The 125,756-nt window shown below is 34.8% G+C and overlaps 3 protein-coding genes and 1 long non-coding RNA gene across 4 annotated transcripts; all 4 read right to left on the bottom strand.

The window, feature by feature from the left end:
* Positions 1-5,002: 5,002 nt before the first annotated feature.
* LOC100375440 (cytochrome P450 4V2-like) lies at positions 5,003-28,526 on the bottom strand. Its single transcript, XM_002738881.4, has 11 exons — positions 28,315-28,526; positions 24,255-24,367; positions 22,987-23,072; positions 17,326-17,516; positions 16,033-16,102; positions 15,088-15,214; positions 12,222-12,419; positions 11,963-12,065; positions 7,870-8,004; positions 7,198-7,377; positions 5,003-6,635 (listed from the first exon to the last, which is right to left on the bottom strand). The coding sequence occupies exons 1-11, from the start codon at positions 28,475-28,477 to the stop codon at positions 6,475-6,477; spliced, it is 1,527 nt and encodes a 508-aa protein (XP_002738927.3). The 5' UTR covers positions 28,478-28,526; the 3' UTR covers positions 5,003-6,474.
* Positions 10,441-11,254, bottom strand: LOC146730595 (uncharacterized). The gene is made up of 2 exons (XR_014927447.1): positions 11,084-11,254; positions 10,441-10,756 (listed from the first exon to the last, which is right to left on the bottom strand). It is a non-coding gene; the product is annotated as an uncharacterized LOC146730595 (long non-coding RNA).
* A 10,862-nt stretch (positions 28,527-39,388) lies between the features above and the next one.
* LOC102805022 (uncharacterized) lies at positions 39,389-70,985 on the bottom strand. Its single transcript, XM_078012772.2, has 7 exons — positions 70,918-70,985; positions 70,787-70,832; positions 51,235-51,468; positions 50,255-50,458; positions 49,162-49,275; positions 46,083-47,525; positions 39,389-44,241 (listed from the first exon to the last, which is right to left on the bottom strand). Exons 1-7 carry the CDS (start codon positions 70,975-70,977, stop codon positions 43,127-43,129), a joined length of 3,216 nt encoding a protein of 1,071 aa, XP_077868898.1. The 5' UTR covers positions 70,978-70,985; the 3' UTR covers positions 39,389-43,126.
* A 5,522-nt stretch (positions 70,986-76,507) lies between these two features.
* Positions 76,508-90,934, bottom strand: LOC100375288 (threonylcarbamoyladenosine tRNA methylthiotransferase-like). The gene is made up of 13 exons (XM_002738880.4): positions 90,758-90,934; positions 89,156-89,286; positions 88,691-88,803; positions 86,107-86,337; positions 85,417-85,537; positions 84,946-85,049; positions 84,126-84,292; positions 82,862-83,007; positions 81,999-82,059; positions 81,750-81,869; positions 80,898-81,044; positions 80,360-80,527; positions 76,508-77,531 (listed from the first exon to the last, which is right to left on the bottom strand). The coding sequence occupies exons 2-13, from the start codon at positions 89,284-89,286 to the stop codon at positions 77,406-77,408; spliced, it is 1,635 nt and encodes a 544-aa protein (XP_002738926.1). The 5' UTR covers positions 90,758-90,934; the 3' UTR covers positions 76,508-77,405.
* Positions 90,935-125,756: the final 34,822 nt, after the last annotated feature.

Raw genomic sequence — 125,756 nt, 5'->3', positions numbered from 1 at the left:
TGTTACAATACCTCTGGTCTCTTCGTGATTTTGTTCGCTGTAGGAACGCAGGAGACGTGATCTCACGTCATTTACAACTTGTCTACGCGTTAATAGTGAAAGATAACCCAACTATGCGGTTCGTGAAATGGTTAATTAACGCTTCATTTTGGTAATTATTATACTTGTGCTGTAGCAGTGATATCCCAATTATACTTGATTTGCTCTAACTGCATAATATCAAATTAAAATATGAATCAGAGGATACTGGTCCGAATCGTGTTCATCCTTTACGCATCAAACGTTGTTACGTTGAGCAACAACTAGATTTACTAGACATACGGGCAATGATTAAATACATTTCCTTCCGACTTTCCTTGTGTGAAGTGTTAATTAAAGCGCGGTAGTCGTCGCGCAGCGCGTGTTCGAATTTCATGTAAATAAACAATGTATTTTACACGCGTTGTATACTTCGCTATGAGTCCCACATCGAACAGGACGCGGCGCGACGACTGCCGCCCTTAATATTATTTTCAGAATATCACGTGATATTATTGTAGCAATAGACTGGCACACTCAGCACAAGCTTTAGAATGAATTATTACGTCATCATGACAACATTACATGATTTAAAGCTGATGTAACTAGGCAACGAGAATCTTTTCGAAATAATTTTTAATTCATAATGAGAATTTGAACAGTTTGTCTACAATCAAGATGGCGGAATCTATGGTTACATGGCAACGGGCGATTTCATATAATAACAACTGACTTCTAAGTCATTGGCTGGGAGTGACACATGATAAAAAAAACGGTGACCTGATCTAAATTTATAGACACGCCGTACAAAAATAAAGACATTATTGTCCATCAGAACTCTCTAATTAGAAATTACAAAAAAAAGTGCATATTTTGTAAATTAGAATATATTAAAAACGAAAATTTTGTATTGTCCTTGACAGCTTACATATGCCTTACTTATATCTGCCTGTTATTAAAAACCCCTAGGTTTATTTTAGATCGGTAACGGGAAAACAACATATTTGTAATTAGAACGTTTTGTTTTATAAAACACTTGTTAGCCATTTCACCACATCAATGTATATACTTTCGGAAAGATGACTTCTAAAATAGAACAGTGCGTTTCAAGTCATTTTTTATGCATATAAATTTAAGTTCTGGAAAATATCTGAAAGAAAAAAATCTACGGGTGAGTCGGTTATGGCTGTTCATTCATTCATCCGACATTATCAATGTTTCTACAATTCTGTTGCAAGATATTGAGCAAATGAAGTGTGTATTGGATTTTTTATTGCTGAACTATTATACTAATAAAGCAATATACAACACAATTGCAGCGTAACGCACTGCCTTGCAAATAGGGGAGACATATAGAACGACACAGCACCCGGCAACGCCTCCGATCGTGAATACAAACGTTAGTCTTCTGTAGGATTGTGTTTGTTCCATAATAAAGTTATCCCACGAGTAAATAAGGCTATTCGTATTGCCTCACAACCCAGTTTTTAAAAATATATAAGCATTATTATAATTATATGCTCAATATTTTTAAAGAATATCTTGATTGCAAATTAATTATTAAATATATTTCCCTGTTATTGCCTTAAACACAATCTGGTGAATTATTGTTTTATTCAGCCCTTATTTCTATTACAAGCATACCAATCCAATTTAACCAGTATACTCCAGTATCATTATTATGTATATCAATCATATCGGTAACATCACTGCATGAGTATGAGGTTTGACCTGGGCGCGACTTGCACTTATTACGTCGGCGAACCTTGCGCTACCCGAATTCTTCGGAATCCCTCTCGGCACGGCAATTCTCTGGATTTTTTTGTATTTTGACTGGTCTCTTATTTGAGGAGTTGCACCATTTATTTATTCATTGACACAACACCGACTTTGAAAATTACAGCAGTAATGTCAATAAAAACTACAAGATAATAATAAAAAAGAAGATTAACAATGCAAGATAAAAAGTGGGCACAAATTACAAAGTTACATTTACAAATTACAAGATTCACTGACAAATAAACATACGGAAATACATATCTATAATTATTCTTCTACTATGAGATGCTGCTGTCTTATTTTAAGGCAGTGTTTAATAAATTGTGCCGTGTTGGTCTGCACCCTGTGAAGAGTTATAACAGACGAGGAACACAAAATGAGAAAGCTGGCGTTATATTACAAAATATATTGTAGATATAAAAATAACACTTATATGTGCATGGCAACACCCTAAAACTTAAAACAAAAAACTAATTGACCAAAGCTGGTAATCGCAACTTAAAAACGACCCAGTTAATTTTGTTTGATTTTTACGACATGGAAGCAGTCGAATGAATGTATACTAAGTATAATGCAACATATGCCAGGGACTATGAATAACGTAAACGTCAGAGTGACTTGTACACCGGTCACATAGTTCGTGTTTATTTGAGTAATACGTCAACGTGTACATTACATATATATAACAATTGTTTAATAAATACTAAATATGTCAACAAAATGTAATATGTAAGATATATGTTCAATCGTGTTGCAATTGCAGACATCTTTCGCGACCTTTGACCGGAACACTTATTTCATGATTTATTGCTGTTTACGCATTTCAAGGTCAGAGTATTATAAAAATGACACTGTGATATTCAAGGTGGCTGCCAGAAACCATGATAAATGGCGATCTACGGCAAATAATTTTCCAAAAAGCAAACAATTTCATGACATTTTTTTTTTTTTATTTTGAATAAATTGCTTATTGATATTCATAATCATATGTTAAAAGTAAAATATAATGGGCTACAGGCCATTTTTTTTCGGATAAACGTGTTATTACCCCCCACGCTGATTGCAGAGTTACATGTGACTGTATGGGGGAGAAGTAAAACATGATCAGTGCTTAGTCGCTAGAGGGCGTATTTAATTGAAAAGGTGTATTCGCATCCTTATATCAAGGCGCAGTGCGCAGAACAATTAGCACAAACAAGGATGAAGACAAAACAACTTAGTAGGCAAATGTCAAAAGTACAATTCCCGACAAGCCAGATATTAATATAGCATGTCTGACAAAAATAGAAGCGGTATAAAATTACCACAGTCAACGCATGTAAGATGTCAAATACACTCAGTGCGTACACGAATTTCGAACAAGCGTTGCGTCACCTGCGCATACGCCAGATGGCCATAGCGTGTCATTGTTTACAAACATGCGTCTACCCGTGAGCCTTTGCGTTTATTCAGTGTGTGTTGTTACCGTCGCTTGGGACTCAATTCCCGCGCGTGCGCAGGTGACGACCCTCCCGCTTTAAAAAGTGACGGTTGTATATTATGCCTTATTTCAAATTGTAGTCTGACGACATAGACTAAAAAAATCATATATTGTTAATGATCGGTCACTTTGTTGACGTCAATTACATCGAAAATCTGGGTTTTAAAAAGTGTCAAAAATACATAACCATGTGTTCTATGTAACTGTAACACATAAAAATGCTTTTTCAATGTGCTATGAAACAATAGCTCAATGATTTTTCCTAATAAACTAATGAATGTTGTCATGCGATTTATAACCAACTTTCTCTTTCTTCTGTCAACTGAAATCGGGAAACAAATGATGAATATTGCGACCCTCGGGTATTTTGGGTTCAAGAGAGATGCACGTGAAAAATAATTCAACCAAAAATACGCAAACGACGCCAATAAAATTGAGTTCCGTCAGCAGTGACAATTGGCTGTACGGTGCTAATCGGCGTCTGATTTTTATTGTTGAAATTAAGTCGATTAAGATGATTTTACATATATCAAGAAACTACACCCCATAAAACCCCATAACGCAGTATCTATAATCGCTGTATTCCAGGGCCCATTTATTAAGTGATTAAGTTATGAAATACAACTTCCCATGATTTTAGAATAATTTCCTCATAACGTTTCATGTACAAACAAATGATTATATTATTCTTGACACTTGGTGGCGCTATAATCGTACAACAAGTTCTGTCAACAAGTTATATATTAACATACAACACTGTCAAGAATTTTAAGTATGCAGGAAAAAAAACATCATCACATGTTCGATATAGGATCTATAACAACATATATAATGCATGTAAAATTCGAACAAACATTGCACAATAACTGTAGCACTTCACCCGTTTTTCTCACTACTGTGCTACTTGCAGCTACCTATATCACAAATTTATAAAAATCAAATTACCTAAACAAGTATTTTTACTTTAATTGCATTGATAATGTGAAGTTGTTGTATATAAGGATACAGCATCACATGAATAACAACCGATAAATGCAAAATGATTCTTGAAATATTCAGAATACCTGCCCTTTGTATTTATACTGTTTCAGCTGAATTTAAAGCGCGGTGGTCGTCGCACAGCGCGTGTTTGAATTTTATGTAAATAAACAATGTATTTTACACGCGTTGTATACGTTGCTATGAGTCCTATACCAAACAGGACGTGCCGCAACGACTACCGCCCTTTAAAGGATAACTTATTAAACAATGCCAGGCCTTGAAAGATAAGGATATAAACTTTCATAACCAATTTACATATGCAATGAAGATTTCACAAAAAGTAAACTTCTGTGCTTTGCAAGCATTTGAAAATGATCGCATTTCATCAATTGAATGCATTTCTAACCAATAGCATCACAGAACACAGAAGACGCTTGGAAATGTTCAATTCTATAAATAGAAGTGAGAGAATCTATCGCCGTATTCAGAACCGCAAAATGCATTTATTACACATAAACTTTGCGAATCATCAAGAACACTACCAAAAACTGTCTTAGATGAACATACTCATTAATTTGCATTAGGATTTCTAGAAATGTTGTTTGTCCTGCAATTTTGAGATCAATTCCCATTAGATCTTCAACGCATATCACGCCCCTGCATACCCCAATCTTATAAACCTTTAACAATACACACATAGTCTCGATGCTCCCTAGGCAATGTGAGATAAACACAAGTCTCGTACACAGTTAAACCAAATCATCCATCTTTATTGACATACTATTGTAAGTACAATATATTGATAGGAACAGTTCATATATAGGTCAACTTTCAAAGCATTTTCCAAATACCCACAGACAGTTCCAATCTTCTAAAATATTGTTTAGACTATGTCACACAACAATAATATTCACAAGATAGCTTAGCTTGGATGTTGTAATCACTCAGTCACATGATTCTGGGCATGTGGCATCGATGAAAAATTCCCTATCAAATGCGACAGATTATTATTTTTCTTGTTTAAATGCATGCCACTAAAATAAATTAATTAAAACAAGTAAATGTTAGATAAAATACAACAGAAATAATCATAATCAAATCAATATACTGGTAATTATATGAATATTTTAAGATGATAACACGCAATGGTCAGAGATTTACTTCCAAATTGCTTTGATATTTTTACTAAATCCTTACATACTAATTAACTAATACATGCGTACAAATTAATTATCAAATCCACACATCTGTTTTATTTTCTGAAAGCTTAACAAACAATGCAGGTCATAGGATTAGTTTTGTTTTGATATTTTTACTAAATCCGTGCATATTAATTAGCCAATATGCATAATAGTATCCTTTATTTATTGACAGCTTAATACATGCGTACAAATTAATTATCAAATCCACACAACTGTTTTATTTTCTGAAAGCTTAACAAACAATGCAGGTCATAGGATTAGTTTTGTTTTTATATTTTTACTAAATCCGTGCATATTAATTAGCCAATATGCATAATAGTATCCTTTATTTATTGACAGCTTAATACATGCATACATATTAATTATCAAATCCACACATCTGTTTTATTTTCTGAAAGCTTAACAAACAATGCAGGTCATAGGATTAGTTTTGTTTTTATATTTTTACTAAATCCGTGCATATTAATTAGCCAATATGCATAATAGTATCCTTTATTTATTGACAGCTTAATACATGCATACATATTAATTATCAAATCCACACAACTGTTTTATTTTCTGAAAGCTTAACAATGCAGGTCATAGGATGAGTTTTTAATTGTTTTGATATTTTTACTAAATCCGTGCATATTAATTAGACAATATGCATAATAGTATCCTTTATTTATTGACAGCTTAATACATGCATACATATTAATCATCAAAACGCCCAACTATTTTATCTTCCGAAAGCATAAAAACGATCACATGCAGAAGTTTACTTCAGAATTCTCTTACTAAATTCATGCATTTATAGAGAAGTATAATAGTAAAAGTTCCATTAATGAAATTACAATGTACATTATATGTGAAATCAGAATATTTTGTTTTACTAAAACAGTGTTCCTTTTCCATAAAAGAAACCTGGACATTGATGTTATTATTGAAGTTTTACATCATAGTTCAAATGTCTTCACTCCTTTCTGAGTGTATCCATGCATACCAATTAACCAATTTGCATAATCGTATATTTTTTTAATTTCTGAGAGAAAGCTTTATATTGATGCCATTCAGAGGACGTAAGATAATTTCCCCAGTTGGTTTCAAATCTTCTCTTCTCATCGCTGTCTCTATTTTAAATTTACGAAATATCGATGACAGCACAACTTTTTCTTCATATAAGGCAAACTTCTGGCCTATAAATATCAAAAGATAAAAAACATTAAATTTGTGAAAGAATATTATTTGTGGTCATATTTAAGAATTAGAGGGATAGGGGTGGTGAGGTGGTCAGTTAAATAAATCAACAAATCAGTTATTAAGACAGTTTGAACTGATTCAAAGATTATATCTCATCTTCTTTATTCTTTCATTATTATCATAAGAACACTGAAAATAAAACAAAAAATGGGGCCACAAGACATTTTTTGAGAAAAAAAAGTGTAGGAAAATCACAGAAAATGGTCAAACTTTTAGACTGACAGTAGGTAACTAGGTAGTTACACATCAAAATATTTCAAATACACTCAATGGTGTGAAATTTGCATTCGAGTCAAATGTGCCCCTAATGGAAATTAGAAATTCAAATAAAGCAAGGAAAATAGTCTCTATGTTGTGTTGTAGTATACCATTTATTTGCCAAATTGCTGTTAATAAAAACAGTTTTTGTAAAATTTTTAATATTGGTTGTAAAAAAATATACATGAAAAAAAGTTGATGATAAGTGATGTGATGATTGCAGTAAAAGTTTCCACTTACCGATGCAGTTTCTCAAACCAGCTGAGAATGGTACGTAAGCATATGGATGGCGGTGCTTGCTCCTCGATGATGAAAATCTGTCTGGATCAAATACTTCTGGATTAGGGAAGTATTTTTCATCCCGATGCAATGCATATGGTGCAACAAGAATATTAGCTTCTGACGGAATTTTGAACCCAGCTGAAATGAGAAGATACAATTAATAAAAGGAAAGTATTTTGTAAAATTCATGGGATTACAGAATAAGTAAGTGTAGAGCGCCATCAAGTGTCTAAGTTTAGGCATGAGCTTAGCTAACACACTTTTATCACAGAAATTTCCAAAAGCTTCATAAAATATTCCAGATAATAATTTGTAATACTTTCCATAGTTTCCATAATTTCACAAGTTAGACACCTGCAGGAATATTTTAGATAATTAAGACTATTAGAAATGACAATGTACAGCAGATCCTTTTACAACAAAGAAAAAGACTGATATAAAAATATTACTGAATACAGGTACTAATGGTTCAAAACATTCTCTTCATTCACCTTGGAGGTACAAACTCTAATAAAGGCAAAACAAAAATAGATTTTTCAGTGTGCACATTAATTTGAAAGATGTATGTCATGCATTTCCCATTTTTATCACTGGAGGGCAGCACATTTTATTGCATTATGGGATAATTACCTAAAGTGACATCTTCATCCAGTTGCCGTGCAAAGATTGGTACAGAAGGATACATACGAAGGGATTCCTTGATAGTGTTGTCTAAATATTTCATTTCTTTCAAGTCATCCATGGTTACTGGTCTATTACTATCACCTGAACAGAGAAATAATGGAACAAAGAGCGTCCATAATACATCACCACAGGCTGCCATATTACATCAAATCACCACAGGCTGCCATATTACATTAAATCACCACATGCAGGCATATTGCATCAAATCACCACATGCAGCCATATTACACTAAATCACCACAGATAGCCATATTACATTAAATCACCACAGGCAACCATATTACATCACCACATGCAGCCATATTACATCAAATCACTACAGGCAGCCATATTACATTAAATCACCACAGGCTGCCATATTACATTAAATCACCACAGGCTGCCATATTACATTAAATCACCACAGGCTGCCATATAACATCAAATCACAACATGCAGACATATTGCATAAAATCACCACAGATAGCCATATTACATAAAATCACCACAGGCAACCATACTACATCACCACATGCAGCCATATAACAACAAATCACCACATGCAGCCATATTACATCAAATCACCGCAGGCAGCCATATTACATAAAAGCACCACATGCAGCCATACAGAATCAAATCACCACAGGCAATCATATTACATAAAATTACCACAGACAGCCATATTACATTAAGTCAATCACCACATGCAGCCATACAGGATCAAATCACCACAGGCAACCATATTACATAAAATCACCACATGCAGGCATATTGCATCAAATCACCACATGCAGCCATATTACATTAAATCACCACAGATAGCCATATTACATCAAATCACCTCAGGCAACCATATTACATCACACATGCAGCCATATAACATCAAATCACCACATGCAGCCATATTACCGGTACATTAAATCACCACAGATAGCCATATTACATTAAATCACCACAGGCAACCATATTACATCACCACATGCAGCCATATTACATCAAATCACTACAGGCAGCCATATTACATTAAATCACCACAGACAGCCATATTACATCAATCACCACAGGCAACCATATTACATCACCACATGCAGCCATGTAACATCAAATCACCACATGCAGACATATTGCATAAAATCACCACATGCAGCCATATTGCATAAAATCCCCACAGATAGCCATATTACATCAAATCACCACAGGCAACCATATTACATCACCACATGCAGCCATACAACAACAAATCACCACATGCAGCCATATTACATCAAATCACCACAGACAGCCATATTACATCAATCACCACAGGCAACCATATTACATCACCACAGGCAACCATATTACATAAAATCACCACATGCAGGCATATTGCATCAAATCACCACATGCAGCCATATTACATAAAATCACCACATGCAGGCATATTGCATCAAATCACCACATGCAGCCATATTACATTAAATCACCACAGGCAGCCATATTACATTAAAATACCACAGGCAGCCATATTACATTAAATCACCACAGGCAGACATATTGCATAAAATTACCACATGCAGCCATATTGCATAAAATCACCACAGATAGCCATATTACATCAAATCACCACAGGCAACCATATTACATCACCACATGCAGCCATGTAACATCAAATCACCACATGCAGACATATTGCATAAAATCACCACATGCAGCCATATTGCATAAAATCCCCACAGATAGCCATATTACATCAAATCACCACAGGCAACCATATTACATCACCACATGCAGCCATACAACAACAAATCACCACATGCAGCCATATTACATCAAATCACCACAGACAGCCATATTACATCAATCACCACAGGCAACCATATTACATCACCACAGGCAACCATATTACATAAAATCACCACATGCAGGCATATTGCATCAAATCACCACATGCAGCCATATTACATAAAATCACCACATGCAGGCATATTGCATCAAATCACCACATGCAGCCATATTACATTAAATCACCACAGGCAGCCATATTACATTAAAATACCACAGGCAGCCATATTACATTAAATCACCACAGGCAGACATATTGCATAAAATTACCACATGCAGCCATATTGCATAAAATCACCACAGATAGCCATATTACATCAAATCACCACAGGCAACCATATTACATCACCACATGCAGCCATATAACAACAAATCACCACATGCAGCCATATTGCATCAAATCACCACAGACAGCCATATTACATCAATCACCACAGGCAACCATATCACATCACCACACGCAGCCATATAACATAAAGTCACCACATGCAGACATATTGCATAAAATCACCACATGCTGCCATATTGCATAACATCACCACATGCAGCCATATTACATCAAATCACCACATGCAGACATATTGCACAAAATCACCACATGCAGCCATGCTACAGTGTTCTCCCCAGAAAAATGTATCAGAGTGGCGGCTAATTTGCATACAATTTACATATCATTAGCATTTGTCTGAAGATAAAGAAAACAATAATGACAGGCTTGCATGGATGAAAATGTGTCTTTATTTTTTAACAAATTTATGTAGAAGATTAAATGAATCTGCTGCTGTGTGATTTCTATGTAATGTTGATTCTTCGGACTTTCATGGAAGCCCAGTGATCTGCAGCTTTTGAGAACGCCGTGATTTTCTTTGCTTCCCACTTCTATTAAATGACATGGCCTTCTTGTGCATCTCCGAGTGTGCGTGTTTATCGATAGCATATTTCGTAATATTTATACATGGCATAGAATTCCATACCAAAGAACTATTTCTGGATGTTTTTAAGTTGAATTTTCCACATATGTGACACAGCATTCCTAAAAGATAAGAAATAGGAGCGAATCAATACTTGTATTTAAAAAATATCATCACGATCAACACGAAAATAAACAAATTGCCGCCATTTTGAAAAGTCGCTAAACTTAAAAATTGCCACGATAAACTTTACCCAACTATTTCAAAACACAATACTAGTATTAGTTACTTTGATAAATCGTAGCCAACAATTTTTGAACTTCCAGAAAGAAGGTAGTTTCCAAAAAAAAATTTCGACGATCGGCAAAAAATGAAGCCATACAAAAATTTACTAAACTAGGTCAAAACTCGCTTCCAAGTAAAACGCTACAAATAAATACTTTTTTTACCTTTGCCATCGGATGTTTCTCTCAGCCACGTATATTTTGTTGTCCATTGTGCATCAAATCTAGAGTTTATTTTTTTGCACTTTTCGTTGTAACATCATCTTGGACACGTTTAGTACCACTGCCGACAGGGGTACCGGTGACCGCGTTGCTGGTGGGTTTATCGCTCGCAACCAGGGGCCCAGCAGGGCGTTCTACGCGAAACCACAACGTAATATTTCTGCTGTTTGACATCGTTGCTTCTTCCAGCCAAATATGCTACTGAGAAAATACTCGCTATTACCCCAATTAAATAGGGCGAAAGTGTTTATTGTCGAAGTACGAAGCTGTATTAGTCCATTGTCTTTGCGTAAGCACTGACATGTTTCCATTCACACCTGATTTGGCTCACAGTACCGGACGCTGATGACGCTGACTAACAGATTCGCACGTGTATTAACAAGCTAAAAGAAAGAGTAACAGGAAATGCCACAGAGTAGCGGGCAATCTCTCAGAGTAGCGGCATAAATAATGGAGTAGCGGCCCCGCTACGCTAAAACGCTTTGGGGAGAACACTGTGCTACATAAAATCACCACATGCAGCCATATTACATCAAATCACCACATGCAGACATATTGCATAAAATCACCACATGCAGCCATATTACATAAAATCACCACATGCAGACATATTACATCAAATCACCATGTGCAGACATATTGCACAAAATCACCACATGCAGCCATGCTACATAAAATCACCACATGCAGCCATATTACATCAAATCACCACATGCAGACATATTGCATAAAATCACCACATGCAGCAATATTACATAAAATCACCACATGCAGACATATTACATCAAACCAATATTTCAAAGGATATAAAAACACACATACCAAATATTCCATCTAATTCTTCAAAGATTCTCTCTTGCACTTCGGGATGTGATGCAATAAGATAAGTAGCCCATGTAAGAGCAGCGGCAGTCGTATCATGGCCCTGCAATAAACAGAATATATGGTGATCTATTTATGATCTGCTGAGTTTCCATGTGATAATCCTGTACTACATGAAATGTTAATTATTTTGCAAACATCAGTTACCGGACCCCCACATTAAAGAAGAAAAAAAACACAAGTAAAATTAAATGTTTACCTCGAAGAGAAATGTATCAACTTCTTCCCGTATGTCAGTGAAAGTAAATTCAGGGTCTGCTTCATGCATATATAACAACATATCAAGAAATGCTAAATGCTTACGACCACCAATAGTCGTCATTTCAGTGTCTTCTGTCACGGTCTGTCCCTGTGATGCAAGGTGCTTGCTAAGCTCAGCTGAACGATCTTTAATGACCTGATAATATGGGTTACATTAATACTGACAATGAAATTTGGTTATCGTATGTAAATAAATTAACAATAAAAGTAACATATTGGGTTTAATATATTATGTAAACCAGATTAACAATAACAAATAATACACATGTTTATCTTGTGTGAACTAAATTAACACTGAAAGTAACATATTTGTTACTTTATGTTAAGGTAGCGAGACTATTATTTGTGTTGAAAATTACGATTTTCACATTTATTTATTAATTGATGAAATGCACCATAAACTTTCATATGATAAAGTCAATATAACATAGAATGTCATGTAAGTTGGTTAAAATATAGATTTTCAGAAGGGAAGCAAGGCAGCCTCAGTAGTGTTTTCCAAAATCAACAACACAGGTTTAATCTGTGTGCCTATAAGTTTCAAAGATAAACTCAAGACAAAGCAATGTTAGGATGTGTTATCAGTAGCTATCTGACACACAATGAGTGTTTCCAAACATTTGAGTGGTTTGTCTCCGCCCCTGTTTGTTTCACAGATTAGTCATTTGCATATGAATGTGTCAGACACAAGGTCACACAGCCACTGAAAAAAAATCATTGATTTTGGTGTTTTCATATGCGAATTATCCAATTATAGCTATCCCATTCCTATATTTTTTGGTTTCCAATAGCCTTACACATTTGGATGTCCCTACACATGGTAAAACAGACCTTGATGGGAAAACAAATTGATTGTGCCGATAAACAAGCTTGAAAATTTTTGCTGTTACTTCATGGACGTTTTCTAGGAGTTTATGTTTTTCAAAATACAAGGTCTTTAACAAAAAATAACGTATACTTATTGTCGTCGCTTTAAGGTGACAATGAGAGGAACTTGAATGTGTCCGAACAAACTATTTCATCGATTATTCACCAACGAGTTGTGGTTTGAGTTGGGGGCAATGCGACTAAAACAGTAATTGAAATTCAGGACACTCTTTTTTAAAACGCGTTGCTTGAATAAGACTAACCAGACACATTCAATTTACCAGACTATTGAACAACTAGGAAAAGCGAAAAAAATACTTCTTATCGCCAGCATAAATGCGTAATTATTTTTTTTACAGAAAAAGTAATTTTTCACCTTTGATTGAGTGACGCGTCGTAGATTGCAGATACGGGCATGCAAAATACACTTGTGAAAAGCTTGAAGTCTGGCGATTCTAAAAATATATACTTTCCCGGGTCTATTTGTAGTCATTTAGTCACAATTAGAAGATGAAAACAAGTATGCAAATAATAGTCCCGCTACCTTAAAACTAACAATGAAAGTAACATAATGGTTAGACATGGACTACAAGCATGTAACAGTAAATGACATGAACTACAAGCATGTAACAGTAAATGACATGAACTACAAACATGTAACAGTAAATGACATGGACTACAAGCATGTAACAGTAAATGACATGAACTACAAGCATGTAACAGTAAATGACATGAACTACAAACATGTAACTGTAAATGACATGAACTACAAGCATGTAACAGTAAATGACATGAACTACAAACATGTAACAGTAAATGACATGAACTACAAACATGTAACAGTAAATGACATGGACTACAAACATGTAACTGAAAATGACATGAACTACAAACATGTAACAGTAAATGACATGGACTACAAGCATGTAACAGTAAATGACATGAACTACAAACATGTAACAGTAAATGACATGGACTACAAGCATGTAACAGTAAATGACATGAACTACAAGCATGTAACAGTAAATGACATGAACTACAAACATGTAACTGTAAATGACATGAACTACAAGCATGTAACAGTAAATGACATGAACTACAAACATGTAACAGTAAATGACATGAACTACAAACATGTAACAGTAAATGACATGGACTACAAACATGTAACAGTAAATGACATGGACTACAAGCATGTAACAGTAAATGACATGAACTACAAGCATGTAACAGTAAATGACATGAACTACAAACATGTAACAGTAAATGACATGAACTACAAACATGTAACAGTAAATGACATGGACTACAAGCATGTAACAGTAAATGACATGAACTACAAGCATGTAACAGTAAATGACATGAACTACAAGCATGTAACAGTAAATGACATGAACTACAAGCATGTAACAGTAAATGACATGGACTACAAGCATGTAACTGTAAATGACATGGACTACAAACATGTAACTGTAAATGATATGGACTACAAACATGAAACTGTAAATGACATGGACTACAAGCATGTAACTGTAAATGACATAGGCTACAAGCATGTAACTGAGTGACACTGACTACAAGCATGTAACTGAGTGACACAGACTACAAGCATGTAACTGAGTGACACAGACTACAAGCATGTAACTGAGTGACACAGACTACAAGCATGTAACTGAGTGACACAGACTACAAGCATGTAACTGAATGACACAGACTACAAGCATGTAACAGAGCGACATAGACTACAAGCATGTAACAGAGTAACACAGACTACAAGCATGTAACCTTAACATAGACTACAAGCATGTACTACAAGCAACTGCATTATTCTTCAAATTCCCTAAACTAATAATGAATGTTACAATTTATTCACTTTGATTAACACAATAACATTGATAGAAAATATTTTAAAACAAACAACTTTCATGAAAACATACCTTATTTGTCATTTTATGTAAGATTTGTAAAAACTTTCCATGCTTTTTCCCATCTTCGGTTAAATTATAGAAAGTGTCTGGCCAAAACCAAGGACTTTTCATTCGATCCTGCAGGACTGTACTCATGCTAGATTTGTTGTTTTTAACAAATAAAAATAGTTAAAAATAGCTCAATATTTTATTTAATGTTATTATTATCATTATAATTAGTACCATAACATCTTTATTAGAAGCCGTACCCCTGATAGAAGTCGCATCCATTCTTTTTGAATAAAAAATTCATCATTTCTCACATGTGTAGATACTCCAATAGAAGCCGCATTCTTTCCATTGCATTGTACCATTTTAATGGAATCTGTGGCTTCTAATACAGATATAACAGTAGTACTGTAGTAGCAGTACTAGAAATGTTGTTAATGATAAAACCACTCAGAAGTGGTCAGATTGGCAGCAATTGAGATACATATACTGTAAATCGTTCTAATTTGGTGAGACATTTTACTAATTTCATAAGTCACAGTCAATCATATTTCCCATATTATGCCTCCACAAATGCCTGAAAATCACAAAAATGTCCACCTGTCAAAATTAACTAGTTTACAGAAAAAGCCACAAATAGGTCGCTGTAATGATTTGAGGCTATGACGTTTAGTTTAGTTATTTGCATAATGATATTGATACATTGTCATGGAACATCTCATGAGTATTTAGACTAGCAGTTGAGCAATAAACACCTTGGCTACAAGTGCTCCTCTCCAGTGTGTTATTCTCCTCCCGGATTTGGTGACCAATACTCATTTGGTTCACTCTACCTTGAGAAGTCTGTTCTCAGTTTATAGTCTCAAAAAAACAAAACTTAAGTAAACTTTTATTCATTCACAAATGAAATGATTACAATTCCTGATGAATAAATGACATCAAAAACGGAAAACAAGCACTATATACCCAGACACAGCCTGCACATAGTCACTGTCACAGTCCACTTGTGCATTCGTTTTAATTCCCATAGCAGTTTCTAGAAGAAAACAAAATATAAGGAAAGATGGTGAAAATAATTTTCCAGAATCTAATTTTTTTAAGAGGTAGCAGACTTATTTTTATGACAGAGTATTTTCAATTTTCTGCAATTTTAAGCTAAAATAGGCTACAATTGATCTACAAAAATTTATGTTTTTCTGGTTAATGTTTTCTCCTGACATTAATATGTAATGCCATTTTTTTTAAAAAGAATTTTAGGAATTAATAATGAATTTGACAAATATTATTATTCACTGATTTCAAAAGAAAACAAAACTTCTTACACAAGTTACATCTTATATATTTACATAAGACTGTCGTCATTTTTGTCATATTAGGCACTCTTTTATTGAGTGGCCATAGAGGGCATACATTTTTGAGCTGCCATGGAAGGCATACTTTTATGGAGTTCCTATAATTAGGCGAAGAACCTAGAATACCAAACCGGGGTATTTGAAACCGAAATTGTCATCTAAGCGTTAGGCCGTCGCTGATTGGCTGCTGAGCTGGAATGCCAATTTTTAGTTTTAAATACCCCTAGGAAAGTGTTCTAGGTTCTTCGCGTAATTAGGTGTTCATATGCAAGGGATTTTTCCACACAAAAACGACGAATTAGGCCGAATTTTGTTATCGGTTGGCTTAATATAACTCCAACGAACCATATTTTTGTGAAAGATTGGTATTTTTGTCCTGATTTGTAGAAATCTGAAAAACGCGGTTCACAACTTGTCTTTTATTTAGTTTTATGCGTCATTCAAGATGGTGGCCCCCCATATAATAAATATCATATTTATTTAATTATCACGTGTGCGGCAGCTGACTGACTTTTATGGCTGCCAGTAGAGGGTACTTTTTTGAGTTGCCATAGAGGGCATACTTTTATTGAGTTGCCATAGAGAGCATACTTTTATTGAGTAGCAATAGAGGGCATACTTTTATTGAGTAGCCATAGAGGGCATACTTTTATTGAGTAGCCATAGAGGGCATATTTTTATTGACTTGCCATAGAGGGCACACTTTTATGAAACTGCCATGGAGCTGCCATAGAGGGCATTCTTTTTTTATTGACTTGCCATAGAGAGCATACTATTATTGTGTGGCCATAGAGGGCATACTTTAAAATGCAAAATAAGAGTTAATGCACTATGATTTTGTTTGGGTGTGATACATTGAATTATTGTTGGATGTATGATAGTAATGTCTTGAAAATGAATGACTTACCACAGATGATGTCCAGCACACAGTGTGTTATCAACGGAAAGACATTAAATTCTTCTTTTCCCGCATAATTATTCAACTTTGTGACCAAGACTGATGAATGTTCATTGAAAACACCTACAAAATCATTCAAAATCTTGAAATGAAAGGTAGGTGTTAAAAGCCTGCGTCGACTTTTCCACTTATCACCAGTACTGAAAAATTAAATTGTAAAAATATACATGATTGTAACAGAAAAACTATCTAAGCCTTGACCAGTTTCACGAAGTATACACACAAGGACTGTATAGTTTATACAATGTACATGAACTGGCCAAAAATAAGTGGTACGGTACGGTTTTTCTTGGGGTGTTATTCTTATAATATTATACTTTAACCACTTTTGTCATATTTCTTTTGTTTTTTGCTGAAAAAATAATTTAGCAAATAATCACAATCAAAGTATGGACTAAACCATGATAAAACAAGGTTGACCCTGGAACTAGGACTTAAAATACAGAAGATATGGGCATGTATACGCTTGTCATCATTGGACGTATGGAGTGGTCTAATCGAGTTTGACACTCTTAATTGTGCTATTTATAAGCAACTTTACCAGTTTCATCATGTACTGCCTCAGAAATGTCGCTGTCACACATTTTAGTGGAGATAGATATCGCTAAATAATCTGTGGGGTTGAATTTCAGTTCCAGGTCTTTAATCAAAGAAAGCTTAGAAAGAACTCCCGTGTGCTGAGAGTATTGAAAATTAATTCAAAATTACTTGTACATGAGATATTGATGGAAAAGCTGAAAACTAATTATGTACATCAGGTAACTAATATGAACAGAACAGAACAAAAAAATTATGAATTATTATGCTAATTAGAGAATTAATATGAACAAATTTTAACCCAAAATTAATCAGGCCTGTCTATTGTCCTAGAGCATTTATGTACCAAATTTTATTCAAATGTGATGATCAGTAATTGAGATATCAGTGTTAATTAATTATGTTAATTAGGTGATTAATAAGCATAAATATTTACCAAAAACTAATTGGGTCTCTGCATAGTTCTCTTTAAAAGTTTCATTAAAATCCAATTTGTGGTTCTTTATATGTCAGTGGAAAATTATGCAAATTAGGTAATTAATATTCAATTAAAACTAATCAGGTCTCTGCATAATCCTAGAAGATCTATGTAGCAAGTCTCATTGAAATGTGATGATTACTACTTGAAATATCAAAAGCTGAAAATTAATTAATTATGCAAATTAGCTAATTAATAAATACTGATATTAGCCTAAAAACTGTCAGGTCTGTGCAGTGTCCTATTACATCTATGTACCAAGTGTCATTGAAATGTGGTGATTACTACTTGAAATATCAAAAGCTGAAAATTAATTAATTATGCAAATTAGCTAATTAATAAATACTGATATTAGCCTAAAAACTATCAGGTCTGTGCAGTGTCCTATGACGTCTATGTACCAAATTTCATTGAAATGTGATGATTACTACTTGAAATATCAAAAGCTGAAAATTAATTAATTATGCTAATTAGGTAATTAATATGTACTCGTATTACCCTAAAAACTATCAGGTCTGTGCAGTGTCCTATGACATCTATGTACCAAGTGTCATTGAAATGTAATGATTACTATTTGAAATATCAAAAGCTGAAAATTAATTAATTATGCAAATTAGGTAATTAATATGTCCTCATATTACCTTAAAAACTATCAGGTCTGTGCAGTGTCCTATGACATCTATGTACCAAATTTCATTGAAATGTGATGATTACTACTTGAAATATCAAAAGCTGAAAATTAATTAATTATGCAAATTAGGTAATTAATATATACTGATATTACCCAAAAAACTATCAGGTCTGTGCAGTGTACTATGACATCTATGTACCAAGTGTCATTGAAATGTGATGATTACTACTTGAAATATCAAAAGCTGAAAATTAATTAATTATGCAAATTAGGTAATTAATATGTACTCATATTACCTTAAAAACTATCAGGTCTGTGCAGTGTCCTATGACATCTATGTACCAAATTTCATTGAAATGTGATGATTACTACTTGAAATATCAAAAGCTGAAAATTAATTAATTATGCAAATTAGGTAATTAATATGTACTCATATTACCCTAAAAACTATCAGGTCTGTGCAGTGTCCTATGACATCTATGTACCAAGTTTCATTGAAATGTGACAATTACTACTTGAAATATCAAAAGCTGAAAATTAATTAATTATGCAAATTAGGTAATTAATATATACTGATATTACCCAAAAAACTATCAGGTCTGTGCAGTGTCCTCTGACATCTATGTACCAAATTTCATTGAAATGTGATGATTACTACTTGAAATATCAAAAGCTGAAAACTAATAAATTATGCTAATTAGGTAATTAATATGTACTCGTATTACCCTAAAAACTATCAGGTCTGTGCAGTGTCCTATGACATCTATGTACCAAGTGTCATTGAAATGTGATGATTACTACTTGAAATATCAAAAGCTGAAAATTAATTAATTATGCAAATTAGGTAATTAATATGTACTCATATTACCCTAAAAACTATCAGGTCTGTGCAGTGTCCTATGACATCTATGTACCAAGTTTCATTGAAATGTGACAATTACTACTTGAAATATCAAAAGCTGAAAATTAATTAATTATGCTAATTAGGTAATTAATATCTACTGATATTACCCCAAAAACATCAGGTTTGTGCAGTGTCCTATGACATCTATGTACCAAGTTTTATTGAAATGTAATGATTAGTACTTGAGATATCAGTGGAAAAGCTGAAAATTGATTAATCATTATGCAAATTAGGTAATTAATATTGCACAGATTTTTACCCAAAACTAATCAAATCTGCGCATTAGTTTGGAGCATCTGTGTGCCAAGTTTCAGCAAAATCCAATGAGTGGTTCTTTAGATATCAGTGGAACAGTCATGGAACAGCTAAAAATCAGCTAATTATCATGCAAATTAGGTAATTAATATGCATGGATTTTTACCAAAACCTAATCAAATCTGCGCATTAGCCCAGAGCATCTATGCACCAAGTTTCATCAAAAACTGATGTATGGTTCTTGAGATATCAGTGGAAAAGACGGACACACATACACACACACACCCACATACAGACACACTAACTGCAAAGACTCCCTTTTTGTGCTTCGCACACGGGAGTCAAAAACAATTTGTTTACTGGACAATTGTTCAAGAATACTCCTCGAGTGCGCTGTAAGCTGAAAGCCTCAAACGAGACAAAATATAGCATTTTGGGGTGAAATCCTTTCTATGAACTTGCTAGTCAACATATCATGGCATATGTTTAAGTGCAGTTTGTGCTGGAAAATTCATTATAGTGAAATGTTGATGTGATAAACTGAGTGGTATATTGTGTGATTCTATTCCATGTGACTGTCTCTCATCCAGTCAGCAAGTGTCTCGGAAATGAGATATGACATTGAACAGTTGTGTTTATGCAGATTCAAACAGATGACAATAATTCATCAACTTTAAGTACTCCTCAGTTGTAAATGGACTCCAACGTGGTTCCATCGACAAATGAGAATGTATTATTTCAGATATTGTGAGATTTGTATATGTATATGCATAATGTATATGCATATATATACAAACAGTTGTCCCACCAATACTTGAAACAAAACTGGAATTTATGCTTGATTTTAAGGTGATAAAATGGCTGCCATTCGGCCATCTTGAACCAGATCATGAAAGAACTAGACATTCATATATCCCAAGATGCAAGTGTGAAGCATAAATGTGATTGGTCAATGCATATCCATATTCACTTAGGGACGACGTCAAAAGATCGATGTCGGATAAAAAACTTATTTCCTTTAGTTTGGGGGTGGGGGGTTTTGACCTCAAAAAGTTTCCACCCTACAAAAACGATTTTATTTTTCAACGAAGTCAAAAAAAATCTTGGAGGATTTTGTAGTCGTTTTTGTTCTATCCAATCATAGACAGAAATAACAGAAAAGGAATAAAACACATCCAAGACGAGAAAATGCTTTGGTTCGAGTGTAAATCTGTGCGTCAAATGAGGTGCATTTGTAAAATCGTTTTACACCCACCCGACAACCAACTGCTACGCAATACTACAGTCCGATTATCAATTTGTATTTAATGGTGAATGTAGTCATGACCAATATTTATCAATTAAGTTTCAGTGGGGGGTAGGGGGGTTTGGAAAAAAAATAAAGGAATTTAGTTTTTTATCAGACATCGATCTTTTGACGTCATCCCTTAACATCATTGATTTGATTTACAAAACAATATTCTTGTATGCACACAATATTGACTTTAGTTTCACCATGTACCGGTCATTCGGTAGTACCGTAATATTAGTTTTTTTCTTTAAAGCGAGGAAGTCATCACCTGTGCATTAATTAAGCGATAACGTTTCATTTTTTTTTTTACAAATAAGCTTCTACTCATGAGCCTTTCAATTATTATTTGCTAAGAAATCAATTTCCGTGTATGTGCATGAAATATCTCCTCTGCTTTAAGTAAGCCAATACAAGTGTAACAAAGATTAATAAAACATGTAATGCCTAAAATATGTTGTATATGGTTTCATTTACTTGAATATATATGTAAAACAGTATACATGGTGGGGTATGGTTAAGTGACTTTAAGGTCATCGACTGACCTGAATAATACATACATCTTGAGCAGTGTGCCGTCTCCCAGGGCTGATTTTGTAGGTATTCTGAGTCAAAATGGAATCCCCAAATTCAAATTGAGTAAGCTTGTTGACTGTTGTGGAGGTCGGTTGTTAAGAAAAAAAAAATTGTATCTGTATGCGACTGTAACTGTAAAATGACTAATTTTCACTGGGTTTAAATTTCGCTGATTTGCCATTTCATGCATATTCAGTGGGTTTTAAATTCACTGTTTTATCATTTAGATAATGTGTTCTATGCTCAATTTTACATATTCACTGGGTTTTAATTTAGTGCATTTTCCAGTGAAATGAGCAAAATTAAAACCCAGTGAATAATTAATCCTTTTACAGTAATTAACCTGAGGCACACACAATAATGCTGTAGCCCATGATTTCCTTCATTTTTACCTTCATTTTCTTCATAAAAAGTGAATTTCATTTTACCAAATTACAAATTCTGCAACTATAATAAAATATTTTTTTAATAAGATCATTGTATCGATATATACGATTTTCTGTTGTGTCAATGACGTGCATATAAATTAGCACAACTACCTATAGTTGCATCACACATAATCACACATTACACATTTGTGTATCAGTGGTGTCCTGGATAATAATAACAATAGCATACATGTTATGGACATGATCGGTTATGACCCTTAAAATCATAATCAGTCATAATTCTGACACCTCCATCAACAACTGATCTTTGCGACAATTGACAAGTTCTGGTGAAAAAACTTTCTAATTTCTTCTGTGTAGAAGGGTTGGTTTTTCTGCACAAACGTTTAATAGCTCATCGGAATGCCCGAAACCAGGGGAACCAACGAATAAATTGTGCAAGCTAGAATCAACCTTCTCACATGGAACCCGACTGATGGCGTTATAACTCAAAACTCGTCTACTATTGGTCAATAGAGCCACTTCAGTCTATGACGTCAATATTAAACTCACCTTGTTAATAATCCAGTTCCAAGCCAAGGATGAAGAAAATCATAAACAAATGCTTTGGTGATATGCTTACTGCTGTTAAAAATACACTGAAAACATAAAATAACGAGAATTTTACCACTTTAGGTCATGTGACTCATTGTACTACTATTAACTATTCTTACTTCTGTATATACATAGATTTTAATGGGCGGCGGTCGTTGCATCATGCATCTGCAACATTTGTGTAGATAAACAATGATTTTCCCACAATCCAATGCGTTTTTCTGATGGAATCACTAGTACGAGTTTTGACCTGGGCGTGTCTTGCACTAATTACTACCGGTGTCTCCTTCGATTCCTTCCAATCACCTAAAAAAATACCCACTTAAATTATGGTAACGTCTCAGTTTGTACTCACTGATCTGCGCAACAGTCAAAGTCGCCATCTTTGTTTATATGAGACCCATATCCTGCGCATGCGTGGCGCAACGACTACTGCCCTTTAAGCGAAAAACCAGCCACACTTGTATTGACAGTCCAAATCGCTACAGTTGAATTCATAGTGTAATCACTACAGATAAATGTACATAGCTTGTATAGCACCACTGTTTACAAAATGTGGCCACATAAATGCTCATATCTTGTGAACAGGTGTTGTATTAGCTACATATCTGTGGCATAATTTGAAAACCCTTCTGTAAATCATACCTTGTACCTATGTGCTAAAACTATGCATCCAAGGTGCAACGTCTCAAGTTCACGACAAGTAAGTTTTTCAACTATTGAAAAAGTTCGCCAACACAAAAACCCATTACATGAACTAAGATATATTTAATAAAATATAAAAACTACTGTGAATTTGATGAAGGCACGAATGTTTTTATGTGTATTTATGAATCATTCACCCTATAAGATCATTACCTTTTTCTAAATCCACACAATAATAATTTCATTCATGAAACCATTTGGTAATGCCTATTACCCATGATTCTTTGCATGTTTTCTTCAATCATTGACTGATTTACTATCATGTATGTGAACAAAATTATCTACAAGCGGTATGCATCCCTAATGCATTGTGATCAGTTAAGTTATTTTCAACTTTCATTTGAAATTTATAGAACATTTATAAAATATTTTTAATAAAAAATTATTCATGCCTTCACTGTGTGATAATATAGTAATTATAGTAAAACAAATTAAAAATAAAAAAAATGCCCCAAATACAAAACATCATATTTTAATCAGATTGCTGTAATTATTACAACTAATAAATGATTTTGACTTACCTCTGCAGCATCTGCTCTGTACACAAAAATAACAGGTTTCGGCCCAATCCATATTCGGAAAACACGCGTGTCTCTATAATCATCAACCCACTTAAGAATTTGCGCAAAGAAAGCTGTGAATAAAAAAAATATGTTGTGTAGTTTATTTTTCTTATAATTTTGTGTAAAACAAACAAACAATGTATATTGAATGCAAAACACTTTTATTAATGTCTGAGAAATCAATGTGTTGACATCATGGTTCCATGGTAATGACTGTTAGATCAGTCAGAAAGGCTCAGTGGTTAGTGCACCCGCCTGAAGTGGCGAGTCACTTTGCTGTCGGCTCAGGCATGAATCCCATGTTGCGTGTTGTTACCAGCACGTAAATTTCTGTTTACCAAGGAATTATTTACAAAGATCTAGGCAAAAATCATGGTGATCTTGATAACAAAATAATATTGTTCTTTAGGATGCAAGAGTCATGGTACAATTCCAACAGTGCCTATGCACTATATATGTTAGCACTAGCACTTGCAATTTGCACATTAAAAAAAAATCAGGAGAGAAAACAGTGACCATGTCTAATGCAACAGTAAATTTTAGAATTGGAAAAAATGTTTGGGGTCATTATCTTATCTCAAGTCAACAAATGTGGAAGGCTCTTTAATTTTAAATCCAATTAAATTTATGATTTTTCATGAATTTTTCGTAAATTTCTTTTGAAAATCAAAATAAAATCTGACCAGAACCATAGTTCTCCCCCCCCCTTTTTTTTTTTTGGCCATAACTCATGTCTATGATCACTGTTTTATTCTTTCATTGAAAACACAGTCTTCCACAAACTAAACCTGCACAGTTCTTTCTATATTTAAAAAAACAAGTGATCTGTCAATTGAAAGAGCTCCCTTTTCTTATAAAAAAACCTCGTGCTTAAACATAAGTCAAGTAATGCACACACACAAGACAAAGTACAGGTCACTCACAAGAAAGTTGTTCACCCAAGGCACCTACTTATCAAGCATCAAAACCCATCACGTGAGCTTATAGTTTTCAAGAAGTAGAAACCAAAAATGACAAAAATATTTACAAAAGATAGAGAATTGAAGACATCGTCATGAAATGAACAAATCAAAGAGAGGTCTACCTATTAGTAAGGTACCTTCATACCAAGTATCAAAGCAATTAAGCATGTAGTTTTAAAAAAAGTTGAAAAAATATGTGTTGGCCGATGATGGAGGGACGACAGACATTCACCTATATGAACTTCTTAATGAGGTCAAAGTTCAGAATGATGAGTAAATCCATGACAATGCTACAAATCAAAGTCCACCAACTCAACCAATGTGTAAGTAGGGTAACTGATAATGTCCTCAGATAACTGATTAAAAAGTCATTTTTTAAAAATTAAATCAAAAGTTTTAATATTTTGTCACCTTTCAAACAATAAATCTGCCTAATAATTTTTTCAAAAAATTGTGATCAAGCCAACAAGAAATTATGTCCATTTGGTTCAAAATTAACAAAGAAATTTAAAAAACGTGTGCAAAATGTTGTGAAAAAGCAACAATATGTTTATTTATTTATTTCAAGGATAACCAGCAGTCCATTTCCAAGTTCAGAATTAGGGTAATTGGCAGACATTCTGCGGTATTCCACCACTCATTCGACAAGAATTTTTTATGTGCACTGAGGATAAGAAAAACACACGTGAACGACAGGTTTATATCCTCTCCGGCTGGACACCATACTGTAAAGAAGTTAATTATTCACTGGGTTTTAATTTTGCTTATTTCGCTGACTGGATAATGCGCTAAATTAAAACCCAGTGAATATGTGAAATTTAGCATAGAACACATTACCTAAATGATAAAACCGTGAATTTAAAACCCACTGAATATGCCTGAAATGGTAAATCAGCGAAATTTAAACCCAGTGAAAATTAGTCATTTTACAGTATTCCCAGCCTAGTATGCAATCAGCCTGGCAAGTGGACATTATGTACTTTTATTTCATTGCTAAATTTGTAGACAAGTTGTGCACAACCTCCCCAATGATGGGTAATATTTACCCTTGCGCTTTATTCAAAACCAAAGAAAACACATTCATTGGCTATGGCAGCCATTTTCCTTTTCATTTCTCTTCAATCATTGGTCGATTAACAACCATGAACATGAAAGTTATTTACATGCTTGTATGTACGAGATGAGACACTGATTGGTCAAGTAGTTTTTAACTGTTATTAGCAATTTATAGAACATTTATAAATATTTTATAAAAAAAAGTGTTTATTTCTTTTTTCTGTGGACCAGCTATGGGGCTATAGTCGTGGTATAGTGAAGTTCAGAGATACTTGAAGATGGTTAGGCATTTTCTCATAAAATTACCCACTTGGGGGTAAAAACAGTGGGACAATGATGTGGAGATAGGGTATGTTGTGGATAACAAGGTGATAAGACGTTTTTGTGTTATCCCAGGGGGGTGGGGCATTAAATATCAGCAACTCTAGTGATTGTTCTTGTTCCACATACCATAAGGTTGGGGGAGTCGAGGTGTAGATAGATAGAGAGTGTCTGAAAAGGTACATCTCATTTTTATTAAGCCTTGGAGCATTATAATTTTAATTAGCTAAAATATTGTTGTGTCTAAATTTTGCATATTTTTATATATTTCTCTATAATTGTTTGTTAATATTGCACCAAATGAAGACAATTGCTCATTGGCTACAAGTTTTGATCAAATATATGAACAAATTATGTTAATTTGTGAATGGTTAACAAATTTGACTTTTGTGCACAAAAGGTTAAAGCGGGGAGTAATCACCTGCGCATGCGTCAGATCACAGTCAGTTGGCGCACATGTGATATTAAAATAAATACGATATTTACTATATGTGAGCCCGTCGCTGATTGGCTGCTGAGCTGGAATGACAATTTTTGGTTTCAAATACCCCAGGAAAGTGTTCTAGGTTCTTAGTGTAATTAGGTGTTCGTATGCAAGAGATTTTACAAACAATGTCAATGTTTACAAACAAGCGTCTTCCCATGAGTCTTTGCGTTTTTAGCGCATGTTGTTATTGTAGCTTGGGACTCAATTCCCGCGCGTGCGCAGGTGACAACCCTCCCACTTTACACGACTACAGTCGTTGCTCCACATCACAGTCAGCTGGCGCACACGTGATAATAAAATAAATACTATATATAGTAAATATCGTATTTATTTTATTATCACGTGTGCGCCAGCTGACTGTGCTCCACATAGTGTTCGATATAGGATTCATGTCCACTGTCAACGTATACAACGCGTGTAAGGGACGACGTCAAAAGATCAATGTTGGATAAAAAACTTATTTCCTTTAGTTTGGGGGTGGGGGGTTTTGACCTCAAAAAGTTTCCATCCGACAAAAACGATTTTATTTTTTATTGAAGTCAAAAAAATCTTGGAGTATTTGTAGTTCGTTTTTTTTCTATCCAATCATGGACAGAAATAACCGAAAAGGGGAAAAACAGAAAAATGGTTTAGTTCGAGTGTAAATCTGTGCGTCAAATGAGGTGCATTTGTAAAAATGTTTTACACCCACCCGACAACCAACTGCTATGCAATACTACTATCCGATTATCAATTTGTATTTAATGGTGAATGTAGTCTGACGCCATGACTAATATTTATCAATTAAGTTTCAGTGGGGGGTAGGGGGGTTTGGAAAAAAACTAAAGGAATTAAGTTTTTTATCCGACATCGATCTTTTGACGTCGTCCCTAACAATGTTTGGCGACTGTAGCAGTTAAAACTAGACCGACCACCACGCATTTTACATCGTGGTTATTATATATTATATAGTATTCTTTTCAAGTCCTCCCCAAATTATCAAGATTGTCGGTGTTTGTACTGAGATTGTGATACTGACGGATGTTGACGCAGATCTGGTTTGCTGTGAGCAATTGCCAGTTTCTCGGGCCCAGTGTTATTTTCACCTGACGTACAGTTACAGCATTGAAGCAATAAAAATACGTGATAAATGACACTCAACAACTAACATGATTACACAGATAAATGCAATCACTGTGATTTAGATCAGTACCTTGTCCATCCCGCTCAAACTGCAACGCGTTACCAATAAACGGTAGAGCGACGGGTCCTGGTATACGATTCACGAGTTGCCATAATTTAAAATAGCGGTACAGTGGATACACGAGGAAAGCGGCTACGACCAGTAACAACGAAATACCACCAACTATCGCCATCTCTGCCACCAAGATTAGTAATCGTGCTGCCACTGACAGTTCACGTTGACCTTCGTGTTGTGCACGGCCCCCTATCTTCATAGGAACAAAGTGTATTGACCCCCTATTATCCCTGGGAGAAACTACAGAACTCCAATCATAGTGCATACATACTCGTATTTTTTCCGACCCTTTCCCTCATCGTATCGTATTACATCCCTGGATGGGTGGTCATTAGAAACTCTAGGAACGAGAAAAGAAATCTAGACTGAAAAACAGGAAAATCTTATAACAGAACAAGCCATGCATGACACAGTCCCCGTTAGTTATCGAATTTAAGATATATAGTTTTGTTTATAGTAATATAGCTGGAACAGAAACATGTCAGAAATATGATTATGATGATTGTTTAATATTAAAATGATTGACATTTGTATCTGATCGCCAAACGAGTATAGAGAGATATTGCTCTGGAACAGCATTAATTAAAACAAAATCAACCATTTTTAATACATGTATAATGAATATATAAACATAACAAGTAACCTGTAGAATGCTGTGTGGGTAATATTTTTATATTGATTTTTGTTGCATTTGCAGCAAATAGTTACCAAACAATGAGAAATCTATAGGATTGGATATACCTCTCAGCTGGCTTCACATGCATAGTTCAAGACCGCCTAACCGGTGCTTATACCAGGATTTTGTTGCAGCACTGTGGTCTGTGGTTACAGCTTCGTTTTCCGAGTAATCACAAGAAATTGACATTACAATAGAAAATAAAAGACTGGCACTCCCATACAATTAATAGCAAGTGAAATTCCTGGAATTGAAACATAGATTTTGAAGTCACTGGTGTAGGCATTGAATAACTTCAAGTTGGCATAAAGACGAGGTAGTTTATTTAATCAGTGCAGAACTAGAGGTTGAAATTATAATTAAGTTCGTTGTCATATAATTTGTTTATTTAAATTTCTCCTGAATTCAAATAGAATACACTGGTGAAAGGATGTTTTTGAGGTGTGGTTACATTGTGTATGGAGTGGTAGGGTTGGGTGTCATATATTTTTTTCATTTTCAACTCTCATGAAATCACACAGAATTTCACTTAATTTATTTTCGATGAAAAGTTTTCAAGCATACGGTGTGAATCAAATTTTCACTGTGCTGTGTCAAGTCTCAATAGAGTATGAGGGAAATGGCATTTTCACTGGAATTTATTTTAGCGGAAAAATGTTCACAGTGAAAGGAAGTATTCCACATTATTACATATATACTGCAGTTTATTTTGATTCGTCCCTGAAATCAAAATCGGTACTTCCACACCCCATATGCAAACGAGGTCTGAGAGCGAATAAAGTAGTCCGTTCAAGAGTAGCGTTTTTCGAAACATAGCAGAAATAAACAATATTTAAAAGTACGATACTTTACGTTTGGGTACATGAATATATTTGCCGAGTGAAATGAAATTTGAACAACAGTAATGGTACTTCTACGCAGTAACCTATTTTGACTAAAACTAATTTGCGTATCACCCATGCAATGATGTTTTTGGTATTTTCACGGTCAATATGCAAATGAACATGGTATTGGCGATTCGCTCCACTTGGATTGCCCTTAAAATCACTTTAATTTTGTGTATCTCTGTGTGTGTGTGTGATTTCTAGTGTTTTCACGTATTAATTCTTCTGTGATTTGTTTGGCTTGGCCGATTTCGCTCAAACTTAGCAGGTAGGTCACACCGTCACCCTAGTTATCAGGAAATGTATCTCCTACAAATTTGGATACAACACCTCAGACATAGCTCATTTTCCCCAGCTTGAGTGTGGGCACAAAGTTACTATTGGTAAAATCTGAAAACAAATTCTGACCACCGTTTCCATGGAAACAGCCAACAACTGAATTGTTTAATACCTTCACGCCAAATGTATCACACCCTACCTTTCTATGATTAAAAAGCATGGACGTAGCTCATTCTAATCCGCTTGAGTGTGGGCAACAATTTACTGAGATTTTTTTTGGCTTGGCTAATTTTGTTTATAATTGACAGGCAGGTCGTACCGTCACTAATTGGCAAAACAATCCTGGTCCACAGCTACCATGGCAACAGCCAAAAACTGTTTTTTGAATACTTTCGACCCCAAATTTATTACCTCCCACTAGTCTTGTATTCATGCCTTTTATTTTGGCTACGTTGCACACCGGTAAGAGATCACCGACGCCGACATTGTTACACTGTATCAACGTAATCCCGACGCAACTTCGAACTTTGAATGAACTGTAAATGCTGCCTCCAATCTAGAAAATACTATCGGTTGGAAATAATAAATTTAAGGGATTGTTCAGTTACTCTGGCCTGAGGGGGGGGGGTCGGTGCAGATTCCATTTTGTCAGCTGTAAATCTCAGTTGACCCACCCCTATCAAAAAAAAAAGTGGGCGACCCCCTAACATTATATTTTAAAACATGCTGACCCCCCCCCCCCGAAAAACAAAGAAACATTAACAGTTTTGGCTCTGACATGATTACAAAATGTATGATGTGCATTGAAAATATCGTGGTTTGCCGTAATTTTTAGTGTTTGCATTTAATAGACCAGTCACCTTAGGAGGGGAGGGGAAGCATAAAGCCAAAAAACGACTACAGAAAAGGCTGCAGGAAGTAGGGAAATCTATGCTGCTAAAGATAGTAAATAAAAACAAAGCTGTGGAGTACTCACTTGATAAACGCCCTTATAAGATAGGAAAAGAGGATTTGAATCTAGGCGGTTTGAAAACTAATTTGGATTTAATATGTCTTTCATATCTTATAGACCAGGAAAGCTTTACACCTGAAGCACAGTCTGTGCTTATGAAAACAAAGGACACTTTGATTTTTGTATAAATTTGTGTTGGATTTTGGTATTTTACAGAGCAAAATATGCATATTTAAAAAACAAAAAAACTATTTATTTATATACATGAATCCATTTAACTTTTTTGATTTGCTGAACAAAAACTGTCACTGCTCTTTGTACTAATTGCTGTGTTTTTCCGTCTCCAGCTACAATTGGATAAATCCAGTAAATATCTGATACAATGGTGACTTCAGACTGGGGCTCTGCCGCATTGCATAATCTGTTAGTTATTTGTCAACTTCAACCCCAAAATATTTAGCCTATAACATTTTTTGCATCAACAAATTTATAGGCAATATGGGCAATAGTTATTATTAAGAACACATTTGTACGATTAACTTTTTAATCTATTGTTCTGAAATAAAATTTAAAAAAATATATGCATAAGCGCGTGTGTGAATTGTGGAAAACAGGGTGACCCCCCCCATTCGCAAAATCAAAAACAGGGTAACCCCCCTACTGATCCACCCCCAGGCCGAAGTAACTGACCAATCCCTAACAACAGCATACGTCCTAGCAATAAAATAAAATGACTTCTAAGGACTGAATGTTTTTTTGCGAACTTTGTATACGGTGCCCGGTTTTAGTTATAAACCGACGTTAGCTTCACGTTCATGTCCTACCATGGCAACAGCCGAAAACGTATTGCTAGTTTTTTTTTAGTGGAGTGGATCGCCAACCGGCTTGTTTTCATTGGCAAAATCGTTCAGCAACATGTTTGGCATATTAGGTGTACATCACATGGACTACTACGATTGAGAGAACTTTATGTATGTTGAATGAGTTTTATAAACCCCGAAGGGCTCTTGGAAGATCCACCCGCAGTAAAATTAGCGATTGCCATGGAGGCGCAACCATCAACATCAAAATCCCAGGAGGTTTCTGCTGGCGACGTTACCCAGTTCCAAATAAAGATCACCAACGCCAAATAAGCAACATTTTAACCGGTAATCAAGATTAATTCAATCCACGGCTAACAAGCAACATCACAAGTGAAGTTGTAGCGTGAAGCTCAGCGACTACTGCTGACAACGTAAGTCATGCTTGCGTGCCTTCACCATTGTATTCAAACGAATCACGTGGTGTGCCGTTCTCTTTCAAACCCGGGATTCGATCAATAGGGGAGTTTCAGTAAAAAAACACATTGCAAATCATGCAAATTCAACATTTTCAAACCAGTATACTAAAACAGAAATGCTCAGCGATGCAAAAGAAGGATAGATGTTACTTTTCATTATACACATCTCTGTTGATACAATCCCTCACATATTCTATTCCCAGTTATACCTGCGTAAATGGATTAGCCTCTTTTGATGTTGACATTCAGACTAAAATCACGTGACAGGCTGTTAAAATTGTCTGTTGCATACACTTTCGCCGGTCTGGAAAATGTGTTTAGTTAGCTCTCATTCAAGTAACAATGCAGATTTCCCAGTGGGAGTGAAACTATTCGACTCTGCCATTAAAAAATAGGGGTGTTTTGAGCAAAAAACGAATAACCCTGGAGTGCACACAACACACTGAATTTCGGAACAAATCTTGCATTATTTACAGCAGCAGAATACCCCAGAAATATCAGACGAAACATGGAAACACTATATATATGTATTTCGGCCTGAACCCTCTCTATTGCAATTCCAGGAATTACCACCCATATGTGCAACCATTTTCCACCTTGGTACCACCCAAGCCTGAAAACAAAATCTTAATACCACGCTGAAGCGTTTGGTAATCAGTCAAAGCATGTCAGAGATATGGCACTAGAACTGCATTCATTAAAACATAATGGCCACCAGTTGGCCATTTTAAATCCGATCTGAAAAATAAAATGACGTAATCAGGAACCCGTAATGTCTAATGTATGTACCAAGTTTGAACAAAACTCATCCATAAATGCCAGAAATGCTTGATATTTGATGATTTTTAGCACAAAAATGGCCATTTTAATAGAATCGTCAAAACTGCATATCTATGACAAGATTTATAAAGAATATTTAAAATTTGAACATAATCAATCAAAGCAAGTCAGAGATATGGCACTAGAACCACATTCATTAAAACAAAATGGCTGCCAGTCGGCCATTTTGAATCTTACATGTATCTGAAAAACAAAATGATGTGCATCAAGGTCATATAATGTCCAACGTATATACGTATATATAAGGTTTGAACAAAATCGTATGTAAAAAGCCGAGAAGCCAAGAAGTTTGATAACGATTGGTCCAGGCATTTTTGAGATACAGGTCCGGATGCACGCACGCACGCGCACACGCATTCAAGGAAGCATGGACGCACGGACACACGGACGCACGGAGGTCAAAACATCAAAACATAAGTCCCCGTTTTCGAACTGCGTCCGAACGGGGACTAATGAGTATAATGACTAAATAAACACATTTTATAATGCAAAGCAAGACTGAAGATAAAAATCTAGTTTTAATTGTTTGTATAGATTAAGACCTGATTAGCACAGCGTGCAAATTATTATAGCCAGTCCTGGCGTCTCAATTGGATTTGAATGAAACATTCAGTTAATATTTTATAAGGTAGTTACAACATATGTAGGTTTGAAACCTATGTGCGCGATGATGATAACCTATTTTCTGGTCGTAAATGCATATAGATTAAAGCGGGAGGGTCATCACCTGCGCACGCGCGGGAATTGAGTCCCAAGCGACAATAACAACACACGCTAAAAACGGCTCATGGGTAGACGCTTGTTTGTAAACAATGACACACTATGGCCATCTGACGCATGCGCAGGTGTCGACTCCCCGTTTTAATGTTCGACATATGTAATAAAAAAAAAACATTTCAATATTCTAACACTGGTGGTGCCATTTAATACAGATTCACCCATCATGGTCTTCAACTGGAGCACATTGAAGATTGTACCTCATACAGGTGTTACGACACGAAAGTATTTTAATATTATAACACTGGTGGCGCTATTTAACTGAAGCAAATTGAAATCACCGATTTTATAATTGTTCTGTACCTCAGATCACATAGGGAGGGTTTGTGTATGTTAAAAGGCGGTGGTCGTCGCGCAGCGCGTGTTCGAATTTCATGTAAACAATGTATTTCACATGGATTGTGTACATGGCTATGAGTCCCATATCGAACAGGACGCGGCGCGAGGTAGACTTGACTTTTCAGAACTCAGAATCTGGAGTGCGCCCTCAAACGAAGAAATTAAGGTTTATGAATTAGCTCTTGTTTTTTATGGGAAAAGAAAACATTCTGAACTATCAACTTAAATATAATATTTTTTTACACCAAACTACGGCACTTAATTAGCTAATTTGCATATGAATTAGCTACAAAATCATTTACATCTTGTTCAATGTTAGATTTCAATGATATTTGATTGAGATGTGCGAATTTATTCACAGGCCTGATAATTTTTTGGTTTAATTATTTTTAATTCCACGGATTTTTATCATGTTCATGGCTGTTTTTCTGTATACCTGAAGTTATTTCAATAAAACATTAATGACATACTTTTGCTTCGATCAATCTGCTTTTAGAATAGTGTTAGAATGGTGACAGAAAAATGAGAATTTGTTGATAGTCTTGGCTAATCTGCAGGGCCCTCTATCATCGTTATGGTTCCCTCATACTGATTTCTTTACATTTCTAAGATTTTTGCAGTCTTGGATAATCTGCAGCGACCTCTATCATCGTTATGGTGCCCTCATACCGATTTTTTTTTACATTTCTGACATTATGGAGGTATGTAAATGTGTCGAAATGGACATAGTGCGAGTGGTTAGTGCTAGTAGCACTAATCCGAAAAACTACTAGATCTAGTGCTAAAATGGCACTAGATCTAGTGCTAAAATGGCACTAGATCTAGTGCAAAAACGGCACTAGATCTAGTGCTAAAATGTACATAGTGCGAGTGGCATTGATGTTGCGTTGTCAACGACGTCAAGACATCCCGTGATTCTCTGAAAATAAATTAATATTTACGTAAAATTGTTGTATCTTTTATTCATTGGAAATGTGCTACAGTGGAAAAATTGAGAATGTCATTGTCCACGTTTGTCGTAATACTAATAGACCTTTGGAACAACGCGATCGGCCGGGAAACTAGCTGAAACAGTGAAACTGCAGGTCGAACTGCGCAATTTTTACAAATTGTGAATAGATATACTGTATGAAATGGTATTGTGGGGGAAGTCCCGGGTCATCGTCATCTCAAATGTTCGAGGAATCTATTTTTTTGTAAAAAATCCAACATTAAAGCATCCTCATACTTAATTTTGAGAAACTTCTACATATTACCAGTCTACATGTTAACAGTCAACATGTTACCAGTCTACATGTTAACAGTCAACATGTTACCAGTCTACATGTTACCAGTCTACACGTTACCAAGTCTACACGTTGCCAAGTCTACATGTTACCAGTCAACATGTTGCCAGTCTACATGTTACCAAGTCTACATGTTACCAGTCTACATGTTACCAAGTCTACATATAACCAAGTCTACATGTAACGAAGTCTACATGTTACCAAGTCTAAATGTTACCAAGTCTACATGTTACCAAGTCTACATTTTACCAAGTCTACATGTTACCAAGTCTAAATGTTACCAAGTCTACATGTTACCACGTCTACATATAACCAAGTCTACATGTAACTAAGTCTACATGTTACCAGTCTACATGTTACCAGTCTACATGTTATCAGTCTACATGTAACCAAGTCTACATGTAACCAAGTCTACATGTTACCAAGTCTACATGTTACCAAGTCTACATGTTACCAGTCTACGTGTTACCAGTCTACATGTTACCAAGTCTACATGTTACCAGTCTACATGTAACCAAGTCTACATGTTACCAGTCTACATGTAACCAAGTCTACATGTTACCAGTCTACATGTAACCAAGTCTACATGTTACCAAGTCTACATGTAACCAAGTCTACATGTAACCAAGTCTACATGTTACCAATCTACATGTAACCAAGTCTAGATGTAACCAAGTCTACATGTTACCAAGTCTACATGTAACCAAGTCTACAAGTTATCAGTCTACATGTAACCAAGTCTACATGTTACCAGTCTACATGTAACCAAGTCTACATGTAACCAAGTCTACATGTTACCAAGTCTAAATGTTACCAAGTCTACATGTTACCAAGTCTAAATGTAACCAAGTCTAGATGTAACCAAGTCTACATGTTACCAAGTCTACATGTAACCAAGTCTACAAGTTATCAGTCTACATGTAACCAAGTCTACATGTTACCAAGTCTACAAGTTATCAGTCTACATGAAACCAAGTCTACATGTTACCAGTCTACATGTAACCAAGTCTACATGTTACCAAGTCTAAATGTTACCAAGTCTACATGTTACCAAGTCTACATGTTACCAAGTCTACATGTAACCAAGTCTACATGTTGCCAAGTCTACATATAACCAAGTCTACATGTTACCAGTCTACATGTTACCAGTCTACATGTTACCAGTCTACATGTTACCGGTCTACATGTAACCAAGTCTACATGTAACTAAGTCTACATGTTACCAGTCTACATGTAACCAAGTCTAGATGTAACCAAGTCTACATGTTACCAAGTCTACATGTAACCAAGTCTACAAGTTATCAGTCTACATGTAACCAAGTCTACATGTTACCAGTCTACATGTAACCAAGTCTACATGTAACCAAGTCTACATGTTACCAAGTCTAAATGTTACCAAGTCTACATGTTACCAAGTCTACATGTTACCAAGTCTACATGTAACCAAGTCTACATGTTGCCAAGTCTACATATAACCAAGTCTACATGTTACCAGTCTACATGTTACCAGTCTACATGTAACCAAGTCTACATGTTACCAGTCTACATGTTACGGGTCTACATGTAACCAAGTCTACATGTAACTAAGTCTACATGTTACCAGTCTACACGTAACCAAGTCTACATGTTACCAAGTCTACATGTAACCAAGTCTACATGTTACCAGGTCTACATGTAACCAAGTCTACATGTTACCAAGTCTACATGTAACCAAGTCTACATGTAACCAAGTCTACATGTAACCAGTCCACATGTAACCAAGTCTACATGTAACCAAGTCTACATGTAACCAAGTCTACATGTTACCAGTCCACATGTAACCAAGTCTACATGTTACCAGTCTACATGTAACCAAGTCTACATGTAACCAAGTCTACATGTTACCAAGTCTACATGTAACCAGTCTGTTACAAATCTTTTATGTGATGGCACTTGCATGCATATGGTTCATATCTCAATAATGCAAATGATTTGTCATAATAAAATGAAACCTCAGTTGAGCTCTTCAGATTTTTGTATGTGATGGCATTTTTGAAGTAAAATTCATGTTGATTTTTACCATCTTTTGAAATTCATTGAGATTTTTTTTGTACTTGATAGGATTTGTCAAATTAAAAAAAAAACTGTGCCTCAACTGCTTTTTCTGATTGGCTTATACTAACATTGTATGGACATGTGTGTCAGTTCAAAAGGAATATCAATTGTGAGAATGTCATTAGCAACAATTGACCACAGTATATGGATAACATATACATTAGTGGTATAAAGTACCCCCAAATCTTTACAAAGTTCAAAAAGGGCAGATGATGTTTGTAAAATATTGCACAACCCTGTTATCAGAATACTGCTTTTTTAGGGGGGATTTTGGATTATTTCATTACAAATTGTGGTTAAGCTGTAATATATTAACTGCATTTAAGACAGACTAGTGTGCTTGGATGTTTCCCCAGATACCTTTAATTTTTTGCTGTGATCAAAATACTTTAATATCAAAACAAGAGCAACAAAACATAATAAAAAAACAAAACTAATTATTCATTAACCCCAATTTCTTTGTCTGAGTGCGCACTCCAGGTTCTGAGTCGCTTTTTAAAATAGATTTTTTCGAATATTTCAGGACAAAAAGTACCCTATCATTAACAATATATGATTTGTTCAGCCCATGTTATTACCATAGTCTAAAATTTGAGATGACATAATACATGTATACATAATCTCTGCAATTGAAACTATGGTAAAAGTGTTTTATTGCCAAAACAACTCCCCACTAAAATACAACCACCATTTTCTCGAAAAGAGTCCCCCAGCCAATTTTTTTGTGTCTATATCCTTATTTCTTGGAGTACAATTTATTGCAAATTGAATAAATTCTGGGTGTAGATGTAATAACACGAAAGTATTTTAATATTCTAACACTGGTGGCACTATTTAATATAGATTCGTCCTCTTACTGTCTTCAAATGACGCACATTGAAGCCCCAGATTTTGTAATTGTTTTGTATCATACGGGATCAGTGCATACAGAGGTACATTAGGTAGATGCAGCAGATATCTTCTCATAATGGTTACCAAAACACATGACAGAGAAGAAAACGTAGGCATACAGTTAAAGACAGTGCATGTTGAATTTCATATACACAATGTATTTTACCAGTGTTGTGCATGTCCCTACCAGTCACATATTGAGCAGGACACAGCGCGACAACCACTGCCTTTCAATTGGTTCAAAATTAGTTTCTAAGGTAACAGCGAAATTCAAAACTTGTCTATTCAGAGCATTAGACAATGCTTAGTGTAAACGCAGGGGGTCAAGTGAAGTCAACATAATTTAGTATATAATAATATTTGTTTTTGTGTCAACAACGAAATGTGATAAGTAGGCGATTAACTCTATGCGCCCAAATCAACAGGCACCATCCAAAAAATAGTTCCATTTGTCTGCTGGCTTCCATAGAATATGTTGACAAAAATTTCAACTCTCATGCTCAAACACAAAAAGCAATGTCACATTATGTTTATTTGGTCCAAAATTAAGATTGGATTCAGTAAAAAATCACTGTAAATGCGAACAAATTGACCCCATTTTTAGCAGGAACAAAAAGGTTAAATACAAGCCAGGCGGCTGAACTAAGTGGGAGTGAGTAAGCGTAGTCTCGTAAAAACTATCGCATGCTACAAAATTATGCTTCGCAATGCAAGAAAATTCATGAGCTAATATCACATTCTTGAATTCAATTTTAATATCATTGCATATGTATAAACAACTACAGAACTATCCACTGGTCAGTGTGGAAAATAACAGACCAAAAACTGCCCCAAAATGTACAAAAATAAATTGTGCTGGCAGTGTACACATGTTGCATAGATATTGAAGATTAAAATGAAGGAGGGGCAGTGAATGTACCTAACTGTCATGGATAAAGCTGTTGTGCCACACTGGTTCTTTTCAATAAAGTCTTTAAATGTTAATTATTATTTGCAATGCTATGCATAAAAGCATAATCACAAGAAAGCAAAACATTTCCGGACTTGTCTGTTTATTTTACGAAGCTACTAAATAAAAAAAAAAAAATATAACAAATTATAATTGGTAGTATTTAAGCAATAACATATGATTTAAGAATAAATTACAATTATAAATAAACAAAACCATTATTCAAATACTGGACTAGTGAAATACCAACTACTCAATGTGTCACTGTAGTGTAATGCCAGATTAGTGAAATACTAACAGTTCTGTGTGGCACTATGGTGTAAAATACAGGACTAGTGAAATACTAACAGTTCAATGGGACACTGTGGTGTAATACTAGACTAGTGAAATACTAACAGTTCAATATGGCACTATGGTGTAATACAGGACTAGTGAAATACTAACAGTTCAATGTGACACTGGAGTAATACCAGATTAGTGAAATACTAATTGTTCAATATGGCACTATGGTGTAAAATACAGGACTAGTCAAATACTAACAGTTCAATGTGACACTATGGTGTAATACCAGATTAGTGAAATACTAACAGTTTAATGCGACACTGGTGTAATACTGGACAAGTGAAATACTAATAGTTCAATGTGGCACTATGGTGTAATACAGGACAAGTGACATACTAACAGTTCAATATGGCACTATGGTGTAATACAGGACTAGTGACATACTAACAGTTCAATGTGGCACTATGGTGTAATACAGGACTAGTGACATACTAACAGTTCAATATGGTACTATGGTGTAATACAGGACTAGTGATATACTAACAGTTCAATATGGCACTATGGTGTAATACAGGACTAGTGACATACTAACAGTTCAATGTGGCACTATGGTGTAATACAGGACTAGACTAGTGAAATAATAATAGTTCATTGTGATGTAATACAGGACTAGTGAAATATTAACAGTTCAATATGGCACTATGGTGTAATACAGGACTAGTGACATACTAACAGTTCAATGTGGCACTATGGTGTAATACAGGACTAGTGACATACTAACAGTTCAATATGGCACTATGGTGTAATACAGGACTAGTGATATACTAACAGTTCAATATGGCACTATGGTGTAATACAGGACTAGTGACATACTAACAGTTCAATATGGCACTATGGTGTAATACAGGACAAGTGACATACTAACAGTTCAATATGACACTATGGTGTAATACAGGACAAGTGACATACTAACAGTTCAATATGGCACTATGGTGTAATACAGGACTAGTGACATACTAACAGTTCATTATGGCACTATGGTGTAATACAGGACAAGTGACATACTAATAGTTCAATGTGGCACTATGGTGTAATACAGGACTAGTGACATACTAACAGTTCAATATGGCACTATGGTGTAATACAGGACAAGTGACATACTAACAGTTCAATATGGCACTATGGTGTAATACAGGACTAGTGACATACTAACAGTTCAATATGGCACTATGGTGTAATACAGGACTAGTGACATACTAACAGTTCAATATGGCACTATGGTGTAATACAGGACAAGTGACATACTAACAGTTCAATATGACACTATGGTGTAATACAGGACTAGTGATATACTAACAGTTCAATATGGCACTATGGTATAATACAGGACTAGACTAGTGAAATACTAATAGTTCGTTGTGGTGTAATACAGGACTAGTGACATACTAACAGTTCAATATGGCACTATGGTGTAACACAGGACTAGTGACATACTAACAGTTCAATGTGGCACTATGGTGTAATACAGGACTAGACTAGACTAGTGAAATACTAATAGTTCATTGTGATGTAATACCGGACTAGCGAAATATTAACAGTTCAATGTGGCACTTGAATAGTCAAAAATGTAAAAAATCTGACATATTTGCTAACTGCATAGATATTGCCATTTTAAAAACCATGTTCATAGTTTGTTCAAACAAGCCATGGTTAGAACGCAAAAATAAAATAAAATAAAATAAACACTATTTCATCATTAATCTCTTGATTAGTTTTATGCTGATTGCAGAAATCCATCATCAACAGCAGAATATACACTATATATAAAATATTCAATTACTCTAACAAGGTCTTTCATGCCTTGCATTCTAACACATGTGACCTCACACTACTGTAAAATATTTTATTACAGCTGGAATTAATTTTCACTAAAAAGACTTTTTAGGCATTTTGTATAGAGTTTATTTTCACCGATTTTTGACCAGTTGAATGTAAAATGTAGGAAAAAGGTATATTCGCTGGTTTTTATTTTCACTGAATCATTTATTCAGCGAAAATTAATTCCAAGCGAAAATAAAGTATTTCACAGTATATGAAAGTTGATCAAAACGTGAATAGTTACAGTGAACAAAATGTATTTACAATCATACACAGAGCACCATTTTTTATTACAAATACATTGTAACATATTTGTACGCATTGTAACTAAAACTACTGGCGATAAATGCTGAAAAATAACTTTTATGTATAAGTTAATTTATATACAATTTTAAATAATATTTAACCTGAAGCATATTGGAGGCGTTGTAAAATTCATATTTGAAATCATGGCTTAATGAAATTATGCAAATCTACCCTTCTAGGTAAACCTCAGCTAAAGTTACCATGTTTGAAAGTAAAACCTTAACACAAATGAATAAGACGAGGAATTATGCATGACCCTCTGAAGGTTACTCATCCTGGTACTTTCTTGGGGCATTGTTGCCCTAAAACAGCAATAACTCCCAATACTATATGTAAATATTTGTAATGTTTAGAGGTTTGTGAATTAATAATTGAGAATTTTGATAAAAATTTGTTTGCTAGAGAAAGTACCGAGAAGCGTGACCTTTTGCGCACGTTAACGAACAAGAAGTGAAGTAACATAACCACACAGGACAGCTCTACCAAATTGAACCCCAAAATAATGTAATTATTATTTTAATAGCAAGTATTGTCATTGATTTCTTCTAAATCTGCTTTCCAATGTGAGCCAAGAATTCAGTTGCTATAAGGTAATAGTTGTGGACTAGACAATGGAACGAACAATGAGAGAGAAAAGATTATGATTTTCTGTTGGCAAATAAATTAATTCAAGAAAATATTTAAAATTGTGTGAATTACTACAGACTTATCTTGACACATTGTATCACTAAGCAAGGCAGAATACTGCAAATTATTCGCAGTATATTTCATTCAAGAAGATAAAACAGAAGGCATTTGAATTTATTTTCTAGATTCAAGTGGAAACTTTACCCCATAAGATGGCAGTTACTTCAACATAAAAAAAAATAGAGATACAGTGTGCAGGGACCTTAATTTTGGACTGACTTCATGCAACCCAGTGGCGTGTATAGCCATGTGGCCTCAACTATGAACTACACAGTCAGTAACTAACCTACGAAAACAATGAATTATTCTGGAATACAATACAAACAGCAAGACACTTAGGCAAACGTCATATGAATGTACAATGAAATTCATGTTTTAATATTCTGTTTTGCAATATTTTGTGTTGCAATGAAATCTATTTCTGCATAGTCCACATCATTATCATCATTTTCATTTGTGTCACTACTTTTCATTTCAGTTGAAGAGTGATCATCTTCATCATTCGAGATAATGGAGACTGGTATTTGTGGCACAGCCATCCATGGACTATAGCTGCAATCTGGCAAAGACAATGTCCTGCTATGGGATATCTTTCTGTTTCGCTCATGAGTTGATTCCGAAAAGCACTCTTCAACAAGCGAGTCTGTTCCCAGCATAACTAGTTCTAAAACTTCACCAGTTTCTGATGAACATTGTGATTTCCTATCTGGGGTGTCAACAGCCTGGTCTTTAAGCGAAATTCTAGAGAGAATCTGATCCAATGTTTCGGTCGAAGATATGGATTGCCGCTCAGGAAGTGGAACATCTAAGAAGCAGTCACCCCTTGCGCTAACAGTTCCACCGACTGCTCCTTCTAATTTTTCCTCTTGCTCCTCTTTATTGCAATTAGTATGGACCACCTCATACTCACTTCCAGTGCGTGGTCTCTGAAATGATGTTTTTTTATTGTCCCCAAAGTGATAAACTGGCTTCCGAGCCATTGGCCAATCCTGTGAACTTCGCGAGCACATTTCATATCGAGAAAGTGTTGCAGGACTAATTTTCCTAGGTGGGGACACCATGGAATAGGTTCTGGTGGTTTCAAACAAGGTTGCTTTTTTTGGCAAACGCATAGACCCGAATAACATTTTGTCTTTCGCAGATGATCCTCTTCTGGGTTTTTTAAATTTGAAACCAGACATTTTACTGTTTGTAGCAGATGCCTGAGGCACCGAAATACTTTCTGTTCTTTTTTCATTTGCACTTTTTTTTCGTGATTTCCGAAAGGAACTTTTGACTTTTGACTTATCCCGTGCTTTCAATATCTCAGGATCTGTGAGGCTACGCTTTCGTTCATACATGTATGTCCCATCTGAATTTTTGGTTTTGTTTGAAAGTAATCCTTTCTGTTCAGCCTCTGTTTCTAATACATTTGGTGAACCAGTCCTAGTAGGTTCTGTAACACATCTTTTTCTTTTACTTTTCTTTGAGATTTTGCCTTCATCTGGAAAGTGAAAAAGACACAAAGATTAAACAGCAAATAGCAGGTGTACACACACGTACACTTATCACTGAAATGAGCCATTCTTCAAGCATCAGCCAACTTTGCTGTTGGCAGCACTCTTTTTTTTTTTTTTTTACCCATATTACATTTTTTTTCTAAAATGCTTTTCATATTTTAGTATTTTGATCACACAAAAGAATACATAAACAAGTCATTGTCAATGACACGTCCCCGTTCCGTTCCGTTCATATTTGAGTGACATATACATTCAAAGCAGATCATGACCCAAATCTCAGACCACTTTCAATGGTCTGATTCGAAATGCACCTGCATATGTACAACACATTGTACTAAATCTGAACAAAATCCATCCATGCATGACTGAGATCCGGTTCCGGAATTGTGAAAATACGCGATTTTGATGCATTTTCAGCCTTAAAATGGCCATCATTTAGCTATTGTTAAGCGGATCATGAAACAAATGCACATATCTATTTGTGACATGATGTACCATGTGTGTGTGTGAAGTTTGAACTCGATCAATCCAGGCATGTCTCAGATACGGATCCAGAACTGAATTCTTTAAAACAAAATTGGCCGCCAGTCGGCCATTTCAAACTAGATCCAAAAAAAAAAAAATTACGTGCATCAAGGTCCTATTATGTTTAATGTGTACCAAATTTGAACAAATCCGTCCATGCATAACTGAGATCCGGAATGGTGAAAATGTGTGATTTTGATGCATTTTTGGCCTTAAAATGGCCGATATTCGGCTATCATTAATCAGATCATGAAACAAATGGCATGTGCATATGTCCCATATAATGTGTGATGTATGAGTGAAGTATGAACTTAATCGGTCCATGCATGTTTGAGATACAGGTGATCACGGACACACGGATGCACACAGGGCAAAACATAAGTCCCCGTTTTCAGACTACGTTCGAACAGGGACTAACAAATGGCCTTTCAGCTGAGATTAGGTATGCACATTTCAATTAAAGAATTGACGATATCATCACCAAATGAATAAATCCGAGATCGATCCACCTGAGCTACCTATATGTATAATCAAAGCAATTGGACAGTTGGCACGAATGCGGGCGATACAGAAGAAGATAAATATATCTAAATTCACTTGACTTGAGGCAGAGACTAACAAACTCCGCTGAAGCTTGGAAAATGAGAATAGGCCTGCAGCTGAAGAAATATTAGTAGATCCTCAGACTGTAAAACTGTGAAATACTTTATTTTAGCTGGAATTAATTTCCGTTGAAAAAGCTTTTGGGTTTTTTGTATGAAATTTATTTTCACTGATTTTTGACTAGTTTAATGTTAGACATAGAAGAAAAAGTATAATTGCTGAATTTTATTTACACTGAAGCATCCCATCAGCGAAAATAAATTCCAAGCGAAAAGAAAGTATTCTACAGTAACACCAGCTACTAAATGTTGTCTCTTTATGCTGAAAATTCTACTATATAATCAAAATAGTCATTGCTAAGAAAGAATGGTCTTAAAGTTATTCATTTAAAATTTAAACAATTGAGCACAGAATTATTGAGCAACATGTATAAAAAATTGTTGATCAATTGGTGGATTGCAAAGGCATTACAAACATAACAGACAATGTTAGGACTACCTAATAATGCAGTGCTGCAAAAGAAGCCAATAAAGGACAGATGTTTTTGTGCATCAATCACAATTTATCTAATTTTTTAGCATTAATCATTATGCAATTTTTTTTCCTAGGATTTGTCAATTTTTTTGCACTCCATAGGAAGAACAAACTGCACGTATCTGTATAAGAAAACTAGAATAAGTGACATCAGCATGCTTACCCTTTGCGTGGGAGTATGGAGAGGCAACTTGACTTTCTGATTTGTTTGATGGTGGTGTTAATAACTGTGTTGGTAGAAGTAGTTCACTGTGCTCGAATGGGGCTGGAATATTATCCTCGGTACTGACACCTTGCAATTTACATGTAACGGGTCTGGGTCGAAGTGGTGGAGTGTCATGGGTAGGAGACGATGGTGGAGTTAACAGTTTAAAACTCACTGGCAACGGTCTAGGGGATGTATCATGAGAGTTTTGTAAAGCTGCTGAATGTCCAAATTCCAGCATAGTGAACAAGTCCTTTTTGTCATCCCGAGGCATAATGTGTTTCCTGAAGTCAATATAGGAGCCGCCACTACCCTGTTTAGCTCCATCTGAATCAGACTGAGTGAGATTAACATCCTGTTTTTGTGGGCTCATTATTTCGTACTCAATATCACGAATAGGTCCAGACACAGGACCAACTTCATTGTTTTTTAAATCTATACTTCTCTGCTGCATCAGTTTACTATTTGATGGTAGGTTCCGATATGGACAAGGGATTGTTCCACGGGGATGCATTAATTCATACTCCGCCTCTCTGATTGGCCCATTTGGTGGGACATTTGTTTTTTGTACTGGCGCTAACGGCCCCATAAGTTCGTACTCAGCGTCACGAATAAGTGTCATTGAATTTGTCGTATGAAAATGGTAATTCCCACTGCTACTAGATGATCCATCGCTTTCTTGACTATTACTACTTTGGGAATTTTTCAGAGGTGCCATCAATTCATATTCTGCATCACGAATCAGCTCTTTTCGATTTTGAGAATTTGTAAGATCATTAGTCGTTTCATGTGGAGACGTCAAAGGAGCCATTAGCTCATACTCTTGTTCTCGTATTGGCCCAGTACTATTGTCATTTTTAAGATTTTCAATATAAATATCTTTTGTTTTTATGCTCCTTTGATGAAGTTCTTCGGGGGTAATAGCACCATGTGTTGGAATGGACATACCATTCACTTTTAATTTATCTGTCCTGTACGACAGACTAGTGTATTTTTCAAGGTCATGTATTTCAGACAACACCCCATAATCCTCCAAATGTCCACCAGAAAACCTTTCCTGTGGATTACAGTACGTCGTCATACAGTTAGGTACAGACATTTTCCTTTTCTGTTTCAGTTCAAACTCTTCTGCAGACTTTTTGGTCAAACACTGACCAAGTGATGCTTTTCTGGAAACTCGCCTGTTGACCATAGGATCCAAAAAAGCAGTTGAAATGTCAAACGATGAGTCGAGTCTTTCAGTGAAACTATCATCAATATTGATGACAGATGTTCTTCTTGCAAAATGCATAATATCTCTTTTTGTAAGTTCCCCTTGTACTTGTTCCTCAGACTTTTTCTCAATGGTATCCATGCATTCATTTGTAAATGTCAAAAGAGGTCTGTTTTCTATATTAGCTTCTGAAAAACAAAAGAGAAATAAACAACAAAATTGTTTTCCAATCACAATGTTTTTTTTTTCAACCTTTAAGTTTCAGATTCAATGAGAGAAATTGGCAGACATAGAATAGAAGCAAGAATAGAGAAGTGGTCCAGTCATGGCATTTTTATTGTTTTATATGATAATGCCTCAAAGAATGCGTTTGTAGAATCTCTTGCGTTTATGTGAAATTATCATGACTGGTCTGTTCGGCCACGCCTTCAATAGTTGTCATCACGTTTCTGAGGAGATAAATATGCTAATGAGTAGCATTAACCATAAGCTGCCAACCAATAAGAAAAGCTTTTGGTCTAACCTGTTCTACACAAGTATAATGCACATGCGGCCTGATGTGTGGAATCTTTTGCGCAAGTGTACGCCTACTTTCCTCTTTTGAAAGTTTTCCACTCTCCGTTTCCATAATGTCACTTCATATCATGAGTAATTAATAACAGAAAAGACCACTTCAGAAAAGCCCAGTCGTGATAATTTTGCATTGGACCAAGATTTAAGAATAAATTATAAAATGCCATGGCTGGGCAGGTCTATGGCAAGAAAATTGATCTACAATGTCATTTCAGATACCGGTTTTCTATTTTGAAGTTGCACTCTGATATCATTTTGATATTCCAATGGGGTTTATGTGAAATAAGTGATGGTCTGAATGTGTTAATAATTGTGGAAGTATGAAATAAATGTTCAATAATTTCTAATGCATCCGAATGTTGGTAATCTTTTTGAATCTGAATTTCAATTTGCTATTGCGACAGAATAACTTTTCAACATGTGGATTCACAATGATTCATTCAGTTTTAAATTTATTCATAGAAAATGCTTGTGAAATGTCAACACTGTTTTTCATATTAAGATATAAATACTTTATAATTTCACAGAATGATAAGTAATAGCCCATTAGACAACAATCGAGGGGGACTGAGAGAGCATGGTTGGGTTTGAAGTAGATATGCATTTGATTTCACCAGAGAACACGTTCTATTTCCAATATATTAGCATAGGCCTAAATGCTGTATCTTTGCAAATAGGTCAGTACCCTCTCTTTTTATATATTTTTTTTTAAAAATATGGTTCTCGGCACACTGTTTCATTATCGCGAGTTTAAAAAAAAAAAATCAATACAACATTTTTTTTTTTAAATTGAATGGGTCAATTTACTTTCCCCCTCATTAGCTCTGCGGCTTAAATTTTTGCTGTCTCATAAATGACCTTGAAAAGTATTACGAAACATATCTGCAAAATACAGGTGCACAGATTTCAAAAGGCTGTATTGATCAATCCCCTGGATTCAGGCAGAACACTATTTTCTACACATTTTCTCAAAAATCTCCCAACTCCACATGAGTTACTGAAGTACAACATATACCCCACAATTTAACTCTGTATAACGATTCAATAGACCATTTTACGTTCACTGGGAAATCCTGCGTTACAGCATATGGGATTTGGCAAACGTGAAAGTGTTTTGGGGGCATTTCCATTCTATTTGGTCTGCACCTTTCAGTGATTATACAAGATTTCACAGAGAGTGGAAAATAAACGTTATCAGAACACTCACATTCAAAAAATGCATTCAGAAACATTGCAGTAATTTGAACATACCTGATTCAAAGGACTGTCTTATTGAATTAACATGTACATCTCTCCTGGAAATAGCATCAAAGGCACTTCTAATAAAATCTCCTTCATCAGTAAGTAGTACAAAAATTCCTCCACCTAAAAATTTTAAGAAATTAAATTATTTAAGCAATTATCATATAATTTGAGGTCCTATTTATCCATATGTCTGCACCGTAGAGTAGTTTCCTACTTGTACTAGCCCAGAATGATCAATCTATAAACCTTCAAGGTCTGCAAGATTTTTACAATAAACATCTAACATGCATAGACAGTTTCCTTTATTAACCATGCGAATGGATTGTTTTAAATTTGTGCTGGATGAGACTGGCATTTGTAAACATAGCAAGGAACATCAGGGAATAAATTTTAAACATCACAATAGGGGTCCACCTGTCTCGAGTTGGATCAGGTAAATGTAGCAATGGTCTGTTCCTGTGGACAGGTGAACAAGATATCAAATTTATACTAAATGACTGAATGGGGTAGTCCCAAGTTGCTTTCAGAGTTTCTAAGACTAAAAATGATGAGCAAAAAATGAAAATTTGATTTTGAATAATTTGTTTTAATTTATCTTGCTAGGGACAAGTACATCATCTATTGGGACTTTTATTTACCAACCTGTATAATAGACTTGAAAGTTTACTTTTTTTATTTCAACCCCTGTCCCTACATCACTGAATACTGAATTTATGGTACACACTATGTGATTGATACTGTGTATCGATGCTAATTGTATTGTAGCAGTTTTACAGAGCTACAACATTGTAAATTTAAGGTTATATTTGGATACACTAAAACGAGAAATTCATGTTTCCATTTTCTTAGTTATACCATTATCCACCCACTTTTTTTCTCTGTGTAGTTTCTTTGGCTTGTCAAATGCCCATAGTATCTGACACTTGACTATATTTTTTTCTGTATTTTTTAACATAGTAAAGCAAGTTGAAAACGAGCAACTTATAAGTTCTGAATATTGCTTGACGGAGATAAGAAATCAGCTGCTACTATGAATGAATATATAAACAGAATGGCTGGCAGGGACTTGTTTTTTGAAAAATCAACCAATATCACTTACTTGAAGCGGTCCTACTAGCTTCAAATGCAAACCCTTCATCAATATTGCCATATCGTGCTAAGTCATGGAAGTTCCAGGAAGCGAGTACCTTGACTGGTATTGAGGTAGTAACAGCAAAGTGATCTTGAGATAAATACAGAGTAGCTGGACCAGGTGATAATTTACCTCTATTGGGTAAACTTATTGTAAACTTCTGATCACCAACTGCAAGTCAAATAAATTATGTTAGCATAGCAGTTAAATTACAGAAATTAGTGCATCTGCAATACAAGCTCACATATATCAAGAATCACATTTCTAATATTGAACATAAAAAACACCCTCTGTTACTTTTTTTTTTTTACCAATGACACCTCTGTCAATTCACAAAATCTGTTGGTCCTACTAATAGAGCAAATACAGTACATAATATAGTATACACAATAAAGTAAATATGTATGCAACTCAAACCAGCACCTAACACACCAGGTTCACAATATATGTAATTATGAGCAACTGTAATATCTGACATTTCCTAATGTTTAAGCAGGGAAAATAACAAAATATTTACACTTGACAGGTGTTATTTTTTGAACTAGTGAAATCCCGGGATAGCATCCTATTTCTTCAATCTTGCTAGTGCTGGCAAGCTTATAAGAACATGGGTGCCTGTCATGCGTTACATTGGATATTACTCTCCACGTCAAATATTAGTGCTGCTGTTGCAGATATTAGCTCTCTTTTTATGCTCGTCTGCTTCTTGTGGTCTGGTTTTCTTGATGGAACAGTTGCACATATGAGGTCATTCTTAGCAAATACCAGAGATAACAGTGGTATGTTTCGAAGCAGAACTGTTATTTTTGCTCTTGTTAATGCTTCTCAAATTACCACACTTTATCTCCGGTATTCACCGCGAATAACCTTTTATTTCAGGAAGATAACAGTTGTGATTTTATATGTTGAAAACAAGAAAGGAAAAATCAGAAAGATAGTTTACTTACAATAACCTAATGCTGCATGTATTGTAAGTTGCCAGTCTATCATCTTATCAGGTTGATCAAACCCCAAGAGAACGATCCCATGTAGACAGACAATTGACAATACATTTGGGCGTCTCTGTATAATAAGATTGCATTCCATACCACAGAATTCATTACTTGATATAGATATAACTTGTAGGGCTTTGTCTTCACGATATGCATGGAGGTTACGATAAAGAATTAACTTGATTTCATCTGCAAAACAAAAACATTTATGTATAAAAGCAATGCACAATCATAGTGCTTTGTTGTATCAGCATGCTGGTCTAGAGTCATTATCCGGTCAGCCACAGATGTTTATTGCTGTTTCTGGTATGCACAGGGTTTGCGCTAGTGTCTCGGCAAGACGAGTCCCACTTACAAAAGTTTAAGAAATTGAAATTTGACCCTGGATAACTTTATTAGAGATTGGACCCCAGCTTGCTTGAAAAACTGGGTCCCTCTTCAATAATTGGAGTCCGGGAAGCAAAATATGGGGTTAACGCAATCCCTGTTATATATAATGCATTTGGGGTGAAGGTTTCAATATAATAATAATTCAGTCAGGGTTTACGCTAGTGTCTCGGCAAGACAAGTCCCACTTACAAAATTTCAAGAAATTGAAATTTGACCCTGAATAACTTTATTAGAGATTGGACCCTAGCTTGCCTGAAAAACTGGGTCCCTCTTCAATAATTGGAGTCTGGGAAGCAAAATATGGGGTTAACGCAATCCCTGTTCAGTAGTTGGTTTGGTTGAGAATTTGAATTTGAGGTTCAGTGGTTGAGGATGAATGCCATTTTATCCTTTCTCATCCATTGTAGAGCTGACTGGATTCCTAGTCGTTTCAAAGTCTATCCATCCACAGAAATGTGTTGCTCTTAAAATCACTAAACCCAGAAACACAATATATACTTTCAGTGTATGTACACAATTCTTTTAAAATCCATGACAACTTTCTCTCAATTTTGAACTCACAGTGATGTATTTGTTCAATTTTGCATTATAATAATTGATGTCATGGGTGGAGACCACGACATTTGAATAAACTACCACTGATACTAAACAAAATAATTTAAAATGAATACAAGTATGTTAAATCGCTACAGTTACCATGCAGAATTTTGCATATATAAATAATATGGGATGTATATCGAACACAACATGGTGCAATGGCTGTAGCGCTTTAATCAAATCATTTGTTGTTTGACATAATTCTGCAAATTTTTATAATGAGAGGGCTTTACATTTTTAGGGAAAAACACAGCTGATTCAAAGGTATGATCATGTTGCGATAAGGTAGAAAATAGTTATTGTTTGTGACTGAATCGTTGAATGTTCAATGTTAGTCTTAGTTTTTCATATACTAGTAGGAGGGTAGGGTGGTCATACATGTAGTTGCTAGGAACCAGACAATTTACTCTGGATTAAGTTTCAAATATATTTTCTTAGTTGATATTTAGATAAAAATGCACTTATGGTTGCTATGTGTGCAGTCTGTGACTTCAATATCATTTATTATTTGTATGTTTTCACATCAATTCAAACACTGCTCCAAACACATGACATATTCAACATTTACACGTCTTTTAATCTGGGTTGTCACAGTCACCACCCCAAGTTGCATTTGATATGGGTCCCACACAACAGGTGAGTGAAAAAAAAAAAACATTGTTTACAAGAAATAAGAATACACAATGCTTCAAGCATCTAATTTATCTAATTAGAGAAAGCATTTTAATAATGAAATACGATGTGAAGAGTATGTTTGCAAGCAGTATTATATAGTGTGTTATTTTTTATGTAAACATCTCTGATTACAATCGCATGTGAATTCAATGGAATTGTTTTCCAGATTAAAAATTTATTGACAAAAAAATAGAACCAAAAAAAGGGCCACAAGTTTTATGCCAGTTTTTATGTCAGGTCTAAGGACCAAAAGTGAATATTTGACATGTGTTGACACTGTCCCAATAATCAGTCAATGAAACCACAATACTGCTATACAGAAAACGAGAATGATATTGTATACATACATGTGGTGTGTATTTAAGACATTGGATTTTTTTAACCTTGATTCTAGAAAGATCAACTTGCTAAGGCCAAGGTTAGAACCTTTCAACCACTGATAAAATTGCATTACAAACAAAACAGGTCCATTCATGCCTTACAGACGTATTAACCTTCTTTATGTGCATTTCTGAGCCATGAAAATAAGATTGTAGAAACTCTCCTGTAAAATACGCTATTTTCGCTGAAGGAATGATTCAGTGAAAATAAAATCTAGCTAATATACATTTTTTCCTGTATTTTACATTCAATCATCAAGAATCATTGAAAATAAACTCTTTACAAATCATCCAAAGGTCTTTTCAGTGAAAATTAATTCCAGCGAAAATAAAGTATTTGACAGTTTCTACAATCTTATTTTCATGGCACAGGAATGCACAGAAAGAAGGTTACAAAATATGTATTTTCACAAAAATGTGAAAGCAGTGAAAATGTCATTGTGGGCCTAAAGAATTTGAATCGTCAAATTGTGAAACTTCTTACGTGTAGCAGCCAAAATAAAACATTTCACAGCATGTGCTAATATCTATTATTCAAACACAAATTATTGCAGTGTTTTACAATAAACACATGTTATCATTGTAAAACAAGAATAGCAAGGTGCTCCACAAGCTGAACTCTGGTATTTAGCTGAAACAAACGTATCAATACAATTTTCCTATTTATGCAGGTATATCCACCCACACCCACGTATCAGGCCGCCCACATAGCCTAATGCTAATACAAATTATAAAAATCAATAATGTCTAATTCTCCATGGTATTTGGGGGAAGCATTCAGAATTGTTTTTTATGTCTTATTTAAAAAATGTTTGTTTTGAAGCAATATATAGCCAGTAATTTAGTGTATTTTTCGATTTCCTGACAAATTGTTACATAAAAATATCGAAATGTGAAAGAAGACACACAAGAGATACTCAAAGTAGCTGTATGGAGTCTTACAGTATCTACATAATTACTATAAGACAGAAATGTGTTTCCACCATACTGTAAAAGGCTTTATTAAGAAGACAAACAAGAGATACTCAAAGTAGCTGTATGGAGTCTTACAGTATCTACATAATTACTATAAGACAGAAATGTGTTTCCACCATACTGTAAAGGGATTTATTATTTATTTTGCTTATTTCCCTGCTTGGAAAATGCGCTAAATTAAAACCCAGTGAATTTGTAAAATTTAGCATAGAACACATTATCTAAATGATAAAACCCACTGAATATGCCTGAATAGGTAAATCAGCGAAATTTTAACCCAGTGAAAATTAATCTTTTTACAGTAGTATTGAATTTTGCAAATGTTTAATAATTATTTTATGATAGAGGGCGTTTTTTTTGTGGGGGGGGGGGGGGTCATTTTCCATCTAGTCCTGTTCTGACATCAAATGTAAAACCTCTCCTGTTTTCAAGCAACATGTTTTTTTTTTTTGGTTTAAATGTAGGTTATATTGTTTCAATTTCTATTATTATATTATATTGACTTTCAATTGATTTTCATTGTTTTAATGATTTTTTTTACTGTTTTTGGCTCCAAGCTGCCTATCTGTGGAAACTTTAGAGATGGGTAAATGTATTCAATTTCCACTCATTCTTTCTTTCATTCTAAGTAATGTTTGATTATTTTCCATAGCACAGTGGAAATATATGTGCATCTATCTTGTCTACTAAAACGATTTTAATTTAAATCAGTTTTAGAAGACATTTGAAGTGCGTTGTGTCCAGAATTAAAACAATAGAGGACTCCACAGTTTAGGTGACCAACACCTTTTTTTTGAGACTGGTGTAACCTCAGCTGAATAAAAGACCAGCCTATATAATGAACTGTTATTGCATAAATGTAATGCTGGTTTACATCCTGTTACTGGAATTTAATACTTCGGCTAGAGACTTCAAAAGGGGGGATGGCATATTTTTGTAAGGTGGGGGGAAGGGATTTTTGATGTATCTTTTATTTAAAGGGGGTTATAAATATAACTATACAATTCAAAACTAATCTAGGTGGTTTACAGTTGATGTTACTACAGGGCTGTATGGAAAAGTCCCCCTTCCTCCAAATGGTTCAATTTCTGGTCAAGTCGGTGAAAAATCGCCGTCAATATGGGTAATGCTAGAACTTACCACTCCAGCTAGCTAACTGGTTAAGTTGTTGAAAAACGGCCTGCTATTTAGGTTGCTCAGACGGTAAAGCGTTTATAATACGTTGTACGGAACCTGATATTTTACACTTGCGAAATTATGGAGGGACAGAATTTGTTTTCGATTCCATCAAGTCAAATAAATTAGCCAAGTAATAAAGAATGTAATTCTATACACTTGTCTGCTCATTTCACTATTTTACCGTCACAACGCGACGTTTGCGACGAAGTGAAAAAAAACGCCTTGACAACATTGCAAACTGCAGCATTACAACCGTATTTGAAAGTCACGATTCACAATTATAACGATAGTAATGTATTTTGACCAGCTTGGCAAATAGTCCCGGCACTTAGAATGAATAGCAATGACGGATTCTAACGGCTGAGCTTGGAATGTCGGCAATCATCAACGTAAAATGACCGGGACAGCTGGTGGGAAATATTCAAGTCTACGTGATTTCACCGTCTGAGCTAGCATATGCAATTCTATGTGTATGCAAATTGTAACCAATCCGTGTTCGAAAAAATAACATTTATTTACATAACAATAAATATTCAAATTGTGGGGAGATACAGTCTTGTGGTCATCTGGTCGTTCAGTATAAATATGGCCGAAGAAAGTGAGATAAAGCCCAGACTCACAGTATGCCTACTTTCCGACACGTACGTTAATATGCCGTCCTATACAGATAGGAAGTGTTTTATGAAGGCAAGAAGGAAACTGAAGAAAACGCGTCAATTGTGCAGAGGCACGGGGAGTGATAATTTTTGACCTTGACACAACAGATTTTTCACCAGCAAAGCGTGGGAAAAGAAAGATATCCAAAGCAAAGGAAACATTTGACGTCTGTGAGTTACCAGCCGAACGTACCATGGAAACCAGTGATAATAGTCCACTCAAGAAAAGGCGTAAAAACAAAAAGAACAAACGCAAGTCAGAGACTGTCTCCTCTGTCAATGAACATGCGATTACAGAAGAAAGCTTGAAGGACTGCGGGGGCAAACTAAGGGGCAAACCAGGAGGCAAACGTAAATCGAAGACGAACCGTAAAGTGGTTGAATCGCCAGTTGCCGACAAAGCAGATGTCGAAGAAACGGGAGTTGGTACCGCTGAAATACAACGTTCCATCGAAGATGTGAAACAATTTTTGCAAGACAATGTTTGCGATTCGGAACCGTCGACATCCGCCACAACTGCCAACACAGAAAAGCAGGGGCCTGAACATATCGACCCAGCGAGTACACAACAAAACGTCGATGTCACCAAAGAAATGGTTCAAGAAAATGTATGCGATACAGAACAATCAGCACTTGCGAGTTTACCCGAAAAACAAACTATTAAAAAACGTGTTGTGTATGCACACGCATCGCCAATGCACACGCGTGATGATGAACTTGTATTGGACGAAAAAACGGGTGAGCTACGACACAAAATACCAGATGACTTCATAATTGCAAATGACGACGATACAGATTCAGAAATCGATGAAGGTCGTGCTGAGAATGACGATTTTTTAGAGCAACGTTACCCACCTGTACTCGATAGGGACATTGAAATTGAATCCGACACAGAAATTGGTGCTACATTTGATTATGTTGCCTCCGACACTGGTGAATGGCCACGGAGGAAGACAGCGATATATTTACTATTCCAGTTTTTGAACATGAACCTGGACCAACTTTCGAACTGCCTTCATATGCTCATGAGGTGGAATATTTCTACAAATTTATCCCACCAGAACTGATAGAACTGGCTTCCATCAAGACTAATAAATACACCAAATATCATAAAAAATACACTGCAAAAAAATTGAATGCCCGCTGGTGTGATGATATGTATGAGTGTTAGTCACAAATCAGCAGTCGACGATTATTGGTCGAGTGACCACTTTCTGCAGAATATGGGAATTGCATCAGTAATGCGTTATTTTCATTTAGCTGATCCAGTAAATGACCCACGGCGGGATCCTGACATCGAACGTCGTCATCAACGATCAGAGGCCGACCCGTTGTATAAAATCAACCCGTGGCTGAAACCCGTACTGGAAAATTGACTGCGATACTACCAGCTGGGACAGGAAATTTCAATTGATGAGGGTATGATTAGATTCAAGGGACGGTCCAAGTTTAAGCAGAGATTGCCCCACAAACCCGACCGCGATGGCTTCAAAATATTGCAGGTGTTTGACTCGACAACGTCTTACATTGCAAACTTTGAACCATATTTGGGGGTGAAATATAAAACTACAAATGAGGGGAGAAGGAAAGTAACTGGGACAATCAAGAAGACAACACACCGGTTGCTACAGCCCTTCACAGAATAAAACCATATTCTTTTCTGTGATTCGCTTTTTACGTCAGTTAACACAGCCCTTGAATTACAAGACAAGAAAGTGTACATGGTCGGTAGTTTTAGCAGACGAAATCGGAAAACCATGCCGCCTCAATTAATTCCTGAGGGGAAAAGCAAGAAGCTGAAATTGAAAATTGGTGAAATGAAAGCAGCAACTAGACCAGACGACACTATCAATATTACTGTATACCAGGATGACAGCTCGCAAATATTGATTTTAAATACAGGCTATCCCCCACTGGCTACGTCGGCAGAAGCAGTAGATGACGAGAGACACGTGCCTGTATCGTTACAATGTTACAGACATCACATGGGTGGCGTGGATCGTTCTAACCAAAGGCGAAAATACTATCACACGGGCAGAAAAAACAATCGTTGGTGGATCTACATGGCCTGTTATCTCATAGATGTTGCATTGGTCAATCTGAATGCTTATGAATGTTTCAAGGCATTGAATCGCACGACTAAAGTAACGCACAAATTTTTCAATATCCGCACAGGTAAACAACTGATTGGTGGACACTCGAGTAGAATTCAAAAATCCATAAGAGAAGTTGGCTCTCTTCCAAGTAACACGTCATTTATTCGTAGTGAAAACATGGATTCGCACGAAATATGCAGACTACCTGGGCGTCAAAAATTGTGTAAGCAGTGTAGCAAGGAGGGGAGAAAAACAGTGAGTGGCAGATTATCAGAAACATCGAAAGGATGCCCAATTTGTAAAGTTCACCTTCATGCGGGCGAATGTTTTTCTGCTTTTCATCACAACATGGCACTGAGGGGAAAACACATCGTGGGAACACAAACATGAAGTATGGAAGAGCAGCCCTCGACATCAGGCATACGCATGGGAGCAGCCCGCCGGGGTGGACGACTAAGAAAGGTGTACAACAAATAAATTTGGGACTTATTACAGCGTCACAAACTGTACGATAGTTTGAGTTGGTAAAAATACGTTATCGTTAATTTAGTTTCATGCTCACTTGGTATTTATACGTTTTAATGTCAGGATAGTTCATCGGGTCATGTCGGTGAATATATGTTACCGTGTGAAGGTAACCCTGATCAAGTCGTTGCAGTTACGTTCTCGTTCGTTTTAGTCTCAGTTTGAGTCGTTAAATATACGTTGTAAGTGTGGGATTACTAGTACGGTCAAGTCGGTTAATATACATGTACGTTAGAGCTTGAATATAACATCAGTCAAGTCACGAAAAGTACATTGTAATATGTTACACATGTAGTTCAAGTCGTTGAATATACATTGCAATTTGAAATGTACGCTTACAGGTCGAGTACGTCAAACACATTTTCCCCCGTCCATGTCCCAAATATCTCCATACTCGCGCGTTTTTTTTTCTTCTTACTTTCTTACCTTGTACTTGCTTGTAATGTGTTTTCAATTAAGCAATATTTATTTCAATGTTTAACACGTGTTTATTGAGACTGTACAAAGCGCAAAACATCGTTACTTAACGACAGTAAAAAACGTATTGAAATAAAACGGTGATTTTTTTATACGAGAAATTGTTGTCTATGGTAGTAATGAAGTGTGTATGCGAACAGATTGCAAAAAATGTGAAAACTGTGGTCGATACAGTCTGCTAACTATGGCCTATTTTTGCAAAAATTTCTGGCAGGATAGCATGCACAGATGCTGGCTACTGGAGTGCATTGAATCATGACAGTTTTTCACCGACTTAACCCGATAGCCTGAAACTCCCCTGACCGGAAAAGGGTTAAATTTGTATAAACGCAAGTTGCAAACTTTTGATTCAGTTGCACACACTTACGTAAATGGCAGAGTTGTGTTTATTACTATGTTCCCGTTACGGGATCTCGGCACGTGCCTACATTTTTAATCCTTTGTGTTTGCAGAGGGATTACAGCAGTTGCGTTCACGTTATTCGGGACCCACTTAGAGCCGACTTGACTCGTGCCGAAATCACGCCCTCATTCGTCGATCTGTTATTTGGCCCAAACATGGAAAACGATACGCATATGATGATAATAATTGCTATACTTAAATTATATCCATTTGTTATGGCATTTATTACGAGTCATCATGCACATGAAGGTCAAAGAAGAATCGAAAAAACAATTATTTTTTCACGTCAATGTAGCATTGAAAGAAAATAGTAACAGTAACAACATAAATATGCGTCGCTGACGACGTTTGCATTCATTTCATTCATTACTATAGCATCTGACCATATACTAGTATATCTCATTCCTGTAATCGTCATTTCATACTAGTATGAATCAGAAAAAGGTTCTCTTACATTCTCCATCGAGGCCGTGATTTCGGCTAGTGCCGAGCGTACAGCACGTGCACGTGCTGACTTGGTCTGGACCTTTCACACACAAGTTTCGGCACGCGTCGACTCGGTCCCGAGTCTCGGCACGTGTTGAGATCTCTAACGTGAACGCCACTACTGTCAAAATAAGCCACATTTAATAATCCACTATCACAATGAATTTAACTGTTGGTTCACAAGTGTTTAATTGGGGATGTGCTTCTTACAGAGCAAATACAATGTATTTGAGATGTATTTTTAATGCAAAGATTACAATTGATTATAAAATGATCGTTTTTGACAAATAAAAAAATAATAATAAAGAATATTAGGTGTGCCTCAATGTGCCCCAACAAGTACAAGTTTGAACAGAATCGCCAAGCACAACTAGACAATAATCAAAGAAAGCTTAGAAAGAACTCCCATGTGCTGAGAGTATTGGAGACACATTAAATATAATTCGAAATTACTTAGCTGAAAACTAATTATGCAAATCAGAAAATTAATATGACCAGATTTGAGTGTAAAACTAATGAGGTCTGCGCAATGTAACAGAAAATCTATGTCTCCAAGTTTAATTGAAATGTGATTAAAACAAAAAATTATGAATTATTATGCTTATTAGGGAATTAATATGAACAGATTTTTACCCCAAACTAATTAGGTTTGTACATTGTCCTAGAGCATCTTTGTACTAAGTTTCATTGAAATGGAATAATTAGTACCGTGAAAAACTCCAAAATTTCGACCCCTCTAAAAATTCGCCCACCTATTTATTTGCCAGGTTTCGGTGTTTTATTTACCTCCAAATTTTCGACTCCACTAAAAATTGCCGACTCATTCTTATTCGAAAATTGCGACCAGTTTTAGTTTTCCCCCAAACGAAAAAAAAAACGATGTGAGCGTTCAAACGGGACCTTCCTCGAAGGCATGAATCCGGGTTTCTGATTGACTGAGAGATTTTTATTTTATTGGTAACGAAAATATATTCTAAATAAACGAAGTTTCAAATAAAAACGAACACAAAAATCTCGGCATGCTGCGTTTCTGAATTGTTGATTATTACTGTACTCAGTAGTGATTATAATAATGTACACAAAATAAATTTGTTGAATGGTTATGAAATACAAATAAAAGTCAACTTAGTTTCATCGTAAGCGAATGATTCCGGTCTCGTATAAACGTTTGATGCTGTAGGATATCCGCCATGTTCTCTTAGGTCAAATAGGTCAAATCGCTAATTAACCAATCAAAAAGCTGGATGATGCCAACGTGTTCAAATTACCATAGCTTATTTAAATATGTTAATGTTATTGAGCGCAATGCGGAAGAGATTGATGTTGTAGTACGATATTTTGGCTTGGATTTTGATGCGAAAACGGCATGATTTTTTTTAAATAAAAAAATTAGTTGTTTTTAAAAAATAAACTGGTCATCTGAAGAATAATTTAACATTGTTCACAGTGATAACAGCTCATTCTCGAAAGGAAGCTTACCCGCTCACGCTAGTCACGATAAAAATCATACACGTGTACTCTTGAATAGACAAACGTCAATGACTACGGTAAAACTTAGACTATTTTAGCCGGCAGGATTGATTGAAATGTCCGAAAAATGACGCCAAAATACACCTTAAAAGTCCCATTTTATTTTCTTAAATCCCATTTTATTTTTTAATCCAAGGGCGAATTTACGGCAGAATTTGGTCCCTCAAATAAGGGACACGTGAGCTTTGATTCTAACCGGATACATTGCACTGGGTCGGGGAGATAGTTTGCTAAACTTCCATGCATCTTTTGTCCAATGGGTACCTGTACTTCGAACATTCGCAAGTTTTTCTAGGTAGTGCGAGACAGCTTTGTCTTTTGACCTATTAGTTTTGTGCTGACCTCTTCTCCGCGTCTTGATGTTTTGTTTTGCTTGTCATAATACTCACTGATTGATGACTTTGTTTAGATTTTGAGTTACAACTCGGCCACGACCTTTGCTTTTACCGTGAAACATGAGGAAGTTTACGTCAATTGACGGACATTGCATTTTTTAAAAACTAATGAAGCACACTGTCTATCATCCCCATTTTTTCATTTGCTGATTTCTATTCTGAAAAATTCGACCGTCCGAAAATGCACCTTAATTTTGACTCTAAAAACACGTCACATATCTAACACCAATTATTTAAAACCGGTCGAAATTTTGGAGTTTTTACGGTACTTTAGATATCAGTGTGAAAGCTTAAAATTGGTTAATTATGCAAATTAGGTAATTAATATGTACAGATTTTAACCCACAATTATTCAGGTCTGTCTATTGTCCTACAGCATCCATGTACATTCATTGATATGTGATGTATAGTACCTGAGATATCAGTGTGAAAGTTGGTTAATTATGCAAATTAGGTGATTAATATGCACAAATATTTACCGGAAACTAATTGGGTCTGCATAATTCTAGATTCATTGAAATGTGATGATTAGTACTTTAGATATCAGTAGAAAAGCTGAAAATTAATTATGCAAATTAGGTAATTAATATGCACAATTATTTACCCTAAAACTAATCAGGTCTCTGCATAGTCCTAAAGGATCTATGTACCAAGTTTCATTGAAATGCGATGATTAGTACTTGAGACACCCGTGGAAAAGCTGAAAATTAACTAATTATGCAAATTAGGTGATTAATATGCACAAATATTTATCGAAAACAATCGATCTCTGCATAGTCCTTGAGTATGTAAGTACCAAGTTTCATTGAAATGTAATGCTAACTACTTATATCAAATGCTGAAAATTAATTAATTATGCAAATTAGGTAATTAATATGTACTGATATTACCATAAAAACTATCAGGTCTGTGCAGTGTCGTATGACATCTATGTACCAAGTTTCATTGAAATGTGATGATTAGTACTTGAGATATCAGTGGAAAAACCGAAAATTGACTAATCATTATGCAAATTAGGTAATTAGTATACACGGATTATTACCAAAAACTAATCAAAACCTAGCATTAGTCCAGAGCATCTATGTACCAAGTTTCATCAAAATCCAATGAGTGGTTGTTTAGATATCAGTGGAACAGTCATGGAACCACTAAAAAATAGCTAATTATCATGCAAATTAGGTAATTAATATGCACGGATTTTTACCAAAAATTAATCAAATCTGCGCATATGTTCAGAGCATCTATGTACCAAGTTTCATCAAAATCCAATGAGTGGTTCTTTAGATATCAGTGGAACAGTCATAGAACAGCTAAAAATTAGCTAATTATCATGCAAATTAGGTAATTAACGAGCATGGATTTTTACCAAAACCTAATCAAATCTGCGCATTGGCCCAGAGCATCTATGCACCAAGTTTCATCAAAAACCGATGTATGGTTCTTGAGATAGCAGTGGAACAGTCGGACACACATACACACACATACACACATACACACACACATACAGACACACTAACTGCAAAGACTCCCATTTTGTGCTTCGCACATGGGAGTCAAAAATATAAAAAGTACATTTTTGAATCAAATAAAAATGAAAAAAAATCTGTCGTACATTTATATTATCATTTATCAACTTTGTACCAAGTTTGGAAAAAAACATTCCATAACTTTGTAAATAAGGTGACAGATAAGCAGTGACTTCAGTCAAATCTCTTCCTTTATGAATGGCATATAAAATCATTAAAATCGCAAAAATGTTTAGCAGTAAAATTTAAACGATTTATAGTAAATAAATCACGGTTGTTGATAGACTGACGGAAATAGGATTTGTAATTGTATGTCCATAATTAGTAGACAATAGTATGACCAAAATATAAACCATGTGCTTCTGAAGAATTTCTGTAACTATTAAAGGTAAAATACAAGTATGCCGCACATTAATAAACAATACCCTTTTAAGAAAAACAGAAAAACATGAATCAGTTGAAAATGTTTATTTTTGAGGACTGGCACATACCAGCAGTACTAAACCACATAGGGTGTGTGTAGAGAGGTTAAACATTAACAAGCTGTACCAAAAATACAACAATAACAAGTTAAACATTTCTGCTTGAATAAGATACGATGGTATCAAGTGCTAAATAAAACTTAAAAGGAGGGCAGGGTCACTCTGCATATTTATTGAGAACATTTTGCTTCAGTGATTTTCATTCAAATATTCAGTGAGACACTCAAAACCGATGTTTTTTAAATAGTAAACATAATTAACCTTAATAAAACTTGACAATAAAGTATATGACCTGCGACATTAAAAGGTTTTCACACATCGTGTGCATGAATTACAATTCTAGGACAGTCACCCAGACTATTTTCCCGCCAAAATGTTATTTCTAATGTTTGTTTTTTGTCACACTCTCCAAATTCAGTGTTGACATGTATGATATCCAAGTAGCAGCCATGTACTATCATATTTATTAAGGAGGTTTCAGCCGAATTAAAGATTATATGTAGTCTTTGTCATACTGTCATTATTAGTTCATACTATCAGAATAGGTAGGGAAATAAGGGTCAACAGATTTTTTTTTGAGATACAAGAGTCTGAAATATCATAGAAAATTGTTATTTTTACTCTGGTTGCTATGGCGAGATTATTCACCCATGTCTCAAAATTTTGCTTAATGAAAAAAATATATTATTATATGAAATCTAACGATGTGTAATCATTTAAAAAAATTGACATATAATTTGGTGAGTTTCATGGGCGTTACTTGTTTTCCATTATATACAATGGAAGGTTATCTCCCATAATGCATTGCGCATATATGTACAGTAACATGCTCAGTAGTTCAAAATTTGAATACGGCTCAAATTGCCTCAAACAAGTTTGATAAATGATATTACACATTCATAAATTTTGATATTCCACTTATCACTTGTATGCATTTCCAGCTATTTTGCTAGCGAAAACAAACATTATAATCATAATTTGTGTGAACGCATATTACCCTGCTCTAATAATTTGCAATTAGCATCGCTGTTTCTTGAATGTTTGTTGGTACTAGTTTATTGGCTGTGACTAAATTAATAATACATTTTTGGAACCATCAATACTTGTAGGTTTATGGTTATAGAAACACATTGGCAATTATATTATCTAAATTGAGGGCTAGTTTATGGTTCTTGCAAGCAAGCGTTTCAGTGGATAAAGCATACCTTGTGCAGTGCCACTGAGTTCGGGAAAATTAGAAACAATGGAAAAATTAAAACTACATTCGTAATTACATGCAACTATCAGAATATAGCGAAAACATTCAGATTGATCATATTTTAAACAGTTTTAATAGAAATAATTCGTCAATTCAAATTGTGTGTAAAGGCCAATCAGATTTACCGCTCTGGGGTCCAATATGAATGAACTATTGCATGGCTTTATGCAACTGCTACTGAATAATACACGTGATAAACTATTTATAGTTCGAAAAATATTTTTAGTTCAAACGATTATTTTTTTATGTGGATGCAAATTTTAAAGACAACTCCTTTATTAAAGTTGCAATTGTAAGATCATTCAATGTTTCATTAGGGTCTGGAAAATTGTTAAAAAAATGATGGTCTGGATTTGTTCTAAAAAGTCTAACTTTCAATGATTTTTAGTGATTATTTCTGCTTCTCATTTGATTGTTTATTGAAATTACATTTGCACATGTTCCAAAGTGCGTTAATTCACAAAAAATAAGCCTTGATTAAAAAAAAAAAAATGGTTCTGGCAAATCCAACTAATCCTCAAATATTTCCTGTATTTCATAAAATTTCAATATTTAACATACCGGTACGGGTAGTTGTAAGAACCTAATAAATATTCAGGAATGATCTCAGAGAGAAAAGTTGAAACTGAAAAATCACAAAATTATGTTGTTCATGTAGCAATACCAATACACATATATTCTGACTGTAAAAAAACATAATTTTAAATTGCTGGATATTTCAATTCATGGTCTATCAAAGTTATTTTGAAGGAATCACAGAAAAGGCAAAATATTTAATTTGGTGAAGTGACAACTGGGTATTAATTCAATCAACAAAATAACATTGATTTGTGTACACATGAGTTGCCATGATGAGGACTCAGACTGCTTAGTAACTTAGAGTGCAATTAATATTAACAGCACACTGAAAACAAACAAACATTGCCACTGTTCATTCAAGTATTTCGTCTAAGCCTTACATTTTTTAGTTGAGTAATTTTCATGGGATTGTTACTGATTTTCTCAAATGACCAAGGTCACTTGGGGCAAATTTTCCTTATAAACAACAACCCTATGTAATGAGCATTTTTGCTAATCCCTTTAAACATAGATTAGCATCACAGTAGGCAAGAATCACAGTTTCATCCAAGATTTTTCTGATTCTTGACACTTACAGGCAATGAAGCAAGTGAAATAGCCATGTTTATGAACATAATGCACATTCTATCTGGAGAAAGAATCTATTACAACAATGAATACTGTAAATGCTTTAGTTTTCATTGCTAGAAAAGTTTGCAATTTCTGAATTTTTTGGAATTAATGAAGACAAAAGTCAATGACACTCCATGTTCCATGTCAATGACACTCCATGTCAAAAGACACCAGAGAAATATTCACAGGCTCATTAAATTTGCAAAACTTGGCCCCTCTCAAAATTAAAGTGGAGAACAGTAATCAATGTTTATACCAAAGACCAACTAAGCAGTCACTCTGGATTAATCCCTAAATTCCAGAATTCATAGCCTTGTTTTCTTCACACAATTAAATTATTTCCTTGTTGATAATCCTCCAAATAAACGATGGTAATTGATGGGTTATTTGTTTATTGATTTACGACTTACCAGTAGAATTCAGTCCTATAACAATAAAGCTATTATTGTGTTCACTCCATGTTTTGCTTCCTAGACGCTCACCATTGGAAAAGAGCACAATTTGTGATAAAGACATGCATATTAAATTTGTCGCTATACGAAAAAACTAACACAATTTTGGCCTGAACAGTGGCCTAAGGCACCAATGTTGTGTCTTTGAAAGGGACATTAAAACTCAGTGAGGTAAGCCCAATTACTTTCAATGTTGTTTTAATAGAGTTTGAAGTGCACAGCACACAAATTATTTGAATAAATTCACAAGATGGATTAAGTCAAAAAACAAAAATAATTGTGTTAGCACTTGTATTTGGGTGTAACAGTCAACAATTTTTTTGTAAATGATTGTTCTTGTCTCCAGCTGCACAAAGTTGGCTGGATACATATACATTGTATGCGATGGGTGGTCTATAATACGACAACACAACCATGTACAATTCCCAACAAATTACAGTTTATGAATTTGTCCAAAACAATGAAAATACTACTATTTGTAAATAATGTTGTACAAGAGTTGCAATTTTATGCCACACTACTTTCAGTCATACCCATGTTTTATCAGTATAATTAATAATCCAGTATTAGTACAGTACAATCCATATTTTTGTTAGTAATAATTTGTGCATACAACAAACATGGCATATTTATTTCCATCTACTAAATGTAACGACAAAACTACATTATGTAAGAATGCACAACATATTTATGTTCTTGTACTATTATAAATATGTTTGTACAGGTACAATATGATTATACAAGCAGTCTTCCGGTTGAGATAGCTCTGCTATTAGCAATGCACATTTCAATTAGAGAATTGAAGATATCATCACAAAATGAACAAATCTGAGAAAAGTCCACTTGTAGTACCTATATGTATAATAACAAATCAATCAGACTTGTGGTTTTTCATCAAGAAAGAAAAAAATATTCACCAAAATTAGGGATATCACGAAATGAACAAACCTCAGAGAGGTCTACCAAAGGTATATATACACACCAAGTACTGTAAAATCTACATTAGAAGCCGCATCCCTAAAAATCACACCCATTCTTTTTGAACAATTGAGTACCAAAAAATCACAATTTCTCATATGTGTAGATGCTCTGATAAAAACCGCATCTCCCCTGTTGCATTGTACCATTCATTATAATAGAAACCGCGGCTTCTACAACAGATTTAACAGTATCAAAGCAAGGGCGAAAAAGAAAGTATACTTCTACAATTTATTACGAAACAGGAATGTTTATTTTTAGGTCTTGACCCAACAATTAATTCATACATATATGTTACAAGTTTAATAAGGCTGGTCTTCGGGAACTGGAGGTGTGCAGGTGGTTCAGATGGCCTTAGTGAACCCTAACCAATTCAGAGAGTCAACCACTTGCTAAGCTACAAGGGGAACATAACTGCAATGATTGACAGATGACGAGCACATACTGTAAAATACTTTATTTTAGCTGGATTTAATTTTCGTTGAAAAGATTTTTTGGTGTTTTGTTGGAATTTATTTTCAATGATTTTTGACAAGTTTAATGTAATTTATAGGAAAAAAGGTATATTCGCTGGATTTTATTTTCACTGAATCATTCCTTAAGCGAAAATAGCGAAAATAAATTCCAAGCGAAAATAAAGTACTCTACAGTAATCTAGATATTTACCGGTAAACTTCAATTGATTGGAATGAGTTTAACATTGAAAACCCAGATGAGTTTTTATAGTCAAAACCTTCATATTACACATACATTATACTTGTAAACGGGTCATTTTTCATCTCTATGAGGTTGAGGTTGGGTTTGGAGTTTGACAAATCAAAATGCATCTTGTTTTACTTGAATGATTTATTGATACATGTACAAGGCTAAGTAGATTTTCTCAGAATTGATTTACATATTCACAACATGATAAGGCGAGCATGTAGGTCAAGGGCTGGTATTTTTAAATTGTAAAGATATTTAAAAAACTTGATATGCAACAAGATAAATAATTTCAGTCCATTGCGCTAATGACTAATGTCCTAAATCATTCAGAAGATACTCTGATGTTTATTCTACAGCAAGTATGACTATTTCTGGAACAAAATGTAATCACAAATCAAATGTGACACAGGTTGCTTTGCACCAAAAGCAGGGACAATGTCAAAATCATAATACGTCCTTGACACTGAAAATGTCATCTAGATTGTACCAACAGATACCAATTAATTCTGTTTGAATTTGCAATAAATACAATCGCTGTTAAAAATAAGATAGTTTTATAGTTATATGCGCCTGCTGGTACATTTACAGCATTCTGAAATTATATTTCAGAGCAACAATTAAGAATTGCTATCGACAATAAAAAAGCATTGACAGTTTTCATGTCAGCAAATTGTGTAGAACAGTCTGCAACAAGCAATAAACAGCTATGATACTACCGGTATTATTAGCCACATGTAATGGTATTAATACGTATATGACCCAATCTATAAAAGGCGGCAGTCGTCGTACAGCGTCCTGTTCGATATGGGACTCATAGCAACGTATAGAACGCGTGTAAAATACATTGTTTATTTACATAAAATTTGAATACGCGCTGCGCGACGACCACCACGTTTTAACATCACCAGCATAACAATAGTCGTACTTTCTGCCAAATTTGTAATTTGACTTACAACGTTAATAGTCATTATGCAATTTGTTGTGCACAATACTTATACAATCAACTCCAGTACATTCGATTAAACTGGACATCACATGCTTTATGTACATGTGAAGATTACTTCTAAAAAACTGTGGCTATTCAAAACTATAGAACCAATCCAATTGTATACAGTATATAAATTGCAGACAAATGCATAAAGAGCATTTTTTGTTCTTCTAGGACAACAGTTGTGATATACTGTACAGATCAGAAGGTGAGATTACAAGACCCGAAGGGCAGAAAAGAGCGGGCTGATGACACAGAACTTTAGTCTACTATTCACTTCTGAGGGCAAGGTATTCAAGCAGGAAAACATTTCTGGTTATCAGACTTTCTCAACGGTTATTAATGTCTAACCAGCGTCCTAAAATATTTTAAATACTAATTGAAACATGCAAATATAAACTAGGTAATATAAAATTAATGTTTGCATGCAACTATTATAAAGGTGAGTTGACTTGGCGTTTTTACCGATTTACATACATTATCAGAAAATACTATCAAGACGAGGGTCACACATAAATCCCTTGCACAGAAGTTATGTACAGACACCATAGATCTGTGGTCAAATACTTGACCTCATCACGTTGCTACCTGCCCCATGAATAATGAATGTCAGGGTACACACCTAGCACAAGAGAAGTGGGAGTGTAGCCACCTATGTTTTTGAAAAACCTTTCTCCAAAATCGTAAACACATTGTAGCAAAGCTAAGAAGAATGTCAGGATTTCAAATTCATTACTAAACAAAGCCTTGTACAGTATATATTAAACAATAAAATGTGCAGATTCTATTATCGGGACAGTGTTTGGAGGAGTTACGAGGATAGTTGCTTGATTCCCAAATTGTAGGTGACAGCGAGATTACTTCTGACCACGTTTGGTCTGGCCGGATGTCACGTCAGTGTGTACACTTAGGGTGTCATTGCAACGGGCAAGGTGAACAACTTTGATTGCCACACGACACCTTTCAGGTGATATCGATGTATGTATCGAAGTCACTGATGTCACGCCGAAGAAGTTTGCAGACACGAGGAGGGCCAAAAAACACCGTCTAAGACCAATTCTCGGACAAAGGTGGCTACAATGAAATGTAAAACGGCGTGAATGCTTCTATACAAAATACAACAAAGGAAAGTATGCATGTGAATGAAGTACACAGTACACTTACCTGCTACGGGACTTGACTTCTCTAATACGCACCACCTCGTTTTCCACTAAAAGAAACAAGGAAATTATGTTGAAGAAGTTTTGAGAACATAACGAAATAAGTATATCATAAGTGAATTAGTTAGTTTTTACCTTCTTTCCATCCCGATATTTGACGGAACCTTGCAGAAGAATATTTGGATGGTCCGCCATTTTGTCACTTCTCAATAGTTCCCATCACACCTTGCGAGTTGTTGTTGATGTTTTTCGAAAAGCCTCGCGCGATACGTGCCCGGATCAGGCGATAACAATACCTGTGATTGGCTGTTGAGGGCAATTTGCATAATGGTCATTTCAAGACTAATTACTGTTTTCTATTCGATTTGTTCAATTTTTAGCAAAATTTCACACTTAATTTTTCTTTAATTAACTAAACCTAGCAGACGGAGTCACAAAAGTCGTTTTTTACAGGCAATGTTTCCTACTAGTGGTAATTCGCGAGGAATGTAACCGGTGAGAACTACCGTACAGTGCAGACCCGAGATAGTACGCTTGCGCAGTAACACCATTACAAATAATTGTGCGGATATAACGTTGGTTGAGTCACATTTTGGCACAATTCCATGTTTACCTGAAATACCATCGCTAGAGACAGAAATATTGTACACATATCACCTTGGAGTCGTCCACCAAGCAGGTCATTGTCCGAAGTAAATGAATATACACAACGCGTTATACGGGTACAGGCGAGGGGCGGACAGGCCCGGTTTTGTGACTTTGCATACTGTCATAAAATCGCCGGGTGGCCGGTTAACGTGATTTTTAAACGTGTTACATAACCAAACATGTCTTTGTACATGCGTGTAATCTACAGTACAATATGTAAAGAAACTTTTTTCATTTTCTTCGCGTTGAAAATAGTTTAAACCCGGAATGTTACTATTTACTAGTGTCAACATTCAGTTATAATATCTCCCGCAAGTAAAAACATACGAGTCACACAAAATCAAAGTCAAACCTCAAAGCCAGATTTTACAAATGCCGCCGTGTGAGGGCATAACGCAACAGTGAAAACTAAAGTTCCGGTTTCCACGGAAACGGTTTAGCTATTGCGGGCCCTGGTTTATTTTCCCTGGAGTGGAAATGTTTGAAACAAACACATGTGATATATTCACCATTTACAAACATGGGTTGTTTTAGGAACTACCAGGTGGAAGCGACTCCGCGTAGTGGGTGCGTGTCTAAGATATTCTGCGGTTACGTAAGTCTCGGTGTGGCAATTGCCATTCTGTCCGTCCGACTCGATTCTGTGCACTCACACACAACAAACACATTTCAGTCAATGTAACACAAAACAATTCTGCGTCCTCCGACTGTTCAATGTAGGACATTCAACACAATATAAACCCGAGACACACGTTCCATGTTTTGTTTTTTTCTAGGGCTAACATTTTTGATAATTGTTGACCCACACTGTTTTCTACATTCAAAACTCTCAGTTTATTTTTTGGATTGACAGTTTATGATAACAAAATCAAGGAATGCCAAAATTAGACTTGTAGATTACCAGTTACTAAATAAAATAAAAAAAAGATACCATAAACATGTAACGTTAGTACGACATGATGGATCACACATACTTGAACTCTCAAAAAGAGAGAACCTGTAAATTTCAGGGATTGGACCATAGATACCATTGTTTATGTTGTTCAAACAAGGACATTAGAAAAAAATATCTAATGTCGTTGATTTAAACTACATGTATTAATACGTCATTTGTTTTCACATTGCACATTGGCTGTGAGTTTAGGCTTACAATTGTATCCGTGGGGTTGCACCAGTGCATCGCGGGAAGCCGGAGCCGCGGTTTAAAGCGTCGTGTTGCACGTTTCATATAAACAAACGTTGCATGGGACCCATATCGAACACGACCGTCGTGGCACTCTAAACATTATTAGAATTACTAGTAATTCAAATACAATTAATATACGAGAATATGCGCGAAATACGTCACCACTTTCCATTAACGACACATATGGAAATTATGTTATGTAATACTAGTAGTCTGCAAGACACATGGGAAAATGTACACCTTTTACTGTCCAGCGGAAGCACACGTACAAATGAACAGGTGCGTTTAATGGTCCCCATTTCCTCTTGTCCTGTACATTTCCAAATGTCTGCAACTCATGTCAGTACAGTATTGTTGTCATTTTATTGTGTTTTAGAAAAAAGTATATACTGCGATCGCTTCAAAATTACTGTCCATTAATACTGGGTACAATACACTTCCGCGGCTACTTCTTTTTCATGCGCTGCCAACCAGAAAATGACAATTATGTTGTTTTCAAAGTGTTGTTTATACTTTCAGGGCAATAAAGGCATTCCTTTCGTCTGTATACATGTTTATTAATTTTACAATTCAAACTGAATTGAGAGCTTTCTATTGGCCGATTGAATACATTTGGAACGTTGAATCCATTGGAATTTATAAATATGAAGGGAATAACTTTGTTGCGCATAGAGTATTGCATTTTTAATTGATAAAAACATAATAAAATACAATATTATCTATAAGATGGAAACAACACGGTACACGTGCATTTCAATACATTTATACCAATCTCCCAATATACCATAGTACACCTTATAGAAATACTGTAAAACATGTTTAAATAGCTACAGGCCATTTTAGCGAATTTGACTCCATGCATGAATTAACTGAATTAACTGAACTGAATTTAGCTAAAGTACCAACAATCTTATTGTGATAATATATTTTATTTTAAATTAGCGACATCCTGAATTAGCGAAATTACAGATTAGCTAAATTAGCTAAAAAGTCATGTTTTACAGTATATAAATAGAGGTGCCCAGCAGAACATATATTACATGTTACCATGTTGAAAGGCCGTGTATTGTCATCTCATTGCACATTATCTTGGATGTGTGTGTACCAGTTAGCAGCTTATTTAAATCGTGATCCAACACGCATAATTTGGGCTAGATGGGAATGAATATTTGACAAAATGACCCACAGCCTGGACCAAATAGGTAACGCATCAAACCTGACTGACCATACCACTCTGGAAATTGAACTACCAACTTGAAGAATATCAGAATTATTGCATAATCGTAGGCGTATTTTCCCTAACTTCGACCCTTTGTGTGAATGCCGATGCCATAGACTGCCCCCACGTTTCTCAGGCGAGTTTACTTGTCACTGCACCGATAATGCCCCACCGAGCGCGAGGTCAGGTGTGGGTGGGGATTGGGATCTTAGTCTAGGCATTGATTCGGATAATTCACACGAACACCGTGACTATTTGAAGATCATGACCCATGATAGCACAGTACATACACATTTGCACAGTTTATGTGAAATATTTAATTGAATAAATATGCCTTGATTTTCTTATATTTTGTGAATCTTAGTTCACAATAGAATGGAACGTTGTGCGCATGCCTGGCCTGGGGCTTTTTGTTGAAATGTTACATCTTCGAGTCAACACATGCCCCCGCATCGTGACAACAATGTAGCCACACCGTGTGAATAAAGCACACTTTGTCCTGTGCCATTTACAGCCTCATAGAAAACAGTATTAATAGGTAACCGTGCAAAATATACTAGCCAAGTGCATCCAGCCGGGTATCACGTGACACACCCTATAGAGAAACCACGATTATGTCATGTAATTGGAATCCCACCATTCTACTTACACCTCACAATGGCATTCCGTGACCCAGTTTAATAACTAGGCGAACTCATACTGATTATACCCAGAAATGAAATACTAGACTCACTGTGAGTCAACGGACATTAGAGACCACCATGCTACAGGACATTTCACAGAACCAACTCTGCGCATCAGTCGCGACACATATCACGTCTGACAGATACTTGTCATATATCTTAAAATACGAGTTTGAATATAGGTTTAAAACACAAAAAAATATTTATCATGTTGTTGTTCCATTAAAATTGTCATGACAATGATTTCGATACTCTCCAGACGTTTTCAGGTTTGCAAGACGTCTAAATGAATAAAATTCCCGAGGCTACAACACGTAAGGATTTGTTGCTTTCAGAAATCTTCCACAGTTATAGCCGCCACCAATATCACCTAACCCACGTCCCACCCACTTGTTGCTTGGAGAAAACAGTGTATTTAGACAAAGTGAAACTAAAACATTCCGATTGCCATTGTATCAGAAGGGAAGGAATGTTTAATACTTCGTATAAGCACGTATTATTGTTGTCACTCCATTTCAATTGTGATATTAGACTAAAAAAACGTGTTTCTGACTAGTTGAAACGCCGTGTGGCGGTTTTCTGTGGAATTACTAATGGCTTTTCTAAGTTAGTAACAGAGCTGCACACGTTGGTAAGAGTACCAAATCAATGACAAGAGATAAATGCGTTATTAATAATTCTAGCATTTTTTCTCAGTAATAAATCTTGACGTTTGTCATTATTTCAAAAAACTATTTCAATAGACTATTAACGTAGTTTAATTTGTTATGCTTTCCACTTTGTTTAGGGATTATATATTAACAAATACCTCATACCAGCGCTACAATTTATGTTTTTAAATTAAGAGTTAGAATCAAGATGGAGTGCGAAAGTGGATGTTGACTTTTCATTAAGTTGTATGTCGTAGAATACCCCAGACCATTCGTCCCGGTGTTATCGCTATCGCCACACACCGGGACGAATGGTCTGGGGTAGTCGTAGAATGAAGTCGCCCTCACCGGCAAGTGACGCTGGTCGAGAGAGGGCGCAGTAACTAAACATACCACAAGTGTCACCGCAAGCTTAATGATGCAGTTAATACTAGTACTAGTATGTCAACGGATGTCACGAAATGCAAAACAATCAATAAATAAGCGATAAGTTAACTGCCGGAAATACATAGTAATGTACATAGTCAGCTAACTTATTCCATTATCTAAACACACACCAAATGTATATTGTGATGAATTAATAATTCAGTTTAGCTGAAAACCAGTTTTGGTTTGACACATGTAAATTATTTTTCACCAAGTGAAAAATTACATGCTTATCGGCAAAAGTAAATCTCATGTGCAAATCATTTGCATAGTAAGGCAAAAAAAAAAAAAATTAAAAAAGTGAAACAAAATTTCAGTGTAATGGAATTTGAAAAAAATAATAAATATTATGTACTTTGTAAAGAACAAAAATGTTTTATGAAATTTACAAAATTCAATTTCACTGGCTGACCCTGTGACCTGTATAATTATAACACTTGTTAAAGAGTCATCACTTTCAAATTTTGCGTCAACGAGAAAGTACCTGACATACATGCATTGTACAAGTACCTTTGGAGAACAAAATAGTGTAATTTAGTGATTCCTAAACTGACCAGAATTTTCTCAACAAATCATGTTATGAGCTCCCAACCGATATATCAGGTAAAAAATATTCAAATCACAACCCTAAACTGTTGTCTCTTCTCCTGGAACATTTATGTGCCCGGTTTTGTTGAAATTCAATGAGTGGCACTGGAAACATCTCAGAACACTTAAAATTATGCAAATTAGGTAATTAATATGCATGAATTTTAACCCTAAACTGATGACAGGTTTCATTGAAATCTGATGACTGGTTATTAAATGAGGTTCTTGAGATACAAGTGGAACATGCACAAAAAAGCCATAAACTTTGTCCTCACAAATGCCCCTTAAATCAATATGAGAACTACTAGCAGAGAAAATGACACAATCAGACTTAAAATCAAACTTTAATTGCAGTAATGGGTCTAGAACAGAGAAGTAAAAATATATAAATAAAATTTTACAGAGTGCATTAAAACTAGCATGCCATTCCATTAATGCTTAGCTATGGTAATACCCCATTACTAATTCAGATTTATGCAAATTTCACACACTCTATGTAATGTCATAAGCATGTCTCAAGAAATTAATACTCTATGTTCCTAGGTTAGCTCACTCCATGATGAGATATTACTAGCATCATACCTAGGCATAGTTTATGGCATTTTGAATCAACCAATCAGATTTACAGTTAATAGTTGAGTGTGATGAGATATTACAAGCATTATACCTAGGCATAGTTGATGGAATTTCAATGAAATTTACAGTCCATAGCTGACTGTGATGAGATATTATTAGCATCATACCTAGGCATAGTTGATGGCATTTTGAATCAACCAATCAGATTTACAGTTAATAGTTGAGTGTGATGAGATATTACAAGCATTGTACCTAGGCATAGTTGATGGAATTTCAATGAAATTTACAGTCCATAGCTGACTGTGATGAGATATTATTAGCATCATACCTAGACATAGTTGATGGCATTTTGAATCAACCAATCAGATTTACAGTTAATAGTTGAGTGTGATGAGATATTACAAGCATTGTACCTAGGCATAGTTGATGGAATTTCAATGAAATTTACAGTCCATAGCTGACTGTGATGAGATATTACTAGCATCATACCTAGGCATAGTTGATGGCATTTTGAATCAACTAATAAAATTTACAGATGACATTATAGCAATGTATGTAATGGAAGACACATGTAGCAAGTGATTGCTGCATCAGGTCTAGACTCAACACCTAAACAATAAATAATATTTGTGTGGATAATAATTAGATTATCTATTGATCATGTACTGGTAAATAATTTTTAAAATGTCTGCTATCACAGCAATGGCCGCCACACACACCGCTACAGTTAACCAATATCTTGGCACTCGACTTGAATGCTCTCCAGTTGCAATCTGTAAAAATAAAACAAAAATAATAGTAATGTTATCTTTACCATGCTGTATTTACTTTTTTTTTGGAAGCATATCTCCAACAGAAATGCATCAAACCCAACAGTTGCATTCATTGCAAAACGAATCATTGAAATATGACTTATTTGGCCAGACATTCCTTTGTTATTTATGAAAGCACGAGTTACTAAGAAAATATAATACAGTATGCTAATTTGATTTTGATAAAAATATGAATTCTTGAACAGTAACTATTATACCTTTGCATTCAATTCACATGACAATATAATAACAGAGTTTATAATTAATTTGTCGATTTGGCAAAATAATTATTAATTTTTTTTTTTTTTTTTACATTTTTCACAGACAGAATTTTTTTAATCACATTATCAAACAAACTTGTTACCATAGAAATAGTAAATTGTTCAAATTTTGCGGATCTTTGACTTGTTTTGTTCATTGTCATGAAGAATATCTGATAATTTCTTGTAAGATGGTACTGTAAAATGACTAATTTTCACTGGGTTTAAATTTCACTGATTTACCAATTCAGGCATATTAAGTGGGTTTTAAAGTGCCTGTGAAATGGCTGCTATTTTCACGCCTAAAATTATCCATTGATACATATTAATTTTTATGTTTCTAAGCATGAATTATTTTTTAAAAGTGAAAAAATGTGTTTTAAACTCAATCTACGGCAACTTTATTTTTGTGTATTTTAAAACGAGGCTCCTCATTAGCTTCTCATTTGCATACAGAAATTCCCCTTGTGACGTCAGAAGGGGAAGTCGCATGGCAGCTTCCATTGTCGATACATGTAAATAAGGCAAATTTCTTCTGCAGTTTTCTAGTCTTTGACTAAATTTTCACTTATGTACTTGTTCGTCAAGGAGAAATGGACCATAATGAACACATAGTATCAATTTTTGTTGCATGGGGTTGAGTTAGATGCGATATATGTCCGTTCTGGTGTAGTTGGTCACCGTGATCGTCACCGACACCGGCGCACGTTTGTACACTGTCCTGGACACAATCGTTATTTAGCAGGTTACTAGGCACGTCACTACACTGTTTTATTTCATCGATCGTCTGAGTAAAACTTTCAAAATTAAAATAAAAGAGAACATATTTTGACATTTTAAACATTAGACTATAGTGATCACTATAAAATAATTAAAAAAAATGACAAATCACAGTTACTAAATAAATGGCAGCCGCGTGGATATAAATTGAAATTTTGTTGAAATAGGTGAACGCATCGGGTCACGACGAAGGCAAGTGCATTAAAAGCGGCGTTTAATTGGATAACAAAAATAATCGAGATCGACACAGATACAGATAAATTCAGAGTGGATTTGAGTTTAATAGCGTGATCCATGGCGCAATTGTCATAATTATAACATCATATTAAAACTTTATTTGGTGGAAACACATTGACCAAGCCCGGATTCTTATTTTATAAATTATTACGCAGATCAAGCTGCAAGCATGGAGGTAAAAAAAGAACAGAGGTGTGAATTCAACATTCAACACCAACCACCAAATTCAGAAACTTTTTAGTCTTCGAAAATGAAAACAATTAGCAGTGTGTAAGGGCTGTGTAATTTCCTGATTGTCTGACGCTTCGTTTTCGTGTCACTGTCAAAATTATTGCTACCTTTTACTTAACAGGGACTAAATTGTCTCTATAAAACGATAATCACGATCGCAAAAAAAGTCAACTCATTTGAAACACATGCCGGACGTCTCTCTCTCTTCTGAAATCCGCCAGGTTTATGTTGTCGGCGTTTCTCTTTAAACCTAGTTTTTTTCATGGACGAGGACAGTTTTTCCAAAAAAAGGAATCTGAGGTTAAGTGGCTTTCGTCCAATGATGTCGCACCTTCGGATCGATTAGAAACGTGTGAATACTTACACTATGACTATACGTTTCACTGCAAATGCCCACAACACAACATCTAAAAACTCTCTCAAAAAAAGAAAATAGACAAAAAAAAAAAGAAAAAAAAAACGCCGACTGAAAAATGTATATCGTTTAAAAGTATACTGAATGACCAGTGTTACGGCTCAGGGGTATGACTTCCTCTCACATTTTGGCATTTGGTGGCGCACTTTCGGCGAGAGTCGGAAATCCGGAAACAGTCGATCGTTTCAGGATAGGTGGGCGTGGCTACAACACGAGAAATATCCGAAATTTACTTGGATACGAGTAATCATTTTCAGCAAAAAAATCATTAACTGCCCATTTCAGTGGGACACAGATCTAAAATGGGAAACGTGAGGGTGTGCATTGCACAGGCACTTTAAATTATATCATTTAGATAATGTATTCTATGCTAAATTTTTCATATTCACTGGGTTTTAATTTAGCGTATTTTCCAGTCAGCGAAATAAAAACCCAGTGAAGATTTACCCCTTTTACAGAATGCTACTATAAATGAAAAAAATAAATTGAAGTATTACGAAACCACAATAAGTAAATGAGCAAACAAAAAGAGATGGAATCTGAAATGGTTTCCATGGCAACAGTGACTGAGATTTCTCTATGGCAATAAGCCTTACACTGGGGGTAATTTCCAATTAATGATTTGAAATCTCTAAAACTGAGATTTAATTTGTGCGGATAACTGTTTTTTTCCGTCAGAGTTTCAAACATCTAGTCACAGGAAAAAGTCATGTATCCAAAATTTTTTTGTAGCATTCGTCCATTTAATGACTCACTATGGGCGATTGTTGGACATTGCATATCTAATGAAAGTTGTTTATTTCTCATAATGGAATATTGAACTCCAATTTATCTGTATTGTTGAAATACTAGAGAAACATGCATACCTGTTGATTAGCACCTGAGACACAGCCCTTTGGCAATGGCACAGCAATGGATGGAGTGACCGTCTCCTCATCTTTCAATATGTCACCTATGAGATAATGTTTGCCCGTGGATGTAATTTTCACTTTAATCATTTTTCCAAGTAAATTCTCTTCTTTCGGGACTAATACCTAAAACAAATAAGTGACTATTAATTTTTTAGATGCTGTAAATCTGCTGCCACTATTTCACTTTACACAAGATTGATGTAATTTCTTATTATTTGTGTTTCTGTGAACAATGACAACCATTTGAATGTCAAAAGGTCAACCATTTCAACATGGTTAACACTGTATATAAAGCATAGATTGTATAATTTACTCTGAGACAACATTCCTATGTGCATGTGATAAGAGTATTTTGAAGTAATGTATTTTTTTGAATATTTTATGAATAAAAATTATAAAAGAAAAAACAGTGAATGCATGCATATGCACTTTTTTATACGACCCATGTTTCAGTTGGCAGCGGATGGAAATACAGAAAACTTTATTTTCATACTTGATCGTAAAACTTGTTATGTGCTACATAAAATCTGCCGTCATGTGAATCTTCTGTCACCAGTACATGCTGCTCTTCACCAACTTTGTGATCATATGGTCTGTAGTCTTGAAATAACTGGGATAATTTTTTTGTTCTTTTTTTCACCTGAAATGGTAAAATATGTTTCTTATTATCCAGGTTACAAATGTTCTGTTGGCCCTGAACATGCATGGTTTTATAACACTGAAAACATGCTAATGTTCTGTTGGCCCTGAACATGCATAGTTTTATAACACTGAAAGACATGTTAATGTTCTGTTAGCCCTGAACATGCATAGTTTTATAACACTGAAAGACATGTTAATGTTCTGTTGGCCCCTGAACATGCATAGTTTTATAACACTGAAAGACATGTTAATGTTCTGTTAGCCCTGAACATGCATAGTTTTATAACACTGAAAGACATGTTAATGTTCTGTTGGCCCTGAACATGCATAGTTTTATAACACTGAAAGACATGTTAATGTTCTGTTGGCTCTGAACATGCATGGTTTTATAACATTGAAAATGTGTTAATGTTCTGTTGGCCCTGAACATGCATAGTTTTATAACACTGAAAGACATGTTAACATTCTGTTGGCCCTGAACATGCATAGTTTTATAACACTGAAAGACATGTTAATGTTCTGTTGGCCCTGAACATGCATGGTTTTAAAACACTGAAAACATGCTAATGTTCTATTGGCCCTGAATATGCTTGGTTTTATAACACTGAAAACATGCCAATGTTGTGTTGGCTCTGAACATGCATATTCTTAGATTTTGACTTCTTACATTAGTTTCTAATCTGGAAAAATCAACTCATCTCACCTCTCTTGTTGGGACACGTGTCATTTTTGCTGACGGAGTTCCTGGCCTTGGAAAATATTGATTAATAAATAAGCTAGGAAACTTGTACTCTTCTACTAGCTGCATTGTCTCATCAAAATCCTGTGAGATAATAACACGACATTTAACGATGTTAAAAATATAACTGCAGTGAAATCTATGTGTTTATTCAGAGCAAAGGTACTATAATGATGCAATAGAATTCGCCGGCCCAATTTCAACAGTACATACCTCGTCAGTTTCTGTGGGAAAACCACATATAATATCTGTTGCTATGGTGACACCAGGAACTCTGTAATAAATATATCCACAATTAATACAAAAAAAGACTGCACAGACAGTTCTCAAGACAATGACAGAGTTCACCATTGGGAGAACTCTTACTAGTTGCTCCCACAGGCTAATTACAAACTCATTCTCAGATTTACAGCTTTGTGATAGGCTTTGTGTTTTACCAAAAATATTTGCCAAAAATATAGAATTGAAGATATTGTCACGTATGAACAAATCTGACATAGGTCTACCCAAGGTACCTACATACAAAGTATCAAAACCATTGAGCATGTAGTTTTCAAAAAGAAGTCAAAAATAGACAACAACACACAATCAACTTATGAACAGCTCACCCTGTCATCTTCGATAACAGTGGAACAAACTAACTTTGTTTAACAATATCAGAAGATTGTTATTGTGAACCTATTTAGTATAGCATTTACAACAAGATCTTGTAACTTTAAATAGAACTAGCATTTAATAAGTGGAAACTGATTGTTTTTCTTGCCAAAGGCAGCCATATGGTCATGTGACTCATGAGTTGTTGTGAACTTGCATCATAGTGATTCAGTTAAGAAAACAACTTCAGAAAGCTTCAGAAATACTGGATGTATAAACAAAAAACAAAACACCAAACTTGAGTGAAATTTGACGACTTGGTATTTAAAATCAAAATAATACACTACGTAATAGAACTGACAAAGCTAGGAAATGAAATACAAATTCATTGTTACTGTGATACACATGTTTTTACTTTAAGAACTAACAAAAACAGGGGGCTCTCGAGAGACGTGTTATGTAATGTTTTTTAAGATACTGACCTCTTTTTAAGAAAATTACAAACATGTTTAAAATCGTCAACACAGTACTCTCGTTTCATGTCCATCAATACGCTGTCTGATCCTGATTGGACAGGCACATGTAAAAACGAATAAACTCTCGGGTGCTTTAAAATCTTGGAAATTTCCTATAGACAGACACACATGTACATATGAGTTCAGTTAACAAAAAACAGAGGATAAGTCAAGAGCGAGTAAAAATTCAAGTGAACATTCACTGAAAACCTCACTGTAATCTCATGACGTCTGTGCATATTACACATGGCATGAATATTCCTGAAAAAATTCCTCAAAAAATTATTGCAAATTTTGTTATTTTCTGAATATAAATTGGAAAGAGCTAATTACGAATTATTTCTCCAGCATCCTAGCAAAACGTAATAATATCCTAAAGAATTAAACATATCCAATTTTCATTGGGTAGATACTAGTATACCGGTATTCAATACCAGTAATAAAATGATTTTTCAGATAAGGCAGGAAAAGCCTCTAATGTAAGCTTTCATGACAGCAATATTTACAAATTTTATACAGTCACTGACTAAAACCAATGTTGTATATGACATAATACTCAATACTCAGAAGATAAGTTTTTGAATTGCTTGAGAACCCAGAGTAATTACTGACATTTTTTTTCGCTATAATTTATTTGGCAGTTTATTATTTAGTAGTATGCATGTGATGCACTTGAACACAAATAAATCATATTTAGAGAATCTGAGCTTATGTTGATAATGACAATATCGTAGTTCGTAAATTTCACCACTACTGTAAAATCTGTATTAGAAACCGCGGCTTCTATTAAAATGGTACAATGCGACAGAGGGAATGCGGCTTCTATTAGAGCATCTACACATATGAGAAATGATGAATTTTTGCTTCTCAAACATTCAAAAAGAATGGGTGCGACTTCTATTAGGGATGCGGCTTCTAATACAGATTTTACGGTAATTATATTTGATTAATAATCAATTTAGATGAACAAAAGTAAACAAAAACTAGAATAGTTACGTATTGATAACGGAATCACTGAAATGACTAAAATTAGTTCCTGGGAAATGTTTTTTGTTTCATTTACACAAATTTTTGTCATTTGGACCAATTAGACACTAAAAATCATTCCATGGTTATGACAGTTCTATTTTTGTGTGAAAAACACTATTGTTCAAGTGCATGAGAAATATTATCCAAGATGGCCGATTAATTACATATCTGAGACAACATGACCTAGATGTTCCATACTCACCTCTAAATGTTCAAGTATATACGGTGGATTTGTCATTCCTATTCTCATCATACATCCATCAGGAATGACCTCTACAAGTTGCCATAGTAACTCCACTATTGTAACACCTATGTCTTTACCATAGGCACCAGTATCCTCACTAGTTAACCACAACTCACATACACCCTCTAGTGGTCATGGAAAGAAATATCATTATTTGGTATTTTACATTAAAATAAACACTATGTAAATATAAGAAAATGTTAGATGAAGATGTGAACTATGTAACTGCAATCCAAAAACAAGTCATGAATGGCACAGTTCCTGTTATCAAATTTAAGATACATAGTTTTGTTTATAGTAATATAGTTTGAACATAAACATGTCAGAGATATGAATCCAGAAGCTGATTTTTTAACATTAAAATGATTGACATTCAGACACTTTGTATCTTGGTCACCGGTTGGCCATTTTTAATCTGATCCGAAAAAGGACTTGTATCAAAATCCCATAATGTCCAATATAAGGTTGAACGAAATGGTACATTTTGATGATTTTTCAGCTCAAAAATGGCCACCATTCGACCATTTTTAAACGGTTTGTCAAACCAATACATCTGTATATCTATGACATGATGTATGATGAATATATAAAATTTGAACATAATCAGTCAAAGCTTGTCTAGAAGCACATTCATTAAAACAAAATGGCCATTTTGAATCCGATCTGAAAAAAACAAAATGATGTGCATTAAGGTCCATGGACGCACACACAGAGGTCAATCCTTAAGTTTGCATTTTTGAACGTCGTCTGAACGGGGGACTAACAAAAAATAGTTTACCTTCGAATGATTGCTTGGCTCGTGCCACCAATTCACTTGGTTGATAACTACCTAGCTCACCTCTGGCATATTTCGTTTTACAGTAAGTACATGCATTTAAACAGCTGTGAAGTAAAACAAAACAAACCATTAAAATGTGCTGAACAAAAACAAAAAAGCACATTGCAAAATAATTCTTCTGGTCTTCTGGTTTTCCAGATATTTGGAGAAATGCAAATAAAGAGCTTTCAACTGGAGAAAAGCATTTTGCTATAACAGTAAACCAAAAGTAATTTCACTGATTTTGTAAATCAGAATAAGTTTATTTATATTTTCACATTGATAAGATATTACAACTGTAAACTGTGATATCGAAAAACATGACTTTGTTAAAATTTAACCCGAGAAAATATGACCTATGACCCCCACAAACTATGACTTGTGTAACCTTTGAACCGCACAACCTAAGACTATAAAAACTTTGGGACTTACCCGGTATTTATAGCAATAATTTCAATAAGTGGATTTTTTCTAATTTTTGGAAGATTCAAAGGAGCGCCACCAATTTTCTTACCATCTTTCTTTTTTTGACCAAATAACCTTACAGTATGGCCTGAAAAAACAAACAACATTATTATGATGTTGAATGACTTTCAAATTTTATTCATTAGTCCAGAAAACACTCTTCTAGTATTTCAAACATGCAAAATTCAATATGAAGAAGCCTAACCCCTAAAGGTCACACAGCCTGGAATTTCTGGGGGTATATTACAGCCTGGAATTTCTGGGGGTATATTACAGCCTGGAATTTCTGGGGGTATATTACAGCAATAATCTCCAACATTCTTCCCATAATAAAATGTTTCTGAATTTCAATGACAGCTGCTTGTACTTTTGAGGGAAAATATTTGATGAATTCTCAATGATAAAGAATTTGTATTCTCAGAAAGTACTTAAAATACTTTATTTTCACTTGGAATTAATTTTCGCTGAAGGAATGATTCAGTGAAAATAAAATCCAGCGAATATAACTTTTTTTCCAATAATTTACATTCAACTTGTCAAAAATCAGTGAAAATAAATTCCTTACAAAACACCAAAAAAGTCTTTTCAGCGAAAATTAACTCCAGGCAAGTATTTTACAGTACCAGGAGGTGTGACTTTTGAGAGGTATTACATTACCTTTGAATGTTTCCTCTACAACTTCTACAATTCGATCAATCTGTTGGACACCGACGACACTGACGCCATTGATATAATCAAGTTTAGGCTGCGCTTGTGGAACACATCCAGCTAATACCATGTATTTATTTTGCTCCCTCGCTTTGATGATCGAGTTTTGGAAATGTTGTTCTGCCGGCGTTTTCACCGTACAACTGTTCAACAACCATAGATCAGCAGCTTCTTCAGTCTCTGTCATTTTTACAAATAAAGCATACATCAAATTACATTATCGTCATAGCGATAATCATAGATCTCATACTATAAGGTTATTACCAGGATGCCACAAAGTTGTCACGATGACAGTATACAGGGAATTATCTTTCCATTCAAATCGATTTGTGTATAAAGCCAAGAAACAAACACGATGGTAGAAGCTTTCTAGCACCTTCTTGCTGTAAATTTCTTTTTCAAACATGTCTGCCATCTCAGAAATATTGCGTAATAGGCTATTTTTCGCTTCGGTCGAGATCTCGCGAGACCATTAAATTTGCCTAGCAACCGGTTGCTAGTCATGGGATACAGGTCAAGCGTTGAATCAATATAGTGCTAAATCGTGCGTGCACCTAGTGTCGTGCATTAAATTTCCGAGTGATTTATTGCATTTGTTTCACGTTTTTGATCATGGCTGACTTCGACAGAGTGACCGTGCCACAGCTCAAAGACTTGCTGCGTAAATTCAGCATTTCAAGAATATTCTTCTTGCAATTGCTAAAGCTGTGCACGATTTGGAGCTCGAGGAAGACCTCTAATTTTACGCCATGATCCTAAAAAATGAGCTTGCTTCAAGACTTAAAGTAGCAAACTTGGTCGCAATTTCATCGATCCTTTGAAATTACCAGGCTACTCTATAGTGATTTCACGAATGTTCCAGAATTCGGTTTGTCCGATGTTTTAATGCATTATCGGTCCGACTATGGCCGGAAGAAGCTTTGGGCCTACAAATCGTGCGAAGATTTCAAGTTGTTTGACAACGGGCATGTTTAAATGTAAATGCATCACATGTCAAAGGCACATTTCTGCTACATTCACCATTACTAGCGTGAACAGCATTTGAGGTTCCTAACAAATATCGGGAAACAGCCGATATTGCATGATTCACACACTAGTTCACATGAATAACAACAATCTGTCGACACTGCCTAATACGCACAAGCATCCATACAAATAACAGGAAACTGTCAATATTGCTTATAGTAAACAAGCATGCTTTAAAAATACATAGCTTGAAAATTCATAACTTTTCGAAATAGAAAGGAAGTTGAATAAAACAATTTTTAAAACCTGTTAGTATGAGTATTAAATTGTACAAGTATTAAATATTACAATTTAATTCTGCGCTTATCTCTTTGTCAGGAGAGGTATTCCCTAACTGTGGCAATATTGTTCCGAGGTAACAGTAATGTCAAGAATCTGGTTTTCATCGGGATACTAAAGTTAAGACAAGATGTACACTTGTGAGTTGTAAATAAAAAAAAAGGCCAATCCCATGGTAAACCACATTTTATTCGGAATCGCAAAAAAATACACGATCATAAAATTATAACAATAAATATTGAAACATGAAAACAAGCACGGTAAAGTTCCGATCAGTACAATTTGCAAAATAAAGTTAAACCGTATCAACAGGTTTAAATGTTTTCCGTCGTTTCTTTTGATTGCCGCTCAGCATTGTCCGTGATTTGAATATACGGCGTTCGACACCTTTCGCAATCGCTGTTGTTGGGTCTGGATACGACTCCGAAGAACCCTTTCCTTCCACAAAGTGCAGGAAAGAAGCATACATGTACATGTCCTGGATGATTCTGTGTCGACCAGAATTGTGACCCAACACTGGCCCGAGAACAGGCACTGATCCATCAATCGCACTTTTCAGACTGCGTTTTTAATTTAGGGAATCGCAAAAAAAAAAACAGCATTCATATAATTTTTGTACTGAAAGCGAGAATCACTCTTACATCCGTCGTAAGCGCACCGTTTGACTCCCATTGGGACAGATAATGTTTCGTTATGTGGTTCAAAACAAGTAGGACAATGTGGTTGCTACCATATTGAACCGAAAGCTTGACCTGTATCATGTGACTCAATTGGTTGCTAAGGTGCGTAAACCATGGTCACGCGTGATTTCGCAGCTTGCGAAAAATGACTTATTGTTCCATATTGGAAATTTACAAAACTAGGATGCGGATATTCATGCAATACCATAAAATTACTGTAACTGATGGAAATATTGTGACATAAAGTGTGTTAGCCAGTCCACCCACCAAATGGACTGGCAACTTTGGTTTAGGACTGGCAGCTTTTTCTGTTTTTTCCTATTGTTCTTTGATAATTTTACCAAAATATATCCAAAACCATCTACATGGAGTTGAATTGTTTTGGACTGGCAGTTGCAAATTCCTGGCTAATAGCCTGATGAGGTATGTAAAATAATCAATGATTCTATTCTATAAGTTCATGTGGGGTTTAATTTAGATGATTTCACTTCATCAACAAAAATAGCATAATTAAAACTTAGTTAAAAGTTATATTTCAGTGTTCTCACCTGTAATCTTGTAGCCATAGGAAGCTAACTGTCCTGCCATGTATTCACTGTCAGAATTATTATGCGAACATCCCCATGTTTTTACGTACACACTCTGACAGCCTGGAATGACACTGTAAAAATAAAACACACAGGTATAATATATTATGGTATAATATATTATAACAAACCAATGCCCATATTTGGACATTGAGTTATGCCATTACTGTACTCAAAAGAGACTCTTTTTGACCAAATAAAAAAAAACCTGTGTTTTAAAATGCATTTTCTTTTGGTTCTACACCCCATCTTTCTTGAATCTTTATAACATGATCACATTGAATTTGATAACAAAAAATCATGGAACATTTCTATAATTGCAGACTCTATCTATGCAACACCCCACACGCTATTTCACATAAATTAAACTCCTCATCCAGAATAGTATTAAATACTACTAGGTTCCTCAATCTCCTAAGTGCATACCTGTCTGTGTTAGGTTTCTCTTCTTTGATATGATTTTTAAATTTTTTTGCTCTGGGCACAATATGTTTCTTCTCCAAACGACGTTCAGGAGTGATTGCGTCTTCTATATCATCAATTTCTTGTGCTGACATCTTAAAAACAAAATGTTTTAGAGACCGTTTATGATGTGATCATTGCAATATGACACACGCATGCACCAACAAAAAACATTCATGTTCCTTTGAAAAAACTTCAGAGCAGCGAGTCAGATTCGCCAAGTAATTCCAAATAAGGAATGCTACATAATGAGTCAATGAAAGCTGTGATCTTTGAAACAGTGAGTAATGATTTCACGAAATGTCAACGTCTCAAATAAGGGTGATGATCATCGCTCACGCATAGGTGGAACAAGCATCTTTTATCAACAAAGATGACGACTTTGATTTTTGCGAACATCAACAAAAAACAAACTCTACAATTTTTTAAATAGGTAATTACTAGGATGATTGGAATGCATTGAAGGACTCTAAGGAGTAAAAGTCTGTATTTATGTTCACATCGCGATCAGATTAAAATTGGCATTCATTGACGCTGGCAAGCAGGAGAGCACGCTGGGTTCTGTGAAAATCTGTTTATCCAAACAAATCTTTTGCATGCATGGCGCAACCTCCACCGCCCTTATTATCGAAACACAAAAATTAAACTTGCAGAAAAATAAAACCATGTTTTATTAAAACTACTTTTTGAAGTCTGCATACCATGTTTATTTGCTGTTCATCTTTTTCATTATTAGTTCACCTTTTGGTTTATTCACTGGTTTGTGTCAACTTCCAAATTTAGTATTCAATATACCAGAACAGTCTTCGCAATCAAATTTATCTGTTTTATTAAATCACCTCTGTCACTTACAGTAAATACATCTAGAGTAATTATTACACATTCTGGCACCTTGATGCACATCAATTCTGCACATAAAAGACGGAAATGTTTTAAAACATTGTTTGCGTATGTCTTATTTTATTATTGTATTGTATTGTATTGTAGGTAATGGGAATTGCTTCTATTAACCAATGGAAGCATCTTCTGCGGATTTGAATGACGCGTGGGCTCCATGAAAACCATTTATTCCTCCTTGAAATTCACGTTAATTCTTTTTGGGGTAATCAAAAAAGTATTATGATATTAAATGTCAGTGTCTATTGGTTTTTAATTACTGTTATTTCGAGTTATTATATATATATTTTTTAAACTTGCACGCCATCATCTCTCGGACATCAGTGTAAATACTGGCCGTAAGATAGTTTCTTTTGCACCCCACCCTTGACCCTAACTCTAACCCTCACCCCAGCCCTCCAATTGTACGTGTCTCGTCTAGATAATTATGATAGATATGTGTCCCTATGAGCCCCTCCTACAATTAAATCGGGGAAGGTGCAAAAGAAGCTTCTTCCTCATCCAACATCTTATGCATGTTACAAGTTGGTTGCATCACCAATCGTCAGGTCAGATATGATCAGCTGTTTTCGAGAGTTCACAGGACTGAAACATACCGGCGTATTATGAGAACACTAGCAATGGTCGTGGTCTAACACGTAATCACAGATGAAACAGTTTGTATCATACCTTGCTCTCCTAGAAATTGTATTCACATTTCCTGTATAGTCTTAAAACAACACAAAAATGGTGTGTACACTATAGCCGACGTAACACATGTGCTTTGAAACGAAAGTCATCAAACATGGACGTTTAAACGTACATGTTGTCCACGGAGGGCGCTACAACCATAGACGTTCCTTTTCCTGCAAAACTTATTGACCTTTTAACGAATAATATTGAATGGAAAGCTGTATATGAAAATGTTACGTATTCTTATGCGTCCCAGGTTATGTCTACAATGGAATTCACATAAACCATGGTAAAATCTGGCACGAATGTATTTCAATTTGTGAGATGTAGGAATGAATAAACACGATTTAAATTGCAATTGACAAGATGCTTTAGGCACAACGAAAACACAGCATTGGGGACACGACGTTAAGCAGGCTGGGTCGCGTCATAGGGTTAAAACGGCAACCTCAGTGAATCACGGGCTTCATTAACCATTCGTAAAACGATATTTACTATATACAACTGCACATTTATTTTTTAAATTCATTCTGCAACCGATTACTTGCAGCTACACACATCATATATATGGAGCTGGTTATTTTGTATTTCTATTTGGGGACATCATTTCCCACCTGTAATTCCCGGTGGTCAATTCGACGAACGCTCAGTGTCCTGGAGCTATAGACTGATTAGTGCATGCATTGCGGGCCAATATTACTGTATTCAAACATCGTATGCGATTATATACTCAATATGGCCATCAGGCAGCCACTTTTATTTTCTTTATGCACGTCAGGTTTCTCTGGAATGCAATGACAAGTTTAGACAGGTCACCTTCGGATTGACGGTGCAACATGTTTAATTTATATAGTGTCATATCAATAGAGATTATTACAGAAATGCATTATGGGGTTAGTAGAGTATTAAGGTAGACAGGTATTTTAATTAGTTAATTAAGAAACCAAGATGACCTTCCTTGTCCACAAAACTATATATTTTCGGAAAGCTTATTGTATGAATTTTAAAATTTTGTTAGTATTTTTTTTATGGACACTGTAGTTTTAAATATGCACAAAAATGTGCTTTTTTTTGGTCAAAAGTGATTTAATAAAAATTAGCTCCTAAACCATGCTTCTGTTTCCTGTCAAAATTGGTTTATGGGTACATCTGTTTACTATAAAGAAAGTGCCGTCTTGAAAACTGTCTACCAATTGTCAATTTTGCAGGGCAGTAGCCCAAATTTCACTACTTCAAGTTTATGCATAAATTAACACCCAGGCTAGTTGTCTGTACGATTGTTGTAACACTAAGATAAACACATTGTCAATCATTTGCGAAAATTTCAAAACAAAAGGTCAAAGCGTCTAGGAGCTATTTTTCTGGGATGTGCACTAACAAGAAGCTGAGATAATTGGTAATTTGCATAACAATTCACTCAGTAAGAAGTTTGCTCATAATTAAAATGGCTGTAACAGTTCCAAATTTAAATGTATTATCGTTTTGTTAAAAGTTAAATATAGTGCATAATATGGAGATCCCGTCATTTCTTTTTTCACCATGTTTCTTTTTTATTATTTATGTACAGCCTTGCTAAATCTTACTAAGCATTCAAAAGAGAGAATAATTGCACCTGTTATCTATATTTTAAAATCGTTTTTTCAGTATGTTCCCCTATTCACAATTCTACTGTTTGAATAATAAAAAGCAAAAAAAAAAAAAAAAAAAAAAAATTCACTCCCAAGTGCCCTCGAACCTGCATCTCTACATTAAAGGCTTCGGTATGCGGTTATAAACAGTACATACAACAAAAGTAAATAATACTATCAACGAATAAGTAATGTATCAACATAATGGCACAAGTCTATATCGGGGAAGTTTAAGACAGATAATTGCCACGTGATAATTTGTTCTATATAACAATTATGAGATTATCAATATTTATACAAATATAAAACGATTTTTGTTATGCTAACGCCGCAATAGTACGCAATTCTTGAGGGGTGTAGGTCATTATAAATTCACGATATTCATGTCAAGTAAGACATGTTATTCATTTTTCATTTTATTTCCGTTTATGTAGAGTTCGATTTCAAAGAGCGAATCACACGAGATAGTTTTTATAAAAATAAATAAATTAAATTAAATTTAAGATGATTGTGATATGTAAGTGCCTTTACCTATACCTTTATTAATCAATCTATTCAATCAATTAAAGCGCGGTGGTCGTCGCGCAGCGCGTGTTCGAATTTCATGTAAATAAACAATGTATTTTACGCGCGTTGTATACGTCGCTGTGAGTCCCATATCGAACAGGACGCGGCACGACGACCACCGCCCTTTAAACTTTATACTATGGGTTACTTACACACAATACGCTTATTAACAGTAAACGAATACGCCTATTAAGGTAAAAGCTAATTATATGGATTATATCTTGGAGAATGACCTTGGTCTTATTTTTGGGGAATATCCACATTCATTTGCAGACTCAGCTGCTCTGTTTTTGTTTTCAAACAATGCCTACGTAGGCAATTGGGGTAATGCGGAACTGAAATCAAACCCTTCCATATGAGGATAATTACTTCATTCCAATTTCCCCCTGACATTGGAAGTAGGGATCAAGGTTTTTTAACGTCATTAGCTTTTTTTTTTATATTGTATGACACATAAAATCAACGTGCATGAGACTCCCAAATCACGCGCTGCAACATGGGAAATCATGCACAGGAGGTTTCGTGAATCAAGGTTATTGAAATTAACTAGTGATTTTTTTTTACTATACTGCATTTGGACAAATAAAATTTACTGTAAAATACTTTATTTTCACTTGGAATTAACTTTCGCTATTTTCGCTGAAGGAATGATTCAGTGAAAATAAAATCCAGCGAATATACCTTTTTTTTTTTGAACTCATCAATAACCAGTGAAAATAAATTCCGTACAAAACACCCAAAAAGTCTTTCCAGCGACAATAAAGTATTTTACAGTATATAGTTTATTGAGGCACGTAGGGAGTCAATAAACGCACTAGTTGCCCCAGTGTTGAGGGCTCACTTGTCAATAGCCCGTGTGTTTGAGACGTACGAAACTCTGGTCTGCGTTCCTGGGGTCGATTCATCCAGTATTTCTGTAGTTTAACCGTAGCCTGCCAACGGCCAAGTGGGTTGAATTTACACACACCCCGCGGCATCCATGCAACTAACCGTGACTGATGCAATCAACATTACATATTTTGGGGCAATACTTATTTAACAGTTTATTCGGCATTGGGAATACATTCAGCGGCGAAAATAATTTCAAAAATGTGTTGGTTAATCGATTTTTTTGAGCAAAGAAAAACAAAATAACTGTGGATTAGGCAAAATCCCGAATTACATGATTGGAGTGGTTAGCTAGAGATGATAGCGGAGTGTAATTACATTAGAAGAAATAATCTAATATACACATGTAATCGGTATTACGTTACCCTGGCGTCTTTATTAAAATTTCGTTAATATGTAGTCATATTTTCAAAGGTCAGCCAGTCTCATTCATTTGTGGTAATGCTACACAACCACATATTGTCGTGTCGTTTAGTGACATTTTAAATAATAAATCGACCGCAGAGTCTGTATTCTGATCATTGTTTCTAAATAAATATATTACTACTGTGGCTATAAAATTTCGCATGGAATATGTATCATGCTCAATATAACAGAGTAATGCACAGATCGAAGCGAACTCATAGCGTACAAGGTTTCCATGGAAACAGGATATACTTTTTCCATCATTGTAGCGTTATGTATTTTTTGGGGGAGAAGAGCATTTCATATATGAGCAATAAAATTCAACGATGACGATAACCCTAACTAGTTTAAGTCATTAGTTAAACAGTTAATATTGAAAAACATTCATTTGACAATTTTGGAAACTTCAATGTATTGTGTGTTATTCTCCTTGTCCAATAATGAATGTAAATAAAGCTGCAAGCAGCATTACAGATATCCACCAATTAGCTGATTTGCGTTATCATAGTTACCAAAAGATGATATTAAACATATTCTGTGCAAAGATGGTTGAAGCGACAAGAAGACGGAGATGAAGATGTTTGCCTTCACCCAGCATGCAGAAAACACTGCATGACCAATCACGATGATATTGTCAAATGATAATGCACTTGTTCCAAAATGTCAGACAAATTGATTGCGTAGTTTGTGAGAAATGTATACCCGGAATTTTTAAAAATGTCATGTCTTTTTCTCCGTAAGTTCAATATGAATTATTTATTTACCTTTTAATATCAGGTGTAATAATTAGTATTGTCCATTAGTTCAGAGGTATATATAAATTTTATTTACTCGTACTAGTCAAAAAGATCTGACTAGATTAGCTGTTTAAGCTATTTACAGATTCCTTTTATTCAAATTATTTTCTTTCCTTTGTTTTTGTATTTGTAGTTGAGTTGATCAACATGCCAAGTAATTCTTGAAAAAGTATTTGAAGAACATATTTATAAATCGTTGGTCGTAGATGTGTTTTCAAGCCCACTAATTCGCTACTATTCACATTGTAAACATCAGACACAGCCCATTCTACCACTTGTTCATGTAACCAATGGAATGTTTTTCATAACACAGGAATCAACCGTAAGGCGCTTAACACCATTCGACTTAAAGTATGAAAATCTCGATTACTTCAAAGGAAAAGGCACAGCTGTAAGGTAAAATACACAAACACAATTCTGCTGATACAAACAGCAGTAGAGAACGCTCGTAGTGACTCTGGGGGAAAACACTTATACAAGTACATTTTTAGTGATTAGTTTTCAATTGAGAATTCACTGCGATGGATGGACGAGCTTACAGTATACAGGAAGTCCAATAAACTCTTGATTCGAATTTCCCGTCTTAACTAATGTATCACTGCAGAGTGGAATGTTTACTAAAATGTGAAAATCGAGAGTCCTTGAATTTTGTTTGCAACTTATCCGCTCGTCTGTCGTCTCTATAGTTAAGTAGTGTGCCTTTGGGATGTTTGTATTAGTGTTTTATTTCATAACATCTTATTGCGCTTTTTTATTTGACATCACATGACCATTCTATTTTGATCACATGAGTAATCAAGATTGCTTTTCTTGTCAATGGTATGTTCATTATGATAACACAATTAATAATAATCATTGTTCGGATCGAAATTTGAACATGGTGCCTCATGTGTTTGGACGAATTGTTTTGAATTCCGTTCAAAGATAGCTGACTGTTGTTTTTCGTTATTATGTAGTACAACAAACGAGCATTCTTAGGCTGCCGTGCGTATAACCGATGCCACATCCCAAACTGTAATTATATCATTTGACTCATTCTATTACAAGTTTGTAGAAATTTGTCCAAACCCAATTAGACTGGTTTGCACAATAATTTGGTCTTGACAAATATAGATCTATGACTTTTTGTTAGGTCGATTTCATGTTACAACGTCAAACACGTGGATTACAATTGGTAACGGAGATGATAATGATTAATGCATCGATATATGTTTTTTTCATCCTAAATCAGAACTAATTATTCGTCACATGTATTCTCCGACCAATCACATATTAACGTTTTCATTATTTGACCGCAATGCATCATGGTTGGCAAGATGCTGAACAAAAATACGAATATGAATTGTGTTCTTTGATGATGAGTTATTTGATTGTCATGGTCATAACCATTGGAGTATTGACTATTGACATATCATAATAGATCATCAGGTTTTATCGTTTTTGATTAAAAACACGAGTCCACGACTGTCACCGGATAGATTAACATGTTCAAGTATCATTCAGTTTCGTGCATTCTCTGTTTCAATATGTTTCTGAATCAAACAGAAATGAAAATGTTGTGTTTTAATAGCCCACATGCAGTTAGTCAGTATACTTCTTTAAAAGTATGTCCTGTTTTAACAATGTCCCGTTTTAACAATGTCGTTTGGTATGTCAGAAGCATGATACACATGTTTTTCGTCTTTTACAATTGTAATTAACATTGCTATCCTTTCGTGGCGCTTCCTTTAAACGCATTTAATCGTTTTCCAGTCTATCGTGTCCATTAAAAGAGTGGACAAACATAGCAAGCATTCTCATTAAACTCCACAGTATATCCCGGTCCATGTCACGGTTTTGCCTCAAATGGATATTTAAAAATGGATTACAAAGAATATTATTTCTAAGGTTAGATTTGCATAATAACAAGTAGTACGTGATTTTACTCGATCCGGAATTCTCAATAAGTTTGTGTCTTGTTTTCTCGTTTGTGCGCACGTGTGTTATAAACACTATGCAAATATTGCACATTATTTCTCTGCTTTATCTCACATAATCCATGGTGTTTTACCGAGTGTAATTCAAGAATACCTGGTGGGAGTAAACGTGATTATCACCATTTTCTAATTCAAAAGATTGGTACGGGGAATGTAAGTTTGACGCCCAACTATATCGAAATGCAAGACGTTGTCAGATAACAAAATATGATATCTTAACATTCATCAAAAGAAACCAAAAAAGCCTTTACACTTTGTAAATTTATTTTGTTTATGCATACATTTCGCCAAAATTCGTTTAAATTATTAAATGGCTTTATTGACATCTTTCATAAAGATAAGTTAAAGTACATTTCCCTGTTGCATTGCTACAGTCCTTGGCGGCATTGATTACTTTCGGTCAATGTCACAACTTCGTTTTAAGTGGTTTCATCATAAAACACACATATCACTCAAAGTGACAACCCTTATTACCCCTACCCGCGTGATATGTCGAAGGGTATATCGTGTCCTTGCTTAGCTTCACAATACTCATGTTTACACTTAGAAATCGGCCAATATAGAACTTACATTAGTGATGAAAGTATCACATGACAAACCCATTACATTTTGAGGGTCAAAATAAAATATCACCGCACCTGTAAGAGAGTTTTAATCGCGTCGTAGTCGATGGAAATATACACAAGGTATAATATTGTTGTGAAATGCCACATTGGAAACGACATTCTCAGATCTGTTATCATTGTCAGTTTCGCAATTTCGCAATATGTATGCTTGATATTTAATATATGTGTAATCAACAGAACTATTCATGTCACGCAAGATAATACATCTGATGGGACCAGGCACCAGTATCTACTCGCCTTGTATATTTCATTGCACAGTTACGAAATGCTGATATGATTACTAATTTTTCACTCCCTGTGCATTACATACACTGTTTTGATAAACAGTTATAAGCGAAATGTTCTTTGCGAGAAAATGACCGATTAGGAGCAAAAATCAAGCTAATTCATATTTCTAATCTAATTTAAAATATTATGTAAGATTGAACATCACACCCAATTATTGTACTTTGTATTCAGCAATGTAATGTATGTAACTGTCGTGTTAGGATGGCAGTAAACCACAAAACAGATGAAGAGATAACACAACAATACTTCACTGATATACTAGGAAGCCATTTCGACTACACAACAACAACAAAACTAAGTGCGCATGCTCAACCGCGCAAAGCGTTATGGGATAATTTAATGATTCACATCACACTCACGAATAGACGGCGCTATGAAATCATAATTGCAATAAGATGGCAAATACGTCCATGTATCATTTTGCATTTCTAGTGCTTTCCCTTCAAGGAAGAATATATGATAGAAAACGCAATATTTATCATCTTTTACATCATTTTGCAAATGAGAGGTTGGTGTAAAGTTTAATACCCATAAGTTATAAGTATAAGTTAGAGACGACCATTTACAGTTTGCTGTGCTTACAGCATTGTTTAACATTTATCCTTCCAACCCCATGTAGTTTTACATTGACTTGACCAGATAAGGGTTACATGTATCAAATGATGATATAATACTTTGCTGTGTCGTATAAATGTGATAATATCCTAAATTGACACTTGTTCAACACACTCTCCTAGTTAATATGAAATAAAGCATTGAGTAACGAGCTTAATATACTACTTTTGTACACCATACTTTGTTGATATATATATATATATGTCGAATTGAATCACGATCATCATTTATACAGACATTTATACAGGCCATATAAGATTTAACATTTTACTGTATAGTCTACATAAAATAAATTTGTCTTTTATCTGTATTAAATTGACCAATATGAGAGTGAATCATTCTGGAACTAGTTTAGTTATCGCCATTTGACTAAGTGTGATGTTTATAACAGGAGTACATAGCGTTTCCAACAGAGACGACTCATTCTTTTTGAGACCATTCCACTGTTGTTTATGGTAAAACACATCTATATAACATCTGCGCATAAATTACTTCCAGCAAACTGCCCTTTATCGTTGATATATTAATAGCTTCAATTTAATAGGTCATTTTCAGTAATCGAATGTGATGGTTTATAAGTATAATATTTTGGCTGCAATGTTTTTCTTTTTGTTTCCATGCAATGCATTTGTCTAATCCTATCAATGTTAATATGCAGAGGATACATTAACTGTAATTTTCCAGCTTCAAAAATAGCTTCAAGATCATATGCCACTAAAAAATATACTAGATTTATTGAAGCAAAATTTATGTTATTGTAATGGTAAAAATGTTAACCAATTCAATATGGTTTATCATGCATCTTTCCATCACATCTCTTAGTGGCTTCTGTCACTCATTGTGACATGCGCAAATCGTAGTTTTGTATTTTCACAACCATGCCTCGTTGATACACATTATAAGCGAGTTTGATTAAAAAGCAAGCGCCAAACCATCGAGTTTCAATATTTGCAACAAACACTTGATAATTTTATTCCACAGTCCATAAAGAAGTATTGGATCTATTGTTGGTGTACCATGTATGCTTAGATGTTTCCATGCACCAGCCTGCAAATGTGTTCAATCACGACAAATGCTTGACGTCAACATTGTTTGCCTATGAGGTTCTTTAATTTCATGTCAAAAACGTTAGTTATTCATACTTCAGTAATGGTAATGATTACGTGTGTAATTGTGGTGGAAGATCTTAGACTCTGTGTCATGTTATCTATGCAAGACACAACAAAAACACAATAAAATAATAATAACGGTCTATATGTGGAACTTTTAGAGATTTTCAGAATTATGTCAGAGGCTATATTAAGGGAAAACTAGATATTTATAATGTATATCTCATCCATGATCTGTGTACAAACTTCAGTACACAGATTATAACTGGTTGAACTACAAAAGTGCGGCAAATCCTCCAAGTTTACACACATACACTTCTCACACAATTTTACAAAGGGTTATTGTAATATTTTTTGAGAATTGGAGACATGTCATTTTGATATATTCTGCAGCGGAATAAATGAAGACGAGGACTTCAAACACGTATTTGTTACTACTGGAGAGGTGGGATTATCCATGCAGAGATAAATCATGAAGAAGAAGGAATCCAACATCATCATATTTAATTGTCTCAAGAAAAGGGATACTAAATCAATATTCGATAAGCAGTAATAGATGGAAATCATAATGGAAAGTTATATTTATCCACCTAATATCCTTCTCACATTATACTGCGGGCAAAACTAAAGGCTTGTCGCAACAACAATTAAAAATTAACCCAAATATAATATAAAACAATATATATATATATTGTTGTAGGAGGATTTTCCAATGTTAACAAGTTCTTCACTGATTCACAAAATTCGCAAAATTTTAAGCGATTTTCAGTAGTAGCGATTAGCTCAAGCACTTAACACGCAACGCCCACCTACCTACACGATGCGCACACTTTTCATCAACAGGGTCATGTGATTACACAGTGTTACGTACATCCTCGATGAATATAAACAAGTTTCCTTCATCATAATAACTTCAGTTGAGTGGTTTCAATTTTGTTGATTAAATATCGCTGCATAGTCGACCACACCTGAGAGCATTAATCAAGTTACCTTTAAGTGCTTTTCGATACGTATACGAGTAAAGCTTAAGGATGAGATGCACATTTCAAACACGTTTTGTTTGTATGAAATTTATCTATGGAACACTCAGAGGCGGATCGGGAATACTTCCATAGTTAAAACAATTGTTTTCATTTGTAGGTCTTATTATATTTTTTATTACTATTATTGAACCGATGTGGCTACATTGTTGCCATAATCCGGTTAATCTGGCCCGATAAAAGGCAGCGCTACGAGTTGAGTCGAACCATAACTATACACACAAAAGTAAGTAAGTAAAATATATAAATGAGTGGTGTTTACAATAGTTTCCACGTACGCACAAATTCACAGAATAATATTTATACCTATACTTAGTTTAAATACTATAGTTATGGTTGCACTCTCAGAATACAACTAACGGCGTTCGTGAGTCATGTGTGTTAGGTCCCAATGGGTATAATGATCATATTATTACTGTGTGTCTGGACAGCCCAAACAAATTACGTATCGCCTGCGTGTGATTCAGTGACTTGACGACGTCCAATAAAAATGCTGAAAACTCCTTCTCCATCCGGGAATATTTGTACCGTAAAACGTCTGGCACGAACACTATAACTTTGAAATTTGGTTCATTGAAAATAAACAATATAATGTTTTACAGTATGGAACAGTTCGTGTGATTTACAGCTTTGTTTAATATACCTATTTTTGTAAGTATGTATGGTCCATCATCTTACTTCTTATTTTATACGTCTGTGGTACATTTGTTTGTTTTTAAATGACATTGGAGGGGAAGCAAAAATTCACGTCTAACAGGTTAATGGTATTGGCACATATGTCCAATCACAAAGCATCGGTTTTATGCACCCACTCACACAGTATACGTTAACATTAAGACAGTATGTACACCGACCTATTGTTGATGTATTTCTGGAAAATTCCACGTGCAGGTATGTCCTCACACGACGGTTATTTGTTAAATCGGGGCCACACTTTGCTTATTAAAAATCTCTAATGTGATACTTTTTAAGGAGAATATAATTAGTAATTGATTGTTGTCAAAACATAACAGCATTTAAAAATTCCCAAGGTTTAAATTATTTTCAAAGTTTATTTTTGTTTGTCTCATAGTGTTGCAAATACGTTATTGTAATATAATCACAAAAACAGGTCACCCATATTTCGGACAATGACCTGCTTGGTGGATGATTTGAAGGTGGTATATTTACAATATTTGTGTCTTTAGCGATGGTATTTCTATTATATTCAGACATACAATTTTTATAAATGAAAGCAGAAATTACAGACGCTTTTGTGAATGTCGGTCACAGAAATGGGTCGCATTGTGTGTCATATACGTCGACATAGCTTTGCATTAAAAGTACCTTCAAAATCCATTTGTCGGGTCTTGTACGCTAAAACATCAACTGTTCGTGTGGAATTATTCAATCTACACGATTTCTTTGCACAAGTCTGATTTTAAATTCAATATATCAACATACCATACAATTCCGGATTTCACGCAATATGCTAAATATAGATTTGCATATTTTATCACCACCAACAACCAAGCCTATCTGAGCGAATTCCTGATTTTAAAATTGTCGCATTTTATTACAAAACAGGTTTCTAACAATCTTGGTGTTAACGTCACAGTTGTTCTTGTTTCTGCTTTTTCGATTAAAGACAAGACATTTCTCGTCGTGACCTTCAGATTAAAAGTGCACCCTGTAGATGAATAACACTCATTATATGAATCCACGGTAATTTGCACACACTCAGCAAAAACGGTAATTTATACTAGTTTGAACATAATAATCTACAGTGACATTATTCCATGTAAAACGTCTTTTACCGTGATTATTGATTGCGTGATTTTACGAATTCTTAGACATAATACTCCACACGCACACATTACTTCCTGTTTTTGTATAATAAAATCTCATTCCATTCTACTAATTTACTATAACAAGGCCGGTGCCTGTCTAGACGCTGCCAGCACATATCATTTGGGACGTTGCGTGTGTAAAACAGAATTACAATAAGCTACATTCGACACAGGGTTAAGTACGGGATATCATTAGGACATTTACAAACATTGTGTCAGTATACTTATCCAGCGCTCTCCATGCGTGTCCACACTCAAGAAACAGGTCTACTATTGCACTATTAGTTCAGCACTTAGTTCACCTCACCTTAGAAAATTACTGACTTTAAAAACTAGGTAATGTTATGCCTTACGGCTGTTATGGCAACATATCTGATATTGGTAATCTGAGACATTCTGGGTGCAGTGAATCGAAGTTAATGCGATGATAATCCTTAACAACACTGCATGTGCAAACACAACTCATGAACAACTCTCCATATTCTAACTGATTCAAACCGTCATTGTTTTCTCTTACATCCTCTGATTGTGAAACACTTCAGAGATTATGTATTTGGATTGTCAGTAATTGATTTCAAATCTCCACAATACAGATTTGCTGATTTCAGATTTCAGGCAGTTCGAACCTGGTAATACTAATTCTACAAGTGTGTGCGTGTTTATATGCTCGTAATTTGCCTGTGCATAATGCAGAAGTCAAATTTTGAAGAACTTGAAATCAAGATCACTTTCGAAAAGATGCGAAACATTTCTACACTGACACTAATATTATAAGTTTGCTACAATTTTGAATTGACACCATGTTTGAAGTATATATTTTTCAACAAAAGTAGTGTCATTCCAATGAAAAAAAATAGGCACCTTTGCTTGTTGTTTTATTTCTTTATTTGTATGACGCTAATTTTTCACAGAAATTAGTAACAAATGTACGAAGAAGCCAAAGCCTTATTTACTTCAATATTTTGATTATATACTTTCCATCAACAATCCTAACATTATATTGAGATTAAGAAGGCTACTGCAACTATTAAACCAAGGTTTCGTAGAAAATATTAAGTTGTTGGGCATGCATATTGAACTTGTAGTTAGGTTTGACGCTTTGAGCAAATGACAAAGCGTACAAAATATCTTTTGTATTTATGTAATCGGGATTACTATTTTGTTTATAGTCGAACACGTTGCACTCATCAATGATTTATATTATAAACCCACACATTCTCGTGATGTTTCTAATACTTATTCCCAATACCGTTCACAAACAGGTTATATCGCAAGCCTTGAGTCACTAGACACATTAAATCACAATGCCATCGCAGATACAGCATATATGTTTCATTGCTTTACCTTCTACTGATACAGTTACATGTGCGTGGGCGTAAGATATGAGGTATCGTTATGTACCCCGTCCACAAACAACTTTTGAAAAACAACTACTCACACGTTCAGGTTATGCTGTTCTTGACTGTGAAAACATGTTTTAATATGTTTTTAATACGTCATGCACTTATTAATTGAATTTTGATATATATCTGGACTTGGTTGCCTTGGATACAGAAAATTAGGTTCAGGAGGAGTTGCCACTGGAACAAGAAACAATCAGAAGATGTTTAGATATTATTGCCATGGAAATAACGATGTTGTCAATTATAACTCCATGCCAATGTTAATGACGAATGTTCATAATTTTATAAAATCAATCGATTAGATGAGACCTGGATTTGGTTGTCATGGAGACAGTAAGGATTCTTCTCTCTTGACAGATTATTGTATGAATTACTGAGTAAATAAATTAACCAAGAATCAATTATGTGTCTTTTCAAGAAGAAATTATGAGCTTATATATATATGATAAATGTGTTTTTTCATACAACTTATACTAAATGGCAGAGATATTACAAAAAGTGAGTACTTGTGGTGGGGGTTTGCGCTTTTTGAACGCTTTCTAATTCACATTATTATCACCTCTGAAGTTTACTTTGGTAATAAAACACAGATACAGCATGTCACTATCAGAACTTTTTACAATGTAAAGCCACTGCAATTCTAAAAGTTGGCAACAAATATAAAACAGTCACCGTTATTAGACGTCAATATTCTATTCGTTAATTCCGTTCGACCGTAGCCACCTGAAATCAAAACAAGGATAGATTTACATCTGCATTGTATCTCTTTGCATTGTGTTACAGGTTCAAGATGTTAACCCAGTCTATCTTGAATGAAAGCACAGAAGATTTTGTTTAACTCAGAGAGTGAGTGGATCTTCATCCATACCTGTAATGTTAGAGATAGAGTTTTTTTTGCAAGACTGTAGATTTCCCCACCAGAAATATGTTCATGATCTTCTCAAACTAGTGTACATCAATTGATACACCCATCGCATGAACTTTCTCTTGTTCATATTCAGATTGTTAAATTGTAAGGCACACATTGCACATGTTAGACTAAAACAATTCTGTCCATGTGACGCAAACCATGATCAATTACGCTATATCATACTTTTGAAATTGCATTTGTCATTTATGAGACTGTAAGTGAGTTATCTATGATTTGTAAAAATGAACACTGATGAACACTGAGGGTTTTTTTTCTGAAGAAGTCTGCTATATTTGTTTTCAAACGTACATTTTAGGATGAAAGGAAACAGTCACAGCTTTTTTTACTTTTTTCTTTGTAAATGGTAATCGTTACAGTGATGAAAAAGCCTATTTTTGGTATCCATGGTTACATAACATCTGAATTCATCAGAGGGTACATCAGTTATTCACCCGCAAAAGTTAACTATTGTGTTAATGGATGTTATGTTTAATCAATCCTGTCCACATGACGTAAACCACTTACTCAATTACGCCATGGCATTCTCTCTAAAATCGGATTTATCGTTTCCAAGGCAACAGCCTGGAGATACAATGTTATAAATATCGCTATTCATTATTAAACTTTAGAAAATCTGCAATAATAAATTATAACAAACACGTGATGATTGGATAAGATTAAATTCAAATGCTATAAATAATCCTACTTCCAAACACACCGTTTACGCGATACAACTGTTGTAGGGCAAGGCTACATCCAATTCTAAATTCTTCTAAATTTACATTTTACTGGTGGAAATCTTCCGGGTACACTGGCGTTTTCAGCAACTTGTTGAAAGTGGCCGGGTGTTTCCAGTAAGAATACGTAAAAATGTAATGTAATATTACATAGAAACGTTAAATCTTATTTATAGAAGTTGTATAAAAGTGGAAATAACGGTACACTCAACCGATATCGGTAACAGTGTCAGTATACAAAAGACTGCCAAACAATCAACAACGCACTTCTATCTAGGTGTTCACTGCTGGTGGTGTTTCAGTTGTTTCATTTATGATTATTTTAGACTTGTTGTTTGTGACGTAAGGGATTCGAATTGCGCATGTACATCTAGTCATTGTAAGAACGCATTCACCACACGCCATTTAAAGCTGTCTTCTTTTGGACAATCCGTTGTGGCGTTACATGGAGTGTATAACGGGTCGCATTTGCCGGCTTACGAGCTTGTATATGTAGCTGTAATTTCGATTCCGTCATAGGGCAAGACATCTTTAATTCAATTATGAAAGTCTAATTTGTTCACGTGTAACCTTCGCAGGTATTTTGGCACTTTCAACACATTTGTTAACGTGCCGAAAATGAAAATGAACACAGGATTTTCAATTATAGAACATAATATAATATTAATAATTAATATGGAGAAACATGTTCTTATCATATTCTTTCATTAGCTAGCTATTTATACGTTATTATATGTTTTACTGTATACCCGGGGCGATCAGTTCTTACCTAGTTTCTGAAACATTTAAGAAGTTGTATAAAGGTGTAAATATACGAAAATGCGTAGTTAAAAATATAGTTACAAATCTAGGAATACGAAAAACAATCAACAAGCACATAATGTAAATAGTCAATTCCGTACAAAAGGTCAAAGGATATATATATATAACAGTGCGTTTTTTTATTTTCAATATAAACAATTGTTTTAAATGTTTTTCAAGTTTACGCATATATTACATATCGCGAATCGTTCAATCTAGCTGTTGCGAGTATTTTCTTGTAATTTGATTTGTGAAAGTATTATTATTTCACAAAGTAGAGACTATAAAAGCTGACTATCAAATTTCCAAAGCTGTACAAGAGCTCGTGTTATTCTTAAAAGAAATAATTGAACATAACATTCAATCTATAACATCTATAACATCGTAAATTTTCTATTTGATCAAATGTCATTTGGTTACTGTAAATGTACTGTTACTGTAAACACTGCAAAATAGCTTTTAGTGAAATAAATTGAGCAAATACTATTGTCTCCACTATAGTACACATGCTTTGAGCAAGACAACATATGGAGTGACATTTAAATATCTGTGCACCGAATAAGATAATGTACTCATTCACGTAAAATATCCTATAATAAAATATCAAGGCAATACAATCACGTCTCGTTAAATCCGAAAATATCATAAATTATCAGCAGTGACGTATGTGAGGAATTACGTCAGAATTACGTCAGAATAAAAACAGAATGAAATATCCTGTGTGTGTGAAATACGCATACGCAATTCATAATTTTCAAACTCAGAATAGCTTGTTAAATAACAACAAGCACTGAGGTCTTTTATTAAACACAATTGTTTTGTGGTTTCCTTAGGAATATCATATTGTGTGTCTTGCTACATTAATAATATAATAGTAGTTTATTCACATCAATCATTATAATGCATTGTTATGCATCTGTCACTGTAACACCATAGGTTACATCGGTATTTAACGGAAATGCGAATTTCAAACATGGAATGATTACGCGCGTGAGCGTCCTCTAATAATAAAAACAAACATGGCTGCTACCAGGATTTTACCGGACTCCACACAAAGAAGTTCGCTGATTCTGTTCTAAACATTTTGGATTTCGGCATTCTTATGATATATCCTTAGACGGAAAAGATGTATAATAATAAAGTTATTACGAGGATACCTAAAATATTGTGTCGCTGGGTTTAGTGATTTTGAAAGAGCACATTTTTTGTTGGTTGGATAGACTCTGAAACAACGAGGAATCCAGTCAGCTCTACAATAGATGAAAAATAAATAAAATGACATTCATCCTCAACCACTGATCTTCCTATACTTTGACAATAAAGACAAATTCTCAATCGAAGATGAACTATTGCATTACTATGCCGTTCTGTCTTCACTGTCAATTTATGACTTGAACACAGTACTCTTGCCAGAGCAAATTTAAATTTAAAGGTCATAATACACGATAAATACAAATCTGGGTCTAAAGCTCTAACAGAAATTTGAAATTTACATAACAACGCAATATACCCGATTGACCAATCACTGTCGTCCATTCTTGCCGATAACAATTACATAACCTTTCGTGAAATAAACCTGAGAAAACGTTGCTGTCTCCCGCTTTTTGTTCTATCCATACAATTCCAAAAACATATAAATACAATAACTCTCTGATCTGTTTTGCCCCACATAACTCTCCCTGCCGAGTCTGGCATACGGGTGCGTATCTATTTTATTTTTTAAGTTTTAACCAGTATGAAATACAGAACAGGGGAAATCTTCCACATTCCGCTGAGAACACTTCAGTATTTACACTAACCCCCTAATAAATCCCCTTATAAAAATCTACAAAAATAAATTGCACCATCTCCACAATTATGGAGTACTTATTATCCCATACTTCGCCCCATAACAAATTACTGGGACAACTGTAACATCAAATAACTTAAAAGCTTCACTTATTGGAAGACCACCAAGTGTCTTAATAACAACCGTTATTTGATATAACGTTCTTTCCCCTTGGCTGCTAGGTTTCCCCTTGTCGGCGTCCAAGCTAATTTAGGAGAAAATAATAAACCCAGATAGTTGTATTGCTTTACTACATTAACTGGAGTGCCCTTGTATGACATGACCAATTTTCATAAGACTTCAAATCTTTCCCGTTACGGGGGACACTATGGAATACATGGTCTGCCAAGCCAGTGGTTTAGAAATTAAATTACAAAATAGATCTCAGTTTGTACATCCAAATGGCTTGTCATCACAGCGTCTACCTTTATCCTGTGGTGTACCCCGAGGTTCTGCCCATCTTTATTTCTATTGCATATTAATAATTTACCAAAAGGTTTTTGAAGTTCGGTTATTCCAACCTTTTCCACAATTATCCGCCAGGGATAAATTTATCAACTGTAAATATTCACTTGAACGACGTTGTTAAAAGGTGTCAGCTGAACAAATTAACCATACATTTTTCTAAAACTTATTTTAAGTGTGCATCTCCATCAGTGGCCGGAGGTCTATCCATCATAACTCATGCCATAAATGAGGTTGAATCTCCTACATTTGTTGGAATTGAAATCGATAAACACTTGACTTTGAGAAATTATTTATCAAAAATTAATTCGCTGATCAGAAAAAAACAACAACTGACATACTATTAAAATTAAGAATTTCAATTCCACGTCATATTCCAATACACTTATATAGATTGAATAAACCCGCCACACTTGAAAACAGAGCATACAAACCGATTGCTAAAATAACAACATTCTTTGACTTCACTGCCAAAATTTTACCATTATTAAAACATTTGAAAATACTTGATGATAACGAACATTAGCCACATACTTTAAATACATACGTAATACACTATCTGATACATGCACATAATACCAATCATAGGGATGATCTTACTGTACCACCAGTTAAGACAAATATGGGGACATTCAGTACATCATTCTTCCTATGATTATTAAAATAAAAGTGAGTGTTTAACACGATCGAAAGCTTTCGACAAATCAATAAAGACACACTACATACGCACTCCATTTCGTGATAAATAGTTCTGAGCCAAACACTAAGTGAAAACATATTGTCAAAAATGATGTAGCTTTACGAAAGCCTGCTTGGGCCTCAACAATAATGTCATTTTCTACAGCCCACTATACTATACTATAGCTAGATGATCATAATTTCAGTCATACTCACCGACGATCAGAGACGTTGTTCATATCTTCCTTTTTGCATAACGGGAAAATCCCTTTCCCCAGCTGATTGGATATTTTGCCTCTGAAAGAATTAAATTAAATAAATGGCACAGACCTTGACACACAATGGTGAAGCATTTCATTTACAAGTCCATCTGGACCAGGTGCTTTCCAATTCCTTGTGGTTTTGATACAATTTGTGACCTCTTGTAACGTGACGTCACTGTTGACTGCTAAAAGCACCTTACATTTACATAGCTCACAATGAGAGTTGTGTTCTTTGCAATTTGTGAATAATGTTGCTTTCAAAAGTTACATCAATATTTTCTGGTGATTTATTAAGTAATTCTTCAAAATAGTTACACCAATCTAGTGAACTAATATTGTTCATTTCCCTACCTTACTTTCTTCAACCACCTTCCAAACATTACCCTGCGTGCAATGTAACGACATATTACGTGCTTAAACTTAAACTCTCTTGGTTTGGTTTTACACATTCTCTTATAACGGTTTCTAATTTAAATATAATTTCTAAGTGCATCCTCATCTTGTGAATTCCGGTATGAATTTAAAAGCTCATGCACGTGATTTTTTTTATAACAAAGGCCAATTAAAAATCGTCCGAAATCGTCAAAAGGTAGTCAAGTGAACTTGTAGAAATTGAACTCGCCAACCCCTTAATCAAACTGATATAATTCATTCAAATTGCTACATTCCTCTATGCAATCGAGTAAAGCACTAGTTCTGGTATTGAAGTCGCCTAGCTACATCCAATCAAAATTCTCAAACCCTACCTTAGTTTCAGTTAATATAATTTTCAAGTCGTGTAATTCCATCCACTCACCTTCACTGTAAATTGAAGCACCTCCAGGTGAAATATACACACTACTTAAAAAAATCACGTGGACTATAGAAAGCTTTTTTGTTAAATACCATAAATACGACATAATTACAATCACAATCAATTCTTTTCACATATGTATTTTACTTACCACCAGAATAACGTCATATCTCTTTTGACCTTTTACTAACTGTTGAGTAATAAGTATAATTATCACAAATACTGATTACCAAGAAATTGGATAAATATTATTTTTGATAATAATTTCGTAAATGAGACTTTAACCCTCTGGCATTCGATCATACAGCTGACAGAAGACTAATATTACAATCTAACTAAAATTCTCTGTATTTTCTATACTTGATGTACAATACAGGGATTGGCCACCCTAAATACAATGCATTTTAGTTACTAACTTATTATATGACAGATATGCTTGTTTGCCATCTTTTCTAGCTTCAACCATAAATGGAGCTAGCTTCTTACGATCTTCACATACCTGTAGTGGAAATCATCCTATTTTTACAAGATAAGATCCGTTTCAATCAATAAACTATTCGTCGACGCAGTGTGTACTTACATTCTTATTTTACGTATAGTACAATATCACAGCATGCGTTGTTGAATTACTGAACAATCTTAAGAAAATAGCAGGCTGTTGGATACTTGGTGAAAACGTTTTTTCCCCATCACAAACTACAGTGTTCCGTCCTGCTGACTATTCATACTGCTAATTGTATAGCATTATTATTAGCCAACAACTAACAAAAAATATGAAAAACAAACAAACAAACAAAATTATCACCATGAAAGCCCCGAACTAATCAACACCACAGTGAATGTATACTAAATTCTTATAATTCAATGCGTACTATACCTGCACTCAGACGACCTACTTGTTTTTAACAAAATTAATTCTCTTGCATTTCCTTCCTCGACAAAAGTATAAAGTAAGTTGATGTGACGTAATTGTACGTCGGCAATAACATTTTCGCATGGCGTTACTAGAATTGTGTGTTAGGAATCATTACTACCTGTTACCGGAGAAATAACATGTATGCTAATTTATATAGCTTGATATTTGCGTCTGATTTGATAGCCAGACTTCTTATTTTCACATGTCGCGTGTATGTGTCCCCTCGTCAGTTATGGTGCATATAAAGTGTGAATTATAGAGATATTTTTTCACAACGATGCTAATCTACGATTATTTTTCCTTTGCATTAATCAAATGTATCTTCACAACTGGATTTGCGTTTGCAATATTGTCTACACAATTTACCGTTATTCTCGGATAGCAGCGCGTGGTGAAATCTGATGCTAAATATAGAATGTCGACAGAACGATGTATACGTGCATTTGGGCCACCTTGCTAACAGCGTGAACGATGACGGCGACAAAAGTCATCTCTCATCTGATTCAATGATTGATTCTATAAGCGCAGTTCTATTAGCTCAGTCCGATGTCGCCATAAAAATCGGGGCATGCATATCTTTAGATTGATATCTCAAGACCCGTAGCAGAAAATTGCGTTCATCGGATCATCTAATATCGATTAGAAACAAATATACCCAGCTCTATAATACAAAATTAAAATGGCGACCGAGAACCATCTTTTTAAACCGTGTATTTGACGTATGCACTAGAACGGAGGGATATAATATTCCAAAAAATTATCAAGGATTTAATAAATTACTAGTATTAACGAATATCAAAAATATGCCCAAACCCCGACGTTCTATTTATTGAATTACAATTGCACATATACATGTGATTACAAGTTGTAGAGATGCACCTACATGAGATGTTGTATAGCATGGATTACGTGACGACGACTATGTAAGATCTAGTCAATCAAAAATCTTATTAACGACGCCAGTGGGTAACAGTTACTCTTGCCGTCTTACGTTCTACATACGCAATTGACACTGTGTATTCGGAATCTACAAATGCCAAGGACCGTCATACACTCAACGGGGAGACTGTACTTCACCAGCTTCGAATGTTTGTATATTTATAAATGGTGCTACGTTGCTATTAAATAGCACGTTATAGAACAGTCATGCTGTTATTCTCACATTAAGCTAAATTGTGTTAATGAATTTGGAATATTGGTGATTTATATTGTTCAGAGTCCAATAAAATTGCTTCTATGAAAGTACAATACATTTTAAGAATTTAACCCCATTGACCAGTAATTGTGTACAATAAATCGTTTCTGGGTCAGCTCACCGACTTTTGCTATATGTGTGATGGCCACACGTCTATGAATTGCAATGTTGTTCTCCCATCTTTTCATAAGATTATCTCTGCTTCATTAACAATTTCAAACCTCATGTTCGAAATATGGCGTGTACGGCCAACATCTGAGCTAGTGACAACTTTTATACGAACGTCATCTGCAGAGGTCCCAATGCAATTTACATGTAAATTGACCTGTATGTACATTTAATTTGCATAATGAGACCAATGACCGCCTATGTGACAACAGTTTGGTCAAATGACACTTCGTATGTAAAAGACAAAATAAAGAAAAACGATTGCATGTTAAGGTAGCGAGACTATTATTTGCATACTTGTTTTCATCTTCTAATTGTGACTAAATGACTACAAAAAGATCCAATTTCCGATTTTTATATGCATTCTACGACGAGTTACTCAATCAAAGATAAAAAATTACTTTTTCTGTAAAAAAAAATAATTACGCAATTATGCTGGTGAAAAGAAGTTTTTTTCACTTTTCCTAGTTCAATAGTCTGGTAAATTGATGTGTCTTGTCAGTTTTATTCAAGCATTGCGTTTTAAAAAGTAGTGTGCTGGATTTTAATTTCCGTTTTAGTCGCATTGCTCCCAACTCAAACCACAACTTGTTGGTAAATAATTCACGAAATAGTTTGTCTGGACACATTCACATTCCTTGCTTTGTCACCTTAAAGCTTTGCAAATTTGGTGTTAATCCAACGACAATAAGTATATGTTATTTTTTGTTAAAGACCTTGTATTTTGAAAAAAATAAACTCCTAGAAAACTTCCATGAAGTCACAGCAAAGATTTTCAAGCTTGTTTATCGGCACAATCGATTCGTTTTCCCTTCAAGGTCTGTTTTAACATATGTAGGGGCATCCAAATGGAATGGAATAGCTATAATTCGATAAAATCGGCAGATGAGAACACCAAAATCAATGATATTTTTCAGTGGCTGTGTAACCTTGTGTCTGACACATTCATATGCAAATGACTAATCTGTGAAACAAACAGGGGCGGAGACAAACCACTCACGCTTATTGTGTGTCAGAAAGCCACTGATAACACATCCTATCATTGCTTTGTCTTGAGTTAATCTTTAAAACTTATAGGCACACAGATTAAACCTGTGTTGTTGATTTTGGAAAACACTACTGAGACTGCCTTGCTTCCCTTCAGAAAATCAACATTTTAACCAACTTACATGAATTTCTATGTTTTGTTGACTTTGTCATATAAAAGTTTATAGTGCATTTCATCAATTAATAAATAATGTGAAAATCGTAATTTTCAACACAAATAATAGTCTCGCTACCTTAATTAGTCTCACTGTCAATTTAATCAAACCAGCGTATACATTCCCGTTCTCAATAAACATACTTCCCAGATTGATCTATCATCCACTAATTCACCAATCTCTATGTAAAAAACACTTGTCTACATGAGTCAATTTCAGGTTTTTATATCTATAGTTACTATAGATCGACTCCTGGTATGAAATGAACGTTTCTTTATTCGACACTGCGCTGAGAATTGATGTATTATGTGATCGATTAACGGAGGTAGGTGATTGACAAGGGTGTGTTTTTTGTCACATCGCCTTAAGAAAGAAATACCTGAAATTTGCTTCCGTGACCCCTAAATGTCACTTGCTATCACATGTGATAATTGAAGAGAAAGTCGTGTTTTCATCAGAAAATGACTTATTTATCGTATCTTCGATCAAGATTAGTCGTTCACAAGTCATCCCCAAGTTGACCTAATCAACGTGGTATTAACAATAACATATGCTTTCGTATGTATCTGCATACATATATAAAATACTATTTTTAGATCATATCAAAGGGTTTAAATGAAATGTGTTATCACGGTTTTTGAAAGGGGTGTCTCTTCGCAAGTATTCCGCTGTGACATATACTCGTTCTAGCCCCACCTGTGAATACAAATGAACACAAATTATTCACGGAATATCGCATTGTGCTTTGAGCAGTGCTATCAGTTACATGCCGATTTGTTTCTCCAAGCACATTATTCGTAATTCTAGCATATCAACTCACTTTTTATACACTAAAATGACATAAAAGATAGATAATTGTCTAGATATATATCTTTCTGTTTACGTTATTGAAATATTTCTAGGACGGCAAATCTCCGTGCAATAAGACACACTGACAACACCATGTTGCGATGTAATGACTAAATACAGCCGATATCCTACAAAAACAGCTGACGCTTTATGAAATGGTTTTAACACATATCCCTAAAACAAATAATAATGTTTCAATTTAATAATATCTAAAATTCTAAATTGGCATTCTGTACATTTACTAGCCCCATTCGCAGTATGTATGAGAATATGAGAGTGTTGGAGTCAAATGACGTCATTAATGTATATCCATCCATTTCCAGTTATAAAATTCACGAATAATCATTAAGCTTTAGCATCGTGGCTACTGAATAATTAATGAACGGCTGATATATTTCCTTATCATCGGACACGATTACTATAAATGTTCAATTCCAACTTCAATTAGGACACGGTGAATAATTGATCATTAATTCCATCTCAACATGTTTTATCATTGAATATTCATAAAATAATGAGCATGAGATGTTTGTTCTGTAATTTGAATCAATTCATATAATATGTAAGTCAAAATTAACTTTTTTGTATCAAATGAAATTATATTATGTAATATACAACCACGACTAAAATATTATGTTTCAACTATCCATTTGTTGTTTTCATGGATTCCATCACATATGCCCCTGGTGTGTTCATCTGGCACTACATACATCATTTTTACTCAATATCACATTGATTGAAATTATGAAAACATTTACAAAAACACAAGTAAATGCCCCTTCGACAATCTCGTAGTGGGAGAAATAGTCAAGCAATGCAGGATGGGAGAATTCATTCCTGTATTTTTGATTTACGTTTTGCACGCTACGTTTTCAGCAAACCACGTGCTGGCCACAAGCAATCAATTCTACTTTATTCCCGACATTACTATATATCATATCAACAATATAGGGTTAGTATGACGACGGCGATTCCACGAACTGGCTAGACTGTTGCGTTGTCGAAATATATAAGTAGAAAATGATTCACCACGCTCATAAACATTATTGTATTGGATTTTCCTCTCAATTCAACCAATTTAAAGATGGTCGTAGATCAAGTAGTATTTCTGCTTTAATCAACTTTCGGTTTTCATTAAGAACGAGCAAACAAATAAACAAACGACTGAGTGAAAGTTTACATACACTAACATGAACAGATAAAAGACAATTCGCAATTTATGTTAATATCGATTAATTAATTAAAAAAAGTTATACGATAGCGTATCGTTTTTATATTGCGAATAATTGTAAGAATAAAAGATACATACCTGAATATTACTCAACCAATCATTCTCTAGAAATCTTGTATAAGAATAGAAAGATAACTCATTTGTACTTGTGAAAACGAGACAAAGTCAACTCATATTTCCTCGGAATTCATTTGGAAAAATGTAGTTCACAAAATAAAATATCATTGCTAATGTTAATCGTTTTGTCTTTTCGTGGATATTTATAACTATAAACAAGTACTAGTTGTCACATTAGTCAGCGATAAGTGAACTTGAATGGACTAAATGACCTGCGGGCATTCTCTATAACCTGCGCAGCGATGACCGGCAATTCACTTTACGAAGACAATTTATTATCAATAAATAGTGCGAGTCGTAGCGGGAATTCCCTTTATCTGCACAATTACACGGAGTAATACAGAAGTCGCTGAAAAGAATAAAACATAAATAACCCCTTTCAACTTTAACTATCTATCGCATGACCGCTTGCGGAAAGTAAAAGCGATTAGGTGGTGGTGGTGATGGTTCTTTATTAAAAAAACCACATGCTATTGGTTGAAATCGGACGTGATTCAGACAATCAGAAGTGTTATTGTAGTATGTTTCTCACAAAGAGTGATTTATTTCTCATAGTAATTCATTTCATTATCGTGGTTGCACGTTTCATATAAAAGCGATATTGCTGCATTATTATTAGCAGCAGTGGTCCAGTTCACCTATCCCATATTATCAAACCTTGTATACAGATATAATGACTTCCTGCCGTGGTTATTCACACGTGGATAATCCTGGCTGCTGAGGCATCAGCGTAATATATGCAAACGTTATTAACTAGTTTGCAAATTACTGTTTTCAATGAGCTTGGTCAATTTGCAGTAACTATGTCGATGTTGTACTGGCACTGCTGCTCATGCGAAAACACGCGAAATAATAGTATTGCCATGATCTATATATGCACGTTCTATTGTGATATTAGCACATGTGCACCCTCTTATCACAGTACTATGCAAATCACCACGATCCAAAATTACCATGATGACCCCTAGAAATATGCAAACTATACATCGGTCAGCATAACTGTCTAAATGAACCGATGAATTTTAAAGAATATTTGTTTTAACATCCAAGAACTGATACAACCATAACATAAAAGTTTTTATGTTTGCTGTTGATGATGTTGTTGATGTTATTGATGTCAGAACATCAGACTTTGCATGTTGAGCCTCGATTTGTAGCAAACTAAATAAGCATCATAAGACAATGAAAGACGGACTTGAAATCACTTATTATACTAAACGAACATTTCACTAAACGATACTATTTATTCATGTCTTGTAGTTAGGTGTTTTTATGAGATCGGCAATTCATTTTAGTACATTGACTGTATACTTTACACTGACGCATTGACTCTATGTGCAAACGTATTGCATTCTATTTAATTTGACGTTGAATGTTTATCAAGTTCATGGGTACACAGTGTAATCGTAAACCATTGTTTTTGTTTGGTTTGCCCAATTACAGGATGTGGCTTGTTTGCTCTGCTACGAGTGTTCCTTCTAAACCCGTCCCATAATGCACTGGTGTATTACTAAATACACGTGTTTGTTGTTTTTATCATGTGAATCCGATAATACTGGACCTCGCATCTGAACATTACATTGGATATATCTTGTGTAGGAATGGTAGCTGAGAAAATTAACTTAGTGTTGTCGGCGATTTTCGTTCTACATCTTTAACATATATTTTTGAGGTGAAGCAATACCTTTAAAGAAGAACTAATCAACACCATGCTAATGAACTAATTACTCATTTATGACACTCTGAATCTCAGCTATGGCAGAAAAATGTTAGAGACATTTAGTATCGATTCGTAGAATACAACGTTGAGAAGTTGTTACTTTTTTAAGATAATTATACTGATATACAATGACCGGTATGTATACGTGTAAACCGATCAAGTGTAACATAACATAACACACAACATGTTATTTTAAAGTTTACTAAATACAAACCAGGACCAGGTAACAGGCCAATATGTTACTATCACCAATTTCAAGTAAAAATGATACACGTTTCTGATTTCAAGAGATCAAATGATGTAAATTATTATAAAAGGATACCTTTTTGAATACACATATGTAATGATATGTACATGCATGATTGTGTCTGTATTAACTCAATATATTTCTTCTCTAATAAACATCTTAAGTACGCCAACTTTTTAACTGTTTTGACGACTACCGGTGAATATCATTCAATCCAACACGCAAACCTATTACCAGTGGATCAATTATAACCCTTTTTAATTGCATTTGTACTAGGGGATTCTTATTGGCTCCACTACCGTATGCTGTGAAGCCGACGATGAATATATTCATTCATTTATTTCTGATGTTATAACATCATTCGCATATCAATCTTAACGGATGTTTGTCTTTGTTAAAACTAATGTATCACATGTAATTGAATTGCCATCAGTCGCATCCTATAGGCCGTCGCAATGTGACGTCATTTTTGACAACCAAAATGCAAATGCTGATCAACACAGGCTCGCAATTTGTGGCGAAAACGAAAACACGTATACATATTCAATTATAACGGAAGCCTTTATTTAATGCATGTGCGTGTTTGCGTAGTCACATGTCGTGAACATACAAAAAACCGAGAGGGGCCTACTTCACAGTTCCAACTTCGAGTTTCGAGTTCTAACTTCCGAGTTCCGACTTCTAACTTCCGAGTTATTATTGTTGCAAACCACAGGAGCAAAAAAGTACCGTCATCTGTAGTGATGAAACTACATAGTAGTCTATCATTTGTGCACAGAATTGTTTTGCATACAGGTTATGGGGTGAGATCAGCGCTAAAATTAGTTTTACTTTTTATAATGCATTGATATGTTCTTAGAGGCCAAATATGAAGTCTGAATAGAGAACTCTCAAGTTCGAATTCAGAAGTGAGAAGTGGAAATGTGAAGTCGGAAGTGAGAAGTCGGAAATTGGAACTAAGAATTTGGAAGTGAGAATTTGGAAATTGGAAGTCAGAAGTAAGAACTTTGAAGTCGGAAATTTAAAATGTGGAAGTATAGGAGTCTTGATATATATATACATAAATATATAAGTTAAAGCATACAATCTGAGATTTCGGGGAAAACATGAAACATAACATTATATTTGTATCCTTAAAATAAAGTGAAAGTCAATTTCATGATTAATAATATACCTATCGAACCTGAAAAAATAATAATTAATGTCATTTAGTGGAACCAACGTTCCTTGCACTTTCTCCATACCTCATGTCCGAAAAAAATAAGTGAATGTCAGTGTTCGTCAAGTATAGGTGAGACTGATGATTAATCTGTTTGGGTAGCAGTTGTCACTTATATTTGACTCACAAGAATATAGGAATTACCACGGAACGTGTCACAAACTAGAATATAATCAGAGCTTATAATCAGGCGACCAGATAGATCATAATCAGTGGACTTGTCTTAACTAAGGTAGATCACAATGAAGGGTCCATGGGTAGAATAATATCAGGTCACTTTTTCCAAGGTAGAATATATTCAAATGCAAAGACAATATAAATATGGTTAGACAATGCCAATCATAATGCAAAGATAATATAAAAATAAAAATAATTTTGGCGCTGATCTCACCCCATAACCTGTATGCAAAACAATTCTGTGCACAAATGATAGAAACTACTATGAAGTTTCATCACTACAGATGACGGTACTTTTTGCCCCTGCGGTTTGTAACAATAATAACTCGGAAGTTAGAAGTCGGAACTCGGAAGTTAGAAGACGGAACTCGGAAGTTAGAAGACGGAACTCGGAAGTTAGAAGTCGGAACTCGGAAGTTGGAACTGTGAAGTAGGAAGGCCCCTCTCGGCTTTCGTATGAACACGTTGGTGTTCAGTTATCAAATTTGATACTAGTTAGTCGCAGTGTTAATATCAAGCACGTCGGGTAACTCAATACTTTCCTTAAATAAAAATAGCAACACTATAACACAATTGCCTCCCTCTGCACGGTAAGTTATGTTCTCACCGATTCCTGGATGACAAGTCTCACAGTGTGTCTTTTCCTTTTGTGACATCGAATATTGACATTGGAATAAACCTGTCTGAAAAAATAACAACATCACCACTGTAGATACTATGTCGTTCGTTTCTCGTAATGAAAACCCTCGATGGAAAGTTGATCATCGTGATATGGAACGCACGCAACAAAGTGTACACATACGAACTGTTTGCGTATGTGATGCACTCGCAGATGTAAGAGATGATTGGAACATAAGTACATATTTAAGTTAAGAATACTTGTTATTATACATTGGTTGTTAGCCGTACGAAACAAATGTACCTACACATCCTGTCGTATAGTTTTCAAAGTGGTTTAGTCTGACATGTTTAACTTTATTACGCGAGCTCAGCTTGTTGCTTCTTTCTCTTTCTCACTCTATTTTTGTAATGTATGTATTTGGAGTGTGAAAAAATGACCATGCATTTACTGTGCCATTCAACTTGATACATGACATCCAATGTAACAGTATTAATTATATAATTTAGTGCAGATTGGTTTAATGTTCATTGTTTCCAGAAAACAAAAGACTGTTCTGTTGTAAATGCTCATGTATACAACTTTGTCACATAAAGGTGTTGGTGAATATTCACAATTCATGGAATGACAAACTTACCCCTTTTAACAAAACTACCCTGTCCAACTAAGCACCGATGGAAACGTTGTTCCACCTAAGTGCACTTCAATCTGTCAAATTTCGCGTGAAAGAGTCATCCAGACTAATTATACATCATTAAATTGATATTGCTGCAAAGTGTAAACGCTACACTTACGATCCCTGCAGTCTGAAATTAGTAGTGTGCACAAAGAGAAAGGTATCGAGGCTAGCAAGAGTTAATCACAAGGTCGATCTCATCGAAATGTATGCTTCCTGTATATTAAGTAGTGTTCATTTCAATATCTTTAGTTCCAATCTGATAACGTGATCTATATATGGGCCATTGTCGCCCCATGATGGCAATGATGTACCATATCGTGCAATACTTGTCCGCATACCCGTTTAAGCACTGAAATTTCTATCGTTCTATTGCACATTTCAATTTAAATCGCGGATCACATGTTTTCAAGATGACTCATGTACATTACATTGCAAAATGTTATCTCAATCACATGTTTTTCATCAAGAAAAATTCTTGCGGTTGCACTTGCGATGTGAGTCCTTGGTTAGATGACAAATGTTAATATCACGTTCAGTATATATTGTTGTGAATGGTGTACGATTATACACTATGTTTGCGGGCGTTGTAATACTGCCTGAAACGTCGCCATGGCAATAAGCTGAGCAAAAGGATCCGTCTACGTTAAATATCAATCAATATTGGATTAACGCTGATCATTCTGTGGAAGTTTATCGAATGAGTTATTATGCAGGACGCTATACTGACGAGTTACGCTTGTCGTCTAGTAGCAATGACTATATATATATATATATATATATATATATATATATATATATATATATATATATATATATATATATATATATATATATATATATATATATATGCCATTATCATACTGCATGACACTACCCAATGTTGTAGATGTTAAACAATATGGTTTGATCCATGAAACATTCGTAAATGTTTTTTAGATTGCATACACAATATTGGAATTTCGCATATCCACCATTCATAATTATTACTGTCACCATGACAACATAGAAACATAAATGACAATCTCATCTGCTTATATGTTTTTCACTCTGTTTTTTTTTAAATTTATATTGAAGAACGATATATCACGTACAGGTTCAAAATGTAAGTTTGATAATAACTAATAATAATGAGTAAAATACATCACCTTAATTTTATTATTAATAATCTTACTTATTTGGCAGAAACAGAAGTTCATCACTGTTGATTTTATTGTATTTATCCGAGTTTCGTAAAACAGCATAACATTAAACTTGATTGTAAAATAATTTAACAATTCTAATGATTTGTTTTAATGTTAACGACCGGACTACTTTAAGTAATATGCAGACACCTAATAATAAACACGGAAGCATATAGGTTTTGAAATCTGTGCTCGTGTACCGACGTCTGACAATTTAATCTGCTGCAGGAGAATTACCTATCATCTATACAGGTAGTTGCTCGTTTTCTCGAAAGATTAATATATTTAAATCACGATTCACAAGAGAAGTCTCGAAATATCTCGATTTGATTTGAACAGCTCTTTATATTAGAATCTAACGTGGTTGTCATGCGCATTCCTTCTAGTTAAATTTTCACATTTATCAAACATATTCAATCATCTTATTACATGCGGGCGTATTTGATATTGTCTTACAAACATTAACATGTTACTGTACATGTACTCACGAAAAACAATTAATCAAGCGTTTTGTGTGTGTGTATTCTTTTATTGTATATCTTTGAATTGGCTCAAAATGTCATAGAACGTATGAACCCAATTTACAGAAAGCAATGTGTGGGAAGTGTTTTCATTTGCGATTAGCGACGATATTGTTCAAGGCAAACCTTTTTCTGATTCAGAATTATATTAACATCAAACAATAGGCAAATGAAATGCCCTTTAGATGAAAAGAAAAGAAAAAAAAACACACGAAAAGATGGCATTTATTGGCCTAATTAAATGGAGAGTGTCTATTGCCCCACATACACAGTTTTAACAGTCTGACGTGCCTGGCTTATCAAGTTATTCAGTTCGACTTTGAAGGTTATATTTCTGAGCTATAGAGGCGCGGAATTAAAATAAAAAAGTGAATTTGGAGAAACAATGAAAGGCGAGTAATATGAAAGACGAGATATTAGATACTATAAAATAAGAGACAGTGATTGGAAACCCATTGACACCATTCTATTCCGCGAAGTTGAAACATTACATCTGCTAATCGGTAAACTAAACATTTTGTCATTTCTCTAACAGATAAATTTGCAAGATCGCTATGAACATAAATATCATTTTTTGACATTCTTCACTAAATAACGTTTCCATATTTTGCAGTTCGTCGACACAATAAATACATTAACATTATAAATGTGCGCATACGCACAAAAATACGATATTGTTACGAGCCTGGTTCTTAACTGTATTTTAATTATATTATATTATATATTGAATGACATCATATGAAAACATACTGCTGCACCAATTGTAAGTGTTCGCCATCTACTCTCATTACAGTCCAGCAAGGAGATACAATCATCATTGTATTTACACAAAGAAACAAAATGCATGTACGGTATTATTCAGTCAGTCACTAGTATGGTGGTCAACCAGGATAAGTATAACTAAAATCTATCACACGTGACCTAATAAAGTATTATTGTAAACATATCAATGAATGAAGCCATTTAAATTAGTTCAATAAAAATAGTATCGACTATTGACTCTAAAATTAAATTCTCAAATAGTAAAATATTGTATTAATCGTCTTATCTAATAAATAATTTGCTGAACTTAATGAGTGTGTTTGTACCTTCGATACACCCACTATAATGATACACATTATTTCATTATATTTTTTCTCTCATATTTTTTGTATAACTCTATATTATTTACTGAGCGTTTATATCTTTATTTGTGGAACTACGCTGCGTGCGATAGTGGTGATATTCGATTTAAGAGAAGAAGAGTCAATCGCCATACTCTTAGTCGTCACGTGACTGAGTGGGTTGAAGATATGTTACGACAGTACCATATTGAGTTTTTTTTGGAACGTGTTTTTATTGAACACATTTATACTGATATAGTGGGATGAAATATAATGTTTAACATGTGGTATTCATATACACATCTCCAAGAAGGCAGCAAAGGTTTATACGAATAAATTACAATCCATTGTGTGATCTCCAACCAACATGAGCACGGAATCTATCTCATCAGGATCTACCCTCACACGCGTACTTTCCGCCATACTGATTTGTTAGATGGGCGCGGTGAGTAGTGTCAACAAAAATCGTGCGCATGCGTGGCGCAACGGTCACAGCTATGTGTATGAACAGCATCAGTTTTGAATAAAGCCCCAGGTGAGATCGTCTATTAAGCGCTGTCTAATCAAAATGCAATTCATTCAATGGAAATTATTATGAATATTAAATAATCTTAAGTAAATAAGTGTCAATTTCAATTTGACTTGCTCCTTTTGAAGGCATTGTGCGCTTTCTGTAAGTTCGTGTGTGTGGCTTATCACATGTTTGGGTCTATCACAGTTATATATTTTCACTCGAGTGAACACTTCTACAAGTATATATGAACTAAAATACAGGATTGTGTCGTTTACTGTGCATATACATACATAAATTTAAACTGGATAGCTTATGTTCTAATTGTTGCTTCTACTATGTTGCTCGGCAGATTTTTATATTTCATTGTGGTCAATGAATTTATTTTACTTTGGATCGCAATATAATACAATAATGATGTACAAAAAAGACAAAACTTGTCTTTACTGAATGTGAAACAAAGTATGGCGTCAATAGAAGAAAACTGTTTATTAGAATATCAATTTATGCCTACTTTTAACACAGTATTTATCATGTAAAAATACGCCATTCAGTGTCACGTAAAACTGACACTAACAAATTAGTGACAAGCGTACTGACGGTCTAAAAGGCTACGTTGTTCTATAAGAACACTGTGGTAGCCAAGTCAAGTAATGTACATCCATAAGACAAAACGCAGTACACCCACAGAAAAGTAATTTGGTTCTGGTTCTGGGCATACATGAGGTCAAGTGTCAAAGCAAATAAAAAAATCACTTTTCGCTACAAATAGAGAATTAATGCCCTTGTCATGAAATCAACAAATCTGAGTTTTATCGAAGGTACTCACATGACCGATATTAAAGTAATTAACAAAGATATTACAAATTAATGATATGTCACAAAATACGCACATATGACAGGTGCCTACCCAAGGTACACATTAAGTGTCAATGTAATTAGACAATTTAATTAGTAGTTTAGTTAATTAATAATTAGTAAGTTTAAGACACAAATATTGGCTGAAAATAAAGAAATGTTGATATAGTAACGAAAGAACGAGTTCCCTCCAAGTTACCTACATGTCCAGTATCAAAGTAATTGTACTTTGATTTTTCAAATCTTGCAGAGGTCCGTCCATTTAAAAATCAGGGCCACATAAATATCTAATTCTGACAGAGTCGTCAAGTATCAAAGCAATTGAGCTGGCAGTATTCAACAAAAAGTCGGCAAAATAATTGAGGGACGGACGATGGAAATACAAACGACAGCGACTGACAGTCTGTCATCTTTGATGGTAGCAGAGCTAAAATAGATGAAAGTAGCCACACAGTCAAGTGGCTCCTCCAACTTTTCTACCCTCTGCACTGATAGTTATTGCGTAGAGGACTATACAAAAACAATTGAAACATTATACCTCTACCTCAATGCCCATGAATGTAAAAATACAATCGTAAACGTAAAAACTGGATAGGGTGTGTTTGTGTGTCAATGTTGAATAAAGATTGTTTTGATGTGCTTGATCGGCGGTATTGCGTAGCACCGTTGTCAAGGGAGACAAAGGATATGAAATAGGATTTTTATATGTTATGTGTTTGTTCCTCATGCGTTTTCATTGGTCGATTATTATTGGAGTTTATCTAATCGGACCCACATTTAAAAAAAGAATGAAACCACATTTTAATGCAAATGCATGTTAAATAACAAGTCAAAGCT

Source organism: Saccoglossus kowalevskii, chromosome 19, assembly GCF_978046115.1.
Source record: "Saccoglossus kowalevskii chromosome 19, keSacKowa6.1, whole genome shotgun sequence".
In the NCBI taxonomy this organism is placed as follows: Eukaryota; Metazoa; Hemichordata; class Enteropneusta; family Harrimaniidae; genus Saccoglossus; species Saccoglossus kowalevskii.
This window is presented reverse-complemented; position numbering and strand designations above follow the sequence as displayed.

Excerpts from the sequence above, each read along its gene's own strand:
- LOC100375440 (XM_002738881.4), bottom strand. The coding sequence starts at position 28,477 with ATGGCGATAGTTGGTGGTATTTCGTTGTTACTGGTCGTAGCCGCTTTC. Across the intron at positions 24,368-28,314 it reads GTTTGAGCGGGATGGACAAG|CTTTCTTTGCGCAAATTCTT; the intron begins GTACTGATCTAA and ends TTTTATTCACAG. Across the intron at positions 23,073-24,254 it reads ACAGAGCAGATGCTGCAGAG|TGTATTTTTAACAGCAGTAA; the intron begins GTAAGTCAAAAT and ends TTATGTTTTCAG.
- LOC102805022 (XM_078012772.2), bottom strand. The coding sequence starts at position 70,977 with ATGGCGGACCATCCAAATATTCTTCTGCAAGGTTCCGTCAAATATCGG. Across the intron at positions 70,833-70,917 it reads AATATCGGGATGGAAAGAAG|TGGAAAACGAGGTGGTGCGT; the intron begins GTAAAAACTAAC and ends TGTTTCTTTTAG. Across the intron at positions 44,242-46,082 it reads TCCATACTCCCACGCAAAGG|ATGAAGGCAAAATCTCAAAG; the intron begins GTAAGCATGCTG and ends TTCACTTTCCAG.
- LOC100375288 (XM_002738880.4), bottom strand. The coding sequence starts at position 89,286 with ATGTCAGCACAAGAAATTGATGATATAGAAGACGCAATCACTCCTGAA. Across the intron at positions 86,338-88,690 it reads CTATGGCTACAAGATTACAG|AGACTGAAGAAGCTGCTGAT; the intron begins GTGAGAACACTG and ends TAAAAATGACAG. Across the intron at positions 84,293-84,945 it reads AGCCAAGCAATCATTCGAAG|AGGGTGTATGTGAGTTGTGG; the intron begins GTAAACTATTTT and ends CATGACCACTAG.